Source organism: Myotis yumanensis, unplaced genomic scaffold (genome assembly GCF_028538775.1).
Source record: "Myotis yumanensis isolate MYYU_CA2020_CCGP unplaced genomic scaffold, mMyoYum1.0.hap1 SCAF_2, whole genome shotgun sequence".
NCBI lineage: Eukaryota > Metazoa > Chordata > Mammalia > Chiroptera > Vespertilionidae > Myotis > Myotis yumanensis.
This window is the reverse complement of record NW_027223753.1, coordinates 36,113,261-36,227,367: the sequence shown is the minus strand read 5'-3', so window position 1 is coordinate 36,227,367 and position 114,107 is coordinate 36,113,261. Positions and strand designations below refer to the sequence as shown.

At 43.6% G+C, this 114,107-nt stretch overlaps 4 protein-coding genes across 6 annotated transcripts; 3 read left to right on the top strand and 1 right to left on the bottom strand.

Annotated features, from left to right (window-relative positions):
* Positions 1-1,626: 1,626 nt before the first annotated feature.
* BTF3L4 (basic transcription factor 3 like 4) lies at positions 1,627-28,191 on the bottom strand. 2 transcript variants are annotated; one of them, XM_070405115.1, is made up of 6 exons: positions 28,086-28,191; positions 24,788-24,854; positions 20,717-20,830; positions 6,522-6,723; positions 2,602-2,661; positions 1,627-2,077 (listed from the first exon to the last, which is right to left on the bottom strand). In XM_070405115.1, exons 2-6 carry the CDS (start codon positions 24,839-24,841, stop codon positions 2,031-2,033), a joined length of 477 nt encoding a protein of 158 aa, XP_070261216.1. In that variant the 5' UTR covers positions 24,842-24,854; positions 28,086-28,191; the 3' UTR covers positions 1,627-2,030. The 2 variants fall into 2 exon arrangements, with proteins under 2 accessions (XP_070261216.1, XP_070261217.1); XM_070405116.1 differs by lacking the exon at positions 24,788-24,854 and having other exon boundaries at positions 28,086-28,188.
* A 1,093-nt stretch (positions 28,192-29,284) lies between these two features.
* Positions 29,285-48,440, top strand: TXNDC12 (thioredoxin domain containing 12). The gene is made up of 7 exons (XM_070405114.1): positions 29,285-29,522; positions 37,642-37,702; positions 43,933-43,985; positions 44,780-44,853; positions 45,836-45,905; positions 46,635-46,718; positions 47,620-48,440. The coding sequence occupies exons 1-7, from the start codon at positions 29,426-29,428 to the stop codon at positions 47,697-47,699; spliced, it is 519 nt and encodes a 172-aa protein (XP_070261215.1). The 5' UTR covers positions 29,285-29,425; the 3' UTR covers positions 47,700-48,440.
* On the top strand, positions 39,200-41,739 carry KTI12 (KTI12 chromatin associated homolog). The gene has a single exon (XM_070405113.1). It carries the CDS (start codon positions 39,716-39,718, stop codon positions 40,778-40,780), a length of 1,065 nt encoding a protein of 354 aa, XP_070261214.1. The 5' UTR covers positions 39,200-39,715; the 3' UTR covers positions 40,781-41,739.
* Positions 48,441-50,729: 2,289 nt separating the features above from the next.
* On the top strand, positions 50,730-113,494 carry RAB3B (RAB3B, member RAS oncogene family). 2 transcript variants are annotated; one of them, XM_070405112.1, is made up of 5 exons: positions 50,730-50,775; positions 61,573-61,800; positions 96,614-96,732; positions 98,745-98,869; positions 112,892-113,494. In XM_070405112.1, exons 2-5 carry the CDS (start codon positions 61,573-61,575, stop codon positions 113,077-113,079), a joined length of 660 nt encoding a protein of 219 aa, XP_070261213.1. In that variant the 5' UTR covers positions 50,730-50,775; the 3' UTR covers positions 113,080-113,494. The 2 variants fall into 2 exon arrangements, with proteins under 2 accessions (XP_070261213.1, XP_070261212.1); XM_070405111.1 differs by lacking the exon at positions 50,730-50,775 and adding an exon at positions 53,446-53,577.
* The last annotated feature ends 613 nt before the right edge of the window (positions 113,495-114,107 follow it).

Below are 114,107 nucleotides of genomic sequence, written 5' to 3'. Positions count from 1 at the left end.
TATATTTAAATGCCATTTAACAAAGAAAAATCAACCAAAAAAATGAGTTTGCATGTCACCTCTGACACGCGTGTCATAGGTTCGCCATCACTGGTCTAGATAAAGGCCCACATCTCCTGTGTTTCAGATGAATGTTCCCTTTTTCCTTCGCTATACTACTCATCTCTTACATATTCCTAACTACTTGATGCCCACCCTAACCCTGTCTGCCCCACCATGTGTCCCTTAGGGACAGTCAGAGGAACAGGACTATGTAGATCATTTAGAATAACAATGGATGAAATATTATTTCAAATAATGACTGGGCTGAAAATTCATTTAGGGGTCGGGAGCAGAGGGGAAATGCAAAAGAAAGAAATTCTGCAGACAATAACAATAAGAGAAGCACAAGAGGAAATATCCTCTTTTGTTATTTTATTACTGTTATTTTATTTTGTAGTTAAGACCATATATTATATAAAACATAACAGGAAAATGAAACAAATTTATAAAATAAATTGAGGTGTCTGGATGATAAAACACAAGAGCTTTGCCTTCATGTTTATAGATATCTTGATAAGTGGTTGGTCTTTCACTTTAGATATCAAATAAAGATATCTAGCTTGAAACAAAGTTGATATGCTGTGAGATTAAGCCATACTTAGCTTGATGGTGGGCCAGGAAATGATAGATTTTCTAGATCTTATCCTTAAATATTGGCTATAACAAATGCTGATATAACAAAATACAAGCTTTTATCCTTAGACAGCAAGAGGGAAACTTGAATGAATGAATGCAACTTACCTCCAAGTCCTTTGAAGGGAGGTGAAAAATAAATACTGTGTTTTACCAGTGTTCTTCCCAAAGCATTACTCTAATAAGCATGCAGGAGGATGCTGTGAGCAGCTATAAGATCCAATCTAGAGGTAGGTTCAAGGCCAGAGTAGGAGAGTACTTGAAGAAATCCTCCCCGGGCCGGTAACACTTCATAGAATGCCCTTTTGTGCTGGGGGATGAGTCTATGGCCTATTTTTATCTGATTGAAAAGGACATTCCCAATTTCAACCTTGTTAAAAACAAAAGAGGCATTTTTGTACCTGCTATTATGAACAGCTAGGATACAGGATAAGGCTGGCATAAAATTATTTAGCAAGCACATGCTAGCTATTCCAGTTTGAAATCTACCAAACTGTAAAATCAAGGGGGGAATAAAAAGTTGAAGATGGAGCTCTTATTTCTCAAGATAAGGGAACAAAGTCTTAAAAAAGAGAGATTAGGCACTCACTTAACTCTATATAGAGAACATCCTTCCGAGGCTAGTTGGGGTATGAGGAAGAGCATTACCAATGGCGGACAATGCCATTTGGAGACCAAAAGGAGAAGAAAAAAGGCATTTAGGAAGCAAGTTCTTCTGGGTCTGACTAAATAAGTGAATCTAAGGCAACTGCACCAAAGACATGCTACCCATTACGCCAGCAGAAGCTGGTGAAAACCTCTCAAGACATTTTAAACCCAGAGAAATGTATGAAAAATATGTTAACCAAGCAAATGAAAACCAAACCTCCAAGGATAAAAATCTCCTCAGATTTGAAATCCAAGATACTCACTTTTCATTAATTCTGTGCATTAGAAAAAATAAAAAGTAACAAATGTAAAGATTTGTTTTATTTCTACTGGGAAAAGAGGAGGATAAATAGAACTGTTTTCCAATTTGCGCTCCACTGTGTACACACATACCCACACGCATACAAAAAAATACACACACACCAAAAATAAAAAAACAAACAAAAAGAAAACAAGAATTAAAAATCAAAACACCCTCAAACTGCACCAACACTTTGGATTTTGACCAAAAGAATAGATCCTGGGAGGAAGTGCAAAATGCAAAATCAAATGACCGAAAATGCTGAACAAACAGCATTATTAATATACAAAATATTATATTACTGAACTAGTAACAGTTGATGTTCTCCGTGTCTGTAAAACTTTGGAACCACATAGCTGATTTGTTAAATCTAGTCCATGCCAACTTCCAAAAACCAGAAAAGATTTTAGTTAGCTTCATTCTTTGATGCCTCATCAAAATTTTCTACAAGATCTGGAAAAAAAAAAAAGTAAATGAGTTAAAGATACAAAAAAAGAGGTAAATAAAATTCCTAACTTCTAACCCCAATAAAACAAAGTTGTTGCTACTAGAATCAGTCTGAAAATATACAGGACAAGGAACAGAAATGAATTGGTGGCATTTCACTAATAATGCTTCATTTATCTGCTTAAACAGTAACCCAAAGGAAATTTTAGTCTTGTCTATATACATACTAAGGTGAACAGCATTTCCACATGTCAATCATAATTCCCACAGAAATATTATAACAATAGCTGTACAAATTTATAATCACAGTGATTCCAAATTCATATGCAGGCAGCAAAGGTTTGTGTGACAATTTCTGATTCTAAGTTCTAAATGAGAGGGCTTTTATTCTTTTTCATTAGATCATATCCACATCATTGTGAATGAATATTCACAAGCTCATCAGCAACAACAAACTAAGTCTTTATGCAATGAATTAAATGAGATCAGCAGTATGTTAAAAATCTCAAAACTACAGAGATGTCACTTACCTGGAACATCATCATCTTCCTCATCAATGTCTTCTGGTTTTGGTGCTTTGCTATCCAACACTGCAAAAATTTTATTTTAAAATTAGTCATTGAGAACAAAGACATCTACAGATACTTTATATTTTCTTCATGTCTAAATCTTACATAGTTGTTCAGAAAAAGCAAAATATTGTATAATCTAATGTCATATTTTTTACTTAATACTAAAATCAATAAAACTCTAACTTCATTAGACATACCCTAAATACAGCTGCCTATTTCAATGGGCACTGCATGTAAAACATATTAAAAATGGAGTAATGCAGATTAGTTTGAATAAAAAGACATAGTTAATTTATTCTCCAAATTAAAAAATCAACATTCAAGATTTTTTTCATCTCCTTTGGTGTAAGAAAGTATCTATCTATGCAGTATGAGCACTGAAATAATAGGCTGTTTGATTTTTAGGAGTGACAAAACACATATGGGCCCGAATGGCACAGCTCATTGGTTGAGTGTCAAACTATGAACCTCGAGGGCACGGGTTCCATTCCTGATCAGGGCACATGCCTGGGTTTTGGGCTCGATACCCAGTAGAGGGCATGCAGAAAGCAGCCAATCAATGATTCTCTCTCATCATTGATGTTTCTATCCCTCTCCCTTCCTCTCTGAAATCAATAAAAATATATTAAACAAAACAAAACATTTTTATTTAAAAAAAAAGACACATATGAAACCAAAACTATTTTGGAAATTCAGAATGTTTGGTTGCTACATTTATAGTACAATCAATAATACTAAACAAAAATATAATTCTGTGATAGCACTATGTTTTTTTAAAAAAAATTGTATAGATAAGCATTTTATTCATATATCTTAACTGCATTTTTCCCAGGATATAAAATGTGATAGAGCAAACTCAAGGACGTGGGACTCAAATGACAACGGGGCAAAATTCAGAAACTGTTGCCTTAAAGTTATGTTAATGATCATACTTCAATAAAATGTTCATTATGTAGAACTTCTTTTCCCTTCTGTTTGGCCACCTACACACTCCATTTCTCAACCATAGAAGTAAATATGTCTAAAATCGGTGCTGGTTTTGATTAGCAATAGTGATGACATTAGCCTGAGTTCTAGCTCCTGGAAAGCAGAACTGTGATGATGCAGTGACTTGTGGGCAGTTAGGGCCCAACATAACTCTCCTTGTCACCACACATCATCAATGATTTTGAGCCAAGACTTGTGCTCTAAATATAATACACCAGTTAAACACAGGTGTTCTGGAATACCTGCTCTGTCAAATGAAGGGGAGGGTGGAAGGGGAAAAGGAACAATGATTCTATCTTTAAATACAATAGATTTAAAACTATAAATGGTGCAAAACAATGTCAATGTATTTAATATCACTGAACTATACACTTAAAATGGTAAGTTTTATGTTATGTATATTTTACAACAATTTAAAAAGAAACCCTCCGGTTTGGCTCAGTGGATAGAGCATCGGCCTGCGGACTGAAGGATCCCAGGTTCGATTCCGGTCAAGGGCATGTACCTGGGTTGCGGGCACATCCCCAGAGGGGGATGTGCAGGAGGCAGCTGATCGATATTTCTCTCTCATCGATGTTTCTAGCTCTCTATCTCTCTCCCTTCCTCTCTGTAAAAAATCAATAAAATATATTTAAAAAAAATAAAAATAAAAAAAAATAAAAAGAAACCCTGTGTAGGTTCTGAAAACTATGTCCATGGGTTTCATAAGTTTTCACAACTGTCTAATAAATTTCTAGGTCCAACATGTAATCTGTTATACTTCTTTTTGCAACATAACTCCTATTAAACCTGCCTGCCTGAGGCCTCAGTAAGTCTCCATTCATCAGGAATTAGTAAAAAGCACTTATCCACAGAAATCTCCAGCTAAAAATAATACAGAGGAAAGTATGATGTAAGAATGGGTGTTAGACAAGAAGCCCGTGGAAAAGTCACTTGCTCCCAGACTGTGCATCTTTCTAGGAAGCGCAGAAAACCCTACCTCCTCTCCCACGACTGGCCTTGTCCCCAGTCCTGAATAGTAGCCACAAGGGAAGTAAAGGCTGGTCGGCAGGAGTTACAAGGCCTCAGGGTCACACTGATTAACTGTCAGTTTCACCACTTTCTAGGATCTGGCACCATTCCAAACAGCTAAGGCTGGCTGCAGCCACAAGTGGGTCTTCACTCTTGCCTCTAGTCTAGTCTGCAAGTAAGGTTAGTGTGGGCTGTGCTGAGAGAGCACACAGCAGTTCAGAAGCTGCAAGAGGGCTGTGCCTGTCTATAGTCACAGGTAACAGGATTTTGCACTAAAAATTGCCTTAATGTGAGAGAGGTATCCTATATAATAAAGAGGTAATATGCAAATTAGCCCTCATAAGATGGCTGCCTATGACCAGGCCGGCAGGGGCATTAGTGAGGGATGACCAAATGACTGAACAGCAGGCTGCGTGGGGTGACCAGGCCGGCGGGAGAGAGGGCAGTTAGGGTGACCAGGCCAGTCGGGGGGGGGGGGGGGGGGGTGCAGTTGGGGGTGATTAGGCTGGCAGGGGGGGCCAGTGAGGGGCAACTAGGTTGGCGGGGGTGGGGGGGGCAGTTGGGGGTGATCAGGCCGGCATGCAGAGGCAGTGAGGGGCGATCAGGCCGGCAAGGGGGTGGGGGGTCAGTTAGGGGCAACCAGGCAGGCAGGCAGGTGAGTGATTAGGAGCCAGGGGTCCCAGATTGGAGAGGGTGCAGGCTGGGCTGAGGGGACCCCCAACCAATGCACGAATTTCATGCACTGGGCCTCTAGTTTCAAATAAGGGGAAAACTCAGAGCCACAGGCTATAGTTGTCTTCGACATTCTGTTTATAATACGCCCAGGAGAAACCTCTATCTCTGCACATGAACTGAAATCAAACTTGGGTATCCTCTTACTCTCTCCAATTAGATTGTGAGCTCCCCTGTGGTCTTTATGTGTGTACTAGAGGCCCGGTGCACAAATTCCTGCACTGGTGGGACTGAGCGAGTGGCTTGCAGGGATCAGGCCAAAATCCAGTCCAACGTCACCCGCAGCTCCTACCTGCTGCTTCCGCTCATCCCGGCCCCACTGTGCCTGCCGCGGGCTCATGCCCAATTAGTCCCGATCGGGAGAGGCTCATGCTGCCACAGCAGTGCTTGCCAGCCACGAGTCATGCGTCTGGCACCCTCCCGAGGGGAGTGGCCTGCAGGACTGGGCTGAAACCGACTCTCTGACATCCCCCAAGGGGTCTTGGATTATGAGAGGGTGCAGGCCAGGCCAAGGGACCCCACCAGTGCACGATCGGGGCCGGGGAGGGATCATGAGAGGGCTCCAGGGCGTGTCCGGCCCATCTTGCTCAGTCCCGATCAGCCGGACCCCAGCAGCAAGCTAACCTACCGGTCGGAGCATCTGCCCCCTGGTGGTCAGTGCACGTCATAGCATCTGGTCGACCGGTCGACTGTCTGCCGCCTAGTGGTCAGTGCACATCATAGCGAGTAGTTGAGTGGCCTTAGCATATTACACTTTGATTGGTTGAACAGCTGACCAGTCACCAGACACTTAGCATATTAGGCTTTTATTACATAGGATAACCAGAATCTAACACAATGCCTGGTACAACACTATGTTCTTGCTGCCATTAATCAGAAGTATCAATTGACTGTTTATAAAATGTGGTCTGAAGGTCCTGGCACTTACCTTTTAGGTAATTACTTTCAACCAAAATGTATTCAAATATTCCCTATGCCACACTGCATAATTATTAAAGAAACCAACTAAAAAATGTATGAAGCATACAAGTAACACTATAAAAGTAAAATATACATACAGGCAAATTCTTCTAGTAACGTGACACCTTTAAAAATCATTAGGTTCTTTAAGGTGGGGAAGAAAAGAGGTACTAAAATGAAATACCTACCTTGCCGAGGGAACTGTTCAGCTAACTTCCTAAGGCTTGTTAAGCTGTCAGCACCAAGCTGACTTAATATTCCAGGAAGCATTTCTGTGATTGGTTTGGCTTCTGCATGACCGGTAATTGCAAAGGTGTTAGCAGAAAGGGAAGCTTGGACTTTGGGATTGTTGAAATGAATAACTGTTCCATCATCTTTAATCATATTTACCTATATGAACACGAAAGAAAATGTACTTCACAAAATAGGTACAACTAAAACAGTATCTTTAAAAAAAACTAATTTAGCCAATTATGTTGTTTTTAGTTGGTAGTTATGCATTGCAAAGGTAGTAATTATCTAAGTAGTAGATATGGGTGGAAAAAGACCCTAGCAACAAAGTAAAATGGTGTAGATGGCACAAATTACTAGGATGGTCAAAGAATCTAGATTCTAAATTCAGACTTCTATGAGAAAGAAATTCATACCCACATTAAAAAAAAAAAAGTAATAATGAGCCAAGAACTGGCTTCTTAATGAAATAACCATTATCTTACTCAGTACACTATCAAACTAAATTGGTACAGATACCATTTGGTAGCCTCTTACTTAGGGGACAGGTTGTAGTGTATGGTAAAAATAACCACTGAAATCCACAAAGAACACTCAGAAATTTAATCAATCAGGTGTTTCACTCCTTTGAACACTTAGTAAATTTATAAAATTTTCAACTTGTTATCATCAAGTCATTCTCTGTGGAGGATTTTATCAGTTCCTCTAACTCAGGGGTCCTCAAACTACAGCCCGCGGGCCACATGCAAATACAAATATTGTATTTGTTCCCGTTTTGTTTTTTTTACTTCAAAATAAGATATGTGCAGTGTGCATAGGAATTTGTTCATAGTTTTTTTTAAACTATAGTCTGGCCCTCCAACAGTCTGAGGGACAGTGAACTGGCCCCCTGTTTAAAAAGTTTGAGGACCCCTGCTCTAATTCTTAAGTGCTGCTTCTCAACAACCTTCAATAACCTTGTAAATGTGAAAGAAGCTCTCCCACCCACTGGCCTGGCCACCAGAACATGCTTATCAATTACTGGGAAACCTTTAAAGCCATCCTCACATTCTTTCTATATGAACTGACTATGTATTTCAGATTTGATTTAATCCATAGCCCGAGTCTTATTGAGAAGGAAGGTTGAGCATGTGCTATTTAAAATGTTATTTTTCTCTCACTCATGCACGTTCTGTTTTAGAATTGAATTTGCATAGGTTAAGTGTGTAAAGAATGTGCTTCCACTATGTAGTTGACTCCACTGGGTAAGTTACCTTGGTGGTAACATGCTTATATAAAAGGTTAGGAGAGTTAACTCTTGGCTACTTTAGAAGCATTTCATGATCCATCCAAAAACTGCCCTTGTCACAATCAAGCAGAGATGCTGAGTGTTCTCCATGGTCAGTGGAAGTGGGCTTTTCTTCCTCAGAGGTGATCACCACCACTGATGGACAGCACCAGAAAGGTAGGGGAAGAAAGGGGTGTCTAAATTTCAGGCAAGACCTGGAACACAGAGAAAATAAAGGCAAATACCCTAGAAAACTATAACTTAAACCCACAAATAATTTCCCAAAATGTTTTTCTGACAAAAATCACTATTTCAATTCTATACCCTTCCCTCTCAGTATTGTAGTTAAGAGTCTATTTCATATATATATATATATGGCCCAATGCACAAAATTCGTGCAAGAGTAGGCATTCCTTCTCTGGCTGCTGGCATTGGCTTCCCTCCAGCACCCAGGACCCGGCTTCCCTCTCAGCCTCGGATTCGTCCAGAAGGTCATCTGGAAGGACATCCAGTCTAATTAGCATATTACGCTTTATATATATATATATATATATATATATATATATATATATACACACACATACATACTAGAGGCCCGGTGCACAAAAATTTGTGCACTCGGGGGGGGAAGAGGGGGGCCCCCCAGCACGGCCTGTGCCCTCTCACAGTCTGGGACCCCTCGGGAGATAACGACCTGCTGGCTTAGGCCTGCTCCTGGATGGCAGAGCGCAGGCCCAATCCCTAGGTGCAGCCCCTGGTCGGGCTCAGAGCAGGGCCGATTGGGGAGTTGGGGCACCGCCCCCTGTCATGCACAGAGCAGGGTGGATCGGGAGGTTGCGATGCCACCCTCAGTCACGCTCAGGGTAGGGCCGATTGGGGGGTTGGGGCACCGCCCCCTGTCACACTCAAGGCAGGGTTGATGGGGAGGTTGCGGCGCCACCCCCTGTCATGCACAGAACAGGGCCCATCAGGGGGTTGGGGCGCTGCCCCCTGTCACTCACAGAGCAGGGCCCATCAGGGGGTTGAGGAGCTCCCCCCTGTCACGCACAGAGTAGGGTCGATAGGGGAGTTAGGACACCGCCCTCTATCACTCACAGAGCAGGGCCAATCAGGGGGTTGGGGCGCCGCCACTGTCACACTCAGGGCAGGGCCAATGGGGAGGTTATGGCTCTACCCCGTCACACACAGAGCAGGGCCCGTGGAGGGGGGGGGGGGGGGTTGGGGCGCCGTCCTCTATCACCCACAGAGCAGGGCCGATCAGGGGGCTGGGGCGCAGCCACTGTCACACACAGAGCCACAGGGCGATCAGGGGGTTTGGGTGCTGCCCTCTGTCACGCTGATCCGGTGCCAGGAGGCCTCGCAGCTCCGCTGATCCTGGTGCTGGGAGGCATATTACCCTTTTACTCTATAGGATAGAGGCCTGGGGGCAGGCTGGTTTGCCCTGAAGGGTGTCCTGGATCAGGGTGGGGGTCCCCACTGGGGTGCCTGGCCAGCCTGGATGAGGGGATGATGGCTGTTTGCAGCTGGTCACACCCCCTTCAGGGTGGAGGTCCCCACTGGGGTGCCTGGCCAGCCTGGGTGAGGGGCTGAGGGCTGCTTTCAGGCTGGTGGTTGTTGATTGAAGCTCCCAACCGCTCCTTTTTTTTATTTTATTCTGGGCCAGCTTTAGCTCTGGCTCTAGCTCTGAGAGCAGGTATCTGGTTTGTTTCGGTTCTATAATCAAAACAATGTATAACTCCAGCTCTGAGATCCCGGCCTATATTTGTTAGAATGTTTCAAACTGCCAGCTCAGAGGCCGGCAGCGCAGGCGGGGAACGTTGCAGTCTGCAGTCACTGGAGCAAGCAAGCCTCATGTTCGCTTCCAGCTGCCTGGCTGCCGGCCGCCATCTTGGCTGACAGCTAATTTGCATATGCTCACTGATTAGCCAATGGGAAGGGTAGCGGTCGTACGCCAATTACCATGTTTCTCTTTTATTAGTGTAGATATACACTAAAGGCCCATTGCATGAAAATTCATGCACTGGGGGCGGGGGGGCAGGTGGTCCCTTAGCCCGTCCTGCCCCCTCTCACAGTCTGGGAACCCTCAGGGGATGTCGCAGTCTGGCCTCCCTCTGCGGGAGGCAACTGGCCAATCAGGGGAAGGCGATGTCCCCATCACGCCTCTGATGCTGCCACTGCCGGCCGCCGCAGCTGCCTGAGCCTCAGGCTGGCCTTGGCAGCAGCAGCCGCCATCCACATATTTTACATCCTGATGTAGGTCTTTGTAGTCTGAAATACATTGTTTGAGTTTAGTGTAAAAAGCAAGATGAATTCCACCTCAGATTGTGAAATGGAGATAAATTTATTAATGGTTGTTTTAAATGGGGTTTGTATAAAAAATGTAGTTTCATGAATAAAAAGGTCCAGAAAGGGGTGGGGAGTTTAGTTAATTTTAGGAGAGGATAAAATACTAGAAGTTAAATAGGCCAGAATATTTTGTTTCTATCTAACATTCCTTCCTCTCTACTGAGCAAATGACACAGTTATATAAGGCTCCTAGACACAAGCTATTAGAAACTATCAAAGGATGAAATTGTTGGGCTGATTAGTTAGACACCTCCCCTACCCTTTTAGAGGTAAAAGAAGGGCTGAGGAATCTGTTAAATTCACAAAGCAAACTGCATGTATTTTATATGGAGAATTCACATTTTCCAGCAATTTTACTGATGTTTGGTCTAAATAAGTCATACAAGCTACATACAGTATAAGAACAAGGAGTAGACAAGTAAACAAAAACTATTAAACTAGCTACTATACCATTTCTCAATTAAACAGCTCCGTTTAATGCGTTTTTTTTTCCCCACTTAACAGGTAGTTGAAAGGATGTTACTTGAACAATGGAGGAGGCATTTTTGAGACCCCAGTCCAAATGCCCTTGCTCTTATTTTTGGTTTTAACAATATGGATACATCGTGTATTTACCAGGAAATATTTTGTTCTTTCATACCTAGTGCATTTACATACGCAGTTTTCACTTTTTAGAAAAACCTTGTCCTGCTTTCCACTGTGTAAATTCTCATTTAGCCAAGTCTTGGGTCAGATGCTCCTAAACTTAAGGTGATTTATGCACATTCTTTACTTTGTGGGTATGACAACTAAATAGAATTGTCATAGTAAAATCATGTTTGCAAGTTTTACCTTATTAGAGACTAGAGGCCCGGTGCATGAGATTTGTGCACTGGGGGTGGGGGTGGGGGGTCCCCTCAGCCCAGCCTGAGCCCTCTCACAGTCTGGGACTACTTGGGGGATGTCCGCCTGCTGGCTTAGGCCCAATCCCCCCTATGAATCATGCCTAAGCCGACAGTCGGACATCCTTCTTGCAGTCCAGGGTTCTCGCAGTCCAGGACCCCTTGCTCCTTACCGCCCGCCTGCAGCGGAGGCGGGAGAGGCTCCCATCACTGCCTCCCCAGCCACAAGCCCAGCTTCTGGCTGAGTGGCACTCCCCCTGTGGGAGTGCACTGACCACCAGGAGGCAGCTCCCGCATGGAGTGTCTGCCCCCTAGTGGCCAGTGCACGTCGTAGCAACTGGCTGTTCCGCCATTTGGTCGATTTGCATATTAGGGTTTTATTACATAAGATGAACTCCTTGATATCAGAGATCATGCTTTACTAGACTTAGCAAGTATCCAGCACATAAGAGTCACTCAAATTTGCTGAATGGACACCAGCTACTCAATTTAATCTAAATCATGGATGCTATCAGACCTCAACTCCCAAAATAGTAAATGAAGGGTCATCTCAAGGTTTAGAAATAGCGCCACTAATAACCCTAATGATGCCCAGAATCCTCTGAGCTATATCTTTAGTCTGACTTTTCCTATTGTTCTGATCTTTCAGAATTAGCCTGACTGTCCTACAGAATTTAGGGCCAGTTTAAGTCATTCCTCACAACTGCAACTATCAAAACTTAAAAAAACCCTGCCTTTTCTGGCCTCCTATAGGCCACACATATTAATTCCAGCACCCTCCTATCTGGCAAATCTCATGCTTGTTTTATTCTTACACAGCAGTAGTTTTTATAGCTATCGGAGGCTCACAAAGTTATACTTGACTCCATAACACTTGCTGACAATGGCCCTCAGTTCAGAGAGGAGGTTTAAATTTTTCTATGTGATTTTTTTGTGTCCAAGTCCCCACTTGGCCAGGTAGCTACAGTTGTGAAAACTGACAGTTGTCTTAAAATCAAGTTTTATTGCCACCCCTTCTTATAGTGGCATTAAATGTTTTTTTTTTTTTTTTTTTTTTTTTAAATATATTTTATTGATTTTTTACAGAGAGGAAGGGAGAGAGATAGAGAGTTAGAAACATCGATGAGAGAGAAACATCGACCAGCTGCCTCCTGCACATCTCCCACTGGGGATGTGCACGCAACCCAGGTACATGCCCTTGACCGGAATCGAACCCGGGACCCTCTAATCCGCAGGCCGACGCTCTATCCACTGAGCCAAACCGGTTTCGGCGGCATTAAATGTTTATCAGAAAATCCATGTTATTGTCTTCCTCCTACATCTTAATAGGGTGAAATGATATACATTTTAATAAGGCACATAAATATCTGGGGTTTTGTGAGTGTAAGGGATGTCATATTTTGAGGATTATGGGCTTTGCACACCCATAAGTCAGTATCTTTCTCATTCAATCCTAAGCTCAGCACATACTTATTTCTAAAGATTTATATTAAGTATAATCTATTCTTTTTGATGTAAGCTAAAGCAAACAGCTGTCATACTGTATGTTATGCTGGGATCATTTTCTCTTATGCTCTGGTGGCAAGAGTCTGATGAGATGACTTCTCTATAGCAATACTGTAGATGGCATAAAATGGCATACCCTTTCTGAAAAACAATTTGGTAATATCAATGAAGAGTTCTAAAAATGTTTATGCTCTTTCAGTCAGTAGCCACATTTTCAAGAATCTATTTGAAGGAAATCAGAAATGAAGGTAACTATTTATATACCTAAGAGTCCAAGATGTGATTTTTTTTATTATCAAAGCATTACAACGTAGAGGAGAGACCAAGATGGCGGCGTAGGTAAACACCGGAGATTATTGCCGCAAACAACCACTTCAAAAATACAACTAAAAGACGGAATGGACATCACCCAGAACCACAGGAAGGCTGGTTGAGGAGAGACTCTTCAACTAGAAGGAAAGACAACAGCATACCGAGGCTCAGAGCAGGCGCAGTGTGGAAAATATAAAGGTGCGGTGGTGCGCGCGCAAAGCGGGCTGGTGGCTGAGGGCGCGGTTGTCGTTTTCAATCAGGAGGGAGTCTCAGACTCTGAGCTCCAGATCCAGGTGAGTCTCTAGGGACTCAGACTCAAATGGGAGAAGTGTGATTGTCTGGCATCAGTTGGAACGTGAGGGCAGCTTTCTCTCCGGGGTTTGCAGCGGTTGCTGGGGTTCTGAGAAGCAGAGCCTTTGGGAACGGGACTGAGAGCAGCCATAACTGCCCCCTCCACCTGCCCTGTTGACCGATCCCCTGCGACTCGCCCCGCCCAAGCCCTGCGCAGAGCCATTTGCCGGATCGCCTCAGGCAAAGGTAGATTAGCACCTCTCCAGAGGACAGAAGTTTTCCCTCGGCAGACACAGCTGATTCTCACAGCCAGTCGGCCTGGTGGTAAAATCCCTCTAGTATTAACTACAACAATCAAGGCTTAACCAGAACAAGACTGCACACAAAGACCACAAGGGGGCGCACCAAGAAAGCATAAAAAATGCGGAGACAAAAAAACATGACAGAAATGGAGGATATAGAGCTAAAAAATGCAATTTTGAGGGCTTGCAATAAATTTGAGGAGAGCCTCACGAAAACTAATGAGACCCTCGATGCTATGATAAAGAACCAACTGGAAATTAAGCATACACGGACTGAAATAAAGAATATTATACCCAATAGCAGACCAGAGGAGCGCAAGAATCAAGCCAAAGATTTGAAATGCGAAGAAGCAAAAAACACCCAACTGGAAAAGCAAAATGAAAAAAGAATCCGAAAATACGAAGATAGTTTAAGGAGCCTCTGGGACAGCTTCAAGCTCACTAATATCAGAATTATAGGGGTGCCAGAAGATGAGTGACAGCAAGATATTGAAAACCTATTTGAAGAAATAATGGCAGAAAACTTCCCCCACCTGGTGAAAGAAATGGACTTACAGGTCCAAGCACAGAGAACCCCAAACAAAAGGAATCCAAAGAGGACCACACCAAGACACATCATCATTAAAATGCCAAGAGCAAAAGACAAAGAGAGAATCTTAAAAGCAGCAAGAGAAAGAGGCTCAATTACCTACAAGGAAATACCCATACGACTGTCAGCTGATTTCTCAACAGAAACTTTGCAGGCCAGAAGGGAATGGCAAGAAATATTCAAAGTGCTGAATACCAAGAACCTACAACCAAGAGTACTTTATCCAGCAAAGCTATCATTCAGAATTGAAGGTCAGATAAAGAGCTTCACAGACAAGGAAAAGCTAAAGGAGTTCATCACCACTAAACCAGTATTATATGAAATGCTGAAAGGTATCCTTTAAGAAGAGGAAGAAGAAAAAGGTAAAGATACAAATTGTGAACAACAAACATGCATCTATCAACAAGTAAATCTAAGAATCAAGTGAATAAATAATCTGAGGAACAGAATGAACTGGTGATTATAATTAATCAGGGACATAGAAAGGGAATGGACTGACTATTCTTGGGGGGGAAAGGGGAATGGGAGATGCGGGAAGAGACTGGACAAAAATCGTGCACCTATGGATGAGGACAGTGGGTGGGGAGTGAGGGCGGAGGGTGGGGTGGGAACTGGGAGAAGGGGAGTTATGGGGGGGAAAAAAAGAGGAACAAATGTAATCTGAACAATAAAGATTTAATTAAAAAAATATATGCATACAAAATTGGAAAGAAATACTAGACTAATAGTAGTTATTTCTGGGTAATGGTACTATGATCGAATGTTAGTAACCTTTTCATGTTTTCTATATACCCCTAATTTTCTACAGTGACATATTTTTATATTGAGGGGGGGAAAGCAAATTTAAAACAAAAGACATTCATCAATAGATGAATAGATAAAATGTGATATTATCCATACAATGGAAAATTATGCAACTATAAAGGGAGTGAAGTTCTATACATGCTACAACATGAATGAACCTTGAAAACATTATGCTAAGTGAAATAAGCAGATATGAAAGAACGAATATTGTGATTCCACTTATATGAAATATCTACAATAGTCAAATCAGAGACAGAAAGTAGGTCAGAGGTTATCAGGAGCTGAGGGAGAAGGAAACAGGGAATTATTGCTTAATGGGTACAGAGTTCTGTTTGGGATAATGAAAAACTTTGGAAATAGATAAAGGTGGTAGTTGCCCAACATTGTAATTGTAATTAAAGCCAATGAGTTGTACACTTAAAATGATTTAAATGGTAAAATTTTATATTATGTTATATACAGGGTAGGGCAAAAGTAGGTTTACAGATATTTGTATGGAAAATAATACAATGATTAATAAATAAGAATAAATTCTGTGTTTGACATACATTACAAACCTACTTTTGCTCAACCGTGTGTGTGTGTGTGTGTGTGTGTGTGTACACACACACATATATATATATCACAATAAAATATAGCAAAAGTGGGAAATTAAAAGATAAAGTATGGCTGCTATGGAATGATAAGGTGAGTGGGCACGGTACTTTCCCTTTTACTCTCCTATATTCAGAGCTGGCACCTGAGGCTCTAATTGGAGGAAGAAGAAATTGTGGAAAGGGTTAACCAATAACTTTAAAAATAGGCAACTTGGTTAATAAATAATCATTATAACCCACAATATGAGGTTGTAATAATAAATATATTGTAGCAAAGCAATTTAAGCTAAGGGCAGCAGAAGTACAAAAAAAGTGTTGATTCCTAGAAGATAGGGAAGGGTTCATAGAGGCAGAATTATAGCTTAGAAGCTAAATGTATCAGTAAAATTCTATGAAGCAACTAGGCCATCTTAAGCAGAAATTCAGATTTTTGGTGACATTGTTCATCTAACAATTTTGATAAAATAAATTGTTTCTGAGAAATGGAACCACTGCTACTGTTGATCGATTAATGTTATCAGGGGAAGAAAAGTGACAGCACAGTCACTATATCCAACAAGATTACCAAATAAGAAGCACATCCACATATCTACACTAATAAAAGAGAAACATGGTAATTGGCGTACGACCGCTACCCTTCTGATTGGCTAATCAGCGTATCCTTATGCAAATTAACTGTCAGCCAAGATGGCGGCCGGCAGCCATGCACTGAAGCGAGCAGGGAGGCTTCCTTGCTCCAGTGACTGCAGACTGCAACGTTCCCCGCCTGACTTGCCGGACTCTGAGCTGGCAGTTTGAAACATTCTAACAAATATAGCCGGCTGGGATCTCAGAGCTGAAGTTATACATTGTTTCGATTATAGAACGGCAAACAAACCAGCAGTGGAAGCCTCAGAGCTAGAGCCAGAGCTAAAGCTGGCCCAGAAGAAAAAAAAAAAAGAAAAAAAGGAGTGGTTGGGAGCTTCCCGCCAGCCTGAAAGCAGTCAAAACCGCCAGCCTGAAAGCAGCCCTCGGCCCCTCACCCAGACTGGCCAGGCACCCCAGTGGGGACCCCCACCCTGAAGGGTGTGTGACCAGATGCAAACAGCCCTCAGCCCCTCATCCAGGCTGGCCAGGCACCCCAGTGGGGACCCCCACCCTGATCCAGGACACCCTTCAGGGCAAACCAGCCGGCCCCCAGGCCTCTATCCTATATAGTAAAAGGGTAATATGCCTCCCAGCACAGGGATCAGTGGAGCCGCGAGGCCTCCTGGCACTGGATCAGCGTGACGGGGGCAGCGCCCAAACCCCCTGATCGCCCTGCGGCTCTGTGTGTGACAGGGGGTGGAGCCCCAACCTCCTGATCAGCCCTGCTCTGTGTGTGACAGGGTGCGGCGCCCAAACCACCCCCCCCTCTCCACGGGCCCTGCTCTGTGTGTGACAGGGTAGAGCCATAACCTCCCCATCGGCCCTGCCCTGAGTGTGACAGTTGTGGCGCCCAAACCCCCTGATCCGCCCTGCTCTGTGTGTGATAGAGGGCGGTGCCTCAACCCCCTGATCCGCCCTGCTCTGTGCGTGACAGGGGGTGGTGCCCCAACTCCCCTATTGGCCCTACTCTGTGCGTGACAGGGAGGAGCTCCCCAACCCCCTGATGGGCCCTGCTCTGTGCGTGACGGGGGGGGCGAGGGGGGGGGCAGTGCCCCAACCCCCTGATTGGCCCTGCTCTGTGCGTGACGGGGGGGACGAGGGGGGGGGCAGTGCCCCAACCCCCTGATGGGCACTGCTCTGTGAGTGACAGGGGGCAGCGCCCCAACCTCCTGATTGGCCCTGCTCTGTGCGTGACAGGGGGTGGCACCACAACCTCCCCATCGACCCTGCCTTAAGTGTGACAGGGGGCGCTGCCCCAACCCCCCAATCTGCCCTACCCTGAGCGTGACTGAGGGTGGCATTACAACCTCCCAATCCGCCCTGCTCTGTGCATGACGGGGCGGCGCCCCAACTCCCCAATCAGCCCTGCTCTGAGCCCGACCAGGGGCTGCACCTAGGGATTGGGCCTGCGCTCTGCCATCCAGGAGCAGGCCTAAGCCAGCAGGTCGTTATCTCCCGAGGGGTCCCAGACTTCGAGAGGGCACAGGCCGGGTTGAGGGACCCCCCCTTCCCCCCCGAGTGCACAAATTTTTGTGCACCGGGCCTCTAGTCTTCAAATATCATAGAACTTAAAACACTTCCAGAAATTTAGTTCTGGGTTACACTCTTGGAATTCACCTAGGAATGCCTTCCTAAAACCTGGCTTTGTATGAAAACAGTCTCTGACACTCCCCTGCCCTTTACTCTTTGACAGCTTTGGATTTCTCTACCTTTGGTAACATATAAAAGAAATCTATATATGATTATAATTATTAAACCAAATCAACAAGCTAATGCATGCATAAAAGACCAGAGAAGCTTGTCTCAATCCAAATAGTCATTCAGTTTTTAAAGTTTCTCAAGAGGACTTAAATTAAGCTTTGGAAAGGGAGAAAAATCACCGATACTGACAGCTTAGGAAGTAAGGTTTGAACTTTACTTGGTAAAAGTGGACGCCGAAATCGGTTTGGCTCAGTGGATAGAGCGTCGGCCTACGGACTGAAGGGTCCCGGGTTCGATTCCGGTCAAGGGCATGTACCTGGGTTGCGGGCACATCCCCAGTGGGGGATGTGCGGGAGGCAGCTGATCGATGTTTCTAACTCTCTATCTCTCTCCCTTCCTCTCTGTGGAAAATCAGTGAAATATATTTATAAAAAAAAAAAAGTGCAACTAGTTTGTGAGTGTTGGAAGACAGCATGCATGCACGTGAACACAAATGGTGCATGTGAGAGTGTGTACATACCTATTATGTACCATTAATTTTGTGCGTGATGTTCTGGAGCTATGACTCTTCAAGAAGTTAGAATTGTGCTGGCAATACCAACAATTCAGTTTAATAAATACTATAATAAAAGTCAAAACAGGACATTACAGGAAAGATATCTAACCCTTCTTTGCATAAATATGTATATGTGCTACCAGGAAAGTTTCTGAGAGGAAATAACACCTGCATTAAGACCTGAGAAAGAAGAAATCAAAACAACAATGAGGTACCATCTCACACCTGTCAGAATGGCTATCATCAACAAATCAACAAACGACAAGTGCTGGAGAGGATGCGGAGAAAAGGGAACACTCGTGCACTGCTGGTGGGAATGCAGACTGGTGCGGCCACTACGGAAGACAGTATGGAGTTTCCTCAAAAAGTTAAAAATAGAACTCTCATTTGACCCAGTGATCCCACTTCTAAGAATATATCCCAAGAAACCAGAAACACCCATCAGAAAGGATATATGCATCCCTATGTTCATAGCAGCACAATTTACCATAGCTAAGATTTGGAAACAGCCTAAGTGCCCATCAGCAGATGAATGGATTAGAAAACTGTGATACATATACACAATGGAATACTATGCTGCTGTAAAAAAGAAGGAATTCTTAACATTTGCAACAGCATGGATGGAACTGGAGAGCATTATGCTAAGTGAAATAAGCCAGTCAATGAAAGAAAAATACCACATGATCTCACTCATTTATGGATAATAAAGACCATTATAAACTGATGAACAAAAATAGATACAGAGGTAGAGCAGCATTGAACAGACTGTCAAACTACAGCGGGAAGGCTGGGAGGGTTGGGGGATAAGCATAACCTATGGACACAAGACACTGGGGGGTAGCGGAGGCCGGGGGAAGGTCAAGGGGGGAAAAAAAAGGAGACAGTCCTAACCGGTTTGGCTCAGTGGATAGAGCCTGCAGACTGAAGGGTCCAGGTTCAATTCTGGTCAAGGGCATGTACCTTGGTTGCACGCACATCCCCAGTAGGGGGTGTGCAGGAGGCAGCTGATCGATGTTTCTCTCTCATCAATGTTTCTAACTCTATTCTCTCCCTTTCTCTCTGTAAAAAATCAATAAAATATATATTTTTAAAAAGGAGACATATGTAATACTCTTTGTAATACTTTAAGCAATAAAACAAAATTTTAAAAAATAAGCTACATGAGAATAAAATAAATTTGGAAAAAATTTAAAAAAAAGGAAAAAGACCTGTGAAAGAAAAAATAGCAATGTCCTCCGAAACAATGAAGGGGATTTCTTTTATCTATAACTAGAGGCCGGTGCATGACTTTGTGCACTGGGGGTGAGGAGGGTTCGCTTAGGCTCAGGAAGCAGGCCTAAGCTGGCAGTCAGACATCCCCTCAGGGTTCCTTACTGCTGCTCCGGAGGCGGGAGAGGCTCCCACCCCTGCAGCTGTGCTCGCCAGCTGTGAGCCCGGCTTCTGGCTGAGCGGCACTCCCCCTGTGGGAGCGCACTGACCACCAGGGGGCAGCTCCTGTGTTGAGCATCTGCCCCCTGGTGGTCAGTGTGCATCACAGCGACTGGTTGTTCTGCTGTTTGGTTGATTTGCATATTAGGGTTTTATTATATAGGATGGTCAAAATAATGAATTCTGCATGGGCGGTGTTCAATAATACAGGATATTCGGCAGGTACTTCCCTTTCTTTGGTAAGTGGTACCACACATAGTAATGACATAATTAAATCTAACTTATGGCAGTGAAAATTTATACATTGGTTATTGTCAGAAATGGAATCATTAGGTGAAGTAGATCTAGATGGTTACATTACAACTAATTGATGCTATGATAATTTTTTAGTGTCTTTTGAAAGAAACAATCTCTGGTTTCATATTTGAGAGAAGTAGTATCATCAAAATATAATAAAATGATTTAAAAATATTTAACCAATAATATTTGAAAGAGGACTAGTAAAATAGCTAGTCTATGAAAAGCTATTGCTAGAGCTTTTTGGCTAAGGTAATAATTAGAGAGACTTATATAGCAGAATAGTGCTCTTATGGGAAAAAAGTCCATCGTATTTGAAGAAATCTTGGGGTTTCTTTATTTCTATATTATTGGAAAAAAATCTTGTTTTACCTTAAAATTCAAGAGCAGCTCCATAATTTTGTCATATATGCAAATACTTTCAGTCTGAAAAGTCTGATGAATTCATTAACTATCTACTAAAATCATTTTTTGGACAAGCATCCAATTTTATACAATAAGTAAATTCAACAGCTACAGTCCTTCAAAGATATCTGAGTGACAATATCAGATTCTCCTAAGGAGATATTTTATATTTGAAAAGTGTGGCTAATTATTTACGAATGTGCTATTTGTCCACATAATTTAATAATCTACAAAGTGATCATACCTCTTCAATACCAGCTATATTATTGACAGCCAGTTTTTTTAGAGAACTCTGAAGTTTTTTGTCATCAGCTGTAGCTGTTCTATGTACCACCTTCTTCTTTCTGCGAGCTGTACCCTGAAAAATAACCAAACAGAAGGGTTAGCGCGCCTTGCATCTGGCAACTGCAATCACATGTCTTCCTATCCACAGTACTCTGAAATCCACATCAGAAATTGCTGACTTAACAGTAATGATTAATAATGCTCAGAATTGTGTTTGTCAGCCTAATCCAGATTTTTGAAGGCCAGTTCTAGCCAGTTCTTATTCTTTCCAATATTCAGCCTTTATCATTTAAACATTGTTTTCTAACAAAAGTTTTCTAATAAAAAATAACTTATAACTTCAAGACAATTTAGTGTGCCTTATAACTACTTTTTTACAGTACCTATCACACCCTGACAATAAAGTCTAAAAATAGTCTGAATCTTTGGAGATTATGACAATATTAAGAATCAAATGCCTACTATGTGAGTGTTCTAGAGTCCTAGAATCCAGGAATGAAAAACATCAGGTTCTTACCTTAAGGATATATATTGTAGTAGAAAGGTAATAAATATTTATTTATTAAAGTAAATAAATATATAAACAAACTAGATTATTTCAAAGGGGATAAGGGTATTAAGAAAACACAGTGATAAGAGTATTGTGTGGGAGCTAAGCACTATTTTATTAGAATGCTAAGGGAAAGCCTCTTTGAAAAGGTGACATATGAGCAGAGACCCATGGGAAGATCTAGGGCAGTGGTTCTCAACCTTCTAGCCCTTTAAATACAGTTCCTCATGTTGTGACCCAACCATAAAATTATTTTCGTTGCTACTTCATAACTGTAATGCTGCTACTGTTATGAATCGTAATGTAAATATCTGGTATGCAGGATGGTCTTAGGCGACCCCTGTGAAAGGGTTGTTCGACCGCCAAAGGGGTCGCGACCCACAGGTTGAGAACTGCTGCTCTAGGGGAAGACTGATCCAAGCAGAATGAAACAAGAGTGAAGCTGTTGTGTCTAAAGAGAGAAAACAGGCCAGTATGGCTAGGGCAGAGTGAACAACAGGAAAGGAGGAAGAAAATGAAATCAGAAAGATAGGTAGGGACTAGGCCAAGTAGCCTAGAAAGCTACAGGAAGGAGTTATATTTTATTCCAATTGCAATAGAAAGCCATTGAAAGGTTTTAATCATGGAAATGACTTGATCTGATTGATAATTTTAAAAGATGACTGAGGTTGCTATGGAAAATGAACGACAATGAGATTAATCAGGAAGCTATTATTGCAGTCCTGGTAAGAGCTGAGGAATGTGGCAGTGGAGATGGGGAGAACTCAGACTGTCAGAAGAACCAACAGGACTTGCTGATGGCTTGGATGTCAGATATGAGAACAAAAGGAATCTAGAATGATGCTTAGAAGTTTGGCCTAAGCAAATAGGCTGAAAATTATACTATTTACTAAGATAGGAAAAGTTCATTTCTTAACCCATACTTTGAAATTCTAAATATATTTTTCCACTGAAAAACAATAGAAAATAATGGGTAAAATTCCTGGGCCAATTTATAAAAATGAAACTGAAAGCAGAGCTGAAATACTAACAAAGCAGCCCAAGTCTTGAGGGCTAAACCTTTCTGAGACCAGGCAGGAGTGAGGGGAAAGGAATGGAGGTTTCAATCTCGGAGTAGCTCCTAGAGTAGCACTCAGCCTTATTGAGGGTGGGCAGGGGCTTCAGTTTCAGCAACTCCAGTGGGAGTGGAAGAGAGCTCTGTGAGTAGCAGCAGAGATTGTGATAAAATCCAGCTGCTGAAGGATGGACCATGAGTAACTACATAGATGGTCATTTATTTGTGAAACATTTCCGACTCAGGGATAGCTTAATTGCTTGCTGGATACCTCAACTCAAATGATCCTCAGACACCTCAAATTCAACATGTCTAAAAGCTTATCAGTCCATCAAACAATTCTTCTTATATTTCCTACGTTTTGTAGCTGGTTGTACCACCATATATCCAGTCTCTAAAGCCAGAAATCTGGAGCTTATCCCAGACTCTTCTCTCTCCTCTTCATCCCCCATATTTTATTAGTCAAGTCAATTCCAACGCCTATATTTGTGTCTCACATATTATAGCAGCAGCCTCTTGACTGTTCTCCCCTATGCAAACTTCTATTTCATTCAATTTTCCACATGCCAGCAGTTATTTTTCTAAAATGAATATTATTTCCTTCTTAAAGTCTTTCAATAGTTGCCCCTTGCCTCTAGGATAAAATCCTCAGCTCCTAGAATTGCATATAAAACTATAATCCAACCTCAAATTATATACTCTAAATTCTAGCTGTACCAAACTAAAACAAAACATCCATTAAAACACCATATTACCTTAGCATCCTTAGTGCCTTTACATGTGTGAAAATGAAAATCTCTTTTTAATCTACTCACTTATCCTGTCACCTGTCTACCTAGTGATAAATTTTATTTATTCTTCACATCTCAGCTCAGTGATTACTTCCTTGTCTCTCAGAGGCAAGAATACCCTGTACTTCATTTTAACATTTATTACTCTGCAGTGTAATTGTGAGCATGTCTCTCTTTCAAGTTGAGCTGTGTCAAGAGAAGGAAACTTTAACTTGTTTATATTCTGTGCTATGCACATAGTACGTGCTCAATAAACTAGTTAAATAAAAAAAAATGTGCCAACCACCTCGTTTAAAATATATATAATAGTGATGTGCTGTATCAAGCTTTTCTAGGTACTAATGGTATCATTATGAAAAGAGCAAGTACTAGTCACTTCTTCCCTTCACCCTCTTCTGTCCCCATTCCCAGGAGCTGTGGTTATCATCTAAGTAAATGACACAGTTCAGCTGCTACATAGTATCCTACCTATCCTTCCCAGGTCTGATGTAAGCACTATTCTGGCTTTTCCTTTTGCAAAGATTGTACTGGGCAGAGATAAGGGTAGAATGTTCTCCTTGAGCCTAGGGACAGAGCTGAAGGGGAATCAAAGACGTTCAGTGCTCAGAACTAGCTCTTCCTTAGGCTTCAAAGTACATGGAATAAGAATGCTCATGTTCACACAGGCAGGAATTTGGGAGGAAAATCTAGCACTGAACAAAATGTTACAATCAACTGGAATATCTTCAGTTAACCGTTTGTAAACCAAACTGTAGCAGAAAGAGTATCCAGCACATTTGGGATGCCCTGAAGGTGAATCTAACATAATAATAGCTACCAGCCCCGCCCAGCGTGGCTCAGTTGGTTGGGCATTGTCCTGTACACCAAAAGGTTGCCGGTTCAATTCCCAATCAGGGCACATGCCCAGGTAGTGGGCTCACTCCCCGGTAGGGGGTGTACAGGACGCAGTCAATCAATGTTTCTCTCTCTCCCTACAAATCAATAATCAATCTTTTTTTTTTTAATATATTTTATTGATTTTTTACAGAGAGGAAGGGAGAGGGATAGAGAGCCAGAAACATCGATGAGAGAGAAACATCGATCAGCTGCCTCCTGCACGCCCCCCCCCACTGGGGATGTGCCTGCAACCAAGGTACATGCCCTTGACCGGAATCGAACCCGGGACCCTTGAGTCCGCAGGCCGATGCTCTATCCACTGAGCCAAACCGGTTCTGGCAATAATCAATCTTTAAAATAATAATAATAGCTACCATTTATTAAGTATCTACTCTGTGCCAGACACCAGGTTAGGTGTTTCATAAATATTACTCTAATTTTTTGGAGCATCCTATGTAGGACTATTTCTCTTTTGCAGATGTAAAAATGGAAGCTTAACAAGTTTGAGTAGCTTTTTCCTGTCACGTAACTACCAGATGTTAAGAGGATTCAAACAAAGGTGGCTATTTCCATTACACCACCAGAAAGAGAAGTCTTCTGGTTATCTACTTTAGATCTTGACAAATTATTTTCAAATTGGAATGTGGTTTGATCTTGATTATTGAAAAGATTTTAGATTTTCAATAACCACAAATCCAAATAATAATAATATCTGATAATAATACATCCTCCTACCAATTTTTTTTATGCCACACTCACCTTGCCCCCTATCCGGACCTGAGCCTGAAGTTTGGCTAACTTTTCTTGATTCATGCTGTTGGTAAATCTAGGGGGGGGAAAAATAGATTTGTTAAAGTTACTGTTTTACCAAAATAAAATAACTGTTTATGCAACAGTACCTTCTGGTTCACTGAGTTTGCAGCATTCATTACCACCATGATCATATTAATACTGCCTATATTCTTAATAAATATTAATAACTTTTTCTAGCTTCATAAACCAGATATTAAAAGAACAAAAATTAAATAATACCACGAGGGAGCCGAATATGCAAATAGAATGGGATTCAAAGTTACCTATTTGAAGATCCCTCCTTAAATGCATGATTCAAGTAAAACCTAACCAATTACACAATCTCTGTAGGCAAGCCAGTTTTTCCCTCAAAGATTTTTACAGCAGAGAGCTGTTACCAAATGTTATTAGCACAACCTTTAAGTAGATGTTTTTCTCCCAAATCACATTCTGTATTCCTTGTAAGCCATAAATAAAAAACAAACCAACAAAAAAAGCTGGACAAAGGAAAAAATTCAACAATAGACTGTCTAGCTGTCAAGATATGAGGTACTCATGTCCTCTATTCAAGGTCAGATGGTATGTTAATAACAAGGAATGAGAACCAGATTTTCAGAGGTTCAGTGCTTCTGCAGCACTTTCCAGAGTTCATTCAATACTTTGCAGTGATATAATATGTCATACGTATCAAGATATGCTTGCATACAGGGCATAATGCCTCACTGCACAATTTGACAAAAAACATATCTCTGCTACATTAATACTAAAATTTTTGGGGGGGGGAGAAGGTGAAGAGACTCTTACTAAAGCCCTTTAAGGCTAAACTTAATTTTGAAAATTCTAAGAACATTATAAAGTCATGAATCCTAGTCTGGTCAGTGATATTCATACTAAGGAAAAAAGTTCTTAAGTTTATAATGAACCATAACATTCCACACTATATAAACAAAAGCCAATGTTAAAGCCTTGTTTTACTTGTTCTGTGGATCAACAGATCATTACTGAGATGTGAGAGATGGCATAAAGTACAAGCCTTTTTTTGGCCAATTCTCTAACCTCTTTATAATCATCATTCAGATGAAAAAGACTGTTTTCTTCATTTGAGAAGTGAAAGAGAATCAAAGATTATTCCTAAACATTCCATATTATGACACTGTACTTAGGCACTAACCTGTATATATATCTCTGCTTTAAGGCCAAATAAAGTCCAGTTTCCAAATAACATTTTTTTACATTAATTCAGAATTTATTTACAGTCTTCATTTTCCCAGTTGCGCAGCCTAGTCAAATAACATTTAGAATTTATGATTCCTTAAATCTTCGCTCAGCACTGAATCACAATGTTCAAGCAGCTAAAAACCATCTCTTATACGAGGAAGTGTGATTAGAATACAAAATCAGAGATCTTTAGTGTGTCATACACTTAAATTTGCTGACGTAAATCCCAATCTCTATGCTCAAAATCTACAGAAAAGGACCAATATTCACTTTTCTCAAAGGAATTGGCTATGAAGATGTAGTGAACCAACAAAGAGCTAAGGACTTTTTTGACCAAAAAAAGGGGCTAAGTGAAACTATTAGAACTAGACATAGGGTAAATAAACCTTTTGGGACGCCTCTGCATTTCCAAGTGACAACCCCCAAGAGATGGAAGAGAAGAGACAGAAATCAAGAGAGAGAGTCCTGACTTGTCTGAAACAAAAGCAAACAAAATTAACTATATCAATGCGCACAGTAAAAGAACAGATTCCATTTTAGGTAATCAGGACAACAGAGAACTTGTTCTCAAGGAGTATCTCAGGAAAAAAAAAGCATATTAGGGAGGTTGGAAGCTCAAGGGGGTAGGGGAAGAATGGGGGTCCTTTGTCTATTAGCAGGTTGGGGTGTATGGAATTCAAGTAGGAAAGAGGAGTGGTCTGTCTATGAGAAATGTCAAGCTTAGAAATGTAAACCTTAAAGATCACCTGGCTCACTTTCCTATTCCTCAATCAACCTGTAATTTATTGTCTTGTATGTAAGGCCGTCTCAAATACTTGCCAGCAGCAGCAGGGTAAAAATTATGAACAGTTCACCTCCCTCCCAATTTAATAGATTTGCAAATGAGGGCCCAGAAGGGAGAAGACACTTTCTAGGCCCAAAAGGGAGAAATAACTTCCTAAGGGCATATGATCCTCGAGCTCTTCCTTGGGGACCCTAGAATCTTTCAGCCTTTTCCTTACGGACTCAAGAAAGGGTATCAACAATGAGGTTATACTCAATATTTATTGAGTGCCTAAGTTCCCAACATTATAGTAGGCATTTTCACATACATCATGCTTACACAGAGATATAATAATTTCAGCCCTTAGTCCCCCCCCCCCCCCTTTTTTTTTTAATCGTGTTGGGTTTCTCTAAGAGAAGCATAAGCTTTGCCATCAGAAGAATCAAGGTTCTATCACTCAGGGTTTCGTAAAGGTATTTCACTTCTCTGAACCTGTGACTCTTCTGCACTAGAAAAAGTGTTAACGCCACACACTTCAAGGCGTGCTGTTCATGGTTAAAGGTTATCAATAGCACAGGGTATGACTCACAGTAGATTCGCAAAAACTGGTAACTATTGTTACCAATCCCGAGGGGACAGCTACGGTATAGTCAGTGAAAGGACGCGGGACAGGAAGTTGAAACCACCATCACTAGCGATGTCACACTGTGTCAGTCGGTCCGCCATCCACCTCCTGACAGCCTACTACGCATCCAGAAGTGGGATGGGGCTCTCAAGACCCGCCGGGCAGTGCCCCGGAGCGGGAGGCCGACTGGCAAACAGTTGCTGCCATTAGGAGGTGCAGAGCGCTGCCACGCAATTCGGTCCGGGCGGTAGGGGGCCGGGGCTGCAAACCTCAGTTTCCCTCTCTGCCGGGGAGAATCAAATGCGATGACAACGGACTGGCTGTGCACAGCTCCAAGCTCACGACACTGTTTGGATAATGGAGAGTCACCGGACAGAGGCGGGGGATCACCCGCCTCCTGGGGCCGGATCTGGATGGCAACAGCGCGGGCCCGCTCGCCCCCACAGAGGGCGGTGGTGCTGGGGACCTTCCCTCAGGTGCCGACCCCCAGCTGCGCCGCCGGTAACCGACAGGCCAGGCTAGCCGCCTCCGCCCCCACTTCGCGCGCCACGGCGGAAGTGGCAGCCCGAGAGGTTGGCGGGTGTCGGAAGAAGAGGGCGGGGGGAGACCGTGCGCAGCGGCCTATGGCCGTGGAGTGGCGGGACCGCCGGGGGTCTCACCTGAAGCAGGGAGAGTCCTCCAACACCAGCACGCGGCAAGAGCAAGATGGCTGCCTCAGCCCAGACAGAGAAAGACGACGGAGGCGGCGGCGGCGGGAGCGGGGTCCACGTGATACAGCCAGCCCTCACCAGAGCAACCTATCCGGGGAGAGCGAGTGCGAACTACAGGGCCCAGCCTGCTCTGCGCCTCCCAATGGAAAGGTGACAGGTGCGGGTGGCCGCGGTGCATTCTGGAGCTTGCAGTCTCCCAAGCTTTCCATTGTGTTGGTGCCTGCGATAGGTAGGGAGCCTAATAAAAGCGCAGTGTGTATTTTTGTTTGGGTGTGTACTTTGTCAGATGTCTTTTACTAGGCATTAAGTATGCTCTGTCGTACTCAACTAGTCTCCACTTAGGAGGCGAGACAAGACATTTTGACCTGTTATGACATACAGAGAAAAAAAATTTGGAGACATACTCAACCCACAAAGTTTAAAGACAACAAAAGCAAATAAATAAATAATTAAAATAAATAAAAACAACAAAAGCAAATAGATTTAACCAGAAGAAGCTTTGAAGTTTAAATGCCTGCAGTGACTTCTGTCCTGATTCCCTGAAGAGCTAGGTCAGTTTTGCAATAACAGATACCAAGTTCGGGTATTTTTCAGAGCAGGCATTGGTTAGTTGCATAATCCCTGAGTGGAAGAATTGCGGTTGCAAGGAAAATAAGGTCCAGCGCTTCTTCTCCAGCAAGAAGAGGCGTTCTTGCAAGGCACGGAGACCATGTACAGGTTTTCTAGGTCTCCTGGAGACCAAGCAGGAACCCAAGAATGAAATCCAGTAGTCTAGTCTTTTATGTTTACGGCGGGGGAAGTGGGATCCGAGGCCAATGGGCAACCCGCCCACTGTTTGGCGCGGCTGACTTCGCCGATCGATAATTTGCGTTGTTGATATTAAGTGCAGCGGTTCTAGGGGGCGGGGCTAGCCTGCTGGCAGACGCAACCAGCAACGGTTTCCGAAGCTTCCTCCGCACCCCATCACTATCTCAGCCCACATTTTCTCTCTATGTCTTCCGACAGAACATCCAAAATCGGGGTTGGGTGGGGGGAAGCAACTTGCGTTTGAGAGCAACACCTATACCCTTCTACGTGATCTGCACCTTTAAACTCACTCGATCACAATCCGGACCCCGGAGGCACCACCCACATCCGTTTAACATCACTTCCTTCAGAGTTAAGGGGGAAAAAAAATCTGGGAACTCGAGGGGTTGAGTTGAGCCGCGTTTGGGGAAGGGCGCGGACCTTCTGCTGTAGGACTCCGGCTCTGCGTCCGCTCTGCCCGGTGGCCCCGCACACTTACCACCATGGAGCTGCGGCCTCGTCTCGGGGCCACCTGTTTGCTGGGCTTCAGTTTCCTGCTCCTGGTCACCTTTTCTGATGGACGTACTGGGCTTGGAAAGGGTCAGACCGCATTCTTATCTTAATCTTTACTTATCCTGGGTCCCAGCCCAGTATAACCCTCTTCTCTTAACACGACCCCCCTCCCATTCTATCTCTTTAGTCACGCCAGATTCTTTTTTATCCTAGCCAACCGCTCTTGGAGTTTGAAGAAGATTTCTTGGGGTAGGGAGGAGCGGGTCTAGGGCATGGTGTGATGGGACGTTGTTCTTGGGATGGGGTAAGGAATGGCCCTTAAATTAGAAGAAGCATGTTTAAGAGCCCAGCACAGTGCTTAGCATTGGTAGGTCCTCAGGAACAGCCACCTTTACTGCTAGGAGAAATAGGGCCTTTTTTGGACATGCATATGCAGAGAGCCTTGCCCTTGGTCTGAAGATTCCCCAACTTACCTCTTCCTCAAGAGGAAGGTTACTGCCTCCTTGCCCTCGGGGGAACCATACCTGCATTCCAGGAAGTGGTGACTGGTGCAAAAGGAAGGGCTAAAAGAAGGTAGAAGGTCTGAAGTTAGAGGGGCCACCAACAGTTGTCCCTCCTGTGGTTCCGTTAGTGTGTCTGAAGAAACGGAATTGTTTGTGAGTGCTGAGAAGTTATTCAGTGGTTATGAATAGAGAATAGAAGATGTGATCTCCCTACTCCATCCCATTTCTTACATCTTCATTCGAACTCAGAGTTTATGCTTTTCTAATCGGGTGAGTGGTAGCATTGATTCCCCTCCCCTTTCTTTTTTTTTTTTTTTGTACTGATCTTACTGTATGGAAAGACTCTCCTGCAGTTCTGCTGTTTGAAATTCGATTTCTCTTATCCTCCCTGTTTGTTCATTTATCGGTGTGTGATGAGATTTTGTGGACATTCAGTGTGCCTGAATACAGTCCCTCCTTAATTCAGTAAATAATTTTTGATCACCTACCATATTCCAGGCACCGTCTTGGACACTCCTGTCAATAAGACAGTTTCAGCTTGGGATCAGTACTGGAAATAAAATGAAATTGGGATGGAGAGGCTGGAAAGGATGAGGAAACTAATATTACCTGAACTAGGACGGTCAGGGAATGCTTCTCTGAGGTGATATGTGGGTTTCCATCTCAGTGATGAAACTACACGGTGAATTCTACTGGGCCAGGATGTTTTAAATACTGACAACCCCATTTTAAAACAGATTACTGTATATTTAGTGTAAAATTGTAAGTACCCAGGGAGACAGAAGGGTAGTGTTAGGAGTGTGGGTTTTGACCTGAGTTTTAATTTATTCTGCCACTAACAAGCTAAGAGGCCTAGGGCAAGTTGCTTAACTTCTCCAAGCTTAGTTTCTCATCTGCAAAAGTGGGCATAATAATAACTACCTGAGACATCAACAGATAATTTACTCTGTTCTAGTTACTGTGTTAGTTGTAGGCAGTCCCTTGGAGTCATGTATTCAGTATTTTTATTCCTTGTTAGACATGAAGCTCTTGTGGTTATTCTAGTTATCGTTGCTGTATAACAAACCACTCAAACATGTAGTGGTGTAAAGAAATCATTTTATTATGTTCACAATTCTGTGGGTCAGGAATTCAAAGAAGGCACAGTGGGGAAGGTGTGTTTCTCTGTTCTGTGATGTCAGTTTCTTCATGGGCTAGTGTGGGCCTCCTCACAGTAAGACAGTTGGATTTCAAGAGTGAGTGCCTCAAAAGAACAAGGTGGAAATGCATTGCATTTTTACTATCTAGCTTTACAAGTCACATAGCATAGCTCCCACTATACTCTGTCTGGGCTGGTTCAGCGGGGAGGGACATTAACCTCCCCCACTCTTGCTGCATGGGGAAATGTCGAGCTCACCTTGTAAGAAAAGCCTGTGGAATGGGAAATAGTGTGAAGACTAATCAAGACAAGTAAGCAGGCAATTACATGACATTGTCTAAGTAGCTCTGGCTCTTTCCTGAAGATGGCCTGGTGGTTTGCAGACAGGAGAAACTGCATGACTCTACTGTTTTCATTAAGAAGAGGAAGTACAATGGTATGGTATGAGCACTGAATAGGAATCAGGAGGCTTGGGGTTTTGTGTGTTTTGTTTTTTTTTATATGCTTTTATTGATTTTTAAAGGTAGAGGGAGAGAGAGAAACATCGATGAGAGAGAAACATCAACTGGCTGCCCCCTGCGTACTCCCTACTGGGGATTGAGCTCATAACCCGGGCATGTGCCCTGACCAGAAATTGAACTGGTGACCTCTTGGTTCTTGGGTCGATGCTCAACCATTGAACCACACCGGCCGGGCAAGGCCTGGTTCTAATCCTGGACAGACCATATAGCAGCTGTGGTCTTCCCTGCAGACCATTTATTAAATAAGAGAGTTGAACTAGAAATGATTCCTAAGAGTTCTTCCAGATCTAACAGTCTAGAGTTCTAAAATAATTTTGTTATTCTCCATGTGCTAAAAATTTGAACTATATTACCTATGGGGAGAAGTGTAACAACTAACATTTACGTACATTGCTATATTCAGGCACCGTTCTGTGTATTTTTCATATATTGGCTGGTTTAATCCTCATAGTAACCTTCTGAGATCATCCCCGTTTCACAGATAAAGAACCTAAAGTGGGGCACAGGAGTCACGCAGCGAGTAAGTGAGCTAGCTGGGCTACACATCCCAGAGCCAGTGCTCTTAACAAGCACATACACTCCTGCCTCTGAGGGCAGAAACTCCTCTGAAGACCGTAAAGGAGAAATGAGAAAGTTGTTACGGGGGGGTGGGGGGGGGGGTGGAGTTTATGTGCTCTCCTCCTGAAACAGAAAAATGATTGTCAAGTCTTTGGAATAAAAATTAGGGACTGACACATGGGCAGTGTTTACATTCCACATTGTTCCCTCTTCACATTCACAACAATCCTATGGAATAGATATTTTTCTTAGGCATATTTTGCATTTATGCAAACAGCAAGTGACTGAACTAGGATTCCAATCCAGCTCTGTTTGACCACAGACAGACCTTTTTTGGGGGCCACTGTTATTCTACCTCTCAGGTACAATGTTCCCTATTTTAGAGATGTGGCTGCCAGCTCTGACACTTGACCTTTTGTCAGCTGGGAGGGGGTGAATAATACTTTTCTTTCATTTACACTCATGAAAACAATTTTAGGATGAAGAGCTTGGGAAGTCTGATGTAAATACTGTGTCTAGGAATGGTCACTTTCCTTTTTTTTTTTTCCTTTTTTTTAATATTAATGTTTTTAGGGAAGGATTTGCTGACGTGGAAGCCTTCAGCTCACTTTGCAGAAACTGGCATAAATTAAGTGGCTGTGCAGGTGACACTTTAGGAAACTGGACTCTCTTCAAATGTTCCACGTTGGCATGGGTGTGTGTGGGGGTGGTGTCGGGGAGTAGGTGATTTCAGTAACAAGGTAAATACTGTACCCTTTCAAGTTATTTTTGAAGGGAAACAAAAAACTTAGGTTTTCTAGATCTGAAGGCAGTGTTTACATTCTGCTTTGGTGAAGCTACACTCATTCATTCATTTAACGCCTTCATTCATTTAACTTTTGCTAAGGAGGCGGTAAAGTCTTGTGAGTGGTTAAACTATAGACTCTGGAACTCAACCACCTAGGTAGGTTCTAATCTCAGCTCTGCCACGTACTGGAAGTGTAACCTTTAGCAAGCTATTTAACTTCAGGTTCCATATTTGTAAAATGGGAATATTAGAGTTTCTTCCTCATAAGTTTATTGTGAGGATTAAATGTCAGTACATGTAAAAGCACACAAAACTGTGCCTGGCATGTAATAAATGCCAAATGAATGTTAGTCATTGATACTGTTATCGTATCGTTATGTTATTGTAATTATCACATAAGTAAGAAATCAAAAAGTAATGATGGTGATTATTCCTATTATTAAAAAAAATCCAGTTTTTACTATGAATTTTTAAAGAAATTTTGTACATGTAGTGAACTATTTCAAATTACACCTCTGGATTTACTCTTAGGAATAATGCAATAAGGTGGCTAAGGAACTGTTGGGGTACCAGAGAAGAATGTTAATTAGGAATCAAGAGACCTAAATTCTGGTTGTAGCTTCCTCTGTGGTTTTGGGTAGGCTCTGTCCTTTTCTAGGCCTTTGTAGTATGAGAGGATTGGACTAATCTCTTAAGTTTGTGCTGTCCAATATAGTAGCACTAGCCATGTGTCACTCTTAAATTTTAAATTAATTAAAATTCAATACAATTAAAAATTTAGCTTCTCAGTTGCATTAGCTACCTTTCAAGTACTCACCAGCCACCTGTGGCTTGTGGTTACTACATTGAACAGTGCAGATCTAGAACATTCTTATCAGTGCAGAAAATTCCATTGAACCGTGCAAGTTTAAATCCCAACTTGAGGGACTTTCTTAGTAATAACTCCTGTGACTGTAAGTTTTGTCAGCTAGCTCCTGAGTAGCCCAAGTTTATGGATAAATTTTATTTTACCTGATATTAATCTAGCTTCCCTGACTTTCTTTTGGCTATCATTTGCCTGGTATATATATCATTTTATTTTTTACTTTTATAAGTCCTTTTTTAGGTGCTCTTATAAACATCATAGTTTCATGTTCTTAAAAAAACACACACAAAAATCTGACCATTACTGTCTTTTAACTCCAACTGGCAAATTTAGTCCACTTATGTTTGTGGTGATTATGATGTTTGTGGTGATTAGAGATGGTCACATTACTCTCATCCAGTTTCCATTGCTTCTGTTTTTTCTATGCTTTTTTCCCCTCCATTTGTGCCCTTTCTTTAGAGGTTGAGTATTTGTTTGTTCTTATTTTGTTTTATCTCCTTTATTAGTTTGGAAGTTGGCGCTCTAGTTCTTTTAGTGGTTACTCTTGAAATTTTGCATACTTAACAAAATCTCACATTAATATCTTGATGTTATTAAGAACACTTTAACTTAAGTCATTTCCTCTTTATAAGTAGTTGTTGTCTTGCACTTTAGTTGTCTTTTTTTAAAAACTCTACAAGTTGAGCATTACAAATTTTTCTACACTTAGTTCTTAGAAGTATCTACGTGTTTACCAATTTATTTGCTCACTGTTCCTTGTATCTAAGCTTTCTTCTGGAATCCCTTCCTTCCTGAAACATGCCCTTTACTTATCCTTTTTCTCTGGTTCTTTTCTCCTAGGGGACTATTTCATATTTCCTCATCTCTTCAAACCTCCAGGCTTCTTCCACAATCCTTGCTCTCAGCTGGTGACCATGCTTCCTATATAATAGAAGGAATTAAAAGAGACCTTTCAAAAACTGTCACCACTACATTTACCTACCTTCTAGCACCAGTGTTCATATATTCTTCCTTTCCTATCTTTGTTGGATAAACTGTGCTCCTAGCAAAGGCTAATCCCTCTACTTGAGTAATAAATCCCATGTCCTTTTACCTACTCACAATATTTTTTAAAAAAAATATTTTTATTGATTTCAGAGAGGAAGGGAGAGGGACATCAATGATGAGAGAGATTTATTGATTGGCTGCATGCCCCATGCTGGGGATCGAGCCGGCAACGCAGGCATGTGCCCTTGACCGGAGTCAAACCCGGGACCCTTCAGTCACAGGCCAACGCTCTATCCATTGAGCCAAACCGCTAGGGCTCACGATGTTTTTTTACCCTCTCTTCTCATCTTGTATCATCAGCTTTTCTTCCATTATTATATAATTTCTATCAGCTTTCAACATCCTGTACTTCCCTTTCCATTGAGTTAAAACCCTTCCTCAACTCATAGCTCCCTTTAGCAATGCCCTTTTCCCCCTTCAGCAAAATTATTTGAAAGTGCTGTGTGTCCTAGTTCTAGAAATCTTCCTTTGGGCTATCTTGATTTGCTCTAATTATGCTGTCATCTTCACTCCTCTGTTGAAGCTGGTCTTGCCAAAGTCAGCACTCTTCCTCAGTTGCTAAATCCAGTGGTCATTTCTGATTTAACAGGAATAGTGGAGTCAGTTGATCACCTTTACTTCTTGAAGCATCTTGGAAACACTTAGATTGTAGGACTCCACGCACTGCTGGTTTTCTGCCGATCTCACTGGCAGTTCCTTCTTATGGCCTTGGCTAGTTATTCTTTATCTCCCTGGGAGGACTCCAGGGCTCTTGGACTTCCTCTCCATCTATACTCACTCCTGTGGGATCTTATTCAGTCTCAGGCTTTAAATTACATTCATATGCTCATAACTCCTTTGAATTTCAGGTTCAGATATTCAGTTGTTCATTCAGCATCTCCAATTGGGTGTCTAGTAAGCATCTCAAAATGAACATATACAAATCCAACCTCTTTTTCTGAATCCTTACCCCAGGATATTTTTTTCCATTGGTTTTTAGAGAGAGTGAAAGGGAGGGAGGGAGGAGGGGCTAGACAGAGTTGTCTAGTTGGGCATCCTGCCAATGCAGGATTAAGTTGCCTGAGTTTAGGTGTTGACAAGTAGAATGATGGGGATCACATTAAGTACCTTCCAATTCTTCTGAACATCCTCCCAGTTGTACTCTTATGTAATTGTTCACTATTCAGGATTAGACTTTGGGCCCTCGGCAAGTGACACCTTTCCTCTTGGTCAGCAGCCCATGCTGTTGGGAATGAAAAGGGATGATGGTTAGTTTGGATTTTGCCCCCATGTGCTAATCTGAATGAGCTATTTATTTCTCTGTGTTAACAATGATGGAAATTTGAATTTATTTCTAGGAAAGAAAGGCATGGGAGATAGTATAGTAATTGAAAAGTCATAAAATTGAAGTTTAAATCCCAACTTGACCATTTACCAGCTCTGTGACCTGGTACAGGTTATGTAACTTTTCTGAGCCTCAACTGTAAAGATAACAAACGCTGCCATTTACTGATCACTTATACCTATTTTAATGATGAGAAAACAAGTATAGAGAGGTTAATTAAGAGAGGATTATTATAAATTATTGCTAAATTTAAATGACGTAACACATGTGATGTGCCAAGAATATAGAAGGTGGTCCATAAATAGCAGCTAGCATTATTATGATCACTAACATTTTCCAGATATAAAACTGAGTAATTTATGTTATGGCTGAAATAAGATTCATTTACTCAATAAAATACTTTATGGAGCACTTTCCTTGGCCATGTATAGAGCTAAGAGCTAGGGAAACAGGAGGGAATAAGACAGTTATGTTCCCAACTCTTAGGGAATTCCCTTTGGGGTAAAGGGGACCACATCCACCATTTACAATTCACCCTGGGGAGTGCTGTCATGGGAATTAGGGAAGATTTACTAGAAGAAATGCCCTCTAGGTTTATACCTGAAGAATGAATGGGAGGTGAAGGTGGAAGGAAAGGCAGGAGGAGCAGTGGTTATGAAAGCTGGAGGGGAGAAAGTGCATGCTGCATTTAAGGTATTGAAAGAAGCTTTGTGTGTAACATTTTAGGAAAAGTGTGGAAAGTGAGCCTGGAGAGGTGGCCAAGTGCCATGTTCTGAAAGGCTTTGTAAGTCCTGCGGTAAGAGTTTGGCCTTTCTTTTTGGGGCTTGGAAAGCCTCTGAAAAGTTTTTACCCACCAGAGATGTGATTTTAAAATATCACTTTGGCTGAAGTGTGGGGAATTAAGACAAGAAAAGCTTTAAAAATATTATCTCATTTAATCCTTACACCCACACTTGGAGGAGGTGGGTATATTATCTTGATTTTACAGATGAAGAAATTGGGACTTGGAGAGCTTACTTTATTCACAAAATTCATGCATTTAATAGGCATTGGAGTCATCATCCATCTCTTTCAGACTCAAAAGCAATATTGCTGAATTGTCTTCAACTAGTAATGATTTGTTATGACCTGCTTTATGTTTACTCTGTGGAAAATTCCCATTCATTCTTATTGTATTATTTGCATACTCTGTGTTAGATTACAAAGCATTTTACAGACATTATTTATTTTCCTTAAAAACTATCAGTAGGCAATGTTATCTCCATTTTACAGGTCTGAAAAGTGAAGCTTGAGGTATGGGACAGTCCATGGTCCAAAAAACCCAGAAAGTGGTGGAGCAGGGACTTGAACACCATACTCTTGATAGAGGAAAGCCTTTTTTTATGGGTGAACATGCCACACTTCTTTCTTGGGTCTTTACTCTTTATTCATGTGTGAATGTTTATAAGACTCTTTTCTTCTAGGTTTTGGAGATCACATTCATTGGAGGACACTAGAAGATGGGAAGAGAGAAGCAGCTGCCAGGTATAAGATATGGTTTTAGATTACTTAGGGTAGTAAAACACTTTAGTATGTGAAGGTCATGCCAAAGCAGAGCAAAAATGAATACTTGCGTGATAACAACAACACTAATACTATCTAACATCTAGTAAGTGCTTACTATGCACCAGACATTGAATTATGTGAATTAGCTTATTTAATTCTCATAATAACTCTTTTGAGGTGGGTACTGTTGTTACCTTCATTTTGAAGATAAGAAAAGTAAGGCATAGAGCAATTATGTAACTTGCCAAAAATCACACAGCTAGTAAGTGGTGAAGCTAAGATTCAGATGCAGGCATTCTGGCTTCAGAGCCTGCACTCAACCAGTAAATCATACTGCCTACTAGTCTCAAGTTGAGTAGTCTTAAAATTCCAAGTCTTTGCACAGACAACTGACACAGAGGGAGAGAAAAAGGCAGAGCAGGGAAGGGAAATGCTTTGTATGCATTCATTCATTTAATCCTCACGACCTCTAAGGTTGGTTCAGCCTGTGAAGTAAGAACTATTATGCAGGAGAGGAAATTGAGATACAGAATGGTTAAATAACTTGACAATAGTTTACACGGCTAGTAAGTGGCAGAGCCAAGACTTAAATGTTTTGGAGAAATACAAAGACCCAAAATACTTATGTGCACCTACCTTACACACATATACTTGCACAGAAACACAAACTATAGTTTGCTTTTGCTAGAACAGATTCTACAGCTTCATGGTTCTGAGTCTCATACCTTCTGAATTAGAGTAGGATTGCCAGATTTAGCAAATAAAAATAAAGGATGCTCAGTTAAGTTTTAATTTTGGGTAAACAATAATTTTAAATATGCCCCATGTAATGTTTGAGACATACCTATATTTAAAAAAATTGTTTTGGCTGGGCCAGTGTGTCTCAGTGGTTGAGCGTTGACTCATGAACCAGGAAATCATGCTTTGGTTCGATTCCTGGTCAGGGCACATGCCTGGGTTGCAGGCTTGATCCCTAGTCGGGGATCTCTCTCATCGATGTTTCTATCTCTCTCCCTTCCTCTACCTAAAATCAATAAAAAAATATATTTAAAAAAAACACAAAAAATTTTTGTTGTTTATCTGAAATTCAAATTTAACTAGGCATCATGTATTTTATCTGGCAACCTTACTTAGGAGAAAAATTCCTATTAGTCTTTCAAGTTCTAAATCAAATGACTGTTTTTAGATAAAGTCTTCAGTGATTTTTCTGGGCAGTTTGTGGTTTTTTCCCCTGTACTGTTACAACCCAACCTATATCCACCCTCCATTATCTATAATAATAAATCATAATATGCTAGTTAGACCAGATGTCCTTCTGGACATCCTTCCGGACGACCTTCTGGATGAAGCTGGGGCTGTGAGGGAAGACTGGGGCCTGGGTGCCTGCCGGCAGCCAGAGGGAAGCCAGCGCAGGCAGTGGGGGAAGGAAGGCCTACTCTTGCACAAATTTCATGCATCGGGCCTCTAGTAGTATATATTATTCTTCTTGTAGGTGCCTAACTCTTCCCATTCAGACCCTTGATCTCCTATAGGGGAACTGTTTTATGTTCATCTCTGAATCCCCAAACACGGAGATGTTAAGTGACTGAAATGGCTATTGAATAAACAGTTATTGAGAGTCACTGGGTGTAAGGAATGAAGGGGAACTAGCATTTGTGAATTGTCTTCTATATACTAAATATAGTTCTGATTGTTTTTGCAATATTTAATGTTCACAAAGGCCCCATTAGAAATGAATGGGTAAAGTCCTTGGCCACAGGGAGATAACATTCCCATGAGGCCTGTAACATTTGACATAAATAAATGATGCCATTCTAGTCTCTTATCTCCTTTCTGAGAGAAGAGGACCTGGGTCTAGTTGGCTGGGACTCTCGTTTCCATAGCAACAAGAGGTCCTATGAGAGCCAAGGCCTGCCGGAAGTTCAGTTTGCACTTCCGGTTCGGCAACCCGGAAGTTGACGTGCGGGTTGCACATGGCCGCGCCCTGGGAGGATGCCGCTGGTAGTGTTTTGCGGGCTGCCGTACTGCGGCAGGAGCCGACGCGCAGAGGAGCTCCGCGGGGCGCTGGCGGCCGAGGGCCACGCGGTGTACGTGGTGGACGACGCGGCGGTGCTGGGGGCGGAGGACCCGACAGTGTACGGCGACTCGGCCCGCGAGAAGGCGCTGCGGGGGGCCCTGCGCGCTGCCGTGGAGCGGCGCCTGAGTCGTCACGAGGTGGTCATCCTTGACTCCATTAACTACATTAAGGGCTTCCGCTACGAGCTCTACTGCCTGGCGCGGGCGGCGCGCACCCCGCTCTGCCTGGTCTACTGCGTACGGCCCGGCAGTCCGAGCGGGGGACCTCGGGTGGCGGCTGCGGAGGAGAAGCAGAGCCGGAACGTCAGTGTGAGTTGGCGGCCGCGCGCCCAAGAGGGAGGGAGACCTCCGGCAGCGGGCGCCCGCGTCCTTAGGGAAGCGCAAGCAGTGGACTCGGTAGTAAATGGGGGAACCCAGGCACACCTACTTATGGAACTGGAGCCGAAGGAAACCAGGACGCCAGATCTCCCAGCTGTCGTGATCCCTGATTTCGAGAAAGCTGCAAACCATGTGTCCAGTGCCTTGTACCCTCCCGAACTTCTGGAGGCCCTAATGCTGCGCTTCGAGGCTCCGGACTCGCGGAACCGCTGGGACCGACCCCTGTTCACCTTGGTGGGCTTAGAGGAGCCGTTGCCCCTCGCAGAGATCCGGGCTGCCCTTTTTGAGAACCCTGCTCCTCCACCGCATCAGTCTACCCAGTCCCAGCCCCTTGCCTCGGGCAGCTTTCTGCACCAGCTGGATCAGGTCACCAGCCAGGTGTTGGCGGGACTGATGGAAGCGCAGAAGAGCGCAGTCCCCGGAGACTTGCTTAAGCTTCCTGGGACCACGGAACACCTTCAGTTTACCCGGCCTTTGTCCATGGCCGAACTGAGCCGCCTCCGACGCCAGTTTATTTCCTACACCAAAACGCATCCCAATAATGAGAACCTGCCTCAGCTGGCCAACATGTTTCTGCAGTATCTGAACCAGAGCCTGCTCTAACCAGAGGTGCTTGGGGACAGGCCGTGGCTCCTTGTCTAACCTCTACTGCCCTGTATTTCTCTGAGAAAAATAAGCTGAAGGTCTGCAGAGCATACTGATGTGCGATACTAGAGCTGTTGTGACTGACTCACACTTTGCAGAATGCCCCTGTGCCAGGCCTTGAGTTTAGACTCAGAGCATACTCTGAGACTAGAAAAACTGGGGAACTAGCTTGAAGGATCTTGGCAAATTTCCTCAGAGGATAGAGCTCAGATGGACAGGGCTCGCTTAGATTGGGATCTACTTGGGATATCCCACTGCATTGACTTCCCCCAGCTGAACTGTGGGGAAGCAGACTGGATGGATGAATTGTTTTAAAAACACTTGTGAACAGAAACTTAAGATGGCACAGTTCTGCATCTGCGCTGACCCTTCTTTCATACCACAAATAGTTGTTTTTATTGCTGTACCTAAGATTTTTGCTAGTCTATCCTGGGTCTGGGGGTCACAGATAAATCCACTGGTTTCTGTCCTTGGGAAGCTTTGGTTCTAGTGGAAATAAAAGACATAGCCGCTAGATTATTTCATTTAATAAAACCTTTTAGAAAGAGTCGGCTGGAATCTCTTTCACTTAATGTAACTTAATGTTCTTCATATAATTAATGTAACATTTTAGATCTACATACGGGGTGGGCAAAAGTAGGTCTACAGTTGTGAGTACATGAAAGTTTATTCTTGTATTTATTATATTATTTTCCATACAAACAACTGTAAACCTACTTTTGCCAACTCCTATATATTTCTGCTGTGCCTTTGAAATAGTACCTCAATAGTGTGTATTGAGATATTTTGTTCTAATCTAGAGGTATTGTCACTTCTGTAATTTGTGCTTCACTCTGTGTTCCGAGGCAAATGTCGCTTTAATACCACAAATGTCATACTTCCATTGGTTATTTATTAAACAAATGATAGGTACCTGTCTTACCAGTGCTTGTGATTTTTTAAAGAATTGGGTAATATTTGCCCTTGAGAGGTTAATAGTTTATTGAGAAATACAGACAAGTAAACAGATGGTTACAGGACATAAGGGGCTGGTGGTTAGAGGGTGGTCACAGAATGCTTTAGGAGTCCAGAGGAGGAAAGGATTAACTAGCTGTTGAGAGAAGATTGTTTCGCAAAGGCTTCAGAGGAATTAATATGTAAACTGTCACTTTAGAACAAGGGCCAAATAGTAAATATTTTAGGCTTTGTGGACCACAGCCTCCCTGTTGCAGCTTATCAGCTTTGCCACTGTAACACAAAAGCAGCAATAGTCTAAAAATGAGCTCTGATCGGTGTGGCTCAGTTGGCACATGCCTAAGTTGTAGGTTCAACCCCGGTTGGGGCATGTATGAGAGGCAGCCAATCAATGTTCTCTTTCTCCCTATCTAAAAAATGAAAATTAAAAAAAAAATCAATAAACAAGTCCTTGGGTGAGGATTAAAAGAAAGAAAAAGTATCAATGTGTTTTAATAAAACCATGTACACTGAAATGTGAATTATGTTTAATTTTAACATATCACAAGGTACTATTCTTTAGACTTGTTTCAACCATTTAAAAATGTAAAAATCATTTGTATCTCAGAGCTCTACAGAAGTAGGCAGTGGGCTTGATTAAGTCTGCTGATTGTAATTTGCTGACCTCTGTTCCAGAACGCTGAACAGCAGTTTGCTTTGGAGAAAAGAGCAAAACAGATTTTTCTGTAAGTGCAGGGATATGTTAAAAAAAAAATAGGTTGCCATGGTTGGTAATGTATTTCTTGCTTATCAGGCAATCTATACCACCTTTTGTTTCTGATATATGAGCAAGGATTCCTGCCACAAATGGAGGTTTGGACTAAGAAATCTTTAAGTCCTTTTCCAATGAATTCCGGATTGCCATTCTAAATTGAAGTAAACTATACTGGTTAGAAAGAACGTTAGTTTTGGAGTCAGATTTATCAATTAGTAAGTTGCAGAATCTAGATTTTATGTGGCAAAATATTTAATCTCTTTGGAGTCTCAGTTTTCTCATTATTATAATGAAACCATTAATAATATCTAAGGATTATTGTAAGGATTTAAGTGAGATAATGCATATAAAGCACATAGCACCATGTTTCATAATAAAAGTTATTACATTTTGCCTATTATTATAGTTACCCGGATCCCACTTGTCACCTAAGCTTGCCCTACTCATTTGCTTTATAACTTTTTACAAGTATTAGAGGCAGAAATCTATCCTAAGTTTGAAATCTATCCTAGTAGGCCTCTGGTGAGGAGTTGATAATTCATTTGACACTAAATTAATTAAATTAAAAGTTGATGTGTATTTAGAGTAGTGCCCAGTACAAATTAAATGCTACATGTGTGTTTGCTATCAATATGATTTTATATGCCAGATGTAGGGGATGTAGAAACAGCTAAGAGTTTCTTAAGGATCCAAGTCTGGTGGGGGGAGATGGGTAAATATAATAAATCAGTGTAGTAAATACAGTGTTATACAGTGTATGATGATGTATTGATACGGTGGTTGGATGATGACTGCTTAAGTTGTCATTTGAACCTTGAGAACTTGGAGAGCTTCATCTGGCCAAGACTGGTTCAGGTGGATTATGTCACTCATTATTTAAAAAAAGAAAACATTTTTTTTCCTCCTTGATTGTAAAAATTACATTTAATTGTAGAAAAATAGAAGTATAGTAAAATCCATAATCCGATTACTCAGGAATAACTGCTGTTATGTTTTGTTACATTTCTTTTGGGCTTGCTCTTCTGTACATATTTGTATAATTAAAACCAAACTACAGTTAATAATTTTATATTCTAGTTTTTAATTTAAAATTATACCAATGAAAAATTTTATTAACATTTTTAATAGTTATATCACCTTAACAATTTAAATCTGATGTTTTCTACAATCTTTTCTCCCTAGCTTTAAAGTCCAAATTTACAGAATTTACAGTAATGTCAGAATTATCAGTAATTTTGTTATAATAATCTGTTATTGAATAGGTTGTCTTAAAATTTTCCCAATTGGAATCATACTATATGAATGTGCATTAATCGTTGTCTTCATAAATTGGTCATTTTAATTAGGATAGGTATCAGGAAGTGGAATTGCTAGATTATAATTTCTTTGTTTTGTTTTTAAGTGGATTGCCCCTGATGGTGATTATCCATAAATCCTGGTGTGGAGCTTGCAAAGGTAAGTGCAAATGATCAAACCTCAGATGCGTTCTGAAATACTAGCATTTAAAAACAGGAGTAGTGACTTTCACCCAGTGACTGCTGATTGCTTTAAAGGATACCAAGGAAATATATGACATAGATCCCCTGCTCCCAAGAAATTTGCAGTTATATTTGCAGGGGGTTGGCGGGTAAGGCGGTTAAGATAAGTAGAGTATGGGATTAAGTGCTAAAGTCATATGGACAGTAAATGTTAGCAGAAGCTGAAATGTACAGAAAGACATGAGAAGGTTAGGAAAATCTTCCTGCAGAACTTGAGAACCAAATTAGAACCCAAGGTTATTTTACTTGGTAGTGTGTATTTTTTCTGCTATACCACCCTGCCACTTCCAAGTCAGATTTTTTTCTTTTGTTTCTTATGCTATACTTATAAAATCCTAGTTGGAAACGGAGTATAAAATTAGTGTAAATAATTAGTGTAACATAAATACATTAGTGATATTGTTACTCTTTTGTCTATTACTTCTTTAGTAGGAGTTACTGAAATGTGTAAAAAAGCAAATAGTAATAATTTTTTCATATATATATATATCATTATCTATTTTATAAATGAGGTAAAAGCTCTAAAGAAATGACATCAATCACTCAAGGTCACATAATTACGCAAGTAAGTGGCAGAAGCAGAACCAGAATTCAAGTGTCCTGATTTAAGGGTTAGTTATATGAATCAGCTCAGCAAATTAGAGTTTGGATATAACAATGATGTTTTCTTCTATTCCAACCCGCCCCCGCCCCCCCCCCCCCCCCCGGCAGCTTTAAAGCCCAAATTTGCTGAATCTACAGAAATTTCAGAACTTGCCCATAATTTTATTATGGTAAATCTTGAGGTAAGACTTCCAGAGTTTCTCCTTTCTGTTTTAATCTTAAGTCTTCACTCTTTTAGAATTGCCATTATTAATAGTATAAAATCTTATTTAGCAGAGCTAGCTGCTTATATGTATGCATTTTTCTCTTGACCTTTAACACTAAGTCTTGTGTCAGACATGGTAGAAAACTGTCCAGCCTCCACTTGTGGGAGGAAGTGGCCTAGATGGGATTGGATAAGGTGACTGAACTTTAAGGTTCCTTCATTCTTAGTCCATGATTATGACATGTTTTTACATCTTTGTATAGTAGCTGATCCAGAGGGATAGTCACACATGCAGTCTGTGAGTTCCTGCAAAATGTGATTCAGTCGAAAGCCAAGTCTGTCTGGGCTTGAATGTACAGCTTGAATGTACATTCTATAAAATAATGTTTACTTAAACACAGTACTAGAAATTTTCTGAACACAGTCACAGTTAATGTTGTGCCAAGTCAGTGATGTTTTGAGAATCGGTGAAGAACAAAACAAATTTTTTTTTGCCCTCATTGAAATTACCTATGGGGACTTGAATACGGGGAGACAGACAAATATCAGATGGTGTAAGTGCTATGGCTAAAATTGAAGGGTGGAGGGGATAGTTTGCAAACATGGTTATCAAAGAAGGTGGCATTTGAGCAAAGATTTAAAGCAGAAAAGGGAGTGAGCCATAAGGATAATGAGGGAAATGTGTCCAGGCATAGCGTAAAACCAAGTACAAAGCCTGTGTTAGGAGCATGCCTGGCTTGTTTAATGACAGCAACTGTAAACAGGTTAGTGTGCTTGAAATAGCCTAAAAAGGAGTGGGGTAGGACATGGAGTTAGAGAAGTACCCAGGTGGCAGATCATGTAGGGCCTCTTATGCCAGTGCAATGACTTGGGGGTTTTACCCTGAGTGAGAGGAGAAGCCACTGAAAGGATTTGAGGAGAGAGGGAACATGATCTGACTTACGGTTTATAATTCATAGGATGAAGAGGAGCCCAAGGATAAAGATTTCAGCCCTGATGGGGGTTATATTCCACGAATTCTTTTCCTGGGTAAGGTGAAAGATCTTAATCTGGGGATCGAAGATGTGGAAGGAGAGAGACATGACTCGGCACTGACTCCACCTAGTGAAACTATACTGGGATGGCTAAAAACAAGAAACAAAAAGCAGTTTCAAGAGAGAGTGGTGAGAGTTCTGAGTGCCGGGACTTCAAGTCTGAAGGAGTTTTTCCCATTAACTAACTGCTTTTGTGAGCAAGAACAGAGTATTGATCATCCATTTATTCAGTCAACAATCGTTTTATGTATCAGCTCTAAGTCAAGAACTATGTGAGGCACTACAAGGACACAGATAAGCCACAATTCTTACCCTTGACACCATAGAGCAGCAGGGGTTCCATTGCCAAATGGAACCAGACAAATGTCTTTCCACAAACAATTTTATAAAAAATACTAATGACTGCCTAATCTTTACTCAGCATTCTGTTAGATTCTATGGGGAATACAGATAAAAATATAGGATCCCATCATCATCAAACAGAAAAGGAACATGTCAAGAAGAGGGAACAGCACATGCCAAGAAATGGGGGATGGGTGTTGTATTCAGGAAACGGCGAAGAGTTCATTGTGATTGCAACATAAAACACAGGGATTAGGGCGGTGAGATAATGGGCTGCACAGATGGGCAGGTCTCATTTTCCAGAAGGCCTAGTGTATCATATAGTGTTTGAAGTACCTGTCCTGTAATTATTGCAACCCCTGTGCCATTTTGTCTACAATAGATCCCAGTGGCAAAGTGCGTCCTGAAATTATCAATGAGAATGGGAACCCCAGCTACAAATATTTCTACACCAATGCTGAGCAAGGTATGGTTATGTTGAAAGGAGGGAAGGTTGCCGCTAGATTTAACTAGGACAGCAGTTCTCAACCTGTGGGTTGCGACCCCTTTGGTGATCGACCGACCCTTTCACAGGGGTCGCCTAAGACCATCCTGCATATCAGATATTTACATTACGATTCATAACAGTAGCAAAATTACAGTTATGAAGTAGCAACGAAAATAATTTTATGGTTGGGGGTCACAACAGGAGGAACTGTTTTAAAGGACCAGAAGGTTGAGAACCACTGAACTAGGTTGAACCATATGGGATGTCCATGATGGGAAACTCAGTTCAACATGTTAGCTGAGCATCTCTTGCATGACTAGCTTCTGGCTAGGTCCTGTGTAGAATATATGGGAAAGATAAGACTGAGCTCCTTCCCTAACTACTTACAGTCTAGTTGGAAGCTAACTAACCCACATGAAACTGAAGAACTAAGGCTCACAGAGGTAGTCACTTGTAACCTCGGCAGGAAATGAAATAAATGAAACATTCATCTAAAATATATAATGGGGATGGTAGGAGGGTGTTTTCTATTCCTAGTATCAAGTAAACATGTGCAGTCTATGACGGGTTCAACTCTAATCCTGGAGGATAAGCCGAAGTAACTACTACCATTTTTGTGGCACTTCAGCTTTATAAAGCACTTTTATTATCCATGCTCATTTAATTTTTGCAATAATCCTGTGCAAAGTAAGTAGCATTACCTCATTTTATAGACGATGAGACAAATTCAAAAATCCAGAACTACATCTTGTGTCCAGATCACATGCTACTGTCATATTTCTCCTAAAATATAAAAATCTATATTGGTTGTCAGCTGGTAGATATTAAAGATCTACTTTGTATTCTCACCCCTCCCCACCCCCCAACCTTTATTTCACAGTTATTCAGGGAATGAAGGAAGCTCAGGAAAGGTTGACAGGTGATGCCTACAGAGTGAAACATCTTGAAGATGAGTTGTAACGTGAATGTGTTCCGAAAGGAGAGCAGCCGGGAGGGAATATTGAGGAATCACTCAGAACAACTAAACCAATCAGGAAACCTTGCTCCTGCCTGTGTGGAAAGGAGCTCTCTCACTGTGGAAGAGTTCTGCTAATAGAAGCTGGTCTCTATGTTTGTGGATCCAGCAGCATGTGGCCGACTTCCTTCTCCTGCCCCTCTGACCTATTTGTCATTGAATGTAAAGGATAATATCTTTTGACATAAAACTTGAGCCATTTGGAGGCTTACTCCTTGCACTTAAGTGTTTGAATCTTTTTCCATTTCCTGCCACTCTACTGACCTTGCTGGTAAAGGGAGACCAGGGGCATCTTTTCTACAATGTTAAAATTGCAGAAATTGCTTATCGTTTCAAACAATAAACCCTAAATGTAAATCAGTAATTCTGACCCCACCAAGGAGACCAGCCTGATTCTTCTCTTTTTCCCCTCCTGGGAGTAATCTTGGCCTTCCTCCTAAACCCCTACAACTTCCTTCCTCTTCTCCTGCTTGGGTTTCCCTGTTTGCACGCATGCGTGTGCAGGAATGGCTGTGTGCTTAGACTCAGCCCCAGCTGGAAGCACGCTTTCCCTGTTACTGTTGGAGAAACTCAAACCTTCAAGCCCTAGGCAGAGCCATTTTTGTCAAGTTGTCAACTGTATTTTTGTACTGGGGTTAAAAAAATATTAATTGTACTATTAAACTTTAATAAAACTTTAAGAAGAAGTATGTTGTGATGGCCTTTTTGTTATTGGAAAATGGAGGGAGGGATGGAGATCAGAGAGTAAACTAATCTTGAGGGCCTAATTTAGTACTCTCCTTCTTTCATACCTTCTACATTCAAATGGCCATCAGAGCTCATCAATTCTAATTTTTTAAACAGCTGAATTCACTCCATCCTCATTGCTGTTTTGGTGCACGGCAGACTTTCTGTTTCCTAGACTATTTCTTGTGACAGCCTCTTAATTTGTCTACTACCAATATTCTCTCCTACAATCCATCTTCTCTGCTTTCCAAAATGCAAATATGACAGTGTCACTCCCCTGCTTGAAGCCTTTTCCTTCACCTTCAAGACAATAATATTAATATTAGGAAACACTTTGGCCTCATTATGTGCCAGGCTCTCTTCTGAGTGCTCTGTGTTATTCCATTTCATTTGCCTTTAGTCCTAATAGCCCTGTGAGAAAGGTACATTATAATCTCCATTTTACAGAAGGATTTGAAGCATGATAAAACCAAGGCACGGGGTAAAGTCAAGATCTTCACCTTGGCCTTTAAGCAGCTGCCTGCTTCTTTAAACTCATTTATTCCCATTCATGACTTCACATTTTTATGTTGTGGTGACACCAAATTGTTTCAAGTTCCATTCACAACGTGCTCTTTTATGCTCTTGTGTCTTTGCTTGGCTAGCTTCCGTTGCCTAAAACATCTTTCCTTTAAAAAAAAATATTTTTATTGATTTCAGAGAGGAAGGGAGAGGGAGAGAGAGAGAGAAACATCAATGATGAGAGAGAATCATTGGATCGGCTGCCTCCTGCACACCCTACACTGGAGATCGAGCGTAACCCAGGCATGTGCCCTGACCAGAATTGAACCTGGGCCTGGGTCAGGAGGAGCCTGCAACCAAGAGCCTGCAACCAAGGTACGTGACCTCTTGGTTCGTAGGTTGACAGTCAACCACTGAGCCATGCTGACTGGGCTAAGACACTTCTTTTTATTCATCCTTCACATTTTGAGCCACCTCTTCCAGAGTCTTTCCTGACCTTTCTCATGAGGATAAAATGTCCCTCCCTCAATACATCTATCTTGGCTCCTCACCACATACTGTAGTTACCTATTTGTACATCTGTGGCTGTCACCAGGCAGCCATGCTCTTCTAGGCCAGGGGGCTATTCCTCTGTTCTGTGCACCAAGGTCCCAAAACAACGTGCTTTTAAGTGAATTGTCCCACTCTGTGGTAGGTTCTTTTCATCTGTTCTCTTTATATTCCATCAGTGGTCCTGTAGGATAGGTAATATTAGCCTAATTTTATGGAAAAGGAAATTTTGGAGACAGGAGTGGCTTGCCCTCAGTATCTAGACTAAATGCTGGATTCTAATCACCCCTGTCTTACTCCAAACTCATGCCTTTCCCACTACACTTTACCTTCTTTATATTTCAAGGTGTAACTCAGAACAGTTTTCAAGCTGGAGAACATAAAGACTTTACAAGGGATACATGAGCACAGAAATTGATACCCAGTGAATTGATATCAAGATCTTCATTTTCCAAAAAGTAGTTTTCCAAGATTCCTCAGGTAGTTAAATAATTACCATTTGACCACCAATTCCACTTCTGAGTATATATCCCAAAGAATTGAATGCACAAACTCAAGTAGATATTTGCACACCCACGTTTATAGAAGCATTTTTTCACAAAAGCCAAGGTGGAAGCAACTCAAGTGTGTGTAATGGATGAATGGATAAACAATGTGCGGTATAAATACAGTGGAATGTTAGTTCCTTATCTTTCAACCCTATACTTTGGCTGATTTCAGCACTATGGCTACTGGTCAGTTCTGAGAGAATGCAGTTCCTATTTAGAGCACAAGGGGGAGTATGAGACTAAACCTTTGCGAAAGGTTTGGGGGGGCGGGGGTGAGCGCGCGACTTATTTACTTCCCTTACCAAGCCCTATGAGAAAGCTAAATAGACAAGTAGACTTCCTGTAACCTTCTTCTGGACCCCCAGGGCTGTCTTCTGTTCCCTTTTTCATAGGGAATGGTACCACCCAAGTCAGAGTGCTCTCCTAGTTGCCGCAATTTCTTTTCTCCCCAATGTAGAGCCAATCAGTCACCAAATCTTGTCCTTTTCACTCTTTAACGCCCCACTGCATTTCCCAGCTCAGATCTCATGATTTCTTTTGTTGTTGTTAATTCTCACCCGAGGATATTTTTCCATTGATTTTTAGGGAGAGTGGAAAAGAGAGGGAAAGACAGAAACACATTGATTGGCTGCCTCCTGCACAAGCCCTGACCAGGCCTGGGTCAGGAGGAGCCTGCAACCAAGAGCCTGCAACCAAGGTAGGTACCCTTGACTGGAATCAAACCCGGGACTCTTTGATCCACAGGCTGATGCTCTATCTACTGAGCCAAACCAGTTAGGGCTCATGATCTCTTGACCTCACTGGATCAGCCTTCTCTTTGGTCTCCCTGTCCCCTGTATATTGAAAACTCCAGTCCATCTCCCATTGTGAAGGCTCTCTTTATTACCTCTCCTTCCCATTTTGCTGAGTTAATTTCAAATTGTCCTCCCCCTTTTTTTTTACACAGAGCAATTTAGTGTTCCTGCTTTCTCTTCCCATGCTTAACATATTCACACTCCTCAGGACTCTAAGTAAGACGAAGGGCCTTCTGTGCGTTAGGGTGTATCCTTCTTAGAAGGGAATTGTGGTTAGAAATAGCGCTTTTTCTGTTGTAATAACGAAAGTGTTTCCAATTTACTGAGTGTTTACTATGTCCCTGGCACTTTGTCAAGTGCTTGCCAGTCGCTATCTCATTTTCTTACTTGATCTTCATTGTGAATGACCCTGGGAGCTAGCTCTCACTCTTGCTATTTCTACAAATGAGAATGAGGTGCCTGTGTCAGAAAAAGTAGGTAATTTACATAAGATCACACAGCAAGCAAGTGGTGGAACCAAAGCTGTCTGGTTGCAAGTCTGTGCTCTTTCCATTTCACTAGATGGCCTTTCAGGAGAAGGAGAAGGAGAAAGTAATCAGAAGACCCGAGGCTACATAAACACAACACCATCTGTTCTCATATTGTTTTGCAACTGTAAGAGGATGGTTTTATATGTTGGCTCATTATGCCTGTGAAGAATGAATAATCATTATCATCACACCCATTTTGAAATGAGGAAACTAGGGTTTTGTGGGAGAAAGGGAGCGAGAGAGCAGGCAGCATGCGATATTTGATCTTAAGATCACAGAGACACTAGTTCTGGGTGATTGTAGAGATCAGAGTGTGGCCATGGGAGCCAGTGGCCGAGGTGATGTGAAGAGGAGACCAAGGACTGAGGGATCAGGAAGCCACATGGCTACTGAAGTCACCAGGAGGATGGCAGGACAGGGGCTAATGAGGATGACCAGGAGCCAGGAGCTGAAATCATCAATGCATAGGAAGCAATTGGGGGTCAGTGATGAGGAAGGGTAGAAGGTAATACGGCTGGAGCGCCAAGAAGAAGGAACTTTTGTACAAGCATGGAAGTAGCAGTGCTGCTGCTGCCCCCAGGTCCTGTGATGTGAGGGGAGTGGAAAGGTGAGAAGCCTTCTTGTAGAGGGCTACAAGAGGAGTCTTGGAGGAGGGTCAAACTTCGATAAAAACAAAAAACTAATCTGACTACTCTCTGAGGAAGTAGAGGGTGTAGGAGTTTGTTGACAAAGGGACAGGATTCTAGGGGGCACAGTAGAAAGGGCTGCCAGGAGATGGACAGTGGGAAGGTAAGTGGAAGTTGGGGAGAGAAGCTCAGAACAGTATAAGAATGAGTCTGACAGAAAAGTAGATCAGAGGGGCTTTCAATTGGGTGGTTCCCAAATTGGAGAGACAAATTGTAGATAGGGTCATAATGGAACCTGAGGGGGAAATGGTTCTGGTATCTGACCTCTAAGATTTGAGATGGGGAAGAGTGTGGGAGAGGACAATGATTCTAAACCAAAGCCGGCAGCTCGCTTCCGTGACTTCAGGAAGACTTGAAGTCCAGGTCAGGGTGGGAGGGTACGGTGCTAATTACCTCATATACCCGCCTTCTCTAGTGGAGTTGGGACTTCCTGATGACCAGGCCAGAACACCTTTCTCACTCTAGGCCCCTGCTGGTAATGGGGAGCCCCTGGAGGGTGTGTGTGTGTGTGTGTGTGTGTGTGTGTGTGTGTGTGTTTTGTCTAACAAGCTTGATGGCAATATGGTGACATTTAGAATGATCATTCAGGCTGCTGGTGTAGAGGATGGATTGCAGAGTGGAAGCAGGGAAACCCATTAGGAAGCGGTTGCACTAGTCCAGGCAAGAAGCGAGGAGGCCTGAACCAGAGAGAGAGCAGTGGAGAGGAGAGAAAGGGAAGGGATCGGTAAGATGTTAAGGAGGTATTATTACAGACTGATGGGATGTAGGGCATAGGCTAGAGGACATTGCCAAGGTATCTGGCTTAGTTTCCTCTTGTAGTCAGCAGTTCAGATTTCGCGTCTCTCCCTAGGCTTCTGTGAGGATGAAGTGATGTGAGGGACAGGAAAGTGCTTTGGAAATGGCAAATCTCGGTACCCACCATCATCTACTTTCTCATCAAAGCTCTCTGATCACCTAGAAAGTTCAGTCTGTGGAACGAGGCGTGAGGATTAAGATAAATCACATAGAGCCCTGGCCGGGTCACTCAGTTGGTTAGAGCATCTCCCTACACGCCAAGGTTGTGGGTCCCGGCACACACAAGAAGCAACCAACGGATGCATAAACGAGTGGAACAACAAACCGGTCTTTCTCTCTCATCCTCCCTCTCCCTCTCCCTAATCAATAAATTTAAAAAGACAAATCACGATTGTCACCCTGATATTAGGGAGCTCAGGTCCCCCGAGATACATGGACACCTGTGGGCAACCGAGACGGGGCGGGGCTAACACTAACCCCGCCCCTGGGCGGGGGCGGGGGCGGGGCCTGGACGGGCCGTAGCTGCAGCCGGAGCCTCAGCCCCAAGTCCCGGTGGTGGGGACCTGACCAGACCCGCTCGGACCTGCAGCGCCCGGCTCCGCGACCCCGCTGCGCCTTCCGCTGCCCGCTGCCTGGTCGGCCGTCCCGCTGAGCTTTTGGGGAGCAAACTGCTCTCCCGCACCCGGAGTCCCAGGTAAGGGGCGCGGCCCCGGCGCCCCGCCCGGGAGGACCAGGGACCGCTCCTCGACGCGGGGCGCTGAGAAGCAGCTCTGGGCAGCGGAGGGGACCCCGAGGAGAAGGGGGTGGGGGAGGCTCTAAGGAAGGGGCACCCCTAAGGAAGGGGCACCGCCGCAGTGAAGGGGCGCGTAGCCTGAGGAGGGGGCGCTGAGAGAGGGTCTACCCGGATCGTGAGGGCCAGGGGAGCCCCGATGGCGGGGGGTGCAGGAGCAAGCAAGGGGGCGCAGGGGCTGGGGGAAATGGTGAACGGCCGCTGGAGCGCAGTGAGGGGGAAACGGAGGGTGTTGGGGGCGGGGAGATGCGAGGAGGGAGAGCTTTGGGGGGGCAGTGCGAGCTGAGGGTACCAGGCAGCAGAGGGGCGGTGGGGGGGGGGGCGTGGAGGTGACCAGCTAAGGGAGGGGCCTGGCCAGCGGGGGTCGTTTGGAGCTGGAGAGGAGAGAGGTGATGAGGGGAGGGGGCTCTGGGCAGGGGCAGGGCTGCTGGTCGGGGACAGGAGATTTGAGGGCGGAGAGCTGGGAGCCGTGCCCAGCTGGGTACCGGCAGGCGGGTAACCTGAGTGGGGGCGAAGGTTGGGCTTAGGGGTGGGAAGCCTGGAAGAATGGGGAGGTGGGACCTCGGGCTGTTCTACCCGGCTGGCCTGCAGAGGAAAGGGTGGGGAGCTGATCGAGGGAGAGGGTAGGGGCCTTGGATTTGGGGGGTGGGCACCTGAGTTCTGGTCAGAGGTGAGGGGTGGAGACGCACTGCAATAGAGCCGGCGTCTGGTGGCTGAGTGGAGGAGCTGTCAGGGAACTTGGAGAGTTTCGGGTGGTGGGTGCGCTGGGTCAAGCTGGGGAGGATGTATGAGAGTGGGAAGATGATGGGGGACCAGAGTGGAGTCCATGGGAACCCAGGCTCTAGCAGTGTCTTAGCTCCTCAGAAGGCTGCCAAGGGGACCCAGACACTGGACCCCATGACACGGCCACCTGTGATCAGCGACAAGACGAAGAGAACCATGGACAGGAAAATTCATCCACAGGCTGACTATTTTGGAGTCCAGGTGTGAGAAGAGACTTGAAGGGGAGCAGGGCAGCAGCCTCTGGAAGCTACTAGAAATGTGGAGGGAGATGGGAGGAAGACAGGGCCCTCCATCCCAATTTCTCAGAATCCAGATGGAAAAGGGTGGGGGATAGTGAATGAAATTAGGTGTGTGTGTGTGTGTGTGTGTGTGTGTGTGTACACAGGTGGATGCCCACCTGTTCTGTGCCTATAAAGGGTAGAAAACAATGGAAGTCCCTGAAAAGCCCTGTCTGTGGTGATAGAAGCCCTGGTGCTGTGTTAGCCGGAGGAGAGACATTTTGTTAGAGGATGATGGGTCAGGGATGACTTTCTCGTCATGAAGGATTTAGCCTGTAGCAGAATAAAGTATGTTCCTATCAGAGGCTGAATTCAAAAATGATCTCTAGCCCAAGAAATAAATCTTCATTTTCTTAAGGGTTATGATATGAAAGGAGGCATCAGTAACCTATAGGATGTTTAAAAAGGTTTCCCATCTCAGCTTGAACTCCTTACGGTTCCTCTTCATCTCCCCAGAGTGCAGCACAGGGCCTGGCTCACAGTACGTGCTCAGTGAATGTTGACTGAATGAATAATTGAGCTGTGGTTGTACTACTGCCTCAATTTCCTTATCTACCCCCCAAGAATCGTTGTGAAGATTATACATGATAATGTGGGGGAAAAGAACTTTCATAATCTATAAAGCACTGTGCCTACATTCTGTCAGTGACCACACCCATGGCTGTCTCCATCCTGGAGAAAGAAGGAAGTGAACGTTTTCCAAGCTTCTATTTATGCAAGATAGAATGCATTGAAAACACTGGCATTTAGTAGGTGCTCAAAAATGGCAGCTGCTTCTGTGGGGAAACAATGAGGAGGTATGCTGGGTGGTGGTGATGAGTTGTCAGTGGGGAATGACCTAAAGAAAGGTTGAATTAGAAAAATTAGTAGAGTATGGCTTTAGGGAGGAGGTTGCATCTACTAGGGTGAGGTCCACATATGCCCAACTCCCCCTTTATTCCCCATTGATAAAAGTTCCCAATAGGAGCACCTCTTATAGGTCATATACTACCTACATGCTTTTCCAACATTGACTACGGTCTTCCCAATAATGCTTTTACAAATGAGGAAACTGGCTTAGTCATGTGAAATGTCTTGCCAAGATCTCACAGATAATTAATGATAGACGCAGAAACCGAATCTGGTTTGTTTGGTTTGGAACCCCAGGCTATTTCCACTACCCAGGATGACCTGAGATAAGAAAACATGAAGCACACAGACAAAAAAGAAAAAAAAAAGATGAAGGGTTTTTATAAAGCACTCTCCCGTAGACTGGTTTTAATTCTTACAACAGTTTGCCAGGGAGTCATTTTATTAACTCATTTTATAGATGAGGAAACTGAGGCCCAGGGTGTGATCTGCCTAAGGTTACACAGCTGCTGAGAGAGCAAAGGCTCACCCCAGGTCTCCTGACTCAATCATATGCCTTTTCCATCAGGAGAGTTCATCTATTCACTGCATGTATTTAATTGATCTCCTCTTGCTGGATTTTAGGGCCCTCTTTCCTCTCCTCTCCCCTCCCCCTTTATTGGCTGAAGTTGGCTTCTTAGGTGCTTATTTCTGCTGCCTATCAGACTGAACACTCTATTTGTTTCTCACACCAACTCTTAGAGGAGCCGTTTTCTTGGTTGCCTAGCCAGGAACCAGGGATGACTCCCCAGATGGTCCCTGGGCCTTCATCTATATGGCTTGTCACGGAGACAGTGAGCTACCAGGCTCTATCATTTATGTAACTGTCACAAAAGAGAGGGAAAATATGTTTGATCCTTATCTCACAAGTGTGGTTCTGCATGCGCCGTGTGCAGTGACCTCTCTGCTTCAATCTGCCTCGGGCAGCTGCTCGCTAGGATGCTTTTTACCTCTCTTCCAAGTGTCTGGGTAGCCCCATCTTGAAAAGATCCCCTTGGGGGCTTACATCTGAACGTGCCTTCCAACTGAACCTCTCTGCCCTCTGCCTCTTCCTGATCTCACACTACCTACTGGGAAAGCTACGCTGTGTGCACATGAACAGTGTGGCAAGTGCTAGGATAGAGATGCTCGGGGCGCTGGGGATGCTTTTTTTAAAAAAAAATATATTTTTATTGATTTCAGAGAAGAAAAGAAAGGGAGAGAGAGATAGAAACATCAGTGATGAGAGAGAATCATTGATCGGCTGCCTCCTGCATATCCCATACAGAGGATGGAGCCCACACCTGGGCATGTGCCCTGACCGAGAATTGAACTGTGACCTCCTGGTTCCCAGGTTGACGCTCAACCACTGAGCAACATCATCTGGGCTGGGGATGCTTCTTTACTCCCTCTAAAATTGTTGCAGTTTTTTTCCCCTCTAAGTGCAGTCTAATCTGGGAGTCATTAGATCACAGAAGTTCTGGTCATGACTTGCTATGTGACTTTGGACAAATCACTTCTCTTTGTGGAGCCTCAAATTTTGACCTGTAAAATGAAGGGGAGTGGATCAGGCAGGAATTGAAACTGTTTTTTACTCTTGCCTAGCTCCTCACGCTCACACCTGTGGCAGACGTAGCTAATAAAGGCTGATTCTATGGGAGGCCACATGCAGTTTTATCTACACAGTGAAACACACTTACATGCATTCTCTTGTTTAAAATTCACAGCAGCCTTGCAAGGTAGGTAATATCATCATAGCATAGATGAGGACACTGAAGCTCAGAGTTTAAGTGACTTACCCAAGTTGATACATTTACATTGAGTTACTGGGAAAGCTGGACCAGGAGCTAGGCTTTTTGTTGTGATAAAGCCGCCACTCCAAAATCCCTCCTAATTCCAGGAATCTAAGAGTGTAAATAGCTGCGTCAGAAAAATGAAGACCAATAATATAACATTTACATTGATAGTCTGGCACATGGCAAATGCTCACTAAACGTTTATTGAAAGGAATAATATGCCCTAAGGATTTACTATAGATCCAGTATTGGCAGGTGTAAGGATGGATACAACTCAGCTTGTTCCAGGAGAGGAGGCAGATAGTTAACTGTAAAACAAGCTCAAATAATGTAGCCCAGATCAGGGATAGGGTAGTTGAACAAGATTTGACTGCAGAGGTAAATTAAAGGGGCCAGTGAAATAATATTTATTGAGTACCTCACATGGGCCAGGAAATTATGCCAGATTATTTACATATTTGCACCACAGGTCTGTGAAATAGGTGGTATTTTCTCTATTTTAAGGTAAAAGTACTGTGGCTTAGAGAGGCCACTTGACTTGCCCAAGAAATTCAGCTGAGGAGTTGGCCTGGGATTTTGAACTTTCCCATAACACTGCTACATGATACCAGGTCTAGTCTCAGCCGGTAGCTATGAGGCGTGGGCAAATCCTCCTAATATCTGGCTCTCAGTTTCCTTCTTGATCAAATGGAAATAATAATTTTGTCATTTCAATTTTATCTCCCAGGTTTATTTAGAGGATAAAATAAAGGACATAAAATTGAGGTATGGATCATATCTATGTTTTAGCAAAGTTACTCTTTGACCAGCAGTTCCACTTCTAAGATCGCTTCTGAGGAAATAAACAGGAAATTGAACAAGTATTTATGTAAAGAAATGGTCACTGTGTTTTGACCTATATATAAAAGCCTAAGCAGCCGAACAACTGAACGACCAGTTGCTATGACATGCACTGACCATCAAGGGGCAGATGCTCAATGTAGGAGCTGTCCCCTGGTGGTCAGTGCACTCTCACAGCCAACCTCCTGCGGCCCCGATTGGCCCAATCGCTGGCCAAGCCAAGGGACCCCACCCTTACATGAATTCATGCACCGGGCCTCTAGTTTATAATAATTAAGAATATAAAAATAACAAATATATAACATTAAAGAATTGGTCATATGACACATCCTTAGATGTAATATAATGTAACAGTCAATTGAAATAATATTTATGAAGAGTTTTAAAAGTCTAGTAAAATATGACAATGTTAAATGAAAAGGAGCAGGGTACAAAACTAGTGAAAATATCTTAGCTGTTAAAATGTGCATAGAAAATATAGACTAGAATGTATAGTATGTTATCATTATATACAGATAAAAATATAAACAGACCTCTATGCTTATATTTACAAAGACTGTCTCTGAAGGATTAATGAATTGGTAACATGTTTGCTGTTGAGAAGAGGGACCAGAGATTGGGAATCACGGGTGGGAATTTTTTTTTAAAGTTTTTATTTTTTTTCTTTATTGATTAAGGTATTACATATGTGTCCTTATTCCCCCATTGTCCCCCCCCCCCCCCCCAAGTGGGAGTTTTTTGCTGTTTGTTTTTTTATTGTAAACCTTTAGGTTCCATATTACTTACTTTTATGCTAAAAATTAAGAAAATAATGCAAACTGCAGATGGTGATAAAGTAGTACTTACAAATAGTAAACATTTATTTGAATTATTTTCAATGTGTGTATTACTTTTTAAATTAACAAATAAGATATAACTTAAAATAGATGGCATTTTATTGCCTGAGAAGTAAGGGAAGAAATACACTTAACATGTTAACAATGGCAGTTTCTGTTTCTTTATATACTTTATTCATTTTTTACAGAGAGGAAGGGAGAAGGATAGAGAGTTAGAAACATCGAGCAGCTGCCTCCTGCACACTCCCCACTGGGGATGTGCCCACAACCAAGGTATATGCCCTTGACCAGAATCGAACCTGGGACCCTTCAGTCCACAGGCCGACGCTCTATCCACTGAGCCAAACTGGTCAGGGCAACAATGGCAGTTTCTGAATGGAGGGGATGTCTGGTCATTTAAAAATTTCTCTTTATACTTTTAAGCTTTTTTCTAAATTTTTACACTTTCAAAATTGGAATTTTCTCTTGTAAATAAAGATGGCTGGCAGCCGAGCAGAGGATAGTGTGAGGGCATTGTGGTTGCTTCCCTTGTTTTAGTCAGAAAAAGCATAATCCCTTTGCCAATTCTTAAAATAGGCTCTGCATCTTGTACCATGAAAAACTGAAAAGTTAGGGCTATGAGACAGTTTAAGCACCCTTCCCTCCAATATCACTTTCTTCTTCCATGCGAATGCTATGCCTCAGTTGCCAGGGGTCCAGGGAATGTTCTACGCCTGCCTAGTGAGCCTTGCCATGGAGCAGATTGATATAGGAAATGTGGCTGCGGGTCTCAGATAAAGGCTTGAGAGCTGGGAGAAAAGAGAGGAAAGAGCAGAGGCCACCACAGGCTAGTGGTGGCATATTTAACGAAGTATTCTTAAAGGGCTTCTAATTAATTATCCCACGTATTTGTCTGACCTTTCTTCAGGAGAGCTTTAACCTTACAACTCACTGGAGAGGCTCATAGAGATAAATTCACCAGTCTCACTCCTAGCAGGAATTCCTAAAGAGAGTGACACCTGAACATGACCTTACATTAGGGCTGTCTCCCTACTGTCCCCTGACTACTCACCCAACATGTCTAAGTACCCAGCGATGAACACAAAAAGAGATCACATAGGGAGAAGCAGGGTACCTACAGCTGGTGAGATGTAGAAAAAGCAATTAAACATTCAAAGACTGTGGGACCAAGTGCTGGATTATAAAGTTCAGATTCAAGTGTTCGAGAAAAAGGGAGGTTGGGTGGCAGGTCTGAGAGGACTGGGGTTTCAAGGAAGCCTGAATAAATACTGCTGAATGAATCAATCAATAAACAAAGGATCTATGTTTTGAAGGATTTGGAATAAGAATGACTTATGTTCATACCTGTGTGGGGTTTACCAGTTTATGAAGGTCTTACTCATTGTTATCTTATTTGAGTCCTGTAACAGCTCCGTGAGGAGAGCAGGGCAGAAATTGTTCTCCCCATTTTCCAGATGATGAGATTGGGCCCCAGAGTGAGGACGTGACGCTTACTAATTCAGGGCACACTTACTTAGTGCTGATCATGTACTAGGACTTGTGCTAGAAGCTAGAGAGGCAGAAACAAAGTACTTTAAGTCTCAGATGTTTGGTCTAAAGGAGGAGCTAGAATAGTGAACAGTTCTGAAATAGTAGAAAGTGCTGTTAGAGTGCTCTGGGAGTACAGGGCAGGAGTGCATGCCCCTGCCATGCACGGGTAGGGGAGACTTCATTGGATCTACAAGGGTGAGCAGGAGTTGATTAGGAGAAGAATGTCTAGGCAGAAAGAAAGAATACATATCTAATGGGACAAAAGCAAGAAATATTGCATGTTTGGAGTAAAGTGTGTAATCTGGTATAAAGTCGCACAGGTTGGTAGGGAGGAGACTTAGGGGAAGATAAAGTTTAGAGAGTTTATTCTCTGGGTCTTTGTCGAGTTGAACGGATTGGGCTTGATCTTCAGAGCTGTGGGGAGCCATAAAAGTTTTTGAAATGGGAATGATAGCCTTGTACAGGGTCTTTCCTGAAATGTTCATGTATTTGCTGTTTTGGCTTTGCCTCCCCCCACCACCCCCACCTCACAACTCAGCTCAGGAGCTGCCTCCCATAGGAGACTCTCCTTGACCACCATTCCTCCAGGTTCACTTAGATGCTTCTTGTGGACTTCCTTACCCAAGACTTTGTTACTATGAGTTTATGTGCTTTTTCACTCTAATCTGTGGCCACTCAGAGGGTAGACACCATATCTGATTCATATTTGTATTCCCCATGCCCAGCACAGAGTTTGACCCAGAGCAATGTGCTCGGTAAATATTTGCTGAAGGAATGAATGGGAGGAGCTGGGTCCCACCTAATCCTGAGACAACATTGGGACAGGTGCAGTGATGGGGTGATTCTGAGGAGTGTGTGTTTCCTCAGTGATGCTGGGGTGGGGAATGAGTATGTGAATGGCAGAGTGACCACTAAAAGGTTGGTGACACTAGAGATGTGTTCCTGAGTGACCACAGGTCTCTCCTGCAGATGGCTTCAGTGACCGATAGCAAAGCGGGGGTCAAAGATGCCTCCGACCAGAATTTTGACTACATGTTTAAACTGCTCATCATCGGCAACAGCAGCGTTGGCAAAACCTCCTTCCTCTTCCGCTATGCTGATGACACCTTCACCCCAGCCTTCGTCAGCACTGTGGGCATCGACTTCAAGGTGAAGACAGTCTACCGCAATGAGAAGCGAGTGAAGCTGCAGATCTGGGTGAGTCCCAGGCATCTTGGGCAGGATTGGCCTGACAGGGGACTAGTCTGCTAGTACCAGGGCTAGGGGGTGGGCCGGTTTGGAACTTCTGGGTCTTACAGCATCAGACACTAATGTCGTTGCTGGTCTTGCCCCTGGAGTGCCCCTTGCTGGTTTTATACAAGTTTTCTCTCCTCTGGAGGCTCCGTTGCTTCTGCTGCTTAACTATCCTAAGAGGCTTTATTCTGGCCTGTATGAATAGTGACAGAATCTAGGCTTTGGAGCTAGCATCTACATCATAGGGCTATGGGTGCTTATATAGTTCCTAGAACATAGTTAATGCACAATAAATGTTAGCTATTGTATTCATAATCTATCACTGCATAACAAATCACTCCAAAACCTGATGGCTTAAAACAGCAATAATAATTCACTACCGCACAGTTTTTGTGACTTGAACATTTAAGAGTTTCTGGCTTGTAGCCTCTTATGAGCTTGCAGCCAGATGTCAGCTTGGGTTGCAATCATCAGAAGACCTGAGTGGGGCTGGAGGATCCCTTTCAAAGGTGGCTCACTTACATGTGTGGTACTGGCCTGTTAGAAGGCCTTAGTTCAGTGGTTCTCAACCTTCCTAATGCCTCGACCCTTTAATACAGTTCCTCATGTTGTGGTGACCCCCAATTTCATTGTTACAAATTGAACATAATGAAAGCATAGTGATTAATCACAAAAACAATATGTAATTATATATGTGTTTTCCGATGGTCTTAGGCGACCCCTGTGAAAGGGTCGTTTGACCCCCAAGGGGATCTCGACCCACAGGTTGAGAACCGCTGAGTTAGTTCATTCCCAGGTGGCTCTCTCCACAGAACTGCTTAAATCTCTTCATGACATGGCAGGTGGCTTCCCCCAGCTCTTGGAAAGATCCAAGAGTTCAAAGGAGAAGTGGCAATGTCTCTTATTGCTTAGCCTTAAAGTATTCTATTGGTCACTGATTCAACATAGAAGGAAACTATACAATGGTATGAATCCTGGGAGGTGAGGATCACGGGGGACCGTCTTGTTAGCTGGCCATCACAGCTACTATTATTGGTGCTTACCACTGGTACTAATAATATATATATATATATATATATATATATATATATATATATATAGTTGAGATGATATAGCAACATGTAGATCATATACTTTTCAATAACGAATTAGCATTGAGATTAGAAATTTTGAGCATTTGTGATTTTAAGTATTCAAAATGTATTATTCATTATTCAATTTGTTAAATGTACATTAATACATAGTACATATATCTTATTGGTATAGTCCATATACAGTACTTTTCTTTTTATAAATTATTTCAATATATTAATATTACCTTATAATTAACCCCAAGAGGCAGGTATTATTTTAATATACTCCTATTTTATAGAAGGAAAAATATTCAGTTTCAGAGAATATTAGCTTGCTTTAGGTTGACCACACAGCTATAAAGTGGGATTCCAGCTTAGATCTTCTGAATCTAAATTATGTGCTCTTTTCTCTATACTGTTGAGAAGCACATTAGACCTTATAGAACCTATATTTTAGATAAAAGTTTATTTTGTTCATTTTGTCTCTATTAAAAGAGTTGAAGAATCATAAATCATTGGAAATGTCAGAAGCTCTACAGACCATTTAGTTAATTGGTTTTAGAAGTGGGGTCTCTGGATCAGCAGCGTCAGCATCATCTGGGAATTTGTTAGAAATGCAAATTCTCGGGCCCCTCTTTCAATCCACTGAATCTGAAACTCTGGGGTATGGCCCAATAATCTATATAATAAAAGCCTAAGCGACCGTTATAGCGGAACGGCCAGAACGACCGGTAGCTATGGTGCGCACTGACCACCAGGGGACAGACACTCAATGCAGGAGCTGCCCCCTGGTGGTCAGTGCGCTCCCACAGTGGGAGCGCTGCTCAGCCAGAAGCCGGGCTCAGGGCTGGCAAGCACAGCTGCGGTGGTGGGAGCCTCTCCTGCCTCCACAGCAGTGCTAAGGAGCAGTGAGCAGGCGGGCGGTAAGGAGCGAGGGGTCCCGGACTGCGAGAGGGATGTCCGACTGCTGGCTTAGGTGGACATCCCCCGAGGGGTCCCGGACTGCGAGAGGGTGCAGGCCGGGCTGAGGGATCCTCTCTCCGGTGCATGAATTTCGTGCACCGGACCTCTCGTCTGTGTTATAACAAGCCTTCCAGGTGGTTTTTGAGGCAGGCTAAAATTGAAGAACCACTGATCTAATTTACCTCATGGTGAGAATCAATAAGCATTTATTAAGTACCTATTATGTGCCAAGTGCTTCTGCTTATGTTATCTGACATTTTCTTTGCAGCCAACACACAGCAGGGTGGGGTGTGTGAGAACACAGGATATTTGGGGCATGGTGAGCAAGACAGTTTAACTACAGCAAGGCCCTGAAAGAGCAGGGATGGGGTGCCGAGTTACCTTTTCTGGAGAGGCCATCAGATGGCACAACAAACAGAAGGTTCTTGCCATGGGTCAGAGGGTAAATGCTTGATGACTCCTTAGGGAGCTGAAGAAACTGTTAGAGTTTACTTTGTCTATGAAGAGAAAGAAAATGTAGACTAACATTTTCTATATATATTGACAAAATGTCTTCATTTGATCTCCACTTTAGATGGTCACATATTCTACATTCAAAAAATCTTTAGGTAGCAATAGTCATTCTGCCCTTCTAAGGGGTTGGCAGTGGTGGCTCCCTCACTCTTCATTCATTTTCAGTCCATCGCGAGTTTTTGCCGTTTTCCTGTGCCTGGTTAAGTGGATTTATTGATTATACTACCTAATTTTAACTAAATGAACCCACAATGGATATGTGGCTTAAAACAGTCCTGCAAAGAAACCTCTGGCTGAAGACTGCACTAATTATAGTGAGCCCACATGAGCACAGAAAATGGCTGAAGTGATATTTCCCTGACTCCTAGCACAAGTTCATTGTCAGCCATGTTTTGAGGTAAAATCAGTGATGATCTAATTAGATTTGACATAGTCAATCACATTGCTTTTGCTAAAAAAGAAATGAGGAAAGGGTTTTCTTGGTGTGTGTATGCAATATGTGCTTTTCTGTAAAAAAGTTTTCTGAACTGTTCATAAATACACTAAAATTTAAACATTTAAATAGTATTTATGTCATTGTATGTATTTTAACATCTTTTGTGTACAGTAGAAGTATATATATGCAATTTAAGTAAATACACAAATATAGTGGGTGCTATGCCTACATTTTTCTTACTTAATAGGGGTATAAATTTGGAGACAATTACCATAGGCATTGGAAAGCCATAGATGGGTTTTAACAAGGTTAGATTTTCATTTTAGAAAAATCTCTGGTTTCAGTTTGGAGGGTAGATGGGAGGGAAGCAAAGAAACCAGTAGTTTGGTCAAGTTATAAGGGTTTGAGCTAAGTCTATTAGCTTCATTGGGCTGCCATAACAAAACAACACAGACTAGATGGCTTAAAGAACAGAAATTTGTTTTCTCACAGTTCTGGAGACTGGAAGTCCAACACCATGGTGCCAGCAGGGCTGATGTCTGGCAAGAGGACAGCTGCCTTCTTACTGTGTGCTCACGTGGCCTTTCCTTGGTGTGTACACATGGAGAGAGTGAGGGAGCTCTTCTTATAAGGACACTAATCCTATTAGATCAGGGCCCTAATTTTATGACCTCAATTAACTTTAATTACTTCCTTAGAGTACCTATCTCCAAATATAGCCACACTGAGGGTCAGGGCTTTAATATGTGAATTTTGGGAGGATATAAACATTTGGTACATAACACTAAGATAAAAATGACATAAGAGTTGGAAATGAGGATAGAGATTTGGGACTAGAATTTATGGAATTTGCTGATTAATTTATTGTATAGGGAGAGGAAGAAATACATATCTACTTGTATATATTTACTTTTGTAAGCAAAATTTCTATAATTTTTTTTTTAAGCAGTGTGAGCTTTGGTAAGTTACTTCACTTCTGTGACTAGATAACATCTTCAGCGGTAAACGCCTGACAGGCTTGTTGGGGGATCTAAATGTGGTAACAGTATTAGGAACACAATAAAATTTAGGTCCCTTTCTTTCTCTGCTCTTGATCCACAAGCAAAGAGTGACGGGGCCCCTCCCAAGGTTTCCCGATGTGGTTCTAGGAGTGCTGGAACAGTATTCAGGGACTCACTAGCACAGCATGAAGCATTCCTCTAAGTTTCTCCAGCCCATTTGATCTCACCCAGGGGATTTCAGAAAGCCATTGTCAGGGTGGAAGGTGGAGAGGGACAAAGAGAAGGTATGAGCGTCGTTGAGCAGGACCATTCACAAAAGGAGTTTCTATCCTATCTGGGGGATATTGGATGATGAAGCCATTGGTAGTGCCTTGTTCTCTGGGGTCCCTCCCCACATAGGTTCCTGAGAGCCCCCTGCGTATCCTGGGAGGTTAATTATTGTGGATCAGAGGAGAGAATTATACTGGGGAGAGAAGTCTTATTAATAGCGAATGAGAGCAGGAACAGGTGTGAAGGGAGGGAGACTTGGAAGCTCCACAGCAACAAACCTGACTAGAGGCCACTTACTGCTGGGTGCTGGTTGCCAAGCAACCCCTGGAGACCTGTGGGAAGAGAAGAGCGGCAGAGGGCCTTTCACTGCCTCTATGTGAGGCCCATTGCAGGGGCTATTGTGTCTGGTGCTGGTCAAGGGAAGCATCCAGGTCTGAGAGAACCAAGCTGACCTAGGACTTGGAGTCCTGGCTCTGCCCTACAGTTATTGCGTGATATGTATGAATGACCCATCAATTCCACAGGTTTGTTCCCCCAACTATCAAATGGAAAAAGTAATTCTTGCTTCTCTTCCCTCACGGTTGTTGTGAAGATCAAGTGAAGAAATGGAATGGGAAGCCCAAGGAGAACTGTGAAGCCTTGAGTAGATCAGAAGGACATAGATAAGATAGTGTCCGCCATGTGAATTCTTCTTGTATGTGCTTTAAATCACTCTTTGTGTCTTTCACACCTTCCCTCTGACTCAGGGAGGCAGTTACCTCCTTAAAGAATGACTGAGGTTAGAAATGTCAAATAACTTCTTCGGAGCCAGGCATAAACTTCATTCTTTCATTCATCCAGTAGGCATTTATCTGGTGCTCACTCTGTGCCAGGCATTTTGCTAGCTTTGGGGAAACCCTCTTCCTGCTCTCACAGAGTGTACACTCCAGTAGGGGAGATAAATACTAAGTTCATGAATCAAAAATACCCAATTTTACCTGTGGTAAGGGCCCTGAAGGAAAAATAATAGACTTGTTTCAAACCCAGGCACTGGGACTCAGAGCTCAGGAATCACTGAACTGTGGCTTAGGTCTTATCCCCCCGCTTGCAGCTGGGATTCTCAGGCTTAGTGTTCTCAGCCTTTTTTTACAATTTAAAAGGCTAGCTGAGCTGATGACCTTCTCCAACCAGCTCACCACAGGCCTGGGAAGTGGTGGCAGGGGCCTCCATTGTGGAAAGATAGAATATTCTCTTTCCCAATCCCACCAATGAGGCTTGTTTGGTGACTTGTATGTCAAGTAGTGTCTCATGTGTCTAGGATTACTGTTATAAAGACAGGAATGGACTGGCAGGCCTGTCCAGCATTCTTCTATTGAGGGTTCAAGAACGCTGTGTTTTGTGAAGGATTTATAGGCCGCTGTCCCTACTCTTGAGCCTGGCCTGACATTACTGTTCTCTTTCTTCTTTATTTCTCTTCAACTCCCTCCCCTGAGGCCCTCAGGCAGTGGGTTGCTTATATATACCTTCATTATTATATTTGTCTTGATGTTTTGGTGATGATTTAAAAAACAATGTGTAGAAAGCATCAACATAGTGCCTGGCACAGAGTAAACACAACAAATAATTTGTATTAAGATTCTAGGGAGATCAATAAATGATACTCCTTTTCTTCCCAACTTATGGTTGAATTCAAAAGAGAGATAAATGCAGGAGGCAGAGAGATGGGGAGTAATATGACAGTCTTATTACTGGTAAAAGCTAGGATGACGCACATGGCTCAAGTCTTCTGGGAAGTGGATCTTGCTAATACTTCACATTGGAGTCAGATAGACACACAAATCCAATCACAGGCTGTTCTGAGTCGCTAGCTGCAATTAGCTCGGACAATATGTACCCAAGGTCAAAATCCATGTGACCCAGACTTGTTCATTCTTTTTAAAAAAATATATTTTATTGATTTTTTTTTACAGAGAAGAAGGGAGAAGGATAGAGAGTTAGAAACATTGATGAGAGAGAAACATAGATCAGCTGCCTCCTGCACACCCCCTACTGGGGATGTGCCCGCAACCAAGGTACATGCCCTTGATCAGAATCGAACCTGGGACCCGCAGACCAACTCTATTCACTGAGCCAAACCAGTTAGGGGAGACTTGTTCATTCTTAAGACCTAAAGCATCCTACCCAGGTCTGCAGTGGAAGTTTCTATCTCCAGGGACAGTCTTCCTCATAGAGGGGGGAAAAGAAGGTTCCTCTTCCAATAGCCCTTCTTATAATTAAAGAGATAGATACAGGTAAGCATGAACTCCAAAGGGAGGTTAAGCAGAATGATGAAAGCTGGAGAAAATAGGAGGAGTCTTAAAAGATTTCCTGGGAATCTTGAATTCCACAGTGATGATATGACTCCCTATGTAACCAAGAGCTGAGAATCAGATCAGGTGAGATGGGGCTGTTGGGCAGTCAGCTGGGTTCACTGACTAGCCAAGTACCTTATTTCCACATGCAGCCTCAATTAAATTTTAGGTCACCACATGGCTTTGGAGTCACTCTGAAATATTAAAACTAGCAAATATTAAAATTGTGAATGTCAAAGGCCTATACTTTAGGAACAGTGATATAAGAGTACAGTAAAATGTAATGAAGCCCTGGCCAGTATGGCTCAGTTAGTTGAGCATCATCCTGTGCACTGAAAGGTTGCCAATTCGATTCCTGGTTGGGACACATGCCCAGGTTGCAGGCTCGATCCCTGGTTGGGGTGAATGTGGGAGGCAGCCAATCAATGTTTCTCTCTCTCAAAAAAAATCAATAAAAATATATTTTTAAAAATGTAATGGAGTTTAGGAATGTGGGAAAGATAATCATACCAGAAACCTAGATTAAGGGGGATTGTGGCTCTTGAGCAATCATTAAACAAATATTTACTACTAGAGGCCCGGTGCACAAAATTCGTGCACTTGGGAGGTTCCCTCAGCCCAGCCTGCACCCTTTTGCAGTCCGACTGATGGCTTAGGCCCACAGGGAATGGGCCTAAGCCATCAGTTGGACATCCTTAGCGCTGCCGTGGAGGCGAGAGAGGCTCCCGTCACTGCCGCTGTGCTCAGGGCTTCTGGTTGAGTGGCGCTCCTTCTGTGGGAGTGCACAGACCACCAGGGGGCAGCTCCTGCATTGAGCGTCTGTCCCCTGGTGGTCGGTGTGCATCATAGCGACCTGTTGTTCCGCCATTCAGTTGATTTGCACATTAGCCTTTTATTATATAGGACCAGAAACCCGATGCATGAAATTTATGCAAGAGTAGGTCTTCCTTCCCCTGCCTGGTCAGTGCACATCATAATGAGTGGTTGAGAAGCCTTAGCATATCATTAGCATATTATGCTTTGGTTGAACGGACAACCAGACACTTAGGCTTTTATTATGTAGGATTGGGCAGCTGTCTCATGGGCATCTATATTAGTTTCCTATTGCAGCTCTTACAAATCACCACAAACTTAGTGGCTTAAAACAACACATATTATCGTACAGTTCTGACAATCAGAAGTTCAAAATGGGTCTCTCTGGGCTAAAATCAGGGTGTTGGCAGGCCTGCATTCCTTCTAGAGACTCTCAGAGAGAGTCCATTACTTGCTTTTCTAGCTATTAGAGGCCACCTGCATTCCTTTTCTTGGGGCCCCTTCTTCCATCTTCAAAGTCAGAGGTATAACACCTTCCAGTCTCTCTCTTTCTGACCATCTTGTCTTTCTTTCATAAGGACCCTTGTGATTACCTTGAGCTCACATGAATAATCCAGGATAATCTTCCATCTCAAAACCTTAATTTACTCACAGTTGCAAAGTCCCTTTTGCCACGCAAGGTAACATATTCACAGGTTCTGGTGATTAAGATGTGGATATCTTTGGGGGGAGGGGGCGGCATTATTCTGACTACCACAGCTTCTATTAATAACATGGAAAAGATCTAATATAAATTCTCCCTATTCTTCAAGGCTCTAACTCCAGTTCCTTCTCCTGAGAGCCCCCCAATGCTAACTGCCTCAAACAGGTACTAGGCAGCAAGTACCTGTCTGTGTCTTAGGCTCACACTATCTGCTGAGAATGCCTGTCACCTTGTTAGGTAACCACAAGAGCTCATCACAGCAGCTGGGGTCCAAAGAGCGATATGACTTTACTGGTGGCTCACCATGAGGTCTCCTAACATAACCTAGTGCTTCTCCTGCCACCTTCAGAAAGGTGAAATCTTGCCACCTGGGTCTCTCAACAGAGGGGCCCAATGGGGAGCACAGGAGAGGCTGGAAGCTGAACAGGGACTCGGAGGCTCTGACAGGTCCCTACGGCTCCAGGAATATGAAAACAGTTCCTGAGTACAACATCCCATACTCAGCTCTTATGATAATCAGAATTGATTTTTCTAGGCAGCAAGTTTCCTGGTGTGGCTGCAGAGACATGTTGACACTTTCATCTCTCCAGAGTCTGTGGGACCCAGCTGCTGAAGGAGGTTTAATCTGATCTCTGAAATCACAACAGAAACTATGGGAAGTCAAATCAGAATTGTAGGCCTTTGTAATTTGCAGATACATTAACCAGTAATCCTCTTTGGCTATTCAAGGGGCCTCCACTCTTTGGGCACACGAACCCCTGCCTCTACCCAAATTGTTGTGGGAGAAAAGGAAATAACCTATAAGCAGTTTTGCAGATTTCTTAATTCAATAAACATGTGTCATGTAACTATCATATTCCAGGCACTGTCATAAGAGGACAAATAAATAGCTACAATACAATATCCTATATAATAAAAGGCAAATATGCAAATCAACTGAATGGCAGAATGACCAGACGCTATGATGCACACTGACCACCAGGGGCAGATGATCAATGCAGGAGTTGCCCCCTGGTGGCCAGTGTGTGCTGAAGGAGCTGCCACTCAGCCAGAAGCTGCACTCACAGATGGTGAGCGCAGTGGCGGTGGTGGGAGCTTCTCCTGCCTCCACAGCAGCACTAAGGATGTCCGACTGACGGCTCAGGCCCATGGGCAGTGGGCCTAAGCCGTCAGTTGGACATCCCCCAAAGGCTCCCAGACTGCGAGAGGCTGCAGGCCAGGCTGAGGGATACCCCCCCCCCCCCAGTGCACAAATTTCGTGCACTGGGCCTCTAGTAAATGACATAATAAAGGGATGAAGAAAGTGCTTTGGGACACAGCTGAAGGAGCTGCTACCTCCGCCTGGCAGAGTAATTTTGGGCTTCATAAAGGAGGGGATATTTGAGCTGGGTCTTGGCAGATACGTAAGAGTTTTTCAGGTTAATGTTGGGGAAGATCTTTACAAGCAGAAAAAAAAAAGGCATTTGAAAACGCATGGTTGCTTTCAAGGACCCATTTTGTGCCTGACTGTGGTAGGCTGTGCAGGGATTGGTTAGACTCAGGGCCACTGAAAGTAGCAAAAGAGATAAACATGTGCACAAATACAGATGATACCATGGGCATGAATGATGCCTTGGAGAGGTACAGAAAGTTTTAAGAACACTTAGGAGATTTACCCTCTTACAAATTTTTAAGTGCATGACAATACAGTATTATTACCTTTAGATACTATATTGTGCAGCAGATCTCTAGAACTTATAACCACTGTTTTATTCTCTGCTTCTATGAGTTTGACTATTTTAGATACCTCATATAAATAAAAACATTGCCTCTCTGTTTTTGGCTTATTTCACTTAGCATAATACCCTCCAGGTTCACCTATATCTTTGCAAATGGTAGAATTTTCTTCTTTTAAAAAAATGTTTTTATTGATTTTCGAGAGAGAGGAAAAGAGAGGGAGGGAGAGATAAAAACATCAATGATGAAAGGGAATCATGGATTGGCTATCTCCTACACATCCCCTATTGGGGATCAAGCCCACAACCTGATTATGTGCCCTGACCGAGAATCGAACCATGACCTCCTGGTTCATGGGTTGATGCTCAACCACTGAGCCATATTGGCTGGGCAAATTTTCTTCTTTTTAAAGGCTGAATAATATTCCATGTATGTACATATCACATTTTCTTTATCCATTCATCTATCAATGGGCGTTTGATTTGTTTCCATATCTTGGCTATTGTGAATGATGCTACCATGAACATGGGATGGTAGATATCTCTTTGAGATCTGATTTCAATTCTTTTGGGTACACACCATAAGTGGGATTGCTGGATCATAAGGTAGTTCTCTCTAAGGACTTAAACAGATATTTCTCCAAAAAAGGCATATAATGGCCAGCAGGTACAGTAGCCCCCCCCCCCCTGCCCCCTTATCTGCAGGAGATAGGTTCCAAGATCTCCAGTGGATGCCTGATAGTACCGAATCCTATATACACTACGTTTTTTCCTATATACATACCTTTGATAGAGTGTAATATATAACTAGGCACACTAAGAAATTAACAATAGCCTTAACCGGTTTGACTCAGTAGATAGAGTGTCGGCCTGCGGACTGAAAGGTCCCAGGTTCGATTCTGGTCAAGGGCATGTACCTTGGTTGCGGGCACATCCCCGGTTGGGGGTGTGCAGGAGGCAGCTGATCGATGTTTCTCTCTCATTGATGTTTCTAACTCTCTGACCCTCTCCCTTCCTCTCTGTAAAAAATCAATAAAATATTTTTTTAAAAAATTAAAAAAGAAAAGAAATTAACAATAATAGCTAATAATAATATAGAACAATTATAACAATATGCTATAATAAGAATATGTGAATGTGGTCCCTCTCTCTCTGATAACCAAGAGGCCTACCAAATGACTAAAGGGCAGATAGTGTATACAGCGTGTGTATGCTGGACAAAGGGATGATTCATGTCCTGCATGGGAAGGAGAGGGATAGCACAAGATTTCATCACGCTATTCAGAATGGCACGCAATTTAAAACTTATGAATTGTTTATTTCTGGACTTTTCCATTTAATATTTTCAGACCACAGTTGGTCATGGGTAACTGGAACTGGAAAGTGAAACTGTGGATAAGAGGGATTACTGTGTATATGAAAAATACTCAGCACCACTGACCAAGAAAATGCAAATAAAACCCACAAGATATCACCTCATACATATTAGAATGGGTATTATTTAAAAATACACACCAAAAGATAATAAATATTGGCAAGGATGTGGAGAAATTGGTGGTCTTATACATTGTTTGTGGGAAGCTAAAGTGGTGCAGCCATTATAAAAAACTGTATAGAGTTTCTTAAAAAAAACATTTTTTTAAAGATTGTTTTAAAAATATGTTTTTATTGACTTCTAGAGAGAGAAGAAGAGAGAGGGAGAGAGAGAAACAGTGATTGGCTACCTCCCACATGCACCCAGACTGAGGACCAAACTGCAACCTGGGCATGTGCCCTGAACGGGAATCAAACTAGCAACTTTTCGGTGCACAGGACAATGCTAAACCAACTGAGCCACACTGGCCAGGCTTCTCAAAAATATTTTTAAAGGCTTTGGGTTTTCCTCAGAATGAGATGGGAGGGTTTTGAGCAGTGGACTTACATGATCTGACTTACATTTTTAAAGTAAACCTTATTTTTAGATATTTTTAAAAAATATATATTTTATTGATTTTTTACAGAGAGGAAGGGAGAGGGATAGCGAGTTAGAAACATCGATGAGAGAGAAACATCAATCAGCTGCCTCTTGCACGCCCCCTACTGGGGATGTGCCCGCAACCCAGGTACATGCCCTTGACCGGAATCGAACCTGGGACCCTTGAGTCCGCAGGCTGACGCTCTATCCGCTGAGCCAAACCAGCCAGGGCTATTTTTAGATAATTTTAGATTTATTTAAAATTTGTAGTGATTGTGCAGAATTCCCATATATCCTTCACCCAGTTTCCCTAATATTAACATCTTACACAACCATGGTGTATTTGTCAAAACTAAGAAATTAAAATTGGTACGTTATTGTTATCTAAACTATAGACCTAATTCAGATTTCAGTAGTTTTTCAACTAATGTCCTTTTACAGTTCCAGAACCCAATCTGTGTTGTACTTAATAATGTATTTTAAAAGTTCAGGTGTAATTCATATATCATAACATTCACCATTTAAAAGTATTCAGTTCAGTGATTTTTAGAATTCACAAAACTGTGCAACCATCACTACTAATTCCAGAACATTTTAGTGACTTACACTTTAATATTTAATAGGATCACTTGAGGCAGGATTATGCCTGTTTCAGGAATAAATTATAGACAGGCACAGGGCAGAAGCAGGGGAGATCAGTTAGGATTCGTAATAATCCAGGCAGGGAATGATGGAGGCTTGAAGTAGGGAGGGGCTAGTGGTGGTAGTGAAAGTGGTCAGATTCTGTGTATATGTTGAAAATATTGCTGGAAGGATTTGCTGATTAATTGGATGTGGGGAGAGAAGGAAGGGGAAGGAGTATCAAGAATGATGCTGAGGGTTTGGACTGAGTGACTGGGAGGCTGAAAATGCCTCTAACAGAGATAGGGAAGATACTATAGGGTGATCGGGTTTGGGGAGACAATTGGGGGCTGAGTTTTGGTTATGTTAAGTTTGAGATGCCTATGAGATAAACAGGTAGAGCAATAGTATAGGTCAGTGGTCAGCAAACTCATTAGTCAACAGAGCCAAATATCAACAGTACAACGATTGAAATTTCTTTTGAGAGCCAAATTTTTTAAACTATATAGGTAGGTACATTGTTATTAACTTAATTAGGGTACTCCTAAGCTGGCCTTTGCTAAAAACGTCCTCAATCTGATTGAGGTACATTCGCTGAGGTTGACCCCTTCCAACTCTCCCATCCACACTCGTCTTGTATACTTGTTTCCTTTATCTTTTGTCACCCTCGCGCGCGATGTGCGGACGAGACTAGCACTAACCACTGCACAATGACACTGCTGACTGACTGGCTCACTCAACTTGTCACGAATCGAGCGCACCTCCCCCTCGCGCCACGTCTCTGGTCGCCCGACCTACCGACCTACCGGCACCCGCCACTTCTTCTAATGCCACTTCCTCAAAATAGACTCGCCCAGGCTGAAAACCAACTTCTGCGCATGGGCCACGAAGTTTCAGTCGCAATGTACGTTCGCACCCGCATGTGGTATTTTGTAGAAGAGCCACACTCAAGGGGCCAAAGAGCCGCATGTGACTCGCGAGCCGCGGTTTGCCGACCACCGGTATAGGCTGTTGGATAAATGAGTCTGCAGTTCAGGGCCCTGGCTGGCGATATAAATGAGGGAGTCATCAATACATAAGGTGGCACTTAAAACCATGAAGTCAAATAAGATCAACAGGAGAGGGAGTGAAGCTAGAAGAAATAGAACTAGGGCCGAGCCCAACGACATTCCAACACTAAGATGTTGGGAAGATGAAGAAGAATCAGCATAAGAGACTGAAAAAGAGCAACTGAAAAGGGAAAGTGTGGTGTCTTTGCAGTCAAATAGAGATCGAGTTTTACAGAGGAAGGAGAGGTCAACTGTGTCAAATGCTACTGCTAGGTCATGAGTATGAGGACTGAGCATTGACCATTGAATTTAGCAGCTTGGAGTTTATTGGTAACCAGTTTGGGTGGAGTAATGAGGATGAAAGCCTCATAGGAGTGGGAGAAGGGAATGGACAACACCAAGTATACATGGCACTTTCAATAATAATAAAAAGGAAAGAATTTTTGCTCTTAGGAAGAGGAGACAAATGGGTGGTAGCTGAAAGTGAGTCAGAAGAGGTTTTTGTGTTTTGTTTTTAAAGACGGGAGAAGTAGCAGTTTGTGTGCTGGTGGAACCATCTACTAGAGGTCAACAAACCAAGCAACTGACAAAGCAACAAAAAAACACAAAACTGATGCTGTAGGACAGCGGTCGGCAAACTGCGGCTCGCGAGCCACATGCGGCTCTTTGGCCCCTTGAGTGTGGCTCTTCCACAAAATACCACGTGCGGGCGCGCACGTACAGTGCGATGGAAACTTCGTGGCCCATGCGCAGAAGTTGGTTTTCAGCCTGGGCGAGTCTATTTTGAAGAAGTGGCGTTAGAAGAAGTGGGGGGTGTCGGTCGGTCGGTCGGGGGACAGGAGATGCAGCGCAGGCGGCCCGGGATACGCAGTGCAGGGGAGGTACATTGTTTTGAGGTACGTTCGCTGAGGTCGACCCCTTCCAACTCTCCCATCCACACTCGTCTATCTGAAACAAGTATACAAGACGAGTGTGGATGGGAGAGTTGGAAGGGGTCGGCCTCAGCAAACATACCTCAATCAGATTGAGGACGTTTTTAGCAAAGGCCAGCTTAGGAGTACATTAATTAAGTTAATAACAATGTATCTACCTATATAGTTTAAGTTTTAAAAATTTGGCTCTCAAAAGAAATTTCAATCGTTGTACTGTTGATATTTGGCTCTGTTGACTAATGAGATTGCCGACCACTGGTATAGGAGAAAGAGGAGAATTGCTGGGACAATATCCTTGAGTTGGTGAGAGGGGATGGGATCACAAGCAGAGGGTGACGCCTTGCTATGAGCACAGACTGTGCTTCCACATCAACAGGGCAGAGAGCAGGGGGTGTGGGCGCAGGTGCAGCTAAGGGCTGCACGTGCCGGCGGGAGTTCTCTTGGACGCAATTTTCTGATGAAGTAGGAAGCAAGGTCATCAGCCGAGGGCGATGATAGGGAGTGAATTGAGAGGCGAATGTCACCTAGGAAGGTGGGAGGATGAATACATGAGGGAAATGTAATCTGATTGCTGATTAAGGTTCCACTTGAAATTCGTGATCATAAATTTAGATTCATGAATTCATGAATCTGAAGCAAGGTTGTATGTTTTTCTCTAACCGTGTTTTGCTCTGTGGATACAGTCACAGAATAGGCAGAGAGCTGGCTTTAGAGAGTGTTGTTTTGCTGAGTGAGTGTGACAAAGCAAAGGAGAGCCAAGGGAGTCAGGGTGCGTGCAGGGAAGCCACTGTCTTAACTGACCACAGAATTCAAGCCGGGCAGAGAGAGAGAGAGGTGAGGACGCGTGGGGGAAGGACAGTGAAAAGATGGCAGGGGTCCAAGACCATGAAGCTGGGAGTTTAGGAGTGAACAGGAAAGAACACAGTGAACTCAGAGTGGGGAGGCTTGGAATTACTATTGATAATGAAAGGGTGGGAGATAGGATCATGAGAGTGAGCGGGTGAATTAGGGTTAGAGATCCACGTCACTGGAGGAGAGGAGTTCGAGGAAATGAGAGTCTAACATGTTGGAAGGCTCATCTGCGTGGATTTCATTTTAGTTTTTAAATGAGTTTGTTTTTAAATATATATGAATTTTTATTGATTTCAGAGAAGAAGGAAGAGAGATAGATAGAAACATTAAGGATGAGAGAAAATCACTGATCGGTTGCCCCCTGCACATCCCCCACCAGGGATTGAGCCCGCTACCCTGGGCATGTGCCCTGACCAGGAACCGAACCGTGACCTCCTGGTTCACAGGTTGATGCTCAACCACTGAGCCATGCTGGCTGGCTGGGCTCGTCTGTGTGGATTTTAAATAAACAAGAATTATGGAGAGAGGAACAGGTGCTGCTCACGGGTCAGTAGAGGGATATGTGGGCGGCATAATCTCATGATGTGAGATTCAAAGCTGGAGGTGTTTTGTTTTTTGAAGGAGGGAAGCAGAATGATTTGGAAGCAGGGTTCAGAAGCAACATGTACCCCACCTCCTGGCCCAGTGACTCAAAGGTGATGAGAGAGGAAGCAGCTATAGCTTTGTGGCTTTAGGGGATGCTGTGTCCTCAGGGAGAGCTAGGTTTCACTTGCAGCAGGGAAGTGAAGAAAACATCCAGAAGAGAGGTTGAGGAAAAAGAGATTTTTCTGATGACTGTGAATTTCAGAAGGCCAGGGAAAGCTTTCCAGAGGGAGGGGAGGCAATGGGGTTAGAAGAAATGACGTACAGAGCTGTGTGGGAACCAGAGTCCAGGGAGCACAGATGGTCTGGGAGACTTGGGCTTCTTGCCATGACTGACATGAATGGAGGGATAAAGGTGCAACAAAACGCAGACAGATGGCCCCAGGACAGGGAGTGGCTGTGTAGGGGGCATGGGAGGAGGGGTGAGGGCCTTTCGTCTTCTTGATCCCTATCCCTGCTCTTAGGGGCCCAGAGCCTGGTGGGGGTGCCATTCTTTCTCTGAATGCCTGGTGTCCCTCTTACCTTCACATATCAATAATTATTGTGGCAACTACCATTTATCCAAAATATCCTGACCTGTCAAATGGGACTGATAATACCTCCCACAGGGCTGGTGTGAGCTGACAGTGGCACTGGCTAAGACCAGCACTGTGCTCAGTGCTTTTATCAACTCATTCCATCCTTACAACAACCCTGTGAACTAGGTGCTGTTATAATTCCTATTTTATAGACAGGTAAACTGAGGTCAGGAGAAGTTAGGTAGCTTCCCCAGGTTCACTCAAATAGCAAGAGGCAGAGTACAGATTTGAACTGAAATTAATCTGACTTCGAAACTCATGTGTGCCCCGTGCCCTGTACCTCCCCCCTCCTTGTTATGTCAGTAAGGACTTGAGTGCTTAGAAAGCACTCAGTATGTTGAGAGTTATAATTTCCTGGGCAGCAACTCTGCTGTGGAGGTGCTTTATACGCTTTGTCTGGGTAATCATCACAACTATTCTGCACAGAAAAGGTGCGGAAACTGAAGGAACTTGGCCCAATCTTGCCAAGACTAGTAAATAGCACAGCTGGGATTCATAATGAGGGCTGCCTGCCTCCAGAGCCGGTGTTCTTTTCATGCCCAACTGCCTTTAGGACTGCCCTGTCCTACGCCAGGGACCTCACAGGTGGCTGAGAGCCCGTGTCACAGCTGAAATTTGGAGCCTCGAAGCAAACACTCCCAGAAAGGAATGGATTATCTGTTGCAAACTGTCTCCTGCTTGCTTTCCGGCACCCTCCCTCTCTACCAGCCCTCTTCTGTCCACCCCACGACAACTTCACCAGTGATTCTAACGGGCATCCAAGGTTGTCCGACACTAGCACTGTATGTAGGTATATAACTGAGTGACTTGGCACTTACTGTGCTCATCTGTAAGGAGCTGCCGCACGTTCCGGCACCGTGTGAGAGGAGGGGCGGAAGCTTGAGTAGTCCCGCTGTGGTACAAGTAGGATGAACACATGGCACCAGCAGTGTGACAAGTCACGATGTTTTGAACCTCAGTTTCCTGTAACGTATTAGGTGCTCAATAAATTTGCTTTAAGTTACACAGTGAGTGGTGGTGCTGGATAAGTTCACGAGTGCTCTGTTGTGCCGTACTGTTGGACTGCTCTTGGTTACGACCACTTTTAGGATTGTGAGCTGTGGGGTTTAGAAGGTAAAGAAATTAGATGTGACTCATGGCCCTTTTACCCCCATGTTCAGTGGGTGGGGAGAGTAGAAGTGCTCTGCCCCTGAAGATGCCCAGTTGCCTTCAAAGGGGGGAGATTCTGCTAGCTTACTTGGATCCTGTCTGGTGTGTTGTTAAGGGCAGGGGTGGGAGTAGAGGAGGACATTCAATGAGGATTTATAACTCCTTCCTTCTGCAAATTTCCCCTCCCCCTACACCATTGCCCCACACCTTCGGTTGCCAGGTTACAGCTGGAAACTCATCCTCTCTGTACTCCTGTGCTTCTCACCTTCCTCTGTGAAGTCTGTCGACTTTGTGCTAATGACCGCAGAGGCTCCGTGCTCAGGTCCAGAGGTGGGGGAGGAAAGGGGAGATAGATGCGAAGTCAAATCCAAGGGAATGCCTGTGCCCCCTGTTCTGAGCACCCCAACCACAAACTCCGGCTCAAAACTGACGTCCTCCTTTATTCCTCTGAGCTCTCGTTCATAAGAGCTATCAATTCTCTCTCCCAAGTTTTTCTTGAATGCATTTCCTCCTCTGTCCTGTTCCATAAACATGTGTCCAGGGCCAACGGGGAGCCTGGCTCTCTCTTCTGCCCCTTTTCTACCTCAAATTCCTATGATCTCCCCCTCAGACTGGAGCAGCAGCTCAACCGGATGTCCCTGCCCCCATTTGTGCTCCCTCTTTCTGCTCTCTGATACTGTTACTCTGTTGCTTAAAATCCAGAGAGGGCTCATCCTCGATACCCAATAAATTCCTTTGCCGGGCTCTCTAGGCCCTTTCTTACCTTCCCAGCCCCGTCTTCAGTCACTCACCCTTCAAGCAGTCTGCTCCATCCACGTGTTCTCCAAACCCCAATCTAAACACAGGATGCACTAAAAACAAACAACAAAACTTAATTTTTAGAACAGTTTTAGATTTCTAGAAAAATTACAAAGATGGTACAGAGTTCCCTTTTATACCATACCCGGATCCCCCTATTATTATCATTTTACATTTATGTAGTACATTTGTTCTAATTAACCAACATTGATACATAATTATTATCCAAAGTCCATAGTCCATTCAAATTTCCTCAGTTTTTAGCCTAATATCCCTTTTCTGTCCCAGGATCTCACCCAGGTTACCATGTTACATTTCATGGTCATGGCTCCTAAGGCTCCTCTTGGCTGTGAGAGTTAGGGTGCCCTTTTTGGCTTCTTGCTTTCCCTACTCCCTAGGGATTAATCTCTCCTCACCATTTTCCACCAGCAAACTTCCATTTGACTTTAAACACTCAGTTCAAGTATAACCTCCTCTGGGAATCCTTTGCTGACGCACCTCTCCCTCAGCCTGGGTTACGGACCGCTCCTTGGCTTCCCACCCTTACCAGCCGTGTTGCAAGTATCTGGAACTTGTCTGTCTCTCTCCCAGACTTCAAGCTCCCTGAGGAGCTTGATTCATGTCTGCAGTTGCATGGCCCAGCACAGGGCTTGGCAGAGGTAAGCATTCAGTAGAGGTTGGCAAAAAGAAAGTGGGTGCTCAGGCTGTGGCTTTGTACCTCTTAAAGTCAAGGCCAGTTATTCTTCCTCTCCCAGGCCCAGATCAAGTTTTGCCTCCCTCAGAAACCTCCTCTGACCAATTCTGCCCCTCAATGCTGGGAGGTCTGAGGTTCCTTGGGGGTTAGCCTCTCCGTAGAGAGGGCAGGCTGCTTTCCTTTCAGCCAGGTGGACGCCAGTCCGGCCAGGTCATCTGATGCATTCGTGATCTCATTTGACCCTGAAAGGAGTTCTTGTAATCCTCATTATACACATGAGAACACTGAGGACCATATAGGTAAAGTGTTTACACCAGAGGTCACACAGCTGGTAAATGGGTTGAGACTTGAACCCAGGCTTTTGTGACTCACTCTCAAGCCTGGGCTCTTCCCACTGAACCACACTGTTTCTGCATGTAAAACAGGAGACCTAACACTGAACAGCAATTAAGAGCCAACCCATTACATCCTAGCCTCCTCCACAGGGATTGTTTGAAACAGGGGCTCCAGGCTGAGCCCTTCAGTTTCCTCAGGTAGGACTGGAGAAAGAGATATGGGAAATAAGAGAGAAGAGAAAGTGAATAGAGAAAATCAGAGGTGATTCTAAGGTTGGACATTGTAAGCAGAGAAAATGCTCTCTCAAAATAGGGTCCTCCCCCACTGGCGTGTTGCTGTGTCAACTGATTGAGCCCAAAGGCTGGCCTGGAAATTTACCACCAGCTGAGGCATAATTAGCCCTTTAATTTCCTTCCAGAGGAAGTTTGCTCAGCAGTTACCAGCCTTGCTTTCTTGGGCTCCTCCCTCCTTGCACTTTTCCTACACCTCCAGCTTCTCCGGGAATCTGAGGCTTGTCCTGGGTGTGGCATGGGGGCAGAAGGCACACAATTCTATCTTATGGAGGGCAACCTGTAAAATGAATGAGCATGGCTAATGGTTATACAGAGCTTCACAGCTGTCCAAGCGCTGCCACAACACTTATCTCATTGTATCCTCCCAACAACACCCAGAAAAGGAAATTATTATCAACTCCATTTTGCAGCTAATGAATCAGCTCAGAAAGTCAGATGCCAGGTCACATGCCAGGAAGTGGCAGAGCTGGAATTTGAACTTAAATTTGCTTGCCCCTTAACAGCACCCACTTATTAAGTGCGTATGCTGCTTAATTAAATGACACATACGTGCGGAAGGAACACTGAAATTAAGGGGAATGATAGGAATGAGGATTTAAAGAGGTTTCTTGGAGGAAGTAATCCTAACTCTTGAAATGGGAACAGAAGTGGATGATAAGGTATAGAATTTAAAAGAAAATTGTCTTATTCCCAAAGGGATTTAAAGTGGCAAAGATTAAACAGAAGGAGAGACTTCTTTTTTTTATTTTCTAATGTGGTTCTAACTCTAACCTGATTTTTTTTTCTCCTTGTGTGCTGCTCCACATTACTTCCCAGCAGTTCAGTCACTCCTAGGAAAGAAACAAAAAACTGGAAGAGTTTATAGGCTGGTGGGGGAGACAAACAGCTTGGCAATTCATCCAGTTTTTCATTAGAAAGGGGGTAGAATGGGGTTAGGAAGGCTGTGAGGTCAGACTGTCTAGTACAGATCTTTACCAGCTATATGACTTTAGGCAAATATTTAACCTCAGTAACTTCATCTGTAAAATGGGTAAGATAATGGAACCTCTTTCAGGAAGTTGTTAAGAATTAGCACAGTGCTAGTCACACTCTCTGTCTCAACAAATGGGGAGCCAGTCACTACTTCTGTCTGTGGATATTGGGGAAAATGAGAATCATAGAGGAGGAAGTATTTGAGCTCAGTTCTGAGTGGTAAGTAGTAACTGGCTCATCAGTAGAGGGGTCAGGCTATTCCACACAGAGGGAACGGCATGAGCAAAGCACAGAGATTTTGCAGAACACAATGCTTGGGACCTGGAGAATAGCCCAGGGTGGTAAGGATTTGGGGAGAAAGAATAAGCTAAAGGCAGTGAAACTGTTAGGTTAGAAAACTCTAGCATCCTGAAAAGCAGTATAGCACTGGAGTCAAACTCCTAGCTCCAACATTTGCTAACCCGAGCAGGTATGTAACTTCTCTGAGCCTCAGTTTCTTTGTCCTACACACCTCAAAGAGCTGGTTGTGAGGATTGATGAAGTAACACAATTCATGTTAGCAATTATTATTATTATTACTATTTATCCTAACTCCTTAGAGCTACAAGAGGCCGTAAAAATCATCTAGTTTAATATCCCTATTTTAACATAAAAAACTCAAGGCCCAGAGTGGGGGGTATTCATAAGCGTGTCCCCCCCCCCCCCCACCCCCCCCACCCCCACCCCCCCGCAGCAAGTTAGTGGTAGAATGAAATCATACACAGGCCTCCTGGCCCATCCTATGTCACGTGGCTCCCTTACTATTGTCAGGCTGCCTTTAACAGGTTCCCCTCCCTCTCAGATGAATGTCTCCCCTCCCTTGTAGATAAATTTAAAGGCACTTGCTTTGTGGAGCTGAATGTTTATCCTATTTTTAGACAGATGGCACCTGTATGCAAATGATCCTCAGGGAATTTGTTTGCTATGGTGACTCAGGCCAACTCCCAAAAGAAAGCAGCTGTGAGACCAAAGAAACAGCAGAGCCCAGGGTGGGATGGAGTTTCTGGGCTATTTTTCCAGAAGTCCTGGGAATTTCCCTCTAATCTCTTACCTGCCCTGTATATGTTAACTCCTGTGTCTATTTGGGAATGAGTTCATAAGTAGGTCCCTGGGCCAGACTCAAAGCTGAGGTTTTGGGCTTTGGAATGTTATGTGAGAAGGTGCTATGGAACCTAGGCCTGTGACATTCACATCAGCTATGGAGTTGGCTCAAGTCTGGGGGAAATGTTTTTTTACTATCAGGAAAATGGAAGTAATGTGGGGGGTTGGAGGGAGGAAGACAACATTATCAGACAACCCAGTGGTTCTGCCCTGCAGAGCTGGAGAGAACTGGGACTCATGAGATGACAAAAAAAAGGTGGGGAGAGCAAGGCCTCAAACACTTCTCCCAAAGTTCAACATCCCTAACCCTTGGCATAAGCAGCAGTGACCCCATCCTCAATGGCCTCACCATTTAACACACATTTACTGAATGTCCTGCAGGCAATGAGCCCTGTGTGGGACACCATTAAACCCCTCCCGTGGCTCTCTGCTCCCTGTGGGACAATGTCCAAGCACCTGGTCTGGCATTCAGGACCCCCATGATCTAGCTCCAGCCTTATTCCTACCTACTTCCTCCTTCTCCTAGTATTTTAAGAGAAAATGGGTTGGCAACTCTGATGCTAAAGTTGTTTAGAAACCTAAAACACTATCAATTATAACATACATCCTTATTTCAGAGATGCTAAAATATAAACAATTGAACATCTTAGAATCCATAACGTGTTGTATTTTACACTCCAGTAAAAATAGAACTGCTTGTGCTCTTCCCAGGTGCTGTTCTGTTTTGAGCCTTACTAATTTTTTTCTTTTTAGCTGTTTATTATGGAATAATAATAAACAGCTAAAAATTCCCTTCTCGAGGCAATTTCCAACATTGCCTCGAGAAGGGAAACTAAATAGATCATGCACCCCATCAACCATCCACAATTATCAACTTATGGCTTGTGCTCCATGTTTTTTGAATAATCCCTTCTCCCTGTGCTATTAATAATAATAAATAGCAATTGCCAGTTCTTACTATGGCTTTAGTTTTTCTTAATTATAAAAGTAATATATGCTCAATTAAAAAATACTTTGACACTAGAGCCAAGCATAAAGAAGAAAACATTATTGACTTGATTGGTTTCTTTCCACTGTCTTTTCTGAATTTTTGACATAGTTTAGGTCATACTGTACATTCAGTTTTATATCCTGCTTTTTTAATGTAACATTATAAGTATAGCTAAACATTGTAAGAAAATCTTTATGAATATGCTTTAAATGACTTCACCGTATTTTATAGGGAGGATGCACCATATTCATTCATTAATATTTGCTGCAATGACCATGTGTTGAGCACTCTAACCGGTGGCATAAGAAAGAGGCACAATCTCTAGCCTCTCACAGCTTAGTTGTTCTCCATTGTTGGAACTTTGAACTATTTCTCAATTTGGGGCTGTTGTGAATCATGTTGCAGTGATCAGTGATCATCCTTGTGTGTAAAACATTAAGAAGGTGCTATGGAACCTAGGCCTGTAACATTCACACCAGCTACGGCGTTGGCTCAAGTTTCCTAGTTTTCAGGTTCTTTTCTTTAGATTTTCAGTAGTGAAATTTATATTTTACTCTCCCTTTGCCAGCTTCAAATATATCTAATTCAGTAGGTAAAAGATGGTATCTTATCATTTCAAATTGTATTTCTCTTATTACTTATTGAACAATCATGTATATATTTATTAACCTTGTTTTCTGCGAACTATCTGATAAGGGTCCTATTAGTATCACCAGCAATTTCTTAATACAAGACCTGACTCTCATTTCCTTTTACTTGCTGTGTATGAAATATAATCTTGTTCCAAGCTTCTCTTTTTCCTCCTGGCCCTCTCCCACCTTATTTCTTCTCCCACCTCTCCCTATCTTGAAGGGGAGTTGGGTGAGTCACATAAAGAATACAGCAGGTGGTAAATTAAATGAATTCCCCAGAGAGACTTCTCAGAATGCTCAATTGGAGGCAAAAAGAGTGAAGAGGAAATGGGTTGGCAACTCTGATGCTAAATTTGTCCATGCCAAAGCAATGGAGTGTTATGAGTGATGGTTCACTCTGCAGGTATCTTTAAAATACTTGGTAGATCCTGTGCTGGGTACTGATGAGGGCTTATTAGCTGGAGAAGGTACAAATGAAATACATTATAATTAATTAGAGGCCCTGTGCATGAAATTCGTGCATGGGGCGGGGGTGTCCCTCAGCCTGGCCTGCACCCTCTCAAATCCGGGACCCCTTGGGGGATGTTTGACTGCCGGCAATTCTGGCCTAAACCGGCAGTTGGACATCCCTCTCACAATCCGGGACTGCTGGCTCCTAACCACTCGCCTGCCTGCCTGCCTGCCTGATTGCCCCAACTGCTTCTGCCTGCCAGCCTGATCGCCCCCTAACTGCTCCCCTGCTGGCCTGATTGACACCTAACTGCTTCCCTGCCGGCCCAATCGCCCCCAACTGCCCTCCCCTGCCAGCCTGATTGCCCCAACTGCCCTCCCCTGCTGGCCTGATCACCCCCAACTGCCTTCCCCTGCAGGCCTGGTCACCCCCAATTGCCCTCCCCTGCTGGCCTGGTCGCTCCCAACTGCCTTCCCCTGTCAACCTGATCTTGCACCCAACTGCTCTCCTCTGTCGGCCTGATGGCCCCAACTGCTCTCCTCTGCAGGCCTGGTCACCCCTAACTGCCCTCCCCTGCAGGCCTAATCACACCCAGCTGCTCTCCCCCACAGGCCTGGTTACACCCAGCTGCCCTCCTCTGCTGGCCTGGTCAACTCCAACTGCCCCCCTGCCGGCCTGGTCGCCCCACACAGCCTACTTGTTCAGTCATTTGGTCATCCCTCACTAAGCCTCATGCAGGCCTGGTTGCCTCAAGCAGCCTGCTGTTTGCTCATTACTGTTACTGTGATGGCATCCCAGACAATTTGCATATTCCTCTATTATTAGTATAGATAGTCAATTATATACATGTCAGAGGCACGCAGACTCAGTGGAGCTGTCAAGCAGACCTTTGGACATTTTCATCTGAAACTTGGAAGTGAGGGACCCATGGGGGATAAGAAGCCTGTGTGAGAGACAAGGCAGGAGCAGGGGAAGATGAAGGGAAAGAACTGATGAAATAAGGTTTCACAGAAGTTGAAGAAAAGAGAGGTCTTCAGGAGAGGAGTGTGTGTTTGGGGATGTCATCTTTGTTGTTTAGAGCATACGTTATCTATCCTTCTCTCATTCATTCATTACTCTGTTCATTCAATATTTGTAAAATACCTTCCAGGTGCCAGGCATTGCTCTAGGCATTGCTGATGGTTCAGAAGTCAAAGTCATAGTAGCTAACCCTCTATCTAGATGAGGAAACATAGATTAGAGTGGAAACAAATCCCTGATCTAGGTGCCATGGACCATTCACTCAAAACATAGATATTGAACACCTAAGATATGCCAAATACCTTGAGGAGCAATGAAAGGAAGCCCCATGACCTTTAGTTTATATACCTGTAGTAAAATGTAGTGCCTATGTCTTAGTGGAAATCAATTGTCATATCTGTGAGAGGTTTTGAATTTTGAGTTTTTGAGGGTTTTGTATGAGAGACCAATGCCAAAAATAAGAATCCAGGGTTCTCATCTTTCTGGCATTTGTTTCTCTTCTGTAAAATGAGGGAGTTGACTCTATATATACCCATTATAGGATTCATCACATGTGAGGCAACTTTCTGACGGACTAAGAATTCTGAGGGCAGGGATCACATGGGCCTTTTTCACTGGCATAGTATAGGCTTAGGAAATGTTTGTGGAATTGATTACTCTCATAAGGGCCTCCTAGCTCTAAATTTCTGTGTTCCATTGTTGCTAAAATAAAGGCCCAAGTACATTTTGTAGAAGCCTGGAAGGAATGATGATGAATTTTAGTTCTGGATTCTAAAGAACTTCCCAGAATAGGTGTCCTTTGACTTGGACTTCAAGAGTTAGAGAGGGTTACAGTGGGCAGGGAGTGCTTTATAATCCCCACTCCTGGATTCCAGTGAACTCTTTCCTGCCCCCTGCCCTCAAGGATCTACCAATTACTAGCTATGTGCTCTTGAACTCCAATTTTCTCACCTGTAAATCAGTAGTGACAATAATACATGGTATGCTGGGAAGAACACTGATTATGGAGTCAGAATATTTGGATTGGAATTTCAGCCCCGCTGGAGAGTAAGTAGCCATGTGACCTTGGGGAAGTCACTTTACCTCTCTGGTCTGTTTTCCTATCTGCAGAATAAGCTGTCAGACTTCATGAGCTCTAAGATGATTGGTTTCTTCTAGCTCTAAAAAGTCTTCATTACAGGGTCATTGTTAGGATCCAATGAGATGATGAAACAAAAGTGCTTGTGATCTATAGGGAACTCTATAGTGTGGACTATACTACTGAGGATAGATGGGTAAAGCACCAAGCCACTTCCAAGGGATCATGCTTTCCACTCCTCAGTCCTTGGCTTCTCCCTGGCTCCACTGAATCTCCCTGAAAAGCTCTCTCCCTCTAGTTTCCTCCCATTCCCTTGTGACATAATGGCCTCTTCTCCCAGCTGCTGCAAAATACAAAGGGCTTGGAGCTTGGCAGCTGTGGATGGGGGTGTGGGGAGAACTAGCCTAGAAGCTTTCATTACCTGCCTCCCTAGTGCTCATCATCCCCACCCTCCAGTCTGGCCTGGAGGAAGATATGTGAATTGAAGAGGGGGAGAGAGGAGTCTGGCTGGGGAATCCTATATAATAAAACCCCAATATGCAAATTGACCAAATGGCAGAACGACCAGTTGCTATGATGCACACTGACCACCAGGGGGCAGATGCTCAATGCAGGAGCTGCCCCCTGGTGGTCAGTGTGCTCCCACAGGAGGAGCGCGATGAGTGCAGCAGCGGTGGTGGGAGCCTCTCCTGCCTCCGTGGCAGTGCTAAGGACCCCTTGGGGTTCCCAGACTGCGAGAGGGCACAGGCCAGGCTAAGGGACTCCCCCCACCCCCAGTGCACGAATGTTGTGCACCGGGCCTCTAGTCAGATATACACTGAGTGGCCAGATTATTATGACCACCTGACATTTGTAGGCAAATTAGCTATAATTTCACGCTGAAGTTGCTAGAGGGCCAGACCATTATAAATAGGGAAGCAGGTTGTTTACCATGACAGTAGAAGTGATGTTTTTCTGAAGATATGGGTAAACAACGCGAATTAACAGCCTTTGAACGTGGGATGATTGTTGGCGCTCGGAGCCATTGAGCAAGTATCAGCAAAACAGCTGAAGGCCTGTTCAAACACCTTTGCTGTCTGCAGTTACCAAGATAAAATGTCTCCAATTCGCACAGGAACACAAGGATTGGACAGTTGAGCATTGGAAAAAAGTCATGTGGTCCAATGAATCACGTTTCCAGTTGCATCATGCAGATGGCAGAATGAGAATTTGGCGGAAACAGCATGAAAGCATGCACCCCACATGCATGAGTACAATCCTTCAAGCTGGTGGGGGCAGTGTTATGGTTTGGGGCATGTTTTCCTGGCATGATTTGGGCCCTTTAATTCGTGTGGAACAACGTCTGAATAGCACAACATACCTAAGTATCACTGCTGATCAAGTTCATCCTATCATGTAGATGGCATATCCCAATGGAGATGGCTTCTTCCAATAAGACAATGCGCCATGCCACTGTGCTCCTATTGTGCAGGAGTGGTTTCAAGAACATGAGGGAGACTTTACCTTGTTTAGGTGGCCCCCACAATCACCAGATTTCAATCCAATTGAGCATTTGTGGGATGAAGTTAAAAGAGCCATCAGGCAGCCGGTTCCACAACCATCAAATCTCACAGAACTGGACAGTGCTATTCATCAGGCATGGTGTCAGATTCCTCGCATCACCTTTCAACATCTCGTGGAGTCAATGCCAAGAGGAATCGGCGCAGTATTGAAGGCAAAAGGTGGCCCAACGAAGTACTGATGGGGTGGTCATAATAATCTGGCCACTCAGTGTATAATAGGGCAAGATCCAGGGATAGAGGCCCCAAAGATAACCTCTTACTAGAAGTGTGACCTCCCAAGTCTGTCACTGCACTGGGCTTCCCCCTATTGTCTATCAGATGGAAAGGAACTAGAAAGAGGAGGGAGTTTATATGATCTCACAGACACTTTCCCAACCAATCCTGAGGTTCTAAGTGAGTTTTCCCTACTCAGTACATTGTCAGTCCTTGGGTTTCATTCACCAGCATTCTTATTAAGTGTCTACCATGTACAAGGTGCTATAGTTGAGCGCCTGGGATTTAGCTAAACATAAGATTGGGCGTCAAGATGCTCATAATCTGAAAGAAGAGACAGATAAGTAAGCCAGTGACTGTAATAAATGTGATGTGTGTAGTGATATAATGGCAAACCATAAAAGGGCAGAGAAGGAAGTTACTTTGTGGTGGAAAAGGAGGTCAGAGAAAGCTTCAGAGAGGATGTGACTTTTAAATAGGTTGTGAATTATAAAAGAGAAGGAGATTCCAGTCAAAGTTCCACGTATCAGCATAAGGCCCAGGGGTGTGAAGAATCATTGTGTTTGGGAAACCACAAGTACTTAGGCAACTCAGTGGAAGAATAAGAGGGAAGAAACCCTGAGAAGCCTGCACCCCATTGTGTGGGCTGTGGGAAGCCAGGGAAGGGACTTGGACTTAGAGGAAGATGGTGAGATTTGAATTGTAGTGTGCTCTATCAAAAATGTTGCAGACACCCCATAAATCCATCCTTTCAACAGTGTTTATTGGAAACCCCCCCCCCCCCCCCCCCCACCATCCTATGTGTCAGTGCTGTGCCAGACACAATAGTAAGCAAAACCAGACATCCTGTTCTTGTGGCACTTGCAGTTTGGCAGGGGAGACAGACCTTAATCAAATAATTACACAAATAAACAGAAAATTACAGTGGGGATGAGTGCTACAAAGGAGAAGCACGTGGTGCCAGGAGAGCGTGTACTGGGAACATTTGACTTTGCCAGGATGGTGAGAACAGCTTCTTTACTGAGCTGAGCTCCAATGTTGCCTTCAAAGGCACTATGAAGGCTCTCTGGAACGGGCCTTGTGGCTTCAGAATCCCCATCCAAAGAATCAAGCGGGTAGTGTGTCCCAGCCATCCTTTGATCTTCAGGACTTAGCCAACCCTTGCCACAGAATCAGCACCCAGTGAAGATTTGAAAGAAGGAAAATCCCGTTAGGCACTTCAGGTATTTAAAGGTGGCGGTACTGTTCCCCAGAGAACTAAACACCTTCCTTCCTTCAGTTACCATTTCAAGTTCTCGTCCCTGTTGTGGTCATTCTGTTCATTGTCAAGATCCCCGTGACAGGTGATGTAAGACATCAGAGATGTAGCCGTGTGCAAAGAGCACTGGCTTCTTTGGAGCCAGAAGCCCCTTTTCATCATTCACTCTCTTCAGGCCTCAGTTGCCTCTTCTGTGGAATGTGAGGATATCGGTCCTTCTCTCACAGGAATTCTCTTGGAATTAACTGAGATAGTAAGAAAGAAACTTTGTAAACACTAAGTTCCTAAACAAACATAGGATTTAAATATTTGGAAGGCTGCTACACGAGTGAAAAATTAGATTTATTCTTTGTGTCTCCAGAGAACAAAATTAAGTCAATGGATAGAAATGACCACATGCAGATTTCAGCTCACCAGAAGGAAGACATGTTCTAATAATCAGAACTATCCATCAGTGGAATGGCTGCCTTTCAAGGGTAACACTCAATACAAGTATGCCATGGAAGGAATTCCTATTTTGAGTGAGAGGATGGATTGAATAACTTTTAAGGTTTCCTTTTTACTTTAGAATTCAACAATCTAATAGTCAGGACAAGTGAAGGAGCTGAGAGAGGGCATTTGTGACAGAGAGAGTAGCATGAACAGAAATATGGAGCAGAAATGAGTATGGCATGTGTGGGTGACCATGAGGAAATTCCAGAAAGAAATGAATGGACTGTTTGGATTGATGATGCAATGGAAGATAGAGAAGATAACTAATATAACCTGTGTGCCAGACACATGTGGTTAAATTTAAGCTTTGTGGGTGATTTCCAGCCTTACCCTCCAGTGGAGGGGTGATTGTTGGCCCCAGGCAATTTACTTAATCTGTGACCTTCAATTAATTTATATATAAAATGGGGGCTCGCCCTGGCTGGGTGGCTCAGTTGGTTAGAGCATTGTCCATATACTAAAAGATTGTGGGTTTGATTCCTGATCAGGGCACATACCTAGGTTTTTTTTGTGTTCAATCTCTAGTTGGGATACATACGGAAGGCAACCAATTGATGTTTCTCTCTCACATCAATGCCTCTCTCTCTCTCTCTCTCTCTCTCTCTCTCTCTCTCCTCCTTCTTCCAATAAACATATCCTCGGGTGAAGATTTAAAAAGTTAAATAAAATAAGTGCCTGGCATATAACAATGCTCAACTAGCAGTTTTATAGTTGTATTTTGTTACTACCAATAAATGAGATCCCCTATGTAAAACACATATCAAAGAGCCTGGCACATAATAGGTGTTCAGTTGATGTTAGCTCCCTTCCCTCTGTCACATTGATGGGGTTGCTGGAGGCCAGAGCAGTGGCTTGCTCACCCTGGTGTCCTCTCTCTGGCTTATGCTCTGCCCATATGAAGAGCTCAATGAATGTCTGTTTCTTAGAAGTAAATTGATTGCTCTTGATGACATGGTCTCTTTCCTCAAGTAGCCAGTGAGTCATGCCACTTTCTCCTTCCTGTCTCCTCTCTGGTTCTATTTCTGACTGTCACCAGTGGAAAGGGAATCAATGTTCATCAAAAATGATTTTTAAAAATAAAAGAGAGGGAGGGTGATTTAGGGGCTATTCTCTGGGCTACTTTTCTTTGAGCACAGGGCTGTGAGGCAGGATTGCTGTTGTTTCCCATCTTGTTTATCTTTTAGTAAAATAACAACAACAACAATGTCAACAGTAATAGCAGCAGCTACTATGAGCTTTAGTGAGAGTCTTCTGTGTGCCTGGCACTCGGCCAGTCTCTACCAATACGTTAGCTCTCATCCTTACACAACCACTTCAAGGTTGGTCTTATTATCACCACTTTACCGATGAGGAAATTAAGGCTTAGAAAAATTCAATAATAATGAAAATGATAAATCCCCATGTTGAATTCCTATTATGAGCTAGATACTTAAAAAGCATCTTATTTCATTGAAACACTCTACAAAGTAGATATTATTATATCCAGTCCAGATGTGAGGAAGCTGAGCATTAGAGAGATGAAAAAACCAAGCTGTCCAAAATCACATAGGTGGTGAATGGCAGAGTGGGAGTTAGGCCAAGACCTGCTCAACTCTTACACTCATTCATTCCCTTTCTCTCTGGCCATTTTCTACTCTTTGCGGGAAACTTTGTGTGAGACTCTAGCTGCAACAGCTTTCGGCAGGTTCAATGGGATGGAAGTGACATATGGTATGAGTCTCATCCACTCCTGCTGGGCAGATCTTGGGGACCTGCTCCTGAGGCTGACTCTGGAAGTACCAAAATAATAACTGATGCCCATCAGGTACTTACTATGTACTAGGAACTGTCCCAGGCATTTTAGATATAATAACTTTCTTAATCTCCACAATAACTTTATAAAGCAAGGTATTGCTATTATTCCCATTTTTATAGAAACAGAAATTAAGGCCCCAAAAGGTAAATTTCCCAAGGAGGGGATTACATAAGAACATGAATACCTGGAGATCGTGATCACTGGAAGCCATTTTTATATGTGTTTTTAAAATTGATTTCTGAAAGGAAGGGAGAGGGAGAGAGATAAAAACATCAATGATGAGAGAGAATCACTGATTGGCTGCCTCCTGCATGCCCAATACTTGGGACTGAGCCTGCAACCTGGGCATGTCCTCTGACCAGGAATCAAACGGTGACCTCCTGGTTCATGGGTCGATGCTCAACCACTGAGCCATGCGAGCCGAACTGGAAGCCATTTTAGAGACTGCCTCCCATAATCACAGTTGGTAGGTGGTAAAACAGGGATTCACACCCAGAAGTCTAACTCCAGAAACCATGCTCTTAACATCAAAACTATATGGGCTTTTTGTTTAACAGCAGTGGTTGAATCCCTACTGTGTGCCCTGCTCTGTGCCAGGCACTGCTAGGACTACAGAGATGAAACTGATTCCATGTCCAAGCCCATTTAGTATGCCAGGATTTTCAACTAATGGGGCATCAGTTGGTGACAGGACTCTTCTGTCAAAGAGCTGGGACACAGGGCCAGGCTCCAGGCAGAGATGGGGGACTAGAAACTCTCACAGAGAAACAGTATAATGCAGGTATAATGCAGAGAAACAGTATAATGCAGAAGAGTTAGGACCTGGTGGCAGTGTGGTTGCTCAGAATCCTGCCTGGGCCACTAGATCACCAGTCTGGATGGAAGAGTGGCTTAATTCTAAACCCTAGAAGACAAGATTTAGGGTCTGACCCTGCCGATCTGTGGGAGGAGTCGTCTCATCTGTAGGTTCGCTGAGGAGCTCAGGAAGCAGAGGCAAGGGCATGGGAGAGGTGGATCAAATACGGCTGCACTGTTTCATAGGTCCACACACAGAGCTTTTAGGTAGATATGGCGAACCGTGAATATTTCTCTGAGCCCTGCCAGAAACATCACTGTTATCTTTGATTTCTCATCTCTTCATATCTAATTTTCATATCCAATCTGTCACCATACCCTGTAATTCACCTCTTAAGTACCTCCTTTCTAAAAAGTTATTGAGTTTTAGAAAGAAAGAGGGAGGGAGAGAGACATCAATTTATTGTTCCACTTATTTATGCATTCATTGGTTGATTCTTGTATGTGCCTGACCAGGGATTGAACCCACAACCTTGGTGTATTGGGACAACACTCTAACCAACCGAGCCACCTACCTGGCCAGGGCCTTCTTAAATATCTCTTGAATCTGGTTCTACTCCATCCCATTGCTACCACTCTAGTTCAAATCCTGATCAGGTCTCACCTGAACTGCTGCAAAGATCTTCTAACCAGCCTTTCTGCTTTCCCGGTCTTCTCCCTCCACTCCATTCTCCACATCACAGTCAGAGTGGCCTTTCTAAAATTTAGATCTAATCATGTTAATCCCATGCCTCAAAAGGTGACGTCCAAACCCCATAGCACACCATTCAAAGCTCTTTCTAGCTTCATCACTTACCCATTTCGTATTGCCCACCGTTCCTGAAGTTCTTTTAGAGTACTCACTGACAAGAACTTTCTTCTGCCAGAAGCATGAAACAGACTGTAGAATCTCAGGGAAGGCGGGGGCGGCTGGGTGGGTGGGAAGAGATCAACCAGAGAACTTGTATGTATATATGCATAACTCATGGACACAGTCAATAGAGGGGTGAAGGCCTGGGGTTGGGGGGTGGGGGCAGGCTAGAAGGAGTCAATGGGAGAAAAAAAGGGGACATATGTAGTTCTTTCAACAATAAATATTTTTAAAAAACACCTCTCCTTCACTTCTCTGCTTGGAAAATTTTTTATCTGCTTGGAAAATTCTTTAGAAAAGTCCCTGTTGTCCTCCTATTGACAAATAAGCATCTCCAGGCAATGCTTCTGGGCTCAGTACAGATTCACCTGTGGGAATCATTATGCTGTCTATCACATTTCCAGTTCTCCTCCTGGGCATATTACAGGATTGCACTTTCTTGGCTGCTGGCATGTGACTTGCTTCGGCCAGTGAAATGGGAAAAGTGGAAGTTTTAAAAGCCAACTCGTGAGTCACATACTTTCTTTTCCTCTGGTAGCTGCTCTGTCAGTCTTTATCCTTGAATAAGGATGACAAAAAGCAGAGCACCCAGCCAAACCTGAGTGGATATGTAACAACAGTGAAAAAGAAAAGCTTGTTGTTTAAGCTGCTGAGGTTTGTGCTTGCTTGTTACTGAGTAACCCAATCTGACTTAACTGATACACTATCTCTGTATTGACAAGCCTTCCATAACTACTGTCTTCCATAGTGGCTGCACCAGTCTGCATTCCCACCAGCAGTGCACGAGTGTTCCTTTTTCTCCGCATCCTCTCCAGCACTTGTCGTTTGTTGATTTGTTGATGATAGCCATTCTGACAGGTGTGAGATGGTACCGCATTGTCGTTTTGATTTGCATCTCTTGGATGATTAGTGACTTTGAGCATGTTTTCATATGTCTCTTGGCCTTCCTTATGTCCTCTTTCAAAAAGTATCTATTTAGGTCTTTTGCCCATTTTTTGATTGGATTGTTTATCTTCCTTTTGTTAAGTTGTATGAGTTCCCTGTAAATGTTGGAGATTAAACCCTTATCGGAGATAACATTGGCAAATATGTTCTCCCACGCAGTGGGCTTTCTTGTTGTTTTGTTGATGGTCTCTTTTGCTGTGCAGAAGCTTTTTATTTTGATGTAGTCCCATTTGTTTATTTTCTCCTTAGTTTCCATTGTCCTAGGAGCTGTATCGGTAAAGATTTTCCTATGACATATGTCTAGTATTTTGCCGCCTATGGCTAAAACCTTTTTAAAAAATCCTCACCTGAGGATATTTCTTCTATTGCTTTTCAGAGAGTAGAAGGCAAGAGAGTGAAAGGGAGGGAAGGAGAGAGAGAGAGAGAGACATCGATGTGAAAAAGACACATCAACTAATTGCCCCCCACATGTACCCCGACTCGAGGGTGGGGAGCAAACTCATGACCCCTCTGTGTGCAAGCTGACATTCTAACCAGTTAGCAACACTGGCCAGGGTGGTTAAAACCTTGTACAATAAATATTAATTTACATTTCTTTTATGAATTGTTCATTCCCCTTGCCCATTTTCTGTTGGGATTTTAATTATATTCTTATTAATTTCTACGAGGATTTAAATATCATTTTATTCTAATCAGCAAATATAATACAAGACACATAATAGGTGCTCTTATTAGTTAATTGTTCTGGGGACTTTTTAGGAACAAAAGCAAACTTTCTAGGAGGCTGACTCTTTCTTTTCCCACCTAGGACACAGCGGGGCAGGAGCGGTACCGGACCATTACCACAGCCTATTACCGTGGGGCCATGGGCTTCATTCTGATGTATGATATCACCAATGAGGAGTCTTTCAATGCTGTGCAAGATTGGTATGAGATTCATTCATTCATTCATTCATTCATTCATCAACCTGTTCAAGAAAACCTAAAGTGTGGTTTAGGCCTTGTGCTATGGGCTAGAGGAATCTGGGTGAATTAGATTGGCTCCTGTCCTCAAGGAATTCACAGATGAGATCAGTAAACAGGCAATGAAAAGAACATGTGACAGGTTGAAAAGAGTCGCCGGGGCTGTGGGAACCCAGTGGAGGGCTCTGACCCAGCTTGGGGAGTCAGAGGAAGTGTCCCAGAGTTGCTGACATATGCTGCATGTTGTAAGATGAACAGAAGTTAGCCAGAAGGGTGAACGGATAAGAATGTTCTAGAAAAAAAATACAGATGTGCAAAGGCGGAAGGTAAGTGCGAGGACAGAAAGAGCAGAGGTCATGAAGGATTTTGCACGCTGGGGTAACAAGTTTGGAACCAATTCAGATGATTGTTTTAGAAAGACCATTGTGGGCACAGTAGTGAGTGAATCCACATACTGCTTCCCTATCAAGTTAACCCCTGAGCTGGGCTAGGGGTCCAAGAGCACATCCAATTCAATCCAAGTTGGTAAAGACTCAGCTCACGATGGAAATCAGCCCAGCTCCCCAGTGGTACAACCTCTGAGCAACTTACATCGTTCTTCCTGGAGCATAACTCACAGGAAGAAGGGTGCATGGGGGTAAAGACAGGTTGGAGGGAGGGGCCAGGACCCGATGCCCCGTCCGTGGGAAGGATGAGGATGGGGGAAGGTGGGACATCTGTGCTGTGGCTCTTCTTCAGAATCAGAGAAGCTGAGCAGGCTGGGCGCACAGCAGCAGTGGTGATGGCTGAGTGAATTCCATCTTTTGTGGGAAAGACTTCTCACCCTGAAAGAAAGGTTTGGTGGTGGGATCAGCTTTGGGAGCAGCAGGGTCAGTGATGGACCCAGTTTGTAGTTAGTATTGAGTTAGATTTAGGGTCAATGTCAGGGTAGGGTCATAATTTTAGATCTGCTTCAGGATTAACCATTATCTGACTTACTCATTCATCAGACATACACTGTCAACTTCTCTGGTCTGTGCTCTTGGCAGGGGACTGGCACCCCAAAGATTAATAAGCCTGTCCCTGCCCTCAAAGGAAGGACAGATACATTCAGCCAAATGTAACAGTAGCCACAGTGACTGTGAAGGGGAATGAAAGGGGAAGTAATCATTTCTTCCTGGTTGGTTGGTTGTTTGGGGACAGAGTTAGGCCCATCCCCACAAAAAGATGTCTCCACAATATAAGGGTCCTATTTTATCCCCTCTTTCAAAATGTTGTTTCTAATTATAAAAGTAAAACATACTTTCAAAATTTGAAAAGTACATAAAACTATTTTTTAAAAGTTCCATAGTCATTGTACATAAAAGAAAGCACTGCTGACATTTTGGTTTCTGCAAATAATCATGATCTAAGGTTTATGAATCACAGAGGAGGAGGGAAGGCTAGCTGGGCCTGGGAAAGGCTCCCAACAGGAAACCTTGGGCCTTTGAGACAAGTTAGTGTGGGGAAGGGATTCCCAGGACAGGCAAAGGCACAAGCCATGGAAAAGCATTTGGGGGGCGGAATGGGTGAGAAGGTAAAGTGGGAGGAAGAGTGATGAGGCTGGAGAGATGGGAGGTGAATGGTCTTTAACGCCTGACTGAGGGATCTAGACTTCATTGCAAGGGTAGTGGGGGAGAGAAAGCTTTCAAGAAAGGATATGGTCAGATAGATGGTTTAGAAAGAGCTCTCTGCCTGCTGAGAAGAGGGGCGGGCAAATGCATTAGAAGAGGGCTCCAAAGAGCTAGGTAAAGTTTGCAACCAGCGCTCAGGGATCAGCATCTGTGACAGCTAGTTGGGGCAGGTATGTCTCTGTCCTCAGCTGAATTAATTAATAGTAACTTGGGTGTTGCTATTCCCATGGAAGGGAATCGGTTTCTTCAAGCTTCACAGAGCCCTTTTCAGCCTGGGGTGTGTGTGTGTGTCATTAACATGGTCCTCTATCTGTCGCTCTTTAGGGCTACTCAGATCAAGACCTACTCCTGGGACAATGCACAGGTTATCCTGGTGGGAAACAAGTGTGACATGGAGGAAGAAAGGGTTGTTCCCGCTGAAAAGGGCCGGCTCCTCGCAGAGCAGCTTGGTATGTACACAACACATGTGTGTTCATGTTTGTGTGTGTGTGTGTGTGTGTGTGTGTGTGTGCATGGAAACGTGACATTGGGGAGATTGTGAAATACGTACATACTAGAGGCCTGATGCACGAAATTTGTGTAAGGGCCTTGGCCCCAGCCCCGGCCCGCCACCACCACTGCAGCCCCTGCCCACCGCCATGGCCCGGGGCCTCTGCCACCTCTGTCACAGCCCCTGCCCGCTGCGGCTTTGTCTGGAAGGACATTCAGTAGGACGTCCAGTCTAATTAGCATATTATGCTTTTATTATTATAGATGTGCTCTATGTGTTGTTTTGTATTTATGTGATGAACATATAGCTTTGTGTTAGGTAATTTATGATTATATGCATATATTTTGTTACATTGAATATATAAGTAAAACTTAAAATTATGAACACTTTTTTCACCAGCTCCTTCCACAAAAGATTTAAGGTGTTTTATAAAATTCATCATAGTACATTAAAAAAACCCTAAATAAGTGAGAACATTGGAGCAAAGGAAAAGCAAGGGTAGGAGGTAAATAAGAGGAAGCCTGCAGTGAGATAAGTATGTATATTGTAAATTCTTGGGGATAAGCAAGAGTTGGGCCAAAATATTGGCTTCGAGCTTCCTAGCAACCATTGCAAAGAGGGAAACATAATCAGTTACATGGTTCAGAGATGGTTCTTAAATTAAAAACAAACCTATTATTCCAGAGAAGCGCTGCTCTTCACTGGCAACTGTAGGGCAGACTCTCTATGCGGCTTGTGGTAATGTCCTTCATATCAAACAACTCTACAGTAACCATAGCACTGAACATCACAGGTTGTGTCTTACACTTTCTCCCCATGTAAACTGATCCTTCCTCGCCAAAACATGTTTCACAACAAAAGTCATTGTTTGAAGGGAGGAAACAGTGTGGCTTTAAGTATGCAGCTCAGTAATGCTCTGGCTTTTTCCAAGGTTGAAGTATCTTGATTCTTGTGCTCCCTGGAGACCCAGGTGCCTTAGGTGTGTCTCAGTGGCCCTACAGGAGGACCCCTGCCAATACTTGCTTAAAATAGCAACTTTTTCTTTTCTTTTCTGTATTGGGGTTTAATGTAAGATCGCCTTAGAGTAGCGGTTCTCAACCTGTGGGTCGCGACCCCTTTGGGGGTCGAACGACCCTTTCACAGGGGTCGCCTAAGACCATCGGAAAATGCATATATAATTACATTACGATTCATAACAGTAGCAAAATTACAGTTATGAAGTAGCAACGAAAATAATTTTATGGTTGGGGGTCACCACAACATGAGGAACTGTATTAAAGGGTCATGGCATTAGGAAGGTTGAGAACCACTGCCTTAGAGAAATCTTCCTCTATTGCTTAGCTTTTAGCTAGTCTAAATAGTTCTCACAACTTAGGTGTTGTAAGTTTTCAGCAGTAGGAGATTTAAAGTTACACTCTCTGGCAATGTCTGAAGTACTGATATATGGGCTGGTAGACAGGTAAACTGTACAGTATAATGTCCAAGTGTGTTGTATATATTTGTATTATGTGTGTTGTGTGTTGTACATATTTATAGTACATGTGTTATGAGTATGTGTGTGTTGGGGGAGGAGTCCTATGCTTCTTTCTCCCTTCCCCTATTCCCCAGGGTGTTCTGAAATAGAAACTAGCAAACTGTAGGTAAATAACAAAAAGGGCCCTCGCTGGTTTGGCCCGTAGACTGAAGGGTCCCAGGTTCGATTCCGGTCACATCAGTGTTTCTCTCTGTCTATCCCTCTCCCTTCCACTCTCTCTAAAAATCAATGGAAAAAATATCTTCAGGTGAGGATTAAAAAATAAATATATCTATACTACTAAAAGGGTACTATGCTAATTAGACCGGACATCTTCTGGACGACCTTCTGCACATCCTTCAGGACTAAGCCATGGTGGCGGAGCAGAGGCAGAGGTGGTTAGGGGGATCAGGCTAGCAGGGAGAGCAGTTAGGGGAATCAGGCCGGCAGGGGAGATCAGTTAGGAGGATCAGGTCGGCAGGGGAGAGCAGTTAGGAGGATCAGGCCGGTAGGCAGGTGAGCAGTTAGGAGCCAGTGGTCCTGGATTGCGAGAGGGATGCCCAAATGCCAATTTAGGATAGGGCCTAAACCAGCAGTCGGACATCCCCCCAAGGGGTCCCGGATTGGAGAGAGTGCAGGCTGGGCTGAGGGACTCTCCCTGTGCACGAATTTTATGCACTGGGCCTCTAGTTAAATAATAAAAAAGGAAGATTGAATCATCTTGGGTCATACTCTTCTTATACCATCACAGAGTTTCTCAGGATTCAGAAAGTACCTCCCCCATCTGTGGTTCATGTTCTGCCACCCACACCTAGGTGACCTCAGGCTGTCTCTTTATGTCTTCAACCTGCTGTCCCCAGGGAAACACCCAGCACCCTCCCTGGACCCTCTAAACCCCATCTGTTTGGAATGCTCTCTTCTGTGTCCCATTCCCCACCCTCATTCATCCAGTGAGACACCCCCTCCCCCACACACATACACACAGTTTTCAAAACAACTCAAGCTGCACATCTTCTGTGAAGCCTTTCCTGGCTGCCCAGAGCTCTTTTCTTTGGGTCCCCACTTAATGTACCCCATACAGGCAGCAGTCACAGTGCCCATGGCACTTGGGTGCCCTTGTTTTCTTGTCTAGCTCCCAAAGGCTCCATGAGGCCAGGAAATTAATCTTATTTATCTTTGTACCCACAGCGCCTAGTATGTGGCCTCGCACTGAGAAGATGCTGCACAAATATGTTTCAATTAAATGTGTATTATGTTATGTATTTGGCTACTCATTTTACTTCAATCCAATTAAGACTTCTGAGTACCTGCTCTATGCCAGGTACTGTGCAGTGAAATAGGATACATTCCCTGGTCTGTGAAGGATAGAAACAGTGATACCCCAAGTGATCACTGTTGTGATAGACTCGGGATATGCTGGGGATTGTGGGAGCACAGAGGAGGCACTTAATTCAGTTGGGGTCAGAGAACACGATGCCTAAGCTGAGTCTAGAAGACAAGTAGGAGCAGCCAAGGGAGAAAGCGAGGCAAGACATTCTAAGCAGGGAGAATAACACTGACAAAGGCAAGGAATAGCACATTGTGTTCAGGGAACCATAAATCATGGGAACATGCGAGCCTAGAGCAGTGTTTCCCAAAGAGAGAGACCCAAGACACTGGGAGTGTGCAAGATGATTTTGTGTATATATTTTGGTGTGCATTAGAAAAAATATATAATCAGCATGTCAAGCCCGTAGAGTTAAACAAGACTACATTTTTAAAAGGTGAATTAGTTTTATATTAGGAAAAAAGATAGCCAACATGCCAAGTCCTTATGATTAAGATTTTTTAAAAGTAAGCTGGTTAAGTATTCGATGTTTACCATGTGCCAGGCACTATTCTAAATGTTTTAAGGTATTACTCATTTAATTCAATTCTCCTAAAATCCTCTGAGACATGTACTTTTCTTATCTCCAAGTTATTTTTTTAACAGATGAGAAAACTGAGGAACAAAGAAGTTGGGTAACTTGCTTAAGGTCACACAGTTAGTAATAGGTAGAGTCAGAATTTGAACTCAAGCAGCAGTCTGGCTCCAGAGCCTAACCACTTAACCACACTATAGGGCAAATATGGTAATAATGAGTGATATATATTGAGCCGAGCATTATATGAAGTACTTTGCATTATTTCATTTAATTCTCAATATAACCCTTCAAGGTAGGTACTATAGGACATGCCCAATACTCTGATAAATGATGTTCATAGATTAAGTAATTTGCTCAAGATTACATAGTTAGGAAGTAGTGGAGTCAGTATAGATCTATCAAACTTACGTAGAAACATAGATGGAAGTGAGATTCTTAATAAAGGGTTTAGGGAGGCACTTGAAGAAGGCCTTAATGAAGTGGTCAGATTTGAGCAGGCCAAGGTAACCAATCTCTGTCCTACTCAACTTCCTGAGCGTTCCTCTATTGCTTAGCCAGAACTTGCTTACTTGACCTCGAGAGCAGCAAAGTTATGTCTAATTTGTTTCATTATTCCCAAGCACCCAGACTAGGGTAGATTTTCATTTATTCGTACATTTACTCAGTTATTCATTTAAAAATATTTTTTGAGCATGTACTCTGAACCAGGCAAATTCTGTTTTGGCACTTGAGATATAACAGTGAAGAAAACAGCTATAATCCTTATTGTCCTGGAACTAATGAGGAAATAAATTTTAAACAAATAGTTATACAAAAATATATAATTCAAATGGTATAAGTGGGTGAATTACCTGGTACTTGAATTATTTCTTAATAAAGCTATTAAAAATTGTGATAAGTTCTGCATAAGTTAGGACTTTTGTTATGACAAGTGATAAAACCCCAAATCAAACTAGGTTTGAATAAAAACATTTAAAAAAAAATATATATATATGTATAGCTCACACACATGTGAAGTCCACTAGACCTTGGACTTAATTGCACTCTCTAGTTCTCAGCTTTGCTTATCCCTTCAGCCTCTTCCTGTAGCCAAACACTGCATGGGGAGTAATGTGAATGATGGCAGCTCCAGATTCATATTGTCCCAACTCCTGCAAAAAAAGCTTCTCTCTCCCAGCCACCATATATAAATCTCAGGGAAGAATATGATTGGTCCCCTGTGAGTCACATGCCTACCCCAATAGCTGGGGGAGGCAAGTATTATAACCTATAGTCCCACCAAACTGTTTAAAATAAGGGCTCCTTAAAGAAAGGTATGGTGGGCAGATAAAAATAACATAAGTTACCAGTCTATGAAGAAAGTGAAAAAGAAAGACCTGATTTTTAAAAAAATATTTTTTATTGACTTCAGAGAGGAAGGGAGAGGGAGAGAGAGACAGAAACATTAATGATGAGAAAGAATCATTGATCAACTTGCCTCCTACATGACCCACACTAGGGGTTGAGCCAGGAACCGGGAATGTGCCTTTGATCAGAATCGAACCCGGGACCCTTCAGTACGCAGGCTGACACTCTATTCATTGAGCCAAACCAGGTAGGGCAAGAGAGACCTAATTTTAGACGGAGAGTCAAGATCTTCTGAGAAAGTAACACTTAAGCTGAGAACTAAAGGATGAGAAAAAGTTAGCATGTCACAGGGCCTAAACCAGGGGTGGGCAAACTTTTTGACTCGAGGGCAACAATGGGTTCTTAAACTGGACCGGAGGGCCGGAACAAAAGCATGGATGGAGTGTTTGTGTGAACTAATATAAATTCAAAGTAAACATCATTACATAAAAGGGTACGGTCTTTTTTTTTTAGTTTTATTCATTTCAAATGGGCTGGATCTGGCCCTCGGGCCGTAGTTTGCCCACGGCTGGCCTAAACCATCAAGGGGAGAATTGTGTGAGATGAGAGTGGAGAAGTAGGCAGAGACCAGATGACAGAATCTTGTGGGCCATGGTAAGAATTTTGGAAGGAAGTGATCAGACCTGGGAACAGTGAGGGAAGATGCTCAGCCTTTCTCATCACCACCCTAGTCTTTTTCCTCTGCTATGCCAGCTATTAAGTACATTTCAGTGGTCTGCTCATCAGTGCTGCAGCGCCATTCTCTGCTTTATGGGATCCCTCTTCAGGCTCTTTTATTTTATTTTAGCTTTTCTCAGCTCATTCAGCCAAGACTACTGATATGGCCAGCAACTAGCATTTATTGAAGCTGTGAGTGGGTAGCAACAGATCTTCTGTGAAGTTCCTGGGACATGAGCAAGGCTGTAAAGACCCTGGGGAAAGTGGATCTTTGGGAGGGTGGAGGAGTTTCAGGGCCTCCTATTCCAGGAAGCATGGCATTTTAGTGCCTCTGCCTCCCTGTGCCCTTCAGAAGGGGCTGCTTGTCCCTTCCCCGCATCTGATTGGGAATGGGTCTGGCCAGAGCCCAGGGAGGCTAGAAAAAGGTAAATGTGCTTCTGCCTACAAGAGAAGAAGAGACCGATGTAAAATGTGGTTTCAAAACACATACATGCACTCACTCCAGCGAAGTATAGTGGGAAAAGCATCAGACTAGAAGTGAGGAGATTGAATGTTTTATCCTGTCTCTGCCCCTAGTTTACTATATGACCTTGAGCTTTTTGTTTCCTGTCTGTGGGTCTCAGTTTGCCCCTCTGAAAGACAGGGGATATGGATTAGTTGACTGGGAAGGACTGTTTGGCTCTATTCCTCTTTGATCCCGTAATTTCAATTCACACAATCCTCCACTCAGACTCCACAGACTCTTGTATGCTGCTTTGCCTATTTTAGGTGCTTGCTGAAAGTTTTTGGATTGGTATGAATCATTGAAACCTTGCATCACTAAGCCTAGTTCCAGAGGAAAAAAGACCTAGTTGGCATTGATGACAGTAACTAACTTTGGTGAAGTTTGCAATGTGCTTCACAACAGTTCTCTCTCTTTTTTTAAAATATATTTTTATTGATTTTTTACAGAGAGGAAGGGGGAGGGATAGAGAGCTAGAAACATCGACCAACTGCCTCCTGCACCCCCCTAGCTACTGGGGATGTGCCTGCAACCAAGGTACATGCCCTTGACCGGAATTGAACCTGAGACCCTTCAGTCCGCAGGCCGACGCTCTATCCACTGAGCCAAACCGGTTTTGGCCACAACAGTTCTCTTATGACCCTCTCTCTCCCTCGTAGCCTGGAAGGTGGCATTATCATCAGCTCCACTGTACTGATGAAGAAGCGGAGTCCAGACCACTTTGTGTTTTCTTCCACACAAAGATCTATGCACACTCCTGTGTCTTTATTTTTTTACTTCAAGATTATGTAACCTTAACAGTTTGTGTCTTTTAAGTGCCCTTTGTTGGGAATATGGTTCTTAAACATTTATTCATATTGCTTTGTTTGCCCTTATGTTATTTATTTATGACAATAAATGCTGTGGGATTATTTTTATTTTTAAAGATTTTTAATTGATTTTTAGAGAGAGAGAAAGGGAGAGGGAGAGAGAGAAACATCGATGTGAGAGCAAAACATTGATTGGCTGCTTCCTGCACACCCACTTCTGGATCGAGCCTGCAAACTAGGCATGTGCCCTGTCCAGAAACTGAACTGGAGACTTCTTGGTGCATGGGATGCACCCAACCAAATCATACTTGCCAGGGCTGTGGAGCTGTTTCATTTTTCTTTTTTCAAATTATTATTTTTTAAAATTTATCTTTATTGTTGAAAGTATTACACATGTCCCATTCCCCCCCCCCCCCCCCCATTGATCCCCTCCACTTCACCCCTTGTGTAGAATTGTTTTTATTTAAAAAAAAGATTATGTAAGTTTTCTGAGTCATACAGATAGTAGAGGGCAGGCCCAGTACTACTCAAAACTCAGCCTTTGGACTTAAAATCCTAAGGCTCCCATTTTATCATCCAGTGGTGTTTTCCCAAAAGCCTGCCATAGTTTCTTTTCAATTTCCACCCTCATTCACAATGTTAGTGAGATTTATTTAGATTATGTTGCGGTAATATATAACCCAACTCAGAAACTTAGATAATACCGTAAAGTTGTTTGTTTGTTTGTTTTCTCACATTACATGCCACCACAAGTAAGCTGAAGCTCTGTTCCAGCTTCTTACTCTGGGATCCAATCTGGGATGGCTAAACCAAACAAAGGCTCTTCTTAATGCTTTTGGTGAGACTTGGAATGGCCACATCCATTGGCCAAAACAAGGTGATATATACCTCCCACAAGGAGACACTGCAGGCCACTTTGCGATCTGTAGGGATGTAAAATCCTCTACAGGGAGGGCAGTGAATAATCTGCTACAGTCATTGAACACATGATGGACCCTTGGGACACAGATGTGAATGAATTCCCTGCCCTCAAAATCCTCATTGACCAGGGAAGTAAAATAGGAAAGATATCATTTCAATAATCTTTGGGTAGATGTCCTTAGCCTGTTTGCTATCACTCTTTACCCTTCTCCTGTTCTGTCTCTTTCCTGCAACCCTCTCTGGGGTGTTGACCTTTGCAAGATGTGTTTCCCAGGTCCCTGAGGGGATTAGCTAAGGAGAGACACTGACAGGTGATTGGAGATGAGAAAAGGGAGAAACCTGCATATCCCCCCTGCCACACACACACAGTCAGCTCCTCCAGTAGAGGCTGCTCCTCTTCTTCCTGACTCCTGCTTCCATGGTTCTAGCTTCCTTTGGCCCTACTAATAGTTTTTGTTTTAATTTATGTATTGACTAGAGGCCCGGTGCACGAGATCCATGCACGGGGTGGGGGTTGGTCTCTCAGCCAGGCCTGCACCCTCTTGCAGTCCAGAGTCTGGGAGCCCTTGGGGGATGTCCGACTGGCGGAGGGGGCCTAAGTTGTCAGTTGGACAACCTTAGCACTGGTGGCAGGAGAGGCACCCGCCACCGCTGCTGCACTCACCAGCCATGAGCCCAGCTTCTGGCTGAGCAGCGCTCCCCCTGTGGGAGTGCACTGAACACCAGGGGGTAGCTCCTGCGTTGAGCGTCTGGCCCCTGGTGGTCAGTGCACATCATAGCGACTGGTTGTTCTGCTGTTGTTCAGTTTGCATATTAGCCTTTTATTATATAGGATTTTAGAGAGAAAGGAAGGGGGAGAGAGAGGGAGAGAGGGAAAGAGAGAAACATTGAGTTGCTGTTCCACTTATTCATGTACTCATTGATTGACTCTTATATTTTCCCTAACCGGGTATAAACCCAATGCTCCAACCAACTGAGCTACCTGGCCAGAGCTTGTTTTGTTGTATTTTTCTTTCTTTTTCCCCCCTGTTGATAATCTATAGGTTTCCTTACTATTCTATTTGACCTTTTAGTTTTTCTATCACCTATGTAATCAGTTCCCTCTGGGTTAAATATTAAGAATAGTTCCCATTTTCCCGTTGGGATCTGATTGAAACAACTTGGTAAGGTGTCATGGTATTACAGGGGAGAGGTACTTCGTATGTTCTGAGTGGTGGGGGTTGGGTGGGAAGAGAAGGCTCTCTGGAATCAGTGATTCCACAGGTGAGTAATAATAAAGATAATTAGGAGTAGGAGCTAGAAAGTAATAGCCTGAGCAAAGGCACCAAATAAGAAAGTGTTGATGTTTCTGGAACATGGTGTGAACCAGGAAGATGAGGCTGGAGAAGTAGAGAAAGACCAACCACGCAGGGTAATGGGTGTTAAGCCAATAGGCTGGCTATTGCATTAATTCTGGTGACACAAAGCCAAGTCAAAAAGCTCAGGTTAGCCCTGGCTGGTTTGGCTCAGTGGATAGAGCTTTGGCCTGCGGACTGAAGGGTCCCTGTTTCAATTCCGGCCAAGGGCACATGCCTGGATTGCGGGCTCCATCCCCAGTAGGGGACGTGCTGGAGGCAGCCGATCAATGATTCTGATTATTGATGTTTCTCTCTCCCTTTCTCTTCCTCTCTGAAATCACTAAAGAAATATATATATTTTTAAAAATAACTCAGGTTATACGAACAGGGCATAGCTGAAACAAAGTGGAAGAAAAAGGTCGCTGAAATGATATGTTCAAGACCTTAAGAGACCAGGGTGTTGGATGGATTGTCCACATGAAACCAAAAGTTCCTGAGAATGAGAACACCCTGCGTGGAAAGGAAGACAATGAGTTCCTTGCCAAAATCATCAGTGATCAGAGGGGTGTGAGTTAAAGATTGACGCATGATGGAGATTAAGAGGTATCAGAAAAGGATGGAGAAGGGGTTTGAACATATAAGGGAAGGAGAAAGGTTCTGGGGCAGTGTCAGGACGAAGGGGTGAGCTTAGAAGGTTGCAAGTTTCTGAACAGAATTCTGAAGTCAAATTCAGAAGCAGGAAGTATGGACACGGTCTGTGGGTCTGTGACAGCTGTCTTTGGACTGGAAGGGGAAACATAATCATTTTGGAGTGGAGGGAATCATTAGATTCAGTTAAGAATTGGGACCTATTAAAGACAGCAGAAATTCCATTGTTTTGAAGCCAATTAGAGGGAGGAAAGGATTGGGGGTTAGTCTGATTAATCAGTTGTCATCTTCGTGACCTCACTAGATTCTCAGCTCCTGAGAATCCTTACTAATGAACCTGAGGAAAAGGTTACCATCTGGGCCTACGAATGAAGAACCTTCCAGGAGACTGACAATAATTAGGTGGGGGTGCATCTGGACTTGTTCTGCTAGCAAAAGAGCTGGCTAGACCCATGAGCTGGTTACTGGAATCAGAGTTCTCATACCACCGGTACCTGTGAGATGGCAGTGGAGACAGGTCTCAGCATGACATACGAGGTCTCCATGTTTGGCCACCTACTACCTCATCTCTCACCACTTGGAGCTTTCTGCTCTGATGATAACAGACTACTGTGGTCATTCCAGCATAAGCCAAGGCTGTTTTTTGCCCCATTGTCTGTGCTCATACCTTTTCCCCTGTGTGCTGTACATGCATGTGCTCACACATACACTCACAGCCATATGTCTTTATTTAGCTGATATCTTTTTAGGAATCAGCTTCTCCAAGAAGCCTTCCCTGGCCCCCAGCCTCATTTAAATAACTTTGTGCCCTGACCATCGCCTGGCTTGTCACCATTCCAGCTTTTATCACTACAATATTGTCACTATGTCTCTCCCACACTAGACTAGGAGTTTCTTAAGGGTAGGAACTGTTTCTGATTCGCCTCAGTGTCCCCAATGCCCAGCACAGGATCCGCCATCCCATTGAGCTGAGTTCTTATGACCCCCACTGTTCCCATCTCCTCATCCACATCCTCCATGCTCATTCCCACCTCGTTCATTCATCTAATCATTCAACCAGTACTCAGCAAGCACCTACTCCAACTGGTGCAGACACTCAGATGAATGACATGGTCCCTGTTGGGAGCTCCTTGTCAAATGGACTTCTGCATGCAGGGTGACATGTGTTATGGCAGAGGAAGCACAAGGAGAATGAAGAGGTCCTATCTAAGCTGGGTCCTGAAAAATGAGAAGTTAGTTGGGTGAAGAGTTTTGCTCAGTGCTGGCCCTAAAGGCTCCCATCCCCACCAACTTCTGGAGGCTTCCACCCCCTCTCCTCCCCTCCACTCTCTCCCTCCACTGCATTCCTGCACAGCCTCTGGTTTTCTCTACCTGGGTTAGAAATGTTCTAGTGTGTTCTGTCACTGTTCCAACTGAGAGCAAGACAGGGGGGCATAAGGGATAGAGCCCTGGCTAATGCCCCATCTCTAAACCTCAGTTTCCCTATCTGCAAATTACAAGTGATAACCCTTGTCTCACCTTAGCCCCTCACAAGGTTGTTCTAAAATTGTATTTGTGGCCCTGGCTGGTGTGTCTCAGTTGGTTGAGCATTGTCCTGTGAACCAAAGGGTTGCTGGTTCAATTCCTGGTCAGGTGCATGCCCAAGTTTTGGGCTCGATCCCCATTCTCTCTCCCATCGATGTTTCTGTCTCTTTCTCCCTCTTCCTTCTTCTCTCTCTCTAAAAAAAAAATCAATAAAAACATATTTTTAAAAATTTGTATTTGTGAACTGTTAAGGACTATGCACATGTGAGGAACTGACATACTTTTGTGCATTTAATTTTCATTACTGCCCTATAAGGTATGAAATATTTACCCCATTCTACAATATGAGAAGATAGGCTTAGGGAGATTAGGCAACTTGCCTATGGTCACCCAGTTGGTAGCTGACTGAGATATGTTCAAATCCAGGCTGTCCAACTCCTGGGCTTCTTCCCACTGCCCTCCTGCTCAGTGTGGCATATCTCCCCTCAGTGCCACTTCCTCAGAAGGCATTTGTGCTCCTGGCCTTGACCTGTGTCCTCACATTCATCTACACTGATGGTTTAAGGCTATTTACTTCTTTATTTGTTTGGAGGGAGCAGGCAACACCCCCAACACCTCCCCTGCCACTGACACTTGTAATAAACCAGTCAACAGCCAGAGTCCATTTTTATGATATTCAGTAAGGAAAACCTACATGCTGGAGGGTCTCTGAAGCTGACTAGGTTTCTATGGCCTGAGGATAATGAGCCAGCAGCTGCCTCCTTCTTCATCACAGGCTGAAATTAGCCTGCACTTTTGCAGCTTGCCTTTCTCAGGTTGGGAAATGGGCCACAGGAGAAGCTGTCAGCGGAGGTGGGCTAGCAGGGGTTGTACTCACATCCCAGCCTTCAAGCTGGGATGGCTGGGGGAAGAGCCTTGTTTGTACCTGGGGGCTTCAGCCTCTTTGTAGACAACGGGATATCAGGGAGAGGAGGGAAGAGGAAAGAGACCATCCTTCTTTGTGGGAGATGAAAAAGACGGAGAGGAGAGACGCAGATGAAAGAAGAAGAGCAGAAAGAAGCTGTCATTATAACAGGCAACTTTTGTACAGCAATTTATCCATCACCTCGCTCGGTCCTCCCAACCTCTCTCAGCTGGAAGACACTGTTATTATTTCTATTTGACAAATGGGGTGTCTGAGACTCAGAGAGGTTAAGTGATTCAAAAAGATGAAGTGACTTGCTCAGATTCAGACACGGTGGTAGTCAGATAAAAGCAAAGGAGGCCAAAGGTACTTGTAAAGGAAGAAAAAGACATGATCAGGGGGAAAAAAGGTAAGTGAGAGGGGGAAATAGGAGGCTGGATTGTGTATGGACTTGGGAGCTAGCCAAACCCAGATCTAGACCCAATTTCCACTAATACAGCCATGTGATCTTGTATGAGTTATATAATCTCTTGGAGCCTTGGTTTTCACATTTACAAATTGGAGAAGGTTCTATTTACCCAACAGGCTGCTGGGAAGATTAAGTAAGATGATATTTGTAAAACTCCTAGCATAGAGTCTGGCATATAGTAGGTGCTCAATAAATATTAGAGACCCCCCCAAGAAAAGAGTGCAAGGAACATAAGGGAAAAAGAAGAGCTAAAATGAAAAAAAAAAAGGAAGAAAGAAGCTTTTGAGGAGAAATAAAGACAGACTCCAAAGGAAGGGAAAGAGGTAGACAGACAAAAGAGGAAGGAGTAGGCTAGGGCAGGGGAGTAATGGAGAAAGTGGCTTAGCCTTTCAAGGGTTGCCCCCAATCTGGCCAAGATTCCTCAGTTGGAAAGCAGCCACTTTGTCTGAATCAGGAGGGCCTTTCTTGTGTCTCCTAAGACAACCAAGTCCTGTTCATTGACACAGAAAGTGTCGTTAAAGATCTCAAGGTACAGAACAGTCAAGGATGTCCCATGCTTCCGGTGCAGTTTTCTGAGGGCCTTTTGGGAGGGCTTGTTGGGGAAAGGAGAGATACAGGGCAATTCCAGGGGAATTCAGGAAGAAGGCACCCCACTGAGTGGTGATAAGCCTTTGTGTCTGTGGGTGGAAAGGGCAAATAGAGTTTTGCTTGTTCAGTGTGGATCTTGGGGTGCCTCCCAGAGCCTAGACGAGTGCTGGCCAGGCTAGGGGGAGAGGGAGGCAGGGGGAAGAGGAGGGAAAGCTCTGGTCAAAAAGGCCAAAGCCTGCTTCTCATACTGGTGTCTTATCTTGGGCAAATCGGTTTATTTCTTGAAGCCACAGTGTCTACATTAGTGAAATGGAGAGGGTCTGCCTGGACCCTCGTTCCCCCAGGTATGACATCACAATCAAATGAGATAATGGATGTGAACTGGGAAGTACTATGCACACATATTGAGGTATTCACTCTATTAGAAAATATACCTAATGACTCTCCTCTGTGTCAGGCACAGGACTATATACATTTTACATTCATTATCTTGTTTAGTCCTTGAACTAATTCTATGAGGTAGGTAAACTTACCCCTATTTATAAACTGGGGCATTGATTCATGAAGAGAATAGGTGACTTTCTGGGAGTTACACAGCTGATCAATGGTAGAGCCAGGATCTAAACCAGTGCAGGTAATCCCTGCTCTGGGCTGTCTCCTTGAAGCAGAATTCCCTGCCCATGGGATTAGGCCTCCTTGCTTCTCCCCTGAGCACTGGCTGTATTAATCCAGAGTGGTCTGACCAGGGGGCATGAAAGGGAAAAGGAAAATCCTTATCTGTATCTCTCTCCTCCGCAGGGTTTGACTTCTTTGAAGCCAGCGCCAAGGAGAATATCAGTGTGAGGCAGGCCTTCGAGCGCCTGGTGGATGCCATTTGCGACAAGATGTCTGATTCGCTGGACACGGACCCCTCCGTGCTGGGTGCCTCCAAGAACACCCGTCTCTCGGACACCCCGCCGCTGCTGCAGCAGAACTGCTCATGCTAGGCAAGGCCCACCCTCCTGACCTCCCCTCATTGTGGCCCCACCCTCACTCTGCTTCCCCTGTTACACTCTGTCCACCCCAGCCCCGAGCCAGCTGCGTTGCTGCTGTTCTTTGCCTGCCTTGGAGGTGGACGCATGCCCGAGGGGTTCTCTGCAGATGGCCCCGCTCACAGACACTCAGCACTAGACGAACAGCCAGGTTGCAATGTGGGTGCAGATTTACAGAAGAAGACTCCATTTTGCAAAGGGGATTCACTACAGGGACTTGGAAAGCAAATCTCTTTTCTGCCTTTAGAATAAGATAGCCTCCATTTACCAAAACTTGACACACACACACACACACTTGCCAGGGCCTGGCCGACGGTGTAACGTGAGGCCCACCTGCAGCTAATCCTATTAAAGAAAACCTCCCCATACACGACATGCTTGTTTCATATCGGGCTCCCCTGTGGAGCTTCCTCACACTGCAAGTCAAGCTTCGCTCTGCAAGCCCTAAGTCTGTTACCACGGATGCCCACAGGGCCTGGGCAGTTGCTGTGGTGACAGGCCAGACCTAATCTCCAGAGAGCTCTGTAATGATGCTGAAGGAGCAAAGGCTGAGTCAGAAACACACTTAAAAGAAAAAGCTTATTCCCTGAAAAATGTCAAAGGTTCCTGCTACTATATGAAAGAGCAAGCCGAGAAAGAAAAAAGAGAAACAGGGGCAAGATAAAGAAGCAGGTCATGAATTTCTGATTTTGCTGCTTTCCAGCTGGTTCAAAACTGTGGGAACTCTTTGAAATTGGTCATTGGTTCTTAAACTCCCAGAATCTGAAAAATTTAGAGTTGGTAAGATCCCAAATTTGACCTAGCTTGACTAGTTAATTCCCATCCCTATCTCTGACAAGTGGCTGTCGGGCCTCACAACCAGATCGCTTCCCCTAAAGCACACGTTCCTGGTAGGGACGGGAGCTCATTGTTCACACCATCTCTGGGCAGCTCTCATAATCAGAAGTTTTTACAGAGAGAAAGGGAGAGGGATAGAGAGTTAG

Coding starts and splice junctions, on each gene's coding strand:
- KTI12 (XM_070405113.1), top strand. CDS start 39,716: ATGCCGCTGGTAGTGTTTTGCGGGCTGCCGTACTGCGGCAGGAGCCGA.
- BTF3L4 (XM_070405115.1), bottom strand. CDS start 24,841: ATGAATCAAGAAAAGTTAGCCAAACTTCAGGCTCAGGTCCGGATAGGG. Junction 6,724..20,716: donor ATATAGCTGGTATTGAAGAG/GTATGATCACTT, acceptor GTGTTCATATAG/GTAAATATGATTAAAGATGA. Junction 2,078..2,601: donor GGAAGATGATGATGTTCCAG/GTAAGTGACATC, acceptor TTTTTTTTCCAG/ATCTTGTAGAAAATTTTGAT.
- RAB3B (XM_070405112.1), top strand. CDS start 61,573: ATGGCTTCAGTGACCGATAGCAAAGCGGGGGTCAAAGATGCCTCCGAC. Junction 96,733..98,744: donor TTCAATGCTGTGCAAGATTG/GTATGAGATTCA, acceptor GTCGCTCTTTAG/GGCTACTCAGATCAAGACCT. Junction 98,870..112,891: donor GCTCCTCGCAGAGCAGCTTG/GTATGTACACAA, acceptor TCTCCTCCGCAG/GGTTTGACTTCTTTGAAGCC.
- TXNDC12 (XM_070405114.1), top strand. CDS start 29,426: ATGGAGCTGCGGCCTCGTCTCGGGGCCACCTGTTTGCTGGGCTTCAGT. Junction 37,703..43,932: donor AAGAGAGAAGCAGCTGCCAG/GTATAAGATATG, acceptor TTTGTTTTTAAG/TGGATTGCCCCTGATGGTGA. Junction 46,719..47,619: donor CTACACCAATGCTGAGCAAG/GTATGGTTATGT, acceptor TTTATTTCACAG/TTATTCAGGGAATGAAGGAA.